Genomic DNA, 104001 nt, shown 5'->3' on the forward strand with positions numbered 1-104001 from the left:
CCTGCCAAAGTATTCACCCCCCTTGGCATTTTTCCTATTTTGTTGCCTTACAACCTGGAATTAAAATAGATTTTTTGGGGGTTTGTATCATTTGATTTACACAACATGCCTACCACTTTGAAGTTGCAAAATATTTTAACATGAAATAAGACAAAAAAACAGAACCCCCCCACCAAGTCAATACTTTGTAGAGCCACCTTTTGCAGCAATTACAGCTGCAAGTCTCTTGGGGTATGTCTCTATAAGCTTGCCGCATCTAGACACTGGGACTTTTGCCCATTCTTCAAGGCAAAACTGCTCCAGCTCCTTCACGTTGGATGGGTTCTGCTGGTGTACAGCAATCTTTAAGTCATACCACAGATTCTCAATTGGATTGAGGTCTGGGCTTTGACTAGGCCATTCCAAGACATTTACATGTTTCCCCTTAAACCACTTGAGTGTTGCTTTAGCAGTATGCTTAGGGTCATTGTCCTGCTGGAAGGTGAACCTCCGTCCCAGTCTCAAATCTCTGGAAGACTGAAACAGGTTTCCCTCAAGAAATTCCCTGTATTTAGCGCCATCCGTCATTCATTCAATTCTGACCAGTTTCCCAGTCCCTGCCGATGAACAACATCCCCACAGCATGATGCTGCCACCACCATGCTTCACTGTGGAGATGGTGTTCTCGGGTGATGAGAGGTGTTGGGTTTGCGCCAGACATAGCGTTTTCCTTGATGGCCAAAAAGCTCAATTTTAGTCTCATCTGACCAGAGTACCTTCTTCCATATGTTTGGGGAGTCTCCCACATGGCTTTTGGCGAACACCAAACATGTTTGCTTATTTTTTTCTTTAAGCAATGGCTTTTTTCTGGCCACTCTTCCGTAAAGCCCAGCTCTGTTGAGTGTACGGCTTAAAGTGGTCCTATGGACAGATACTCCAATCTCCGCTGTGGAGCTTTCCAGCTCCTTCAAGGTTATCTTTGGTCTCTTTGTTGCCTCTCTGATTAATGCCCTCCTTGCCTGCTCCGTGAGTTTTGGTGGGCGGCCCTCTCTTGACAGGTTTGTTGTGGTGCCATATTATTTCCATTTTTTAATAATGGATTTAATGGTGCTCCGTGGGATGTTCAAAGTTTCTGATATTTTTTTATAACCCAACCCTGATCTGTACTTCTCCACAACTTTGTCCCTGACCTGTTTGGAGAGCTCCTTGGTCTTCATGGTGCCGCTTGCTTGGTGGTGCCCCTTGCTTAGTGTGTTGCAGACTCTGGGGCCTTTCAGAATAGGTGTATATATACTGAGATCATGTGACAGATCATGTGACACTTAGATTGCACACAGGTGGACTTTGTTTAACTAATTAATTACTTCTGAAGGTAATTGGTTGCACCAGATCTTATTTAGGGGCTTCATTGCAAAGGGGGTGAATACATATGCACACACCACTTTTCCGTAATTTATTTTTTAGAATTTTTTGAAACAAGTTATTTTTTTCATACCACTTCACCAATTTGGACTATTTTGTGTATGTCCATTACATGAAATCCAAATAAAAATCCATTTAAATTACAGGTTGTAATGCAACAGAATAGGAAAAACGCCAAGGGGGACGAATACTTTTGCAAGGCACTGTAGGCTGCTATATCCATAGATTTGTCTGTCATTTCCTACTCCCACCATGCACTCTTTAAATAGCCTGCCTCCATGTCAGTGAAGGGCTGTTAAGTTAACACCAAGACTCGAATTGAGGGGGTATGAGAGGGTATGCGATAGGCCTACTCTTTATTAAAGAAAATGGCAAAAAGCACAGGCCTACCCCTTGCTCAATTAAGACTTTGAAGAAAATAAAATGGATCTGATGATATAAAGTGATCTATAACAGCGCTTTGGTCTGCAATGCTTTATGCTAGAAACAAGCTGTGAAATACCCAGGAAAGATGGGACTCTGATGCATATGGGGATATCATTATTTCGTTTATTTGACATTAAGAGGCTGAGGTACAACCTTCTATAGCAGAGGAGACAAAACATTTACTTTGCTTGGGAAGTAATCTTATTCTGTCATTATCAATTGATTAAGCTATTCACTTTCTGTACAGTACATTTTAGTCATTTAGCAGACGCTCTTATCCAGAGCGACTTACAGTTAGTGAGTGCATACATTTTCATACTGGCAAACATTACAAACACCATGCTATACCAACTGAGCTACACGGGACTACAGTAGAATATGTTTTACCCAGACAGATTTCAGGGAAACACTTATCTTAATCTCTCGTTGGATTAAGCCATGGAAGAAGAGTAGCCAGCAGTTAAAGCATACATTTTTCTGCGTCGGTAGGCTTACTTTTGAAAGTACCATGCTCAGATTACTAATGACAACACAGATTTAATTATTTGCAAACAGGGACAGTTTCATTGCAAACAAGAAACACTGATTTGGCATTGGAGAAATATGATAAGATGAACACAGGCCTATCTTTCTGTCCATTCTTAGCCTGTAATTTCGGTAATTTGTGTGGTGTTAAAAAAAGATTCCGCTAATATGTAAAATTATGTAGAATTGCATGAAATGTTTATAAAAGGATACTTTTTCTCGGACCTGTAAATACGATGATAGATTCATGCAATGCTTTCACTATGAATGAGATCTTTCCACCCCTACTCTTGCCCACATTGGTATGCGAACCCACAACCTTGGCCCACAGCCCTGTGCGCTATCAAAATTCCTGCATTGCCATGTAATGCTAACAGGACGAAGAACAGTTTCTAAAACTGCATATCTAAGGCTCTGGTCTGTCCAAGAAGTGAGGGTAAATGTTCTCAGCTATCCACTTTATGTTTTAATTATTATTTTGGTTATAGGGGAGGGTCACTTTTTTTCAAGGGTTTAGGTAAAATATGTTTTGCTGAAGGGAGGGCCATCCATTTTCATTTCAGAGAGGACTGATTTTCTCCATGTAACCCTTATTATAAATAACATTCACTCCCTTAGAGTGGACTGCCATCCTTAAATGCAAAACTCTGCAGGTCTGCTCACTGCATCTCAACACACCAGTGTTTCCCCTGACACACTGCATCTCAACACACCGGTGTTTCCCCTGACACACTGCATCTCAACACACCGGTGTTTCCCCTGACACACTGCACCTCAACACACCGGTGTTTCCCCTGACACACTGCATCTCAACACACCGGTGTTTCCCCTGACACACTGCATCTCAACACACTGGTGTTTCCCCTGACACACTGCATCTCAACACACCAGTGTTTCCCCTGACACACTGCATCTCAACACACCATAGTTTCCCCTGACACACTGCATCTCAACACACCAGTGTTTCCCCTGACACACTGCATCTCAACACACCGGTGTTTCCCCTGACACACTGCATCTCAACACACTGGTGTTTCCCCTGACACACTGCATCTCAACACACCGGTGTTTCCCCTGACACACTGCATCTCAACACACCGGTGTTTCCCCTGACACACTGCATATCAACACACCAGTGTTTCCCCTGACACACTGCATCTCAACACACCAGTGTTTCACCTGACACACTGCATCTCAACACACCAGTGTTTCCCCTGACACACTGCATCTCAACACACCAGTGTTTCCCCTGACACACTGCATCTCAACACACCAGAGTTTCTCCTAACAGCTGGCAAGGATGGCAATAGGTGACAATGTGTAAGACAGTTATTAGATCTGTTATATAATATAAAAGTTCTGGTTTGTCTAATATGATATGAAGAGTAGCCCCCCCCCCCCCAGTTTGACCTCAAGCCTGACCTTAACTACAGCCCTTAAAGGGATAGTTCACCCTGTAAGAAGTCTATGGACAAGGTATGACAGTAATCCATGCTTTGGTTTAGTTTCCCTGTCACTGTTTCCAAATGCTAACGTTTTAGCATTTGTGGCACGAATCCCATTCAAGTCATGGGACAGATATTATCATCCAAAGGTATCTAAAATGTACTGTGAAGCTCACCAAAGTCACTTATAGATGATTTGAACATGATGCGTGAAAAATGCTAATATCGATCTCATGACTTCAGTAGGATTTGGAAACAGTGCTAGCCACTGTTAGCCAAGGAAGCTAAACCAAAGCATGGATTGCTGTCATATCTGAGCCTCCTGTGTAGCTCAGTTGGTAGAGCACGGCGCTTGCAACGCCAGGGTTGTGGGTTTGATTCCCGCGGGGGGCCAGTATGAAACATGTATGCACTCACTAACAGTAAGTCGCTCTGGATAAGAGCGTCTGCTAAATGACTAAAATGTAAATGTACATACTGCTTACAGGGTAAGGAAACCAACATGTCATTTTGTAATTTGGGTGAACAATCTCTTTAAGCCTAAAAATACAGGGGGAGAGGAGAAGAGGAGGAGAGAACGAGAGAGACACACACAGAAGGGGGAGTGCGGGGGTTGTGGGATGGAGAGAGAGACTTCTGCCTCTACAGCTGGCGGCTCCGAAAGCAAGCCAATCAGAGAGCCCGGTTTAATTCCCCTCGGCAGATGGCCAATTGTATCACTTCCAGTCTATAAATGGATTGGGCCAGACTTCATGCACAGAATCGAAGCAAGGCCGGGGCAACGAACCCTTCAATCTGCTGGTTTGTTTAGGTGGCCAAAGGGAAGACCCTCTAATTACATCTGATTATGCAGTCATTACCAGACGAAGTGACAAAGGACACTGTGACATCACAACGAGAGCTCGGAAGCCAAAGGTTAAGGGAGGATTTGGACAGGAGCGTGTGTATGTGTGTGCGTGCATGCGTGTGCGTACATACAGTGAGGGAAAAAAGTATTTGATCCCCTGCTGATTTTGTACGTTTGCCCACTGACAAAGAAATGATCCGTCTATAATTTTAATGGTAGGTTTATTTGAACAGTGAGAGACAGAATAACAACAAAAAAATCCAGAAAAACGCATGTCACAAATGTTATAAATTGATTTGCATTTTAATGAGGGAAATAAGTATTTGACCCCCTCTCAATCAGAAAGATTTCTGGCTCCCAGGTGTCTTTTATACAGGTAACGAGCTGAGATTAGGAGCACACTCTTAAAGGGAGTGCTCCTAATCTCAGCTTGTTACCTGTATAAAAGACACCTGTCCACAGAAGCAATCAATCAATCAGATTCCAAACTCTCCACCATGGCCAAGACCAAAGAGCTCTCCAAGCATGTCAGGGACAAGATTGTAGACCTACACAAGGCTGGAATGGGCTACAAGACCATCGCCAAGCAGCTTGGAGAGAAGGTGACAACAGTTGATGCGATTATTCGCAAATGGAAGAAACACAAAAGAACTGTCAATCTCCCTCAGCCTGGGGCTCCATGCAAGATCTCACCTCGTGGAGTTGCAATGATCATGAGAACGGTGAGGAATCAGCCCAGAACTACACGGGATGATCTTGTCAATGATCTCAAGGCAGCTGGGACCATAGTCACCAAGAAAACAATTGGTAACACACTACGCCGTGAAGGACTGAAATCCTGCAGCGCCCGCAAGGTCCCCTGCTCAAGAAAGCACATATACAGGGCCGTCTGAAGTTTGCCAATGAACATCTGAATGATTCAGAGGAGAACTAGGTGAAAGTGTTGTGGTCAGATGAGACCAAAATCGAGCTCTTTGGCATCAACTCAACTCGCCGTGTTTGGAGGAGGAGGAATGCTGCCTATGACCCCAAGAACACCATCCCCACCATCAAACATGGAGGTGGAAACATTATGCTTTGGGGGTGTTTTTCTGCTAAGGGGACAGGACAACTTCACTGCATCAAAGGGACGATGGACGGGGCCATGTACTGTCAAATCTTGGGTGAGAACCTCCTTGAAAATGGGTCGTGGATTGGTATTCCAGCATGACAATGACCCAAAACACACGGCCAAAGCAACAAGAAGAAGAAGCTCAAGAAGAAGCACATTAAGGTCCTGGAGTGGCCTAGCCAGTCTCCAGACCTTAATCCCATAGAAAATCTGTGGAGGGAGCTGAAGATTTGAGTTGCCGAACGTCAGCCTCGAAACCTTAATGACTTGGAGAAGATCTGCAAAGAGGAGTGGAACAAAATCCCTCCTGAGATGTGTGCAAACCTGGTGGCCAACTACAAGAAACGTCTGACCTCTGTGATTGCCAACAAGGGTTTTGCCACCAAGTACTAAGTCATGTTTTGCAGAGGGGTCAAATACTTATTTCCCTCAATAAAATGCAAATCAATTTATAACATTTATGACATGCGTTTCTCTGGATTTTTTTGTTGTTATTCTGTCTCTCACTGTTCAAATAAACCTACCATTAAAATTATAGACTGATCATGTCTTTGTCAGTGGGCAAATGTACAAAATCAGCAGGGGATCAAATACTTTTTTCCCTCACTGTACGTGTGTGTGTCTATTTTGGAATACACAAACGCAGAATAGAATACCAATTGAGAAGGCACAACTGGTTATGACATTTTTTCTTCATGCGGCAAAGTATTTGAGTCAGTGAGTGAATACTGAAATAGACAAATAGACTAGGGAAAAAGTACTTGTATGCAACTGAATAGTAGCTAGAGAGATAAATGTTATATGTCTCATTGGAAAGAAAGGTACTGAAACCTGTTCATATGTTCATATTGTTATGAAGGAAAGAAAGGTACTGAAACCTGTTCATATGTTCCTATTGTCATGAAGGAAAGAAAGGTACTGAAACCTGTTCATATGTTCCTATTGTCATGAAGGAAAGAAAGGTACTGAAACCTGTTCATATGTTCATATTGTCATGAAGGAAAGAAAGGTACTGAAACCTGTTCATATGTTCCTATTGTCATGAAGGAAAGAAAGGTACTGAAACCTGTTCATATGTTCCTATTGTCATGAAAGAAAGAAAGGTACTGAAACCTGTTCATATGTTCATATTGTCATGAAGGAAAGAAAGGTACTGAAACCTGTTCATATGTTCCTATTGTCATGAAGGAAAGAAAGGTACTGAAACCTGTTCATATGTTCCTATTGTCATGAAAGAAAGAAAGGTACTGAAACCTGTTCATATGTTCATATTGTCATGAAGGAAAGAAAGGTACTGAAACCTGTTCATATGTTCCTATTGTCATGAAAGAAAGAAAGGTACTGAAACCTGTTCATATGTTCCTATTGTCATGAAGGGGGATGAATAGTTCAGACTACGCATCCCAAATGGCACCCTATTCCCTATTTTAGTGCACTACTTTTGACTAGAAACCTATAGGCTCTGGTCAAAAGTAGTGCACAACATAGGGAATAGGATGCCATTTGGGATGTACATAGGGCTTGTGCTACTCTTCCAAAGGAAAATATGACGCAAGATCATTCCCCTGGATGTAAACCTGACCGCTTCAGGCTCTGAGTTATACTGAAGAGGTCTTCTGGGCTCTAGAACTGAGCGAAGTAGGAGAGGAATCCATATTAATGTAATAAACTTACACTATCCCTGTTTGTTCAGATGGTTTTCCTCGTGTTCAACAGAGAGATCAAATAAGCACATCAATTACAGATTGACCATAAATGTTACTGATGTGGCTCTCGTTCTCTGGCTTCTAAAATAACGCATGTCTATGGCTCCTCAGGGCCTCTGGACAAACATGACTCTGTCTGTCTGTCTGTCTGTCTGTCTGTCTGTCTGTCTGTGTGTTTGTGAGAGAGAGAGAGAGAGAGAGAGAGAGAGAGAGAGAGAGAGAGAGAGAGAGAGCGAGAGAGAGAGAGAGAGAGAGGCCAGCAGAGGCCACCTGCTCCATCTGAGGCCCAGTCCCTCTCAATCTACACCAGACACACAGAAGTTAATTGTTGGTGGTGGTGGTTTTCAAAGGATCACATTTCCTAAATAATATGTTCTTAAACGATAGAATTATAGAAAGGTGAAACAAAGATATGTAAATAAAATGTATCTTTAGGACTAAAATAATCAATAAAATGATCAAAATTGGGGTAAACATGCATGGGTCAGAGTTTGAGGACAATGTGGGGATGAGATTGGGCAGTGCCTTCGGAAAGTACTCAGACTCCTTGACTTTTCCACATTTTGTTACGTTACAGCCTTATTCTAAAATTGATTAAATAGTTTTTTTCCCCTCATCAATCTACATACAATACCCCATAATGACAAAGCAAAAACTGGCTTTTAGACATTTTTGCAAAAAAAAGCCACATTCAAAACTGAAATATCACATTTACATAAGTATTCAGACCCTTTACTCAGTAGTTTGTTGAAGCACCTTTGGCAGTGATTACAGCCTTGAGTGTTCTTGGGTATGATGCTACAAGCTTGGCACACATGTATTTGGGGAGTTTCTCCCATTCTTTTCTGCAGATCCTCTCAAGCTCTGTCAGGTTGTATGGGGAGCGTCGCTGCACAGTTATTTTCAGGTCTTTCCAGAGATGTTCGATCGAGTTCAAGTCCGGGCTCTGGCTAGGCCACTCAAGGATATTCAGAGACTTGTCCCGAAGCCAGTCCTGCATTGTCTTGGCTGTGTGCTTAGGGTCGTTGTTCTGTTGGAAGGTGAACCTTCGCCCCTGTCTGAGGTCCTGAGTGCTCCGGAGCAGGTTTTCATCAAGGATCTCTCTGTACTTTGCTTTGTTCATCTTTCCCTCGATCCTGACTAGTCTCCCAGTCCCTGCCACTGAAAAACATCCCCACAGCATGATGATGCCACCACCATGCTTCACCGTAGAGATGGTGCCAGGTATCCTCCAGACGTGACGTTTGGCATTCAGGCCAAATCTTAGTTTCATCAGGCCCTTCTCCCCCGATTGCTCAGTTTGGCCAGGCGGCCAGCTCTAGGAAGAGTTTTGGTGGTTCCAAACTTCTTCCATTTAAGAATGAAGGAGGTCACTGTGTTCTTGGAGAGCTTCAGTGCTGCAGAAAATTTTTGCTCTGACATGCACTGCCAACTGTGGGACCTTATATAGACAGGTGAGTGCCTTTCCAAATCATGACCAATCAATTGAATTTACCACAAGTGGACTCCAATCAAGTTGTAGAAACATCTCAAGGATGATCAATGGAAACAGGATGCACCTGAGCTCAATTTCGAGTGTCATGGCAAAGGGTCTGAATACTTATGTAAAGAAGGTATTTCTGATTTTGTTTTTTAATACATTTCCAAAAGAATCTAAAAACCTGTTTTCGCTTTGTCATTATGGGGTATTGTGTGTGGATTGATAAGGGAAAAACATAATTTAATCAATTTTAGAATAAGTCTAACTTAACAAAATGTGGAAAATGGGAAGGGGTCTGAATACTTTCCGAATGCACTGTCAGACAGCAGTAAAAGTGGACTCATTTTTTGTTAGGAAACTATCAAATTACATTACTTTTGTTTTGTTTTTAGGTCAGTGCCTGTCAGGTTTTGTTTAACTCTGTTAATTATTTTCTTCTAATTTTTCTTCATTTTGTACTGTATGGTTTGTCTAGGCATGAAGTAAAGGAAAATGTCAGTGCTCATGTTTGTTTTCTTTTGAGGGTAGGGACAGGTTTGGGGAGGCAGAGGGCAGGCAACTCATATATAAATCGGTTTTGTTCTGTTTCCTCATCTTTTTCCATAATGGTGCAAACCATATATATTACCTTATATATATATATTGGGAAAAGGATACATGCCATTTCTTACAAAACATGGAGAGAATTGCTTTTGTGTCTTATTGCTTCAATTCTCTACTCATAGTTGACAGAGCCTATATTGACTGATTTAATTGTTTCAATTGATGAAATGAACAGCATTCAGCTTCTTGAGTTTCATTTATTGAAATCACACATGATAATACTGACAATAAATAAATAAATATGCTGAGATATGAGAAAGTTTGCTTGAAGAAATTGAGACCTTTCTCAAGAGAGAAACAGTAGATGTGATGAATCTATTGTTGATAGAATCCTACATTTGTTTTCTAACAGCTTCTGTAATACTGTAATATGGTCCTGAGTCACATGTTGATATTGGTCAGGAGATGGAGAGTCCCATAACTGATACAGTGAAACAACCTAGTGGTGGTATGTACGGGGACATTTACATATTGCCCCTTTTGGACTTCGATGGAAACTGATTAATCAGTACACAGTTCTAGTAGACCAAGTATAATCAGTCCGATTACTGGATCTTCTTGGTGAAGGAATCCCAGAGAACAGCCAGTTGGGCCTTCAGGTCCTGGGCCAATGGGTCCAGCTTCTTCAGCTCCTCTCCATAGGGGGCCAGGTTCTGCTGGACCTCCTTGGTTCTCTGGATCAGCTGGGTCTGGAAGCTTTGGGTCAGAGGAATCATGTTCCTCTGGAACTCCTCCAGGTTCTGGTCCATTTTCTGCTTCAGCTCCTCAGTGTAGGGGCCCAGCTGGGCCTGCAGCTGCTGCACACTCTTCTCCAGGCTTCCCCTTAGCTCCTCGCTCTTCTGGAGCAGAGTGGCCTTCAGGGTGTCGGAGTCCAGGGCCTCTGCGTAGGTGGTCACGTCCCTCTTCATCTCCTCTACCTGCCTCTGGAGGTCCGCGTTCAGCTCGTCAGAGTAGGGCTGCAGCTTGGCTGTCATGGTGCTCAGGTCCTTCTCCAGACGAGCCTTCAGCTGCTCGGCCTCCTGGGAAAGCTTGGCCAACAGGTCCTGAGTCAGAGGAGTCACCTGACCACGCATGAACACGGTGTACTGGGTCACAGCATCAGCACTCTCTGTGATCCTGGTGCTATGGAGACAGAGAGAGAAAGGTTAATACATAGGCCAAGTCATTGAGGTGAACAAACAGTTAGTTGAGTTGTTATCAAACTCCATTATATTGTGTTATTTTCTACATATTGAGACATACTTGACTTCGTGCGCCACCTCTGACTGTCTGATCTTCTGCAGGGTGTTGTCAGCCGTGAGTGTTGCCTTGGCAACATAGTCCCAGAATGCGTCTTTCACAATCTCCAGCTGTTGCTTAGACTGGTCCTGCCACAGAACATTGGCATTGCAGCCTGTAGGAGAGACCGTGGATCATTTCATTTACAGTCTAGAGGGTGTTTGAGATTGAAAGGTTACAGTCTAGAGGGTGTTTGAGATTAAACATTTACAGTCTAGAGGGTGTTTGAGATTAAACGTTTACATCTGTCATTGATATAACACTAGCGTTATATTTAGCATTTTCTACTTTTTTTCTGTAAAAAAAAATACAAACACTATGTATTGGACAATGAAAACTTATTCTCCACTCACCAGTGAAAACAGCAAGAGCAAGCACCACTAAGACCTTCATAACTGGGCTATAGGCTGTTAATGGAGAAAAAAAGACAATTGTTCAATAAAAAATGTAAGTCCGTTTCTCATCCCAGATATATTGTAGCCTATGTGACTAGAGGCAGCTAGTGTCTTACCGGTTTTAGAGAGCTTGTGTCTTGTCCTTGTGTCTGGTATTGAGTGTGTACATGAGGTATCAGGGCTGTGTGTATATATAGGAGGCTGGGAGTTGGAGTGAAGAACAAAGTCCAGGACTGAGTGCCCTGCTGTATGTCCTCCTGTCACTCCTACTGCCACATCATAACCTCAGTACTCTGGGGACACGTTATGGGGACCAAGAGGTCATGCTGACACAATCCATTTTACATTTACATTTTAGTCATTTAGCAGACGCTCTTATCCAGAGCGACTTACAGTTAGTTAGTGCATTCATCTTAAGATAGCTAGGTGGGATAAACACACATCACAGTCATAGCACATACATTTTTCCTCAATGAAGTAGTCATCAGAAAAGGGTCATCATAACCCCATTAGTCATGTAATGATAATGTTATTCTACTTAGACTTACTTCATCTAGAGCGATCAAACGGCTCAATAATTAATTGATGATAGGTGAAAGCTGATTATTATTCACTTATTTGTATTTCAAGTACGTAATGAGGGTCTGATCGCTGTCTTCCAGATTAGTGATGAAATAGGAGATTGATTACGTATGGACTAAATATATACTTGATTCAAATGTCAATAAAAGTGGATGGATTACATAAATCATAAGATGAAAATCACAGATGTGAAGTGTTCTGGGAGACAAGTGGCAATTAATATACACTGAGTATACAAAACATTAAGGACACCCGCACTTTCCATGACATAGACTGACCAGGTGAATCCAGGTGAAAGCTACAGTATGATCCTTTATTGATGTCACTTGTTAAATCCACTTCAGTGTAGATGAAGGGGAGAAGACAGGTTAAAGAAGGATTTTTAAGCCTTGAGACAATTGAGACATGGATTGTGTATGTGTGCCATTCAGAGGGTGAATGGATAAAACTAAAATATTGAAGTGCCTTTGAACGGGGTATGGTAGTAGGTGCCAGGTGCCCCGGTTTGAGTGTGTCAAGAACTGCAACTCTGCTGGGTGTTTCACGCTTAACAGTTTCCTGTGTGTATCAAGAATGGTCCACCACCCAAAGGACATCCAACCAACTTGACACAACTCTGAAAAGCATTGGTGTCAACGTTGGCCAGCATCCCTGTGGAACGCTTTCGACACCTTGTAGAGTCCATGCCCTGACGATTTGAAGCTGTTCTGAGGGCAAAAGGGGGTGCAACTCAATATTAGTAAGGTGTTCCTAATGTTTTGTACACTCAGTATACGTACAGTGGGGAGAACAAGTATTTGATACACTGCCGATTTTGCAGGTTTTCCTACTTACAAAGCATGTAGAGGTCTGTAATTTTTTATCAAAGGTACACTTCAACTGTGAGAGACGGAATCTAAAACAAAAATACAGAAAATCACATTGTATGATTGTTAAGTAATTAATTTGCATTTTATTGCATGACATAAGTATTTGATACATCAGAAAAGCAGAACTTAATATTTGGTACAGAAACCTTTGTTTGCAATTACAGAGATCATACATTTCCTGTAGGTCTTGGCCAGGTTTGCACACACTGCAGCAGGGATTTTGGCCCACTCCTCCATACAGAACTTCTCCAGATCCTTCAGGTTTCGGGGCTGTCGCTGGTCAATACGGACTTTCAGCTCCCTCCAAAGATTTTCTATTGGGTTCAGGTCTGGAGACTGGCTAGGCCACTCCAGGACCTTGAGATGCTTCTTACGGAGCCACTCCTTAGTTGCCCTGGCTGTGTGTTTCAGGTCGTTGTCATGCTGGAAGACCCAGCCACGACCCCTCTTCAATGCTCTTACTGAGGGAAGGTTGTTGGCCAAGATCTCGCGATACATGGCCCCATCCATCCTCCCCTCAATACGGTGCAGTCGTCCTGTCCCCTTTGCAGAAAAGCATCCCCAAAGAATGATGTTTCCACCTCCATGCTTCACGGTTGGGATGGTGTTCTTGGGGTTCTACTCATCCTTCTTCTTCCTCCAAACACGGCGAGTGGAGTTTAGACCAAAAAGCTCAATTTTTGTCTCATCAGACCACATGACCTTCTCCCATTCCTCCTCTGGATCATCCAGATGGTCATTGGCAAACTTCAGACGGGCCTGGACATGTGCTGGCTTGAGCAGGGGGACCTTGCGTGCGCTGCAGGATTTTAATCCATGACAGCGTAGTGTGTTACTAATGGTTTTCTTTGAGACTGTGGTCCCAGCTCTCTTCAGGTCATTGACCAGGTCCTGCCGTGTAGTTCTGAGCTGATCCCTCACCTTCCTCTCAATCATTGATGCCCCACGAGGTGAGATCTTGCATGGAGCCCCAGACCGAGGGTGATTGACCGTCATCTTGAACTTCTTCCATTTTCTAAAAACTGCGCCAACAGTTCTTCCCTTCTCACCAAGCTGCTTGCCTATTGTCCTGTAGCCCATCCCAGCCTTGTGCAGGTCTACAATTTTATCCCTGATGTCCTTACACAGCTCTCTGGTCTTGGCCATTGTGGAGAGGTTGGAGTCTGTTTGATTGAGTGTGTGGACAGGTGTCTTTTATTCAGGTAACGAGTTCAAACAGGTGCAGTTAATACAGTTAATGAGTGGAGAACAGGAGGGCTTCTTAAAGAAAAACTAACAGGTCTGTGAGAGCCAGAATTCTTACTGGTTGGTAGGTGATCAAATACTTTTGTCATGCAATAAAATGCAAATTAATTACTTAAAAATCATACAATGTGATTTTCTGGATTTTTGTTTTAGATTCCGTCTCTCACAGTTGAAGTGTACCTATGATAAAAAATTACAGACCTCTACATGCTTTGTAAGTAGGAAAACCTGCAAAATCGGGCAGTGTATCAAATACTTGTTCTCCCCACTGTATGGGTGACACACTGATGACTCAGCAGACTCTGAACTTTCATTATGGAATATCATATAAGAAACAATGTAATCAGGTTAATTACGTGTGTAGGGCTGAAGTCCTCTTGTTGTCAGTGTTTTGTCACAAAGATGCTTCATGTTTTAAAATGTACTCTTATCTCTAGATAAGTATGTGATAAACGGTTTTATTCCAAAATACGTCACATATGTTTACCCCAAATACATACATTCATTTGAATGTCTCAGGCAATGAGACAAATATTGTAACTTTACCTTGTAGATCAGTCTGACAAGAACTTTGACCCCCACTGTCTTTGGATGACCCAGTAGAAATAATCTTGGGAGAAGGGATCGTATTTTCCTTACACAGCTACACTTAGGCCTACTTAGATAAGGCTGAATTGTTGCACTCAGCCTTTAAAGGATAAGTATTAATAAGAATTCCTCCCCTCCCCTATTGCCAAATGTTGTTTATGGAACCAAATTATCAAATAGGTTGTCGCTACATTTTTTTATTCTGAAGTGGTTTCAGTTCAAGAGATTTTCCAACTCGATCAATTCAATTTATTCCGGATTCCTCTCAGTGGAGTCGAAAATAAACATAATCAAAAGCTCAGCGAGATCATCCATAGAAATAGAATGTATGAGAAATCCAAATAAGTGGTTGCTTACTTCAATGACGCCACACTATAATGTGGAATTCTACACAATCTATTTCTGTGCTCTCCCCTGAGAGTAGAGTTTATCTCATGCCACAGGGCCGTTCCACTCCTAACAAGTGGGTGGAGGAACTCACAAATGAACACAACTCAGAAGCAAAAATAATGCTTGTGAGTATTGTGGTCAGTTTGCGAAAATGGCTTTATTATGGATTTCGAATATATTAGTTGTGGCTGTTGTATTTGTTTGTTTGTGTGACGCACAACCATGGAGACAATCATCGCAGAAGCCAGCCGTGGCACCTTCTCAACGATGCAATGTAAAGGTCAGTGTTGTGTGGAGACAGTTCGTGGTCGTACTGGCCAGAGATGCCACCTGAACCTGGGGTGTAATCATTAGTCCAAACAGTTGCATTTTGCAATTAAAATTAGAGTTTCTATTGGACAAATTCAGGTAGGTCCCTCCCAGCTTCGTTCGCTTCCGTTTAAGACAGACACGTTTTGCAACAGAATCGGCGTAATGAATACGCCCCTGGATTCCATCAGTCTGCTGGCGGGAGGAGATGTAGGTATTTGGACAGTTCTGTTGAGGCTCTGGTTGTTGACAGCTAACACATTTCCTCCACCCTCTCTTGTGGCTGTAACAGGACCTCTTCGAGTGGAGCTCAGACTGGCAAGTGGCCAACATCTTGCATAGGGATGTGGGTAAAGGAATTTATGGTTGGCTAGTATTGCCTGATTTTGACAAAGTATTACCGTTTTCATTTATCCTTTCTGATCTCTACAGGAGTGGAGGCATACAAGTCTTACTATACTGGACTCGCTAAATGTACAGTAGCCCTTATACAGCTATCCAGTTAGCTAAACACTCATTCAAATAACTCAGTGAGAAGCAGGGTGCCGTTTTAGAAGTTTACTTGAATCACAGTGTGAAACTGCAACAAACACAAAAGTACATGTTTTCAGTTACAGCAGTATAGAGCACAGAATGTCTTACACAATAACTGCACTAAATGTACGAAATAAGGAATAAGAGTACTCAATCTAGAGCAGGGTTCTTCAATTCCGGTCGTGGAGGGCCGAAACACTTCTGTTTTTTATTTCTACCTGGTAGTTAATTGCACTCACCTGGTGTCCCAGGTCTGAATTAGCCCCTGATTAGAAGGAGAGGATGAAAAACAGAGGTGTTTCGGCCCACCAGGCCCGTAATTGAAGAACCCTGATCTAGAGTCAAATATAAAATGAAGTTACTAGAATGCAACTGTATGCTTGATATTGCTAAGCTAGGTGTCCATAGGGAGAAATAGCACTGAAGCTAATGCAAAGTAGCTGACAGCTAACTCAATTCTTCATCTTTTACAGAAACATGAAAATGATGTGATAAACATTTATCTTATGTTAATAAACAAATGTACTTACAGACATTGCGTCTTACAAAGCTTATAAAGGATGTTGAAGGATTGTAACTACTCTGTCACACTTGCACATCTTACATATTGCTTCACTTCTGAAACTGCTTCCTGTCACGACACAAACGGGTAAATTCTACACTGCTGCACTTAAACTGCCACTAGGGGATGCTAAACAACTAACAGGTCTAGAACACTCCCCGCCTGTGGTCTTTAAAGATCCCACATAAACCTAACTCTGACCACTGGGGTCTTCTGAAGAAAGAAGGAGAACCACTTTGGAGATAGGCAGAGAGAAGACCTTCATAGTTCCCATTCTTGACAACTCTCACGTTGACTTTCCTCACCATCCCGTCCTGGCTGGGAAGGGTCTTCACAACAATGGCCATAGGCCATTCATTTATTTTAGCCTGACTGTACTTCATTAAGACAACATCCCCTTCTTTAAGATCTGGCCTCTTGTCCTGCCACTTGCGTCGTCTCTGCAGTGTGCAGATATACTCCCGCCGCCACCTGTTCCAAAAGGTGTCCGCTAGACTTTGTACCTGCTTCCACTCTTGCTTGTAGAGTTCTACTTCCCCGAACATGCCTGGCGGAGGAGGGGGGACACCAGTCTTCTGGGTTAAGAGCATAGCTGGAGTGAGGATGAGGGTTGATTCCGGGTCTGAAGATACTGGGATGAGAGGCCTGGCATTCATCACAGCAGTGACCTCGGCCATCAGTGTTGTCAGGACTTAATGTGTAAGGCGTGAAGATCCACCTTGGAGGAGCATGCAGTCGAGGATACGACGTGCAATGCCAATCATCCTTATGGGATGAGTGAGGCAGGTTGACCACCCAGGTTCATTTCTGTTCTTGTAGATACCTCTCCACGCTCTCTGAACTGGAGCTTGATCCATCCATCCTCAGGTCTCAGCAAGCACCAACAAAGTTTGTACCGCAATCTGAATGTATCTGCTTTGCTATGCCTCTGATTGAGAAGAATCTACTAAGGGTGTTTATGAAGCTGGAAGCATTTAATGATTCAATTACTTCTATGTGTATAGCTCTTGTGCACATGCATGAGAACATCACCGCCCACCTTTTGCTATTGGCGTGTCCTCCTCTGGTGCGGCGTGAGACCACCTCCCATGGGCCGAAAACGTCCACACCTATATAGGTGAAAGGTGGTGCTACCTGTAGCCGCTCAGCTGGCAGTTATGCCATCTGCTGGAGTTCCGTCTTCCCACGGAGCTTCTTGCACATGACACATTTGAAGAGTGCACCGCCGATACATCTCTTAGCTCCAACCAACTAGAGTCCATCTGCTCGGATGGCACCCTCTGTGAAATGTCTCCCTTGATGCTTCACAGCCCCATGGTGGTGACGACCTGGAATGATGATGGGGTTGACATCGTTTGTTCCTAATTTAGATTGCTCGATTCGGCCTCCAACTCTGAGCAGTCTGTCACTGTCAACGATAGGATGCGATAAGACTGCGTTCTGCTGCTATACACCTAAATTCATCTACATAACACTCGTCTTGGACATTCTTTATCACAAGGACTTTGGCTCTTTCCAGGTCCTCTTCAATGAGGTTCTTCCGACAGATGTTCCACCCATTGCAGCTGCTCTCTTGTGCAGGCTGAGAGAAGGTCCGAGCTATGTGGATTAAGCATGCTACTGTCCTTATAAGACTGTTGCACTTGGAGAAACGCTCAAAGCGTTTGGAGCTCAGCAGGTCCTTGGAGACTTGAGTGACATTAGTAGTCACCTGTGGCTGTATCTCAGAGTCAGAAGCAGAGTTGATAAGGTCAAACGACTCTAGAGGTTTGGAGGAGTGCAGGGCTGGATTCTGAAGAAAGGCTGGTCCTGACAGCCATGTCGTGTTGCTGAGGAGGGCTACTGTTACAGATCTAGACCCATGGTCAGCTGGGTTGAGATCTGTGGGCTAGTACCTCCATTGGTCTGGGGACGTGGGTTGCTGGATACGCTGAACTCCGTTGCTCACATAGACATAGAACCGCCTTGTTTGGTTGTGGATGTACCCAACCACCACTTTGCTGTCCGAATAGTATGTGATGCTGTCAAACTTCAGATCCATCTCCTCAACTATCAACTCTGTGATCTCGACCGCCAGCACGGCTGTGCATAGTTCCAGTCTGGGGATAGTGAGCTCTGGCTGGGGCGCCAGCTTGGCCTTTCCAAACACAAAGCCGACTTCACTTTTTCCATCTTGAGTGGTGACCTTCAGGTAAGCTACAGCTGCGATAGCGTTCACCGATCCATCTGCGAAGACACAAAGTTCCTTGAGCTGAGCATTAGAGGTAGAGAAAGACGTGTAGGTGCGAGGTATTTAAAGCTCCTGTAAGTCTTGAAGTGAATCTCTCCATTTGTTCCACTCCTCTTCCATGTCTGTGGGAAGGGGTGAATCCCAATCTTCCGCCCGCGTAGAGAGCTGTCTGAGGAGTAGCCTGCCTTGTATGGTGACAGGGGCTAGGAAGCCAAGTGGATCATATAGGCTATTAACCGTAAAGAGCACTCCCCTGCGTGTGAATGGCTTCTTGTCGTCTACGGCTTGGAATGTGAATGTGTCTGCTGTGATGTTCCAAGACTGCGCTGTAGGGGGAGATCATCAGTGAAGAGGTTTAGGTCCTTAATGTCCGTGGCCCGATCATCAGGGGGAAACGTATCCATCACCACAGGACAGTTGGAGGCAATTTTGTGCAGCCTGAGGTTGGATAGCGCAAGCATTTCCTGTGCTCGACTGAGGACACTGATGGCATCTGTTTCGGTGGCGAATGACTTCAGTGCATCATTGACATAGAACTCACGTTCGATTAACCTTCTCACATCGCGGCCAAAGTAATCCTCTTCTTCCTTGGCAGCCCTCCTTAGGCCGTTTATGGCGACAGCAGGGGACGGGCTATTGCCGAAGACATGGACGTGCATTCTGTAGTCCACAATGTCACTGCTGGGGTCATTGTTGAAATACCACAGGAAGCGGAGGAAGTCGCTGTGATCCTCCCTCACCACGAAGCAGCAGAACATGTGCTGGATATCAGCAGTGATGGCCACAGGTTCTTTCCTGAACCTCATGAGTACCCCCAGCAGGCTGTTGTTGAGATCAGGGCCTGTGAGGAGTACATCATTGAGGGAGACTCCTTCGAATGGTGCACTTGAGTCGAACACCACACGGATCTGGTCTGGCATTTTATGGTGATAGACTCCAAACGAAAGGAGGTACCAGCATTCTTGACCTTCCTGGAGTGGTGGAGATAGCTCTGCATGGTCGTTGATGAGCATTTTCTGCATGAACTCTAGGAAGTGCTCCTTCATCTGAGGCCGCTTTTCTAGAGTACGACGGAGTGAGGTGAGACGACTGTAAGCGTACTCCCTATTGTTAGGCAGCCGTCGTCTGGGTGTCTGGAAGGGCAAGGACACGACCCAGCTGTTGGAGCTGTCTTGGCAGACCTCGTTGTCCACGATCTGAAGGAATCTCATGTCGTCAATCGAAGGTGCAAGTTTGTGATCACTAGTGGTGCGACAGAAGATTAACTGCCCCAGGTTCTCTCCGCTAAGTATCAGTGAGTTGTCTTGCAGGTTTGGCTCATTGAGGATCTGCTGCTGTGCTCCGTAACTGAGCTTCTCTTTCACCCTAACCTGACTGTTTCATGGGCTGAGGTAGGTTGGATGACCATTTTCCAAGATTGATGTCTTGAATGAGCTCACCTGAGATGGTTTGTGAGCACCTCTGAGACACACGTCCCCGACGACAACCCAACCTAGGTCTAGCTTCTGGGTGAATGGAGTGTCGTCTGGACCGTTGATTTCGTTCCTGACTTTATGTACTCTCAACACATCTCTGCCTAAGAGGAGAAGTATGTCTGCATCAGGATCCAGAGGTCGGATCTCGTCTGCGATGCGTCTCAGGTGACTGTGGTGGCGAGCTGCGTTTGGAGTGGGAATTTCTGAGCGGTTGTTAGGGACTTCAATGAGTGTGGGAAGGCAAAGACTAATCTTCTCATTGACTGACTACACAACGCACAGGTCCTCCTGCCGGCTGTCTCTGTGAGTCCCGCACACCTCTTGAGTGTGTATGGTGATGAACTACCTTTGACCTTGAAGATGTCGAAGAACTCTGATCTTGCTAGAGACCGATTGCTTTGTTCATCCAGTATAGCGTTCATCCTTTTGGATTCTTCATGATGTCCTTCGGGGAACACATTAACGAGGCATATCTTGGAGCATGCTTTCACGCTCATTCCTTCTCTACACACCTCGGTGCACTTAGATGTGACCTCCTGATTGGCTGGTTCCTCTTCCTCCCCGCCATGCTCTGAAGAGGAAGGGGATGAGCTTAACTTCCATGGAGCTGGGCCGGGATGGAGTGCTGAGAGGTGCCGGTCGCTTACGCATTCGTTGCATTTCACAGTTACCTTACAGTTCTTGGCGAGGTGAATTGTGGAAGAGCAGCACTGAAAACACACAGAGTTCTCTTTGAGGAACTGTTTGCGGTCTTCCAGGGACTTCTCTCTGAAACCTCTACACTTCTTTAACGGATGGGGCTTGTTGTGGATGGGGCAGTGCTTATTCAAATCCACTGGTTTCTTCTGATCCCCCGGGTTCTCAGTTGAAGACACTTGTGTCTTGTGGACAGATATTGTCTTCCCATGTCTGTCTTGCTTGTCTCTTTTGACAGGTGCCGCATGGGAGGAGAAGTTGAAGCTGGGGTCTGTCCTGACTTTGGCTTTTCTACGGATAAAGTTGACGAAACACCCAGAATGGAGGGAAAGTGACGTTGTTTTCTAGTTTGAATTTTGACCCGTATGATGTCCACTTTTCCTGCAGGCCATACGAGAGCTTCTCTACGATAGGGCTCACCCCACTGGATGTGTCCAGGTACGATAGGCCAGGTAGGTAGCCATCTTGCTTTGCAGCTTCATGCTCCAATAGTAGATCTCCAAGGTCACGGAGTCTCTGGGGTTCTTTATTTGTCACCTTGGGGAAGTTCTCCAACTTGGCAAATAGAGCCCTTTCAATGGCTTTGGGTGAGCCGTAGCTTTCATCAAGTCTCTCCCAGAGCATCATCAGCGCAGCTGGCGGATGTCTGACATGGACTTCCTTTATCCTGCGTGCTGCTCGGAAGACTCTGCGCCAAGCCATTTGATGAGCAGGTCAAGCTCTTCTCCCGCTGAATGGCCTATCTCTGATGTGGTATTACGGAAGGAGGCTTTCCAAGCTCAATAGTTCTCCGGTTTATCATCGAATGTGGTTAACCCTGTAGTGACCAACTGGCTGCAGGCAAGGTACTTGGCAAGGTCGTAGGTGGTGATGGTTACGCCATGGTCACCTTGAGTAGCGGCTCTGCAGGGGTTCCCATGGGAACGAGTAAGAGACTGCTGGTGACTTTCTTATTTATCCCTCCATTCCTCTGGTTGTTGGCCTTGCTCTCGCTTGCAAGGGTCGTATAACCTGGTGTAAGCTGTTCGTCTGTCTGTGTTTGGTTGGTGGCACAGGGCACGTTACCTGATGTAACTGTGTCGGCAGAGTTACATGGTTCTTCGTCCCTCACTCTGTTGAACTGCTGACTTGAACTAAGGCTAGCATGGTCTATCACATAGTGTAAGGTGAGCTGGAGGTGTTTCTGATGTGGCACTGGGGGTGAGACCCTGCCGGCCAAACCAAGATCTACTTCCTGTAGAGCTGCCTCCACTATTTCTGCCTCAGCTAGAGCAGCATCTTTCTCTTTCTCTTCCTGCAGGGCATCCAAGGTAGCTTCGAGGCAGGCCTTCTCAACCTTAATGTCCATCTTTCTCTTCGCATAAGCTGCTCTGGCTTGGGCTGCTTCTGCTTTGGAGAGGACTATACTAGCCCTTGAACTGGCTGACGACCTCGAACTGACTGATGATTTGTAAGAGCGAGAACTTATCAACTGTGCATCGAATGCTCCATGTTTCTCTTCAATGTTTTCGTCTTGCTGCATAGCATTTTCCTAACTACTTTCTGCCATGATGATGTGAGGTAACTGTGGCACGTAGGGTGAAGACTTAAGCTGGCGATGTCGTGATGGCTTGCTCTATGCCGAGATGACAGCCCCTTAACTCTTGAATCCTTGCTGCTCCACGTGGAGGTTCCTCTCTTACAGGTAGCTGTGCCTGTCTTTCACTATACTGGACTCGCTAAATGTACATTAACCCTTATCCAGCTAGCTAAACACTCATTCAAATAACTCTGTGAAGCAGGGTGCCGTTTTGGAAGTTTACTTGAATCACAGTGTGAAACTGCAATAACCACAAAAGTATGTTTTCAGTTACAGTAGTATAGAGCACAGAATGTCTTACACAATAACTGCACTAAATACATTTACGAAATAAGGAATAAGAGTACTCAATCTAGAGTCAAATATAAAATAAAGTTACTAGAATGCAGCTGTATGCTTGATATTGCTAAACTAGGTGTCCCTAGGGAGAAATAGCACTGAAGCTAATGCAAAGTAGCTAACAGCTAACTCAATTCTTCATCTTTTACAGACACATGAAAATGATATGTGATAAACATTTATCTTGTGTTAAACAAATGTACTTACAGACATTGCGTCTTATAAAGGATGTTGAAGGATTGTAACTACTCTGTCACACTTGCACATTTTAAACATTGCTTCACTTCTAAAACTGCTTCCTGTCACATGACACACAGGTAAACTCTACGCTGCTGCACTTAAACTGCCACTAGGGGGTGCTAAATAACTAACAGGTCCAGAACACTTACTATACTGAATCTCAATCTATACCAGATACAGATCCTTACAGACTAGACACAGACCCTCTAAATGCATACCAGATTCACAGACCTTCAGGAGTATAGACTAAGAGTACACTATACATCTATACCTGAAATCTATTTTCTCAACCTACACCACCTTCTTAAGACACTCTCAATCAACTCCAGATTATCTGATCATCCAGGTCAACGCTGTTAGTGGATTAGCCACACAGATTCACAAAAAAAGTGGAGTATGATGTTGAACGTGTGCACACACACACACACAGAGCCCATGCCCAGTTCACACACCCGCCACAGCCAGAGGTCTGAGTGAGGTGAACAGGGGGAGAGGGGGAAGGGTACACGCTGATGGTTCACATGTGCCTCAGATAAGTTTTATTTCAATTAGCAAGGAGGTCTGGAAGTGGAGCAGCTGTGACATAAGGCATGACTGTCTGTGTAAATATGCACAAGGAGGCGATGTAGTGCCAGTACACACACGCCATTACCTCAGCCTCAAAGCCTGACGCTCTCGTCTACTCTCCCACGACACATTCTCTCCCTCGTCACTGGTTATACACTACATCACGTGTGAAATAGCTTCAATGCCCTCTTTATGAAATGTTCAGATACATCTTGATGAAGACAGTACTGTAGACAGTGGCCGTATGGAACATAATGAAACAAAATGGTCAGACATTGAGGAAAATTAAGCAATGCATACACACACACACAGTACCAGTATGTTGAATATTCAATCCGAATTATGTCTCAAGATTGAAAACATTTTATCTGAATAAACGAGGCTAAAGGTGTACAAGTGTGCTCATACTAAATTAATCTGATGTGTTGTTAGTCTCAGAAGACCACCTCAGCCTGCCTGAAGAAAAACAAACTCAGCCAGGAACGTTCATATGCGCAGTGAGTCTACCAGGTTCTCCTATTTACACCACTCCAAGTCCTTTCCCCTATGCAAAAAATCACACAACTCAGAGAATATAGTCATCCTAACCGTAACCTGTCCTGTCATTTGTTGACTTAACTCTGAAGGAGTTAGCGTATCTCTTTGTGGGGCTGAATGAAGCCGGGACGGGAGTGTAGAGGCAAAAGCCAGTCAGTTGAATATAATGAGGTCTCTGGGAGGTCAATAGGTAAAACTCTCCACTTGGGTTTGTTATTGAAGCAAAATTGCTCTGACTACACTGCTGTAACACAGGGTTCATACTACTGTAACACAGGGTTCATACTGCTGTAACACAGGGTTCATACTGCTGTAACACAGGGTTCATACTGCTGTAACACAGGGTTCATACTGCTGTAACACAGGGTTCATACTGCTGTAACACAGGGTTCATACTACTGTAACACAGGGTTCATACTGCTGTAACACAGGGTTCATACTGCTGTAACACAGGGTTCATACTACTGTAACACAGGGTTCATACTGCTGTAACACAGGGTTCATACTGCTGTAACACAGGGTTCATACTGCTGTAACACAGGGTTCATACTGCTGTAACACAGGGTTCATACTGCTGTAACACAGGGTTCATACTACTGTAACACAGGGTTCATACTGCTGTAACACAGGGTTCATACTACTGTAACAGTCTCCTCAGCCTCGGCACGGACACTAGGTTTTCCCTTCAGAGTTTGGGCTTGTTGTAGACCCCAAACAAAATCAGGCCTAAATCAATACTTTCAACACAGAAATTGACCTCAATCTTTTAAAACGAAATGCTATGCAAGTGTGTCCCTTACAGATCGATCTTGTACATAGTGGCCTAAATTTGGAGCGATAAACTGACCTTTAGTTGATATAGGGTTCATGTCTGAAAATTGATAAGCCATGATAGTGATCTCTGAATGATCTCCCCTTGACAAGTCCTATAATACATCATCATGATTCACACAGGTGCACAGTAAGAAAAAACAAACAGGACAGAAAAACATACAGGAGACACCATTTTAAGTAGTCATTTTTATATATAGGTATATAGTCATATATTATACATTTAATACAGGCACATTGAGATCGATCATAAAGTGAACAGAAAAAAAGTGGCTGAGATATTTGTAAAAATTTACATTTTATGAGAAATCATTTACACATAATTTGCTTTTTTTTTAAACTATCATTTTGACATAGACATACATACAAACAAAGAAAAATTATCATAATGACAAGCTCCAAGAAAAATAATCACTGGATGTTATGTAGAGACAGCAAGAACCAGCTCGCTAAATATACTTTGCATATACACTACCATTCAAAAGTTTGGGTTCACTTAGAAATGTACTTGTTTTTGAAAAAAAAGCAAAAAAATGTGTCCATTAAAATAACATCAAATTGATCAGAAATACGGTGTAGACATTGTTAAATGTTGTAAATGGCTATTGTACCTGGAAACAGCTGATTTTTAATGGAATATCTACATAGGCATACAGAGGCCCATTATCAGCAACCATCAGTCCTGTGTTCCAATGATACTCTGAGTTTGCTAATCCAAGTTTTATCATTTTAAAAGACTAATTGATCATTAGAAAATCCTTTTGCAATTATGTTGACACAGCTGAAAACTTTTGTGCTGATTAAAGAAGCAATAAAACTGGCCTTCTTGAGACTAGTTGAGTATCTGGAGCATCAGCAATTGTGGGTTCGATTACAGGCTCAAAATGGCCAGAAACAAATAACTTTCTTCTGAAACTCGTCAGTCTATTCTTGTTCTGAGAAATGAAGGCTATTCCATGCAAGAAATTGCCAAGAAACTGAAGATCTCGTACAACGCTGTGTACTACTCCCTTCACAGAACAGCGCAAACTGGCTCTAACCAGAATAGAAAGAGGAGTGGGAGGCCCCGATGCACAACTGCGCAAGAAGACAAATACATTAGTGTCTAGTTTGAGAAACAGACGCCTCACAGGTCCTCAACTGGCAGCTTCATTAAATAGTACCCGCAAAACACCAGTCTCAATGTCAACAGTGACGAGGCGACTCCGGGATGCTGACCTTCTAGGCTGAGTTGGAAAGAGAAAGCCATATCTCAGACTGGCCAATAAAAAGAAAAGATGAAGATGGGCAAAATAACACAAACACTGGACAGAGGAAGATTGGAAAAAAGTGTTATGGACAGACGAATCGAAGTTTGAGGTGTTCGAATCATAAAGAAGAACATTTGTGAGACGCAGACCAAATGAAAAGATGCTGGAGGAGTGCTTGATGCCATCTGTCAAGCATGGTGGAGGCAATGTGATGGTCTGGGGGTGCTTTGGTGGTGGTAAAGTGGGATATTAGTACAGAGGTGCTTCAGGAAGCATGGGGTGAAATCTCTTCAGATTACCTCAACAAATTGACAAATAGAATGCCAAAGGTCTGCAAGGCTGTAATTGCTGCAAATGGAGGATTCTTTGACGAAAGCTAAGTTTGAAGGACACAATTATTATTTATATTAAAAATCATTATTTCTAACCTTGTCAATGACTACATTCCCTATATTTCCTATTCAAACTCATTTCATGTATGTTTTCATGGAAAACAAAGACATTTCTAAGTGACCCAAAACTTTTGAACGGTAGTGTATATTCCGTTTCTGTGTGGGGGTTTCTCTGATCAAAGTGGGTGAATCGAGAGTAACCTGTGCTGTTGACATGATATTTAAAAGAAGAACTCCATTCAAAAAAATCCAGATTTTTATATGTTGTTCCTCTCTTTAAACGTTCCTAATATGCTACAGTTTGTTTTGCATGATAACGCTTTAGTTTAGTAAACTCCAAATTCATTCGGATAGCCACACATCATTTGGTTGGGACATATATAGTGTTCTGGAAGAGATTCTTTGTGCATAATTTTACCCCCCATCCAACTAAAGATCGTATCTGCCGCTACAATTATACTGAAAGTGGAGTCTTAAACTGTATCTTAAACAAATATCATCCTTAAAAACATTGTACATACAAATAAAAATTGACCAATAATTAAAACAGTGATGATTAATCCATGTCTTTCAAAACATAATCATGACTTATTGTACTGTATACAAAACAAATCCTATTTTACACATGATGACTTCAAAAATGCATGTTGTTGAGCTGAACACTTCTATCTTGAGGTTAGGTCGGATCACACGTTTACTAGTAAGCGATGCGATTAACCATATCTACACATAGTGCCTCTGAAACGGAACCCTATTCCATAGTGCACTATTATTGATCAAAAGTATTGCACTATAGACTGTAGGGCATAGGGTGCCATTTCAGAAGCCGAGAGAACGTTAACAGTATCAACTGTACCAAATACCAGGGTCCGTATCCACGAAGCGTCTCAGAGTAAGAGTGCCGATATAGGATCAGTTGTCTTTTAGATCATAATTGATCATATTATATGGCCAGATCCTAGATCAGCACTCCTACTCGGAGATGCTTTGTGGATACGGGCCAGGAGTTAACAAGCATATGGTGGTCAGATGGACACATTCATGATGGAACACTAACAGTCCACAATCACAGTGTTACTGGTGTGCCCATATCAATGTTGGTAATGAAAATACAGTACTCTGATCATTATCTATACTGTCAAAACTGCAGTTTTGGGGAGAAGGCATTGGATGAAAAAGGCTTACAAACACATGCGCTTGTGATATTGATAGAAGTGATACATAAGGTGTATGCATCTCTCTCCATCTAGGAGATGTAGCCCTTCTAGATACTGGTCCTCCATTGGTATATAAGGCAAGAATGAACCACTCAGTACGAAATCGAGTCAGCACTAAGAACTGTTGTCTGTCTCTCTCCACACAGGCAAACATGGCAGTAATGTAGCCTATTACAACTGGGTAGCATCTTATTACCATCATCAACAGATGACAAGGTATATTTTCTTAAGGCATTTCTAGAATTGATTTGGCCTGATTATGATTAAGATGCTTGGCTAACAGGCTGTCCGGTGCTCTCAAATAGACCGAAGGCAGTTTGGGAACAAAGATCTCACTCTGATCAAAGATAGAAAAATTACCCCAGTAGAAAATACTTAAAAAGATGACATCATAGCAAAGACACAGAACTGAGACAGTGAGTACACTGGATCAGTGGTTTCTGGAAGACAGATACCTTTAGGTTTGACTGGTGTAGAAACTGGAAGCATTTTCCCTTCAACATCCGAAAACAAGATTATAAAACAACAACTGGCACAAGATTGGTGTTTTCTTTAGTTAGCGGTGCTTTTTTAACATACAAAAGGGTATAGAGAAAACATAGGTACGTTTTTCAATGAATTTATCCACAGAAAGAAAGAGGCACTGAGGTCAGTTAAGTATTGTTTTTTTTTGCTTTTAAAAGAGCGCTGACCTTGTGTTATTACCAATTGTCAGAAGCGACAGGACAACTGATTAAATGTTGTGCTATGAGAACTTTTGAGAGAATCTGTTTAGTTTAAAAAAAGACAGCTTATACCTTAATTTCTTCATTGCACATGATCAGAATAAAAATAACCCAGGAAAAAAGATACATCAGCAAAAAACAGAACTCGAGTCTCACAAAGTAAAATAATCTGCGATCGTACTTGCAATGGAGAAGAGGAGAGGGGGATGAGGGAGGAAAGTGTGGCATTTCCTCTCCTCTCACATCTTCTCTTTTCTCACTGTTTTACCCAGAATCTTTGTTACTACAAGAGCTTCAGTGGAATACACATACCCAATTTACAAAGGAGAGAACAAATATATTTTTTAAATGGACGGAAAGATTGTTAGTGCAGATTTTTTTCCATTTTTTTTCTTTTTTCGATATAATATGTATTTATATATAATCCATACATTGTTACATAACGAAACACTACGGTTCTGACTTTATAAAAGTCTGAATTGATCAGAAAGCATTACACTTCTCAATATCTATACATTTACATTTCCTGACAGCCCAACTTAGTTTTTTCTTCTATTTATTTTCTTTTTTAAACAGTGATCAATACTCAGTGCTGCTTTACTGTACTAAGAAGCTCTCTTCTCGAGACAGACAAGGTACATTGGGACATAATGTAAAGTGTCTAGATGTGTCACAAAAAAACGTTGTATTCGCTGCACCTCTCCCCTCTAACCCTCCCCTTTCATAAATAAGACAAAAAGGACTAAAGTTTTGAAAATAAATGTTCAATAGAGTCGTTGTGCTTGGGGGTCAAGGACGGTGTGCCTACTCAACAGTCTGCCATGTAACGACCTAGGAGAAGGAACAACACAAACATGGACCACTCAGGTTAGACAACAATATAGACCACATCATTCACATTTGACTAACCAAAAGGGAAAAGTCTCTTCACCTCAAGTCACAACATGAACATTGAAACAACATAAACAGGTGACAAGTTAGTATGTATTACCTGTAGCTCATCACGTCTACATAGGTAACAACAGATTATGTGGCGAGTAGGGAAAAAGAAACCCCATTCACGGTTTATACTGCTCTGCTTTATTCCTGCACCCATATGTTTCAGCTGCAGAAGCCTTCATCAGTTGTCAGATTTTGAGTCTAGGTCTTGGTCCTATACGTACCTGTGGCAAACCTCTTCTTGTTGAGGGACAGCCTGTACCCGGTTCCCAACAGCTCTATGTCCACCCCAGACAGCGTGCTCCCCTCACTCATAAACTGCACAGCCAGGGTGGTTGGGGTGGATGGGCCGTCCGAGAGCTCAAACTTAGCCCTCAGAGACCCTGAGCCTTCATTATCAGACTTCTCAGAGATATCACTCAGCTTCCAGAGAGACTTATTCAGCTCAGAGTTCCTGGTGGAAAGAGATTAAAGAAGACGTGAATATGTAGCTTACACAAGTAGTTGTACTACCACTGTCGTAGAGACATGAAAACCATAGATACACTATTACTACAGACACACAACTAGAAAACAAATTCACTGCTAGCGATATGTACAATACAACATTAATCATGCTCACAGGTGATGCCAGTACTATGCTGTCTTGACTGTTGTGGTTTGTTTTTGTATTGGAAAATCAATCAATATCAAATCAGTCAATACGAATCAATCAATCAATCAAAGCATCAATAACTAAAGTACTGCTGTCCACATGTTCTCTGTTCGTTTCTCTCACCAGATAGCATTAGGCAGGGACTGCATGTTGGTGACCCCTCCATCTACAGGCACTAGAACCTGTACATTGGAGAGAGGGCCGGGGCAGAGCATGGACTCTGGGTTGTAGCGGTAGTCCAGCCTCAGGTCAGTGGTAGCGGGGTCACACTTCCAGTACACTGCCAGGTTCAGAGGGGTCGACTGGATCCCATTAGAGGACACCTAGACAGAGGGACACAGGTCAGAGGTCAGATCAGCGTGGCGGGGTCACACTTCCAGTACACTGCCAGATTCAGAGGGGTTGATGCAATTCCTTTAGAGAACACTTGCACACACAGGGACACAGCATGAGGTCAGAGGGTAAAGGGCAAAAGATCATATGATTGAAAATAAGATATGATACAAAAAACAATTAATACATTCACAATGTGTGAAATAAATACATTTACAAACACAAAAGTGATGGTAATAAACGTGTTATATTTGGAGTCAAACACATTTTACTTCTGGACTTTTGCATTATTACTACAAGAGTGAGTGTATATGTCACGACTTCCACCGAGGCTGCCCCCCCTCCTGGTTCGGGCAGGCTTTGGCGTTCCTCGTCACCGGAGTACTAGCTACTGCCGATCCCATTCTCATTCTCATCACTCCACTTGTCATGTCTTGTCAATCACACACACCTGGTGCTCATTCCCCTAATTACTATGTGTATAAGTGTTCCCTCTGTTCCCCTTGTCTTTGTGAGTGATTGTTTTGTTGTGAGAGCGTGTAGCTCGGTTGAGCTACATTTCACTGTGTTATTGCCAAGGTGGATGTTTTCCCTTGTACAGTTTCGTTTGACGCTTGGGGCGTTTGATTTATGCAAACGGTTTAAACTCTGGACTTCGGTATTTTACCTCCTGTGCCTGACTCCTTCTTTCACACCTCGTCACAGTATAGTATAGGAGTATACAGTTTACTAAAGAGTATTTAGTTTAGTCTGGGACCAACCTGGTATTTGAGGATGTCAACGTTGTAGTAGGACGCAGCAGGGTTCTGCTCTGAGGCTTTCCTGAGGTAGGATGTGAGAGCTTGCATGTTGAACCAAAAGTCCTTGGTATTTGCATCACTTTGCGAGGAATCACTGGATCACACACACACACGGAAAACGATAACTCCATTATTCATTGCTCTACTCGGTGGCTCTGTGTGTGTGTGTGCAGAGCTCCAATAGCTCGGAAAGAATGACCCTTTTATTGCCTCCCAGCTATTAAATCATGAATTCCATTTGATTCAATTAGACCAGCTATGTGGTCTCAGGGTTACCCAGAGAAAGCAGAGTGAGAAGGAGAGAAAGAAAAGAGAGGGTAGAAAATACTTCTCCTTTTGGGGAAGAAAGGAATCTTCAAAGAGACTCTGTAACTCAGGTGGCGGTCTCAAACTTTAACACTGACGATTCACTGCTAAATAAGTTGGATATGGCTAGATACATGGTGGCTATGCCGGAGAAAACACAACAAGAAGCTTTAACTGAGAGGTGATAGTGTGTGTGGAATGAGGTGATATCTTGTTGAAAGTTGATGCGACACTCTTCTAGACATGGCATGTTAAGAAACTGATGTCTGAGGAGGAATGGTGGAAAATAGTTCCCTGTCAGGATAATGATAGCTTTATGACTGATGAAATCCAATTTCCCCTCAACGACACACTCCACACACAATTTCCCCTCATCACCCCACCCCCCCCCACCCAATATCCCCTCATCCCCCGCCCTGCCCCCCTCATCCCCTCAACACCCCTCTCTCTACTGGCTGGCTCCCTGATAGACTGACATGCTCCAGTTTGGTGTTCAAACAGTGTTACAGACTTCCTTTGGTTCTTTACACACACACCGTTGTATTGGAATGTGGTCTTTACTGATATAGAATAAGTACTAATCATTAGCTAAATGTTTCTCTGTGGTCCTACACACCTGTATGGTAACTACACATCCATCAGGTTAATTCAAACGTTGTCTGAATGTTTAACCATTCAACTGTGAATAAAACATTATCTGAACATTTGAATTTCTCCACTCACCTGAACAGTAGTGTCTGGTTGGGGAGGATCTGTTCCAGCTTGGAGGTGTTCTTCAGTTTGAAGGTGAGCACGGCAGGGGAGGGGTTACTGGTGAACACCTTGGTGATACCCATGGGGAAGGACAGGGTCATGTCACCTGTGATCTTCACTATGCACCTAGAGTAAAAGGAGAGACAGCACATTAAGGGTTAAACCTGTGCTATTCACTATGCAGCTGAGGGGCACAGCAGCAGACAAAGGGTTAAGCCTCTGTCCACTAGTCCAGTCTACCACAGTACCTGTTTAATGGAGTTCTAGTCTGAAGCAGTTCACACAGTCTCAGTTTTAGTTAATCCACTGGTCTAAATCCGAATACAACTCAGTCCAAATCTAAATTAGACCCAGTTCAACTCAGTCCAAGAGCTCTATTAAATCCATATCGACTCAATCAGAAATTACCTTTACATTTCTATCTATTGAATAGAGCCCCAAGTCTAAATTAGACCCAGTCCAAGGCTACCTCAGTCCAAATCTAAACAAGGCCCACTAGTCTAACCCCTTCCCAGTCTGCTGCAGTGTGGTCCATGTGCAAGCCTTAACCCTGCCCTGTGTGTCCGCTGCAATGCTTATGAAATGTTCCATTCGCTAATCCCTGCCAAAATAAACCTTTTGCACAGCAGCAATTTAACAGCAGTTAACCAATAAAAGGGTGTATGTTTTCTCTGCCCCAGACTATAATCTGCCCCGTGTGGGTTATCCACTCTGAAAGAATGGTGTCGGCCTACCAAAATCTAAAACATTCCACACAAGCAGACACGCGCACACACGCGCCCAAAAACACGCGCGCACACACCAGGGTTTCCGTTAGACGCTAATAGCTGGCTTTTGGCAAAAAAAGCTAAAAAATTGGTGCCGGACGATTGTCCAGGAGAGGAAATAAAAATTCAGCCTATTCATTGATTGAAATACCAGTTGATGTAGCACGAGAACTGCTGCTACAGCTCATCAAACAGCTGTCAGTTGCAGCTGGAGTGAAACGTGCTTTTATAAGCCCAATCACTGTGCAACAATACTAAATGCAATCACGTGTTAAAAACAATGGCCGCGATTAAAAATAGTGACTATTTTTATTTCTGGTAATTGAAGTGTGCTTCCCATTCAAGTGCATAGGCAACTAGGCAGGCTTCAGCACGCCACACACCACTTTGCAATGAGCTGGAGACAGAATGCATTTTGAAAACATATTCTTAATTGTTTGAAACCTGAATGTTTTCTACATATTATGTGGCATTTCTTACCTTGCTTCAAAGTAGCCTAGCCAAAATCCAACCAAATTATTTTATAAAGACTTTCACACGCCATTGAAACAAGTAGCCTATCTCTCATGTTCTATTGGTTTTCAAATCAAATGTATTTAATTTGCCAGTAGCCAAAAGCACAATCCTAGCCATATTAGTAACCCATGCTAGTTGTTGCATCTTTAGATCTCCCACTCTTTCTACATTTCTCACGGATATTTTCATATCCTTCTCACATGTGCGGTGTGCTTTTGACAATGTATTTTCCCGCGAATTGCAATATGGAACGAACATTCGCGCTGTGATGTCACGAGAGGCTACACAGCTTTCAGCGGGATTGCTCAAGTAGTGCAAGGAGACCAGGTTCAACCAAAACAAGGATTTTATTAAAGGTCTTGGGAAACTAACGAAAGTATAACACAATTCTGTTCTCTGGTGGCTCTTTAAGGGTTAACAGTTCAGGGATGTCTCTTCCACATCCAAATCATAACTCTCCCTCGCTCAAATAACTTTTCCCCAGTCTTACTGTATTCCACGTTGCAGCTAGTGGCCAACCCAGCAAAACGTCCTTCCAAATGTCCCACACGTATTTCCACAGGTGCATATATCCAAAGGTGAGTATTTCCCAAAGGTAAGTATCTCCAAATCCTTATATTCCTCATGGAAGTGGACGTGCAGCACTCTTGTCCTCCAGAGAGCCCAGGTTGGAGACTGTGTCTCTTCCCTTCCCCCCACACACTCCCTCAGTGTGTCTCTTCCCTTCCCCAACCTTCAGCTCATCAGCTCCTCATTTGTTTCAGCTGCGTGGGAAGATTGGCCATAGAGGGGGTGGAGTTCCCGACCATACCAGCAGATGGAGCCATAGCTGTCTGGGTTTGCAGCCACCTCAGGGGATGTAACGTCCCTCCAGGACACAGCCTCTCGTGACATCACATCCCCCTCCTCGGGACCGACGTCCTCGTCGGGTAAAGGCAGCGAAGAAGGCATCACGCCGGGAGAGGCGTCCGCATTGCCGTGGTGCCTGCCAGACTGCTCTCTCTTCAACTCCTCCAACTCTAGGACCAGGGACTCAGCCTCCTGTTGTCTCTCCTTGAGTTTCTTACTGAACGCATCAGCCTTGGTTTTAGCAGAGTTTAGCTTCTGTTGAGCAGCTTTCAGTTCCTTCTCTCTCTCTGCCTCCGCATTCTTCATCTTGTTCTCCAACACCTTGTACTTCTCCTCTGCCTTCTTCTGGACCTCCTTACTACTCGCAGGGTCTCCTCACACTCCTCGATGGTCCTGCGCAGCCTCTCCAGCTCCTCCTGTTGCTTAGGGAAGGAGCTCTGTTGGAGTTTAGCCTGGAGGATATCTAACTCTTCTGTCTTCATGTCTAACTGTTGCTTTAACAAACGATACCTCTCAGCGGTCCCCTTCAGACCAGACAGTTCTTTGTCCAGATTCTGTAGCTCCGTCTCTGTGTCGGTCTGGGCACCTGCCATCCCTATCAGAGCCCGGGCGGGAGTGGAGTAACTCGGAGGATTGCACGGAGCCTTCCCAGGATGAGTCTTGCCTCTCCGTTTCCGAGGTACTCGGGTTATCCTCTCCTGAGACTCTCTCCAGAGTGGGTAAAAGGCTGGGCAGTCTCGTCCAATTAGGACAGGGACGGGGAGGGAATCAACCACCCCGCCGTCGTGTGTATGGTTCCCCGTGTGCTGGTCATTGTGAGTTCAGTAATGGGGTATTCTCTGGTGTCCCCATGGACACAGGAAACTGGGAGGACTTTCCCGGGGTCAGACACGTTGGGCCCACCAAATCCTTACGCACCAGGGTGGCCCGGCTACCAGAATCCAGTAAGGCCTCCACATCATGGTGATTCACAGTTACCGGGCAGGTGGGGGGTCGATCTGGGCCGCCATCTACGACTCCCAAGAGCGAGGCAAAACGGTGTGTGGGTGCTGAGCTGGAGGACTCCGCAGTGGGCATAGGTTCATCGGCTGGTTTCCCACACTGCCAGGAGATATGTCCCATCTCCCCACACCGGTAACACTGTCGAGTTTCCCCCCTCCTGGTGTACTCTTCTTGGACCCGCCTGGTTTCTGGCTCCCCCTGGAGCCGGGATAAGTCCTGACGTGGCTGGGTTCGAGACCTTGGGGTCCTTTGGACGGGTTCTTCCCATTTGTGGTGGGGCCGCACTCCTGGGGTCTTTTCGGGAAGCATTCAGCATCTCCGCTGTGGCCTGGTACTTTTCCACAGCTTCCACGGTCAGATCAGCCGTGGTCAAGGCCTGTTGACTGATGAACCGTTTTGCCTCATAAGGCAGGGGCGCGTAGGTAACGATCCACCACAACGGCCTCCACCACCGCCGCTGCTGTATTCCTCTGCGGATCCAGCCATTTCCTTGCGATTCGGACAAGTTCATGCATCTGCGCCCGAGGAGGTTGGTCTGGTTGGAAGGTCCAGCTGTGAAAGCGCTGGGCCATACCAAACTTTGTGAGTCCATATCTGCTGAGGATCTCAGACTTCAGGGCATCATAGTCAGTAACCTGGTCAGGGCCCAGGTCCCGGACAGCATTCAGCGCTTCCCGGTTAGAAAGGGGGCTAACAGACCAACCCACTGTTGCTTGGGCCAGGCTTCCCTAGTGGCCGTGGCCTCAAATGCATGCAGGTATGCCTCAATGTCATCGGTAGCTCCCATCTTAGATATAAAGTCACTTGCCTTTATTGGGCGGGTATTTTGGACCACCCTCTGTCTCTGCAACTGCAATTCCTCTGCCTTCAGAAGGTTGGCTTTCTTTTGCTCCTCCAAGAGAGCCACGTTTGCTTGCATCTGGGCTTGCTGGCCAGCAACAAGGGCTTTCAATATGTCCTCCATTTCAGTCGGCGGGGAGCCTACGGCCAACTTGGAAAACTGGGTGATCAAACCTTCGGTATCCTCCTCTGACATGCACTATTAACGCTTGAGCGTGCCTGTATTCTCCACCATCTGTGATGTCACGAGAGGCTACACAGCTTTCAGCGGGATTGCTCAAGTAGTGCAAGGAGACCAGGTTCAACCAAAACAAGGATTTTATTAAAGGTCTTGGGAAACTAACGAAAGTATAACACAATTCTGTTCTCTGGTGGCTCTTTAAGGGTTAACAGTTCAGGGATGTCTCTTCCACATCCAAAATCATAACTCTCCCTCGCTCAAATAACTTTTCCCCAGTCTTACTGTATTCCACGTTGCAGCTAGTGGCCAACCCAGCAAAACGTCCTTCCAAATGTCCCACACGTATTTCCACAGGTGCATATATCCAAAGGTGAGTATTTCCCAAAGGTAAGTATCTCCAAATCCTTATATTCCTCATGGAAGTGGACGTGCAGCACTCTTGTCCTCCAGAGAGCCCAGGTTGGAGACTGTGTCTCTTCCCTTCCCCCCACACACTCCCTCAGTGTGTCTCTTCCCTTCCCCAACCTTCAGCTCATCAGCTCCTCATTTGTTTCAGCTGCGTGGGAAGATTGGCCATAGAGGGGTGGAGTTCCCGACCATACCAGCAGATGGAGCCATAGCTGTCTGGGTTTGCAGCCACCTCAGGGGGATGTAACGTCCCTCCAGGACACAGCCTCTCGTGACATCACAGCGCGTAGCCTCTAAAGATTTTTGGATGTTGCCTTGGCCTACTAGTTGTATGAATTTGGGATCTATCGTCCCACAACTGTCCCAGAGTCTGTTTGGAATAGGCTATTTCTTTCTTTCTCGTACAGAATGACAAGCTGACCAATAGAATAAGTACATAGGCTAGTGATTTTGCTGCTCGTTACTCATCTTGTTGGCTGAAGAAAAGTAAATGTGGACAGTTCTTCTAACATCTTCAAATTGCACTTTGGAAATTGGTAAGCAGGACGCACGCCGTTGCATCCTTGAGTTGCATGTTCTGTTAAGATGAATTACCATAAACTAAATGTGATTTCTGTCATTCTGAGCACTGTGGCTGGACGTGCTAATCAGGTTACTCACCCAATGCACATGGATTCGGTACATTTCTTAAATGTCCGGTAAATTAAAATGCATATTATGTGTATGGACGAGTTGAATAGCAGTATGCAGCAGTATACACGGAGTGTACAAAACATTAAGAATGGCTCTTTCCATATCATAGACTGACCAGGTGAATCCAGGTGAAAGCTATGATGCCTTATTAATGTAACTTGTTAAATCCACTTCAAATCAGTGGATTTTTAAGCCTTGAAACAATTGAGACATGGATTGTGTATGTGTGCCATTCAGAGGATGAATGGGAAAGACAAAATATTTAAGTGCCTTTGAACGGGGTATGGTAGTAGGTGCCAGGCGCACCGGTTTGAGTGTGTCAAGAAATGTAACGCTGCTGGGTTTTTCACGCTCAACAGTTTCCCATTTGTATCAAGAATGGTCCACCACCCAAAGGACATCCAGCCAACTTGACACAACTGTGGGAAGCATTGGAGTCAACATGGGCCAGCATCACTTTGGAAACACTTGACAGGTGTAGAGTCCATGCCCCGACAAATTGAGGCTGTTCTGAGGGCAAAAGGGGTGCAACTCAATATTAGGAAGGTGTTCCTAATGTTTTATACACTCAGTGTATGCCCCAATGGCTGTTCATGGTGTGTGTGTCTGTGTAGTGGTATATATGTGTGTGTGTGTGTGTGTGTGTGTGTGTGTGTGTGTGTGTGTGTGTGTGTGTGTGTGTGTGTGTGTGCGTGTGTGTGTCTGCGTGCATGCAGTGTGAGTGCGTATGTTGGCTTGCGTGCTGTGTGTGTTAGACCCAGGCTGGGGCCAGCTCTCTGAGCTGTAGGAGGTCATGTGAGACTCACTTAGTGGGATCAGCTCCTTTGAAGTAGGCATTAACAGACTCTGTGAAGGCCACAGCGATGGGCAAGGCATCCTGGGACGCCAGGGTCACTGGGCTGGGACCGCGAGATGTCCCTGATAGAGGGAGGGAGGGAATGAAGAGGGGGGTGGAGAAATGGTGTGAGGTAGAGAGAGAGGGAGGTAAAGAGGGACAGGTAGAGAGGAAGAGAGAGAAAGACAAAGCGTGATCGAATGAGTGTACTGTTATTATTACTGAAGTGTACAATTCAATTCAACTTTGACATCAAAAGCATCATACTTATTCATGCAAAAAACAACACCTGAAGAACATAGTTCATTTACCAAATAAGGTCAGTCATTATGGAGGAAAAGAGGAATAATTACATTTCAAAATATCCAAGGCATTACACGCCAAAATAATCATACCTCTCTAGGAATTACATTTTGTTTGAATAAAAGACGAGGTATTATTGAGTCAGGTTACTATTCATCATTTTAATGAATTACTGTTTGGGATTCTTTGAGTAAGAACGTTATAATACTGTAATGAACTTCCTACCTTCAAACTTGTTATTTGTTTTTAAACAGAACACGACTATGCTGAACTCTTTATTATGTTGATCACGCTGACAGACAGACACGTTAAGAAGAGAGACATTTTTCATGAGCAGGCAGACATTGGCGAGTAGTCAGCCAATCCGAGTGGCCGTAGTTAGTATGTCACAAATAGAGGCTTGTCCGGGCTGGTTTACCACACACCCTACCTGCAGGCGTTTCACAGCGCTTCTCAAAGGTGGGCAGCTTCCCGATGAAACCATCATCCTCTTTAAGGGCCCAACAAAAGAAAAAAAAAATAGGAAAGAAACCAAAAAGCCACAGAAAGCAGTGAGGTGAGGTTGATGGTACTGGCAGGTGAGATGGTACAAGGCAATGGGCTCTCAACTAAAACACCTGGGTGTGAATGTGAGCATTTGTGTGAGATTAGAATGGTGAGAAACCCTTAAGAAACACTGTGTAGTAGGCTTCACAGAGTGAAAGTGACAGAACAGTAGAGCAGCGGTTCCCACTGGGCGGCAGGTAACCTAGCGGTTAGAGCGTTGGGCCAGTAACCGAAAGGTTGCTGGTTCAAATACCCGAGCCGTCAAGGTAAAAAATCTGTTGATGTGCCATTGAGCAAGGCACTTAACCCTGTAAAACAACACCATTCACTACACCTATCCAGTGTATGTGACAATAAAACCTTTTTCGGTTACTGTACCACTAACTGAATTTTGCTCTGCCCGGAGTACCCCTGAAGTACCCCATCATGTGCATTTTACCAGTAGGCCTATGGTCTAATTAGTCTTCTCAAGTACCCCCTGTGGATAGGCCCAGTACCCCCAGGGGTTCTAGTACCCCTAGTTGAAAAACACTACAGTAGAGGGAGGAGGAGGAAGAGAGGAGACTCACTTTGGCTGAGGAGAAACAGAGGACAGGGAGAAAGGAGGAACTCTGGTTCCGGAGAGGAGAGGGAGGGACGAAAGATACGCTCAGGCCCTGTGAGGAGGAGAGGAGTGAGGGAAGGAGAGAAGCCCAATAAGGTTTAAAGACAAGAAGTGGGTTTAGGTGAGAGTGGAGGAGAAGAAACAAGAAGAAAATATGGGGAGGAAAGGAAAGAATAAGGAGGAAAGGAAAGGAAATACGAGAGAGGAGGAGAGGAAAGGGAATACGAGAGAGGAGGAGAGGAAAGCGAATACGAGAGAAGAGGAGAGGAAAGGAAATACGAGAGAAGAGGAGAGGAAAGGAAATACGAGAGAGGAGGAGAGGAAAGGGAATACGAGAGAGGAGGAGAGGAAAGCGAATACGAGAGTGGAGGAGAGGAAAGCGAATACGAAAGGGAATACGAGAGAGGAGGAGAGGAAAGGGAATACGAGAGAGGAGGAGAGGAAGGGGCGGCAGGTAGCTTAGTGGTTAAGAGCGTTGGGCCAGTAACCGAAAGGTCGCTGGTTCTAATCCCCGAGCCGACTAGGTGAAAAATCTGTCGATGTGCCCTTGAGCAAGGCACTTAACCCTAATTGCTCCTGTAAGTCGCTCTGGATAAGAGCGTCTGCTAAATGACTAAAATGTAAAAAATGTAAGGGAAAGAATAAGGAGGAAAGGAAATACGAGAGAGGAGGAGAGGAAAATAAATACGAGAGAGGAGGAGAGGAAAGGAAATACGAGAGAAGAGGAGAGGAAATGAAATACGAGAGAGGAGGAGAGGAAAGTGAATACGAGAGAGGAGGAGAGGAAAGGGAATACGAGAGAGGAGGAGAGGAAAGGAAATACGAGAGAGGAGGAGAGGAAAGGAAATACAAGAGAGGAGGAGAGGAAAGAAAGAATAAGGAGGAGAGGCAAGGAAATACGAGAGAGGAGGAAAGGAAATACGAGAGAGGAGGAAAGGAAATTTAAGAGGAAGGAGGAGAGGAAATATAAGAGGGAGGAAATTGAATATATAAAAGAGGAGGAGAGGAGAAGAAACAAGCAGAGAATATGGGGAGAAAAGGAAAGAGAATATATAAGGGAGACGGGAGGGAGGAGAGGAAGCAGTAAAGAAATGTGAATTGAGGGAGAGGGGAGGAGGTGAAAGGAGAAGAGGGGGATGGAGAGGAGAAGACTGTAAAGAGGAGATGACAGGAGAAGTAGAGAGGAGTAGACTGTAGAGAGACGAGGTGATGGAGCTTGGTCATATCCTTATTCCTTACCCACGGTGGGTGTGTTGGAGGCACTGAGGGAGGCGGTGGAGGACAGGGAGGAGGAGCTCTCTGCCCGGGCCAGGGGAGCAGCCGGAGGAGGACTGGCGTTGGACAACGTCTTGGGCGGGCTGAACGGCCGCACCTGGTGGGTTAGACAGCACAAACCCAGAAATCAACCAACAAATTAACCCCATACAGGGTACAAAGCAAGAGTAAACAAAAACGCCAAATAAATGTCGTCTATTATCATTAATCAATAGAGAATGGTTCCACCAATTAATACTCTGATTCCTAGGTTATCTTAAGTCTAGTGATGATACTGGAGATTCTCTATCAGATAGTCAGCAGATGCTCTGGTGGAGATTGATACTGGGCAGGTACTCACAATTTCATTGATTCCTGTGAGTTTTCCTGTGGGTAGTTTGGGTCGGGAAGAGGGTCGTGGAGGAGGCACCATGGCACCAGTTTGAGGGGTAGTGGGTCTGGCCAGGGCAGGCACTGCAGGGAAGGGGGGGGTCAATCAGACAAAAATGAAAGGACTTACAGTAAGAATCCAGGGTATGATGAGGTAACACCATGCTGCACTATGTAATACACTTTAAACTTTTTAGACATCACTGAGTAACTCAAAGTAATGCAAAACCATGCACCAACACAGAAGTCACGACATGCACAAATTCCAAAGCATAAAATGCATACAGAACAAAACTCAGATCACTCACAAAACTTTGTGTTAACAATTCTCTAAGGCAAACAAGCATATGCCCCTCAAAACAAAAACAAAACACACATTAAATAAAAAATACATTAATCAACACAACATATTGTAAATAAGGTCGAAATAAAATAATATTTATAAAAGGTGGAAACTGAAAAAAAAACGGTTTTAAAAAGTAGAACAAAAGATAAAAATGGCAAAGGCAAAACTTCACACTTCACTCAGTCAAAAAAAATAATCTCAGTTTATGCCATGCTAGAGGTTACCGTTGTGTATTTGGCTAGCTGCTGCTGCTGCTGCTGCCACCATCCCCTCTGTCAGTGCTGAAAAGACCTCAGAGACAGAGGAGGCGCTGTCCTCCCCAACCCCACTGCTCAGCGCCATCTTATTATAGGGGTCAGCGGGGTCATCAGAGAAGAAACAGATGGACCGGCAAGACTGAGGCCTGCCGATAGGAGGGTTAGACTGGGTCCGGTTGCGGTTGACCAGACCTGTACCCGGACCGCAGCTCTGCTGGCGTCTGACTGGCACAAAGTCGTCGTTGAAGGCCATCCACTGGCTCTGGGACCAGGAGAAGGCAGACTGGTCCTTTCCCTGAGGCACACTTGTTGGGTCTGGGCCTGTGGGGACTGGGGTTGGATCCTGGGCGTCTATGGGCTCTTCCTGCCGGGTGATGGGGGCGCTCTGGGCCCGTGCTGGGATGGGCTTTAGGGCCAGAAAGGGGTCGGCTGGTGAGTTCCATGGAGAGAAGGTGGTGGTGGTAGTGGTGGTGGAGGAAGGTAGAGGGGTGACCTCTCCTTTGGCCTGCTGCAGGCTGTCTGCCAGTGGGGGAGAAGAGAGCTCCCGCTGTAACACCACCTCAGCTGTAGAGGGCGCCAGATAGTCCAGGGCAGGGCAGAGTGATAAACCTATACCACAGAGTAAGGAGGAGGAACCATACCAGCTAACGTTTACAAAGATACTCATGCAAACATCTTTACATATTTGGAATGCCACAGAACAAGTAAAACATTATATGAATTTATATATGAATTGATCAGTTATTCTGTTGCATTATACTGAACAAACTAGTACTGTAGTCACAATCAAGTAGTACTTTCACTCAGAAGGCTTGGGGATTCCCATCTAGAGATTACTATAATTAAACTAGTTTCCATCTATGGGACAGGCAGGTTTAGTTCTAGTGAACTGTGAACTGCAATCATATGCAATCTCTGTGCAACGTGAGGAGGAATGAATACCTGGCATGTTTCAGTCTTAACTGGTAATAAATAGTGTTAGAGGATTACAGCTGGTTGAGAGGATATCAGCTACTCCGACTTGGAGTGTTAGGTCCTCACACCATGCAGACACGCAGAGCCACACAGCGCTCTCAGCTTATCAAAGCTTAGCAGGGCTCTCAATCCAACACTAATTCAGTTATCCATCTTCCTCATTGGATTGGTTGAACAAAGTATACACAACTACAACTAACAGCCCGTCTCTGAAATCCTACAATAAAACAGTGGATTGGAGAAAATTGGAGCAAACAAACATTGGAGAAAAATAAGCAAACACCACAAACAACAACAAGCAACTGAATCAAACGTTGGATGCAATGTCAAGGCTTTTTGTAAGTGAGGTTAGATAGTTGGAAACCGATTCAGTACAGCGCAACCGCACAGAAAACACTGGCCTAAATAGGTGCAGCTAGGACAAACACATTTTACCTGCCTCCCCTGGCAGAAAGACAGGGGACTCGTTAATGTGTAGAGGAGATAGAGGAATGGAGAGGAAAAGAGAGTGGATGTCTGGAGGAGGAGGAGGAGGAGGAGGGTTAACACACAGAGATAGAAAAACAACAAAGCATCTAAACCAAACTCAGACCACAAAGATGCGGCAAAAATAACTAAATGCAAAAAAACACAAAGTCAAAAGTAAGAAAGCCCTACATAATCAAATAAAAAAACTATAGCCTAATCATCTCTTTCAGGCTTGCCAAATGACTGACTCCAAAGCAAAAAAAAATTGCAGTTCAGTCAGGGCTAGATGAATGTGTTGTGCGTGTATATTAAGGCCTGGTAATGCCTCTATTGTACACAGAGAGTTTAAAACAGGTCTTTAAATGACTTAAGAGTCATCACAGTATCCTAACCTGGGCACTTTACGCTGCTCTTTTGGCTTTTAAGACGGAACTTTTGACAATAACGAGATAGTGATTGACAACATACGTGCCAGTGGGCCTTATCGCCAACCCTGTGACCCAAACTTGGTGCCAATTACCTGTGGATTACGATTAGCCCATGCAATGGGTCAGCGCTAACGTCACTATTTCAACACACACACACACAGTCAGTCACACAGACACGCACAGCTTTGAGACTCCACACTACATAAACCTTGCCACTAAAACCAGCTTCTCACATATCTGTACTGGAGTGAGAGGCAGGACAGTGTGAAAGAGAAAAAGAGGGACGTAAAGGAAATGAAAAATAAAGTAAACACACGTGTGGTGGGGGGAGGGGGGTGTGGGGCTGCACTTACATTTGAAGACAGCCAAATGCATGCTAATCAAAACTGTAACAATCATTTCTCATCAAATAAAACAAACAAACAAAGCTTGAAATAGACAGTTAATTGAACAACAAAACTGTAAAATGAAATAAACTGTAAATAAAATAAATGGGCAAAACCTCCCCATATGACAATTTAAGTCAAACTATTTTTTTTTTAAGAAGCAAAACCAAGGTGACATGACCTATTGGAAAGTCATATAAACAATAAACAACAATACACAAACAAAACATTTTCTCTTCCACCCAGGCAATGACACAGACACACAAGTTCAGTTTAGGTTGTGAGTGAGGACCCAAAACCAGGCCGCAAGTCATTTCTTTGACCCCCCAAAGCTCAGTAAAAAAAAAAAAAATTGGAGGTAAAAAAAAGAATACGATTAAAATCACCAGGAATTCAGCGAAAAATGGGTTGGAGTTAGGAAATCTGTTCCTAAACAGTCCCACAAATTAAAAACATAGACATACGTGATCGTGTCTCAATGTAATCAAATACAATCTCTTTTGGTGTCAATGTGTACTGTGAATACAGTAGGAGCTTACTACTGTTGTTGAGCTGTGCAGGGGACTACCTGGCCTGCCTGTGGAGCTATGTGAGGTCATGTCTGTATCAGTAGTAGTTTGAGGTAATAGTAAAAACCAAAGCCGTTTATATAGAGTTCAAATCATCCAGACAGAACCCCATCATGGTTGCCACCGAACTCGCCTAGCCACCCATAGGAATACATTGAAACACTCTGTTAAGCTTGGTGAGCGGGGCTTACCTGTTGATGAAGACACTGAGGAGGAGGAGCCTCCCAGGGTGTGGGCAGGGCCGAACGGATCCAGTGAGAGAAGGTCATTATTGAGAGCAGGTCTACTGCTGAGAGACAGAAGAGGGATGGATAGAGAAAGGTGGGGGGGAGGGAGAGAAAGAGATGTGAAAATGAGAGCAATTACTAAACAGTGAGAGTAGGGCAATCAAGGGTATCTAGTGTTTCTGAGGCAATTTTTATCTGTAAAAGTTAGGATAGTTTTTATCCTGTACTTACTCATTGAAAGATTTTGGCATCCTGGCCTTTCCCAACTCATCACCTGGTTGACAATATAACATACAAATAACAACCTTAACCTCAGCACACACAAGGTTACATAGGTGCAGGGAAAACCCTGTCCCATACACCCCCACCCAGACAGGCACTTAAACACACTGCAGGGAGCAAGAGAGGCCATGTTAAAGGATAGGGCTGCAGTGCTCTCTGTGTGTGGCTCACACTAGTGTGTTTAGGTGTTATGTGTACAGTAGCAAAGGTTCCCCACCAGCAAGACATTCCTCTATTGGTCACAGATAGAACATATTTTCTATCAAACTACTTAGCTCCTTTGATTGCTCTGCGACTGTGGCAAACACATAATGTTAGCAAAGCTTTGTTAAATGTTGAAGATGATAGCTTTGAAGCTTTGCTTTATTAGCTAGTCATGTTAGTTTGTGTTAGCTTTAGCTGTAGAGCACAGTATTAGCCACGGGGTGGGGGGAACTGAGGTGGGGGTGTGGAGGACTACTTGGCATGGCATGTTTATGGGGTGTGGTGGTGGTGGTGGTGGTGGTGGGGGGGGCAGACTGACTAGAGAGGTACTTATAGTACTCACCTAGCACCTGAGAGCCTATCGCTGAGTGGGAATGCATTCCTGACAACCCTGAGCATGTGTAGAATACATGGCTATGAATCACTTAACTCTACCAAATATACATAGCGTCAGCCTTAAACTCTATCAAAAAGTTGCATTATCAGACTTAACTCTATCAAATGGATGAAATACTTTTAAACTATACCTTGATATGATGGAAATATGAATATCAAAGGATAATAAAGTGATGTTATTTAAACTGTGTATAATACTACTTAATATATTTTTTATATATTTATTTCTTAATGGTTTACTTGCTAACCCCCACTAATAGTTCACAGTTTGAGACAGTTATGTGAGTTGTTGCATTCCTTTATAGATAATTAATTAATTTGTCCAAGCAGAAAATCAAACATAGCAAAATATACAAATTGTAGTCAAAACGCAGGAGGTCAAATATCATTTCTGACACGCAAAATAAAAACAAGCAATTAAGCAATTCATCTTCCTCAGAGCTTAGATACACACATATAAAAAACGAACTACATTTACTTTAGCTGGGGATATGTTGGTTTTGGCAAGGTTGCTAGGATTTGTTTTTAAGAACGACCCGAGGCAAGAAAAATTAAGGTGAAAAGTCCAAAATGGTTGCAGCCATCAAACATCACACAGAGGAGAAGAGAAGGTCAAATAAAATACTCACTGGATTGGTTCCTTCGCATCTGACCCTGAGAATAGAAACACACATTCATTAACTACAGCTAGGATAAGACACACACACACACACACTGAACTTCAGCCCTCATCCTCCACAAAAAGACTCCCTAGCAATCCCAGAACATACTTTTTACTGTACAAATACAAACTGAACATCAGAAAAAAGTAAATACAGTATGTATATAAAACATGGTTGTATCTGGAATGTGCTTGTCAGTAATTAGATGTCTTATTATAACAGACAGTAGGTGATTTTCAGACATGCCGTAGGTTTTATCTAGGACTTATCTTCAGTAGTGCAGGGTCAATTAACTTCTGCCTGTACACAGTATCTCAAACTACACCTACTTAAGATGACAGCTCAAAGTTCCTCAATGTGTTACTCTTTAAGAATCAACACTTGCGTAATAACTTACTTTCTGAATAACACAATAAAAACAGAGATATGCACAATACAGGCTATATTTATCAGGTGGTGGTACGGTACTCACAATACCAAAAAACTGTCCCGAACATTTAAAATATAATTGATACATGGAAAAGTTGAAAAGCGTATTATTAACTATTCCCTGTGGAGGGGAGGCTTTTTCCACATCAGTTTTAAAGAGACAGTAAATCACAGGATTAAGCTTCTCAGACACATACCAGACATTAAACCTAGGGTGAAAAATGCAGCTGCACAGTACAGACAGGACACAGTATCTAACCCCGCACTACCATCAATCAGGTATGAGAAAGAGAGAGAGAGCGAGAGAGATATTCACTAACAGAGAGACATATCAGTTTCTTCAAGGCGACCAACAGAAAACCTGATGTACTTCTGTGTGACCCAATGGAAACTAAGACCATCAATTCCAATAAAGCCTTTATTCACACACTGAAAAAGACAAGGACAGGGGAAAAGAAGGAGAAGAGGAACAGAAGGGGTTTAGAGGGAGGCATCCAAAGCGTCAAAGTGCCGTGGCCCTGTGAGGCCAGGGTTTAGTCCCACAGGCACTAAGCAGCAAATGGGTTCAATTACGGCTGTAGCCCGCCACACACACACTACAGATCTCCACACACACACAGTCACACATAAACCATTCCGGCTTCCACTGCTGTTTCAATAAAGGAACAAACAGCAGACAGCACAGAAGGGAACTGAGAAGGAGAAAGACAAATAGCAAGAAATTGATGCAACGTTCATCATCGCCTAGATCTTTTAACTCGAGAACATTCAGCACAGAACATTTCTGTCAACATTAAGGTGGGGGGAAAAAAATATACTTCAGATTTGAAAGTGGGAGCAATAAAAGAAAACATGGAGGGAATATTTCAGTATTTAGGTAAAAGTCAAAATAGAAAAAAAGACAAACAGTAGGTTGCTGTTGTTTGTCGTTGGACTGAGAAAATACTTGAAATGTTAAGTCCTGCTGTCGAGCAAAAACTCATTTGTAATGAACCAAGTCCAATCTTCAGGCCTTAAAAAAGCCAGAGAATGTTTTTCCTCAAGAACCTTCTTAATGCTTCAAAAATAACAAAGAAATTCTCCATAAACGTAGGAATTCTCGTCAAAGTTGATTCATTCCGTTTAAAACAAACAGTTAGCTGAATCATGCTCATTTCAAACATATCTGGAAAAACATTTCTACACACTTTGTCAAATGAATGGGAGACTAACCCCCATAAAGAATCACATACAAGTAATGTCCAAATCAAGCAACAAAATGACCCTAATAAAACAAGAGAGAGCAAAATACCAATAGAGAGAGATATAAAGTGTGTGTGTGTGTGTGTGTGTGTGTGTGTGTGTGTGTGTGTGTGAACACTCAGCGTGCTGATTCGGAAGGAGGTCGTGTGAGCTCCCCCATTTCTGCTAGAGGAGTCCTACCGCTCTCTAAACGACTGTCACGGAATCTCTTTCTTTATCATTTTCTCATTCACCCTCTACTCACCCTCTCTCCCAAGGGTCGTTTAGAGAGCGGTAGGACTCCTCTAGCAGAAATGGGGGAGCTCACACGACCTCCTTCCGAATCAGCACACTGACTGTTCACACACACTAGTGTTTTAAAGTTTAATGGCAGGCGCTATTTCCACCCTGAGCAGGCAGACAGAGAGAGCGGCTCAGAGATTTAGAGATGATATGGCCAGTCAGTCAGTCAGTCAAAGTTGAATGAGAGGTCAACTCCAGGCATAAAGGTCAGGCCCTGCCTGCGGGAAGCTCTGACAGTCTGTGCATGCCATCCCATCCCATTACGTGACGGCAGGGAGAAGTGGTGTGTGACTACAGATTCTACTGCAACGCCATGCAACTAACTGTAAAGCAGTGGTACCACAGCTTTTAAAAAGACTGTTCCAGAGACAAGGCCATTCCACCTGTCCCAACAGTGGTGTTAAAGTAAAGCAAGAGAGAAAACAAGTGATCAAAAGTGAAAACAATTTGTGATACTTTCTTACCCTACCGGTCAAACACAGGAAAAACTAAAATGATTGAATTATTATTATTTATTTTACCTTTATTTAACTAGGCAAGTCAGTTAAGAACAAATTCTTATTTACAATGACGGCCTACACCGGCCAAACCCGGACGACGCTGGGCCAATTGTGCGCCGCCCTATGGGACTCCCAATCACGGCCGGTTGTGATACAGCCTGGAATCGAACCAGGGTCTGTAGTGACGCCTCAAGCACTGAGATGCAGTGCCTTAGACCGCTGCGCCACTCGGGAGCCCAGACAGTAGGCGATTATGACTCATGCATGGAGATTTCAATCTTTAAAGAAAAACTCACAACTGGACTTTTTGAATGAGCTCATTCACTCCTACTGTCCACAGTGACTCATCTTAGAGAGTTGAGACAATGGTCCAAACAGGCAAAATAACAGAATAAAGCAAAAAAGTATTTCAAATATGTATGATACTGTCTAATGTTTCTGGCAGAAGGCTTTATGACTAAGTACCCATTCCCAGCTCTTACAGGGGAAATACAATGTACTGTTGCCCTCTAGTGTTAGAGAGATGGGACAGACAGACAGACAGACAGACAGACAGACAGGGGGAAATGCCCCTCAGCAAACAGAGAGACAGTAGAGTAGGTTAGTGAATGGGTGTAGCTGATGTTTACAGAGGAAACATCTTATGGAGTTAGGTGGGATTTAGAGACAGAATACATCAGAATGTTAAAATCTCTTTCTACATGCTTAGAGAATTATTTCAGTGGTAACGGTAGTGCTGTATGTGCAACTTTCTATCTTAACGTTGTAGGACAGAGGATTTGAACCTTATCCAAGTGTGTATCCAAGTATCCAATGTGTATCCAAGAAACACGTGTTGAGGACTCCTTCAACAGGGTGGGAGGTGAGGAATTATTGATTGATATATTGATCAGAAAGTTTGTGTGTTGTTGAACAGTGTTTCCTCCGACACATTGGTGCGGCTGGCTTCCGGGTTAAGCTGGCGGGTGTTAAGGAGCGCGGTTAGGCGGGTTATGTTTCGGAGGACGCATGACTCCACCTTCGCCTCTCCCAAGCCCATTGGGGAGTTGCAGCGATGAGACAAGATCGATAAATAAATAGAATGTTTGTGTGCCTGTCTACTCTACAATATGTGTGTGGAATGTCTGGCAATCTCTGACAGAATTGTTGTGCAACAGGTTTCTATCAAATGTTGTACTGAGTTGACGTACAGAGGTTGGTGGTGACAGGCTGATGTTTCCAATGGAGGCCTTGAGTTGGTCGATGGTAGCTCGGCTTTGTTGCGTCCTGTTGTTGGGCGCCACCGGTTTGATTTCCACGCGGAACTTCCTGGGTTCATCCTCATCCTCCGAGTCACTCGATGAATAGAATGAGTTCTCTTTGGCATGTGGAACACACGGGTTAAGGAAGCGGAACGGATCATAACACCACGCCAGGTTAGTGGCTATACAGTATGGCAATATGGTAACAAGGCCAACAGAGGACGTCACAATGACAGAAAAATAATTGAATAAATCCTAGATTAAGGAATGATAAGAAGAATGTTGAAGGTTTTTAACAGTGTAAAAGTGTGAGTATTGAGGAAGGATATCATTTTCGTTGCGGTCTTCGGGTCTGATACAGAAGCCATCTTCATCAACCGTGGGGACATTCTAGAACACACACAACAACAGCAATGCACCACTTAGTAATGCACTTAAGCAATTCCTGCTGTGTGTGTTTGTGTGTGTGTTTATGTGTGTCTCACAGCGTTCTGGAAGTCTATGGTGCCATAGTATCCAGGAGGAGCTCCATTGGCATTGTTCTACAGCCCAGAACAGAGCGAGAGAGCGAGAGAGTGAGAGAGCGAGAGAGAGGAAATATGGCAGTTTAGATCCCATACTGTTTTACTTTAGAGAATGAAGTGATTGAGACAATTCAGTTACTACTATTATTACATTCTCCTACTGTATAACTGTCCTACTAATTCAATTATTTTTACAACTTCTACTTGACAATAGTAATTGAAATACTATAATTCACAAAATTGGGATTCACATCACAGTATTAAATGAATAAATTCAATTTGAGAGTATGTAACTGGAAATATACTCACAGCAGGTTCAACTTCTGTCGACTCCCTGAGACCCGCCAAAAGAAACAACGTTACATTTCAGACTCATTTAATATTCTTGGTTAAAAAATAGTTTTTTATAATTCAGTCCAATGAAGCTGAATGAATATTTATCATCATGACAACCCTAATAAAACTAAACATGATTTATACTAATCTTGGATAATTTGAAACAGAATTTAGAGACTGTTCACTAAGCCATCATAAATTAGTTCCAGGCAGTGGAAAGTAAATAATTAAATTAACAGTTTATAAACTACTTCTAAACCCTTTATAAAGCAAGTTTAAAAGTAGAAGCTACACACGTGGAGTCTGTGTCCTTGTTGTCTTTCCGGCGGCCTGGGATCGCAAATGTTTTCCTCTTTCTGGGTTTGGCTCCTAGTAACAAACCCAAGGAGTGCGTGAGAAATGTCTGATTGAAGAAATCTATTTTATCAGACAAATATGACAACTCCAAACCAAAAAGAAAAATCGGAGAAATCAATAACCTTATGAAACACTCATAAATTTTTTTGGAGAAGTGGCCAGATAACTTAAAACATTTAGACTTAAAATGTTCCCACACATTTAGGCGTGAAAAAGATCAAGTCTGACTTTTATGAAATTTCACACTATGTTTTTTTTTTTTTTTTTGAGGAGGGAATAAACTATAGAAAAGTAGGGCACAAGCACACGTGTGTGTGTGTGTGTGTGTGTGTGTGTGTGTGTGTGTGTGTGTGTGTGTGTGTCTGTGTGTGTGACTTACCTTCAGTGGCGATGGCAGTGTTGCATTCTTCAAACTCAATAGGACCTGAAAAGACAGAAAACGCTCATTTAGGTTCATTTGGCACGCATGCACGTGTGAGTGCGAACACACACCAACAAGCACACTCTCACACAAACACACACACGGCTTGGTAGGAACAGAGCGTCCAGCTTGGCACACACACACAATAAACTAAATGGTCCATGCTGATTCCAGAGGGCAGACAGGGTCAATGGCAGAATCAACACAGAGTCTGGTAGCCATCAGCATGTGACTCTCTATCCTGAACCAGGGGAAAACATACAGCACTGCAAATTCATAGCACTCATGGACACATACACAGACACTACATCATGCTACACACGCACAGACACTACAGCATGCTACACACACACACACACTACAGCATGCTACACACACACACACACACTACAGCATGCTACACACACACACACACACACACTACAGCATGCTACACACACACACACACACTATTCCTCAGTCACTTTCTCTCTCACACACACAGCAATACACTTTCTCATGGACACACACAGATCTCTAAGACAGAATTTAAGTACTACATAGGCCTACTGTAAACCTGCACAACAGAGACCAAACTGCTCTAAAACAACCAATCAATTAAAATAACACCTGGAATTCAAATTATGCCAGGTGGACAGACGGAACCCACTAACCTGACCTGCCCTTTAGTATACACAGAATGGCTCATAAGGCGGCACGCATGCACAAACACACGCACACGCACACGCACTAGGCTACACTACACACACTCTGAGTAAACACACAGAGCTTGTGAGCTGGTGCTATTACCAGTTGTTGTCTTAGCTCTCTCGAATTAACACCTGTGATTGCTTTATGCCTCTCTCCCCATGTCAATATGCCTTGCCTATTGCTGTTCCTGTTAGTTCTTATTATATAATTTCACTGTAGAACCCCCAGTCCTGCTCAACCAGCCTCAGTGAGCTCCTTTGTCCCACCCCCCATACACGCGGAGACCGGCTCAATTGGTGCCTCCAGTGATGCTATCTCTTTCATCGTTACCCAATGCTTTGGTGTACCTCCACTGTACTCATATCCTTCCATATCCTTGTCTGCACATAATGCCCTGAATCTATTCTACAACGCCCGGAAATCTGCTCCTTTTATTCTCTGTATCCAACGCACTAGAAGACCAGTTCTTAAAGCCTTTAGCCGTATCCTTATTCTACTCCTCCTCTGTTCCTCTGGTGATGTAGAGGTTAATCCAGGCCCTGTAGCCCCCAGTATCACTCCTACTCCCCAGGCGCTATCATTTGTTGACTTCTGTAACCGTAAAAGCCTTGGTTTTTTGCATGTTAACATCAGAAGCCTACTCCCTAAGTTTGAGTTACTCACTGCGTTAGCACACTCCGCCAACCCTGATGTTCTAGCAGTGTCTGAATCCTGGCTTAAGAAGACCACCAAAAACTCTGAAATGTCCATCCCCAACTACAACATTTTCCGTCTAGATAGAACTGCCAAAGGGGGCGGAGTTGCAATCTACTGTAGAGATAGCCTGCAGAGCTCTATCATACTATCCAGGTCTGTGCCCAAACAGTTTGAGCTTCTACTTCTAAAAATCCACCTCTCCAGAAATAAGTATACCACTGTTGCCGCTTGCTACAGACCCCCCTCAGCCCCCAGCTGTGCCCTGGACACCATATGTGAATTGATTGCCCCCCATCTATCCTCAGTGTTCGTACTGCTTGGTGACCTAAACTGGGATATGCTTAACACCCCGGCCGTCCTACAATCTAAACTAGATGCCAACAATCTCACACAAATTATCAACGAACCTACCAGGTACAACCCTAAATCTGTACACATGGGCACCCTCATAGATATCATCCTGACTAATTTACCCTCTAAATACACCTCCGCTGCCTTCAACCAGGATCTCAGCGATCACTGCCTCATTGCCTGCGTCCGTAATGGGTCCGCGGTCAAACGACCACCCCTCATCACTGTCAAACGCTCCCTAAAACACTTCAGCGAGCAGGCCTTTCTAATTGACCTGGCACAGGTATCCTGGATGGATATTGACCTCATTCCATCAGTAGAGGATGCCTAGTTGTTCTTTAAAAGTGCTTTCCTCTCCCCATTCAAAAAATTCAGAACTAAGAACAGATATAGCCCCTGGTTCACCCCAGACTTGACTGCCCTTGACCAGCACAAAAACATCCTGTGGCGTACTGCATTAGCATCGAACAGCCCCCGCGACATGCAACTTTTCAGGGAAGACAGGAACCAATATACACAATCAGTTAGGAAAGCAAAGGCTAGCTTTTTCAAACAGAAATTTGCATCCTGTAGCACTAAGTCCAAAAAGTTTTGGGACACTGTAAAGTCCATGGAGAATAAGAGCACCTCCTCCCAGCTGCCCACTGCACTGAGGCTAGGAAACACTGTCACCACCGATAAATCTACGATAATCGAGAATTTCAATAAGCATTTTGCTACGGCTGGCCATGCTTTCCACCTGGCTACCTCTACCCCGGCCACCAGCTCTGCCAGCTCTCTTCGACTCTGTCAATCACTGCATTCTTATTGGCAGACTAAATAGCTTTGGTTTCTCAAATGACTGCCTCGTCTGGTTCACCAACTACTTCTCAGATAGAGTTCAATGTGTCAAATCGGAGGTCCTGTTGTCTGGACCTCTGGCAGTCTCTATGGGGGTGCCACAGGGTTCAATTCTCGGGCCGACTCTATTCTCGGTGTATATCAATGATGTCGCTCTTGCTGCTGGTGACTCTCAGATCCACCTCTACGCAGACGACACCATTTTGTATACATCTGGCCCTTCATTGGACACAGTGTTAACAAACTTCCAAACGAGGTTCAATGCCATACAACACTCCTTCCGTGGCCTCCAACTGCTCTTAAACGCTAGTAAAACTAAATGCATGCTCTTCAATCGAACGCTGCTTGCACCCGCCTGCCCGACTAGAATCACTACTCTCGGCGGGTCTGACTTTGAATATGTGGACAACTACAAATACCTAGGTGTCTGGTTAGACCGTAAACTCTCCTTTCAGACTCACATTAAGCATCTCCAATCCAAAGTTAAATCTAGAATCGGCTTCCTATTTCGCAACAAAGCCTCCTTCACTCATGCTGCTAAACATGCCCTCGTAAAACTGTATCTCACTGGTCATCCCCAAAGCCAACACGTCCTTTGGCCGCCATTTCGTCCAGTTCTCTGCTGCTAATGACTGGAACGAACTGCAAAAATCTCTGAAGCTGGAGACACTTATCTCCCTCACTAACTTTAAGCATCAGTTGTCAGAGCAGCTTACCGATCACTGCACATGTACACAGCCCATCTGTAATTAGCCCACCCAACTACCTCATCCCCATATTGTTATTTATTTTCCTCATTTGCACCCCAGTATCTCTATTTGCACATCTTCTTCTGCACATATATCACCCCAGTGTTAATACTAAATTGTAATTATTTTGCACTATGGCCATTTGTAGTGCTGTATTTATTGCCTTACCTCCATAACTTACTACATTTGCACACACTGTATATAGATTTTATATTGTGTTACTGACTTTATGTTTTGTTTTATTCCATATGTAACTCTGTGTTGTTGTTATTTTTAATCGCACTGCTTTGCTTTATCTTGGCCAGGTCGCAGTTGTAAATGAGAACTTGTTCTCAACTGGCTTACCTGGTTAAATAAAGGTGAAATAAAATAAAATCTTACCAACCCAATGATAATGCATAATTAAATAAATAGATATGTTTTAAAAACAAGAAATCGCCAAATCTGCTGGGAGGAATGACCTTGATCTAATTTGGAGCCGAACCATATGCTGATTTTCACAAGAATAACAATTCTATATACATAAATTATTTTTTTTCAACAACGAAGAAAAACAACAAAGATCACGCTTAATTTAATGTTCATCAATTATACATATTTACCTCCGAGCTCTTGCACTTGGAATGCCACGCTTCCAGAGCGTGTCGAGAAAACATTAACGAGGGGGTTTTCATTGGGTTGGATATGTATTATCACACACGCGAACATACACGCCAACACACACACATGAACACACACATGAGCACCCTATTTAAAAAGCTGTGGGAAAAACCAAGAACAACTCAGGATGAATATGCGTGTCAATCAATGTACTGCAATGGGGGACTCTTAGTATATGGATGGCCCCATATGATTTTAGCGCAATGATGCAAGTCAACGGTTTGAAAAGCTATTGTCTTATGGTTTATCATAAGCAGAGATAGTAAGATGATGAGTGTGAAATGGTGACTTTTACTTTGTTTTAATAAAAAATGTAAAATTAGAGCAATAATCAATTAATAATAAATACATTAACTAATATGAACACAAGGTTAGAGTGGTATAGTCTATAATATATGGAATAAATATTATTCTGTTAATTATGTTATCTATTTTGTCTGTTGATAGAGCAAACTAGGGGTTCTGTGAATACACAGCCTACTCATCACAACACCGATCCGTTCCATGTTCCCTTTTGAGCATTTATCTTCTTAAAAGCTAATGCACGACCAGGACACGACGTCTGCATTTAATAGCCTATGGCAGACCAAGGAGGGAGAGAAGAGAGGGGAGGCCAGCCTCGGGCAAGATTTCATTTCCATGGCACTAAAATATCTTGACCTGAAAAAACAAAGCTAATTATATTTTAGTCCAATGTATATGGCAACAGCGGTTCGATGCTGCCTTCCCCAGGGAATGTCAGTTATGGGCAAAATTGACGCATTATTCGACATGCACAGCTCTTGGAGAAGCTCAGGGAAGTGGTAAGTCATGAGAGGCACGCATCACGCCAAGTGACATGGATAAAGTACACCAATCTACTCTCCTGTGCAATATCAGGCCCTCTCCTGTTAGCTCTTCACCGCCGGTGAACCCACACTGATGTGACTGCGTGTTCCGTTCCAATCAAAACAAACGCCACGCTCATCCAAGAACTAGTTCACGAGAGAGAGACCTATCCGCTGCTCCATCCCTAATCCACAGTGTTGACAACAAGCAGTTCCATTTACTAAGTGAAGAGGGATCCATAACCTCCTAAAGTAATCAACAGTTGCTGGCGTTGCCAAACACCCATAATCACCAATTCTAAGAGAATAATAATAAAAAACATATTTGAATAATAATGTCTAAAGACTATACTTAGGCTCCTCCACATGACTGACCAAAACTTACCGAAAAATAAAGCATAAACAGAGCAGGAACCTTTCGCCGACAGCATCCTACATCTGACAATATTTACTCACACCGACTACAGCAAAACAACCTACACCAGACACGCCAATCTTACCTAAATCTGCACAGGCCCATTAGGATCTGTTTAAAAATGTCATAAACAGACAGATGACTTTGTTTATGTAGAGGTAGATGTTTCTTTTATCTTATTCCTCTCTGTCACTCTCTCTCTGTGAAGGAAGCATGCAGTCACGCATGAGCGGAGGATGGTTTTTAAAATTGCATATGCTTCACATGGAGCTCGGAGCGGGAAAGAGGGAGGGAGAGGGGCGGAGGGGTTTGCGTGTCTGGCTCGCCGCCAGTTGACAGCTCAGCTGGATATCGGTGAACACTACGAACCCCCCCCCCCCTCGCCTAGCAGCGTGTCACTTTGAGATTGTTTCCGTGGTAGAAAGTTTATTCAACCTCTCTCTCTCTCTAAAGGCACAGGATCGGCCATCCGTTCAGCTATTTCATCAAGGGACAGGCAGGTTATTTTTCTGACAGGGCCTAGACCGCGGTGCGATCTCTAATGAACAGCTTGATACGGGGAGGAATTCTACAACTGTTTTCAGCCCTCAATTAATTCTGCTGTCAAAACAAATGAAGGCCGGCGCTGCTCGGACGCCCCATCTGGACACAGGGGTCAGGGGTCACCGTTTGTATACACACAAACACACCCCAAGTCAGGCCCTTTGTGTCGCCTACCTGATGTGATGGGGTGCAAGCCCCTGGGAAAGCCACAATGGATAACATTATATTGTCAGATTTCCCTTGATTACTGTAGCATGTCATAGCTTACACAAGAGTCATTGTTGAGTTCCTGATCCCCAAAAGAGCTTGGTTCCGGCTGCTTAGTTCAGTCTGCAGCCTAAACACAGCAGAGTGTGTGTGTGTGTGTGTGCGTAAAGCAAAGCCTCCCTGGCCCCTGTGCTGGTCTGCATTGTGTCACATGCTAACTTGAATGTCTGGCCTGACCTGCCTACCTATACAGCAGATTACAGCTATTGAGTCTGATGGCCTTCTATCACCTCTCATTACTGCTCTCTCATTGGCTAACTCTCTCTCATAGGCCTGTCTCCATCTTAAAGACAGGAAGTCACTTTGAAGGAAGTTGCGCCTAAGTAACCACTGATACAGGGTCAGATTCAGCCACGTTGAAGGAGTAGGTATACTGTAGAAGTTAGCCTAAGTAACCACTGATCTACAGTCAGAGTCAGGCATATTGAAGGAGTAGGACAATTACATAAGTTGCCGCTAACCACTGAAATGCTTCACCACTCATACACACCAACATATTTGTAATACATTGATCTGTATATGTGTTTAGGCTATCATGGCAGGTGTGTCTGTGCGTATGGGGAATATTACCTGGTCTCTCTTTGCCCGTTCCTTTACTGTCAGCGAGTTTCTGTATCAAGCCCTCCACAGAGGTGTTCTCCATGTTCCTTTCAAACTCTGTATGGACCTGCAGAGGGACAACAACAAACACACAGGGTCAAGAGGTGCGCTTCGTTTAACTTGGAGTTGCACTTTTGGGACTATTCCATTGGTTCCATTGTACAGGGCAAACTGCTGTAAATCAAGTGCAGCTCAAGTATTCTGGCGTATTTGACCCAGGTCTGGCATCAGTACAGTGAGGCATCAGAATGGATTAGCCTACATTAATACAAGAAATAAGAACTGAAGGTAGAGTGGCAGACACTTGGAATCAGACACACTTGAACTGGTGCTCCTAGGGCCCCCTCCCCTCTCTCTGGGGCTGTGGGCTAGCCTGACAGTCGCTGGGCTAAGCTGCTGGACGGTCATTGAGTCCATTGAGGGCTCACTCTGTGGTAGTACCACTGGGAGGTACTGCTGTGATTAAAACATGGGGCAGTGTGTGTGTGTGTGTGTGTGTGTGTGATAGCTTGTGAGAGTGACAGCTCATGTCCTGGGGGACTGCTCTCTGGGTGCCTCGTTTTTAGAATGCTCAGGCGGATTGATAAATACAATATGGTTCTGTGCTTTACACTGTATACTCCCTCTAAAGGACTGGACTGCTACTGTACTACAATACTCCCTCTAAAGGACTGGACTACTACTGTACTACAATACTCCCTCTAAAGGACTGGACTACTACTGTACTACAATACTCCCTCTAAAGGACTGGACTGCTACTGTACTACAATACTCCCTCTAAAGGACTGGACTGCTACTGTACTACAATACTCCCTCTAAAGGACTGGACTACTACTGTACTACAATACTCCCTCTAAAGGACTGGACTACTACTGTACTACAATACTCCCTCTAAAGGACTGGACTACTACTGTACTACAATACTCCCTCTAAAGGACTGGACTACTACTGTACTACAATACTCCCTCTAAAGGACTGGACTACTACTGTACTACAATACTCCCTCTAAAGGACTGGACTACTACTGTACTACAATACTCCCTCTAAAGGACTGGACTACTACTGTACTACAATACTCCCTCTAAAGGACTGGACTACTACTGTACTACAATACTCCCTCTAAAGGACTGGACTACTACTGTACTACAATACTCCCTCTAAAGGACTGGACTACTACTGTACTACAATACTCCCTCTAAAGGACTGGACTACCCAGCATTTGCTTCTCTCTCTCCGTTGTTTAAAACTATTCTCTGCACAATGTGTCTCTAAGGCATGTGGAGACTGGCTTACATAATGGTATGATTTATTGTTGTAGACAGAGCGGTCTCCTGATGCCCTCTGGGTGCTATCACGGGACGGATGGTGTTTGTTTGTTTACTTTGGATGTTAGTGGCGTGTGTGTCAGAGTGTGTGTGTGTCTGTCTGTCGGAGAGAAGGACAAGATAGATGACGAACATGGACTGACTGGCTGTGCCATCTCGCCAAATGATTCAGATGTGCGTGATACTGTAAACACAACAGCGTATGTCCACTCACTATCATGAACACACACACACCATGAACACACACACCGTGGACCCCCCCCCGACCCCTCCAGCAAGGCAGAGTGCATTAGCCCCCTGCACCCTCGCGAGGGGATGGGGGTTGGGCGTGGGTTGCCGTGGCGAGGTAGAATGCTCACTCCAGCACACGCAATCTGTCAGGTGCTGCAGCCAGCCAGCCACTTGCTGTATCCTGCTGCCGTGAGGGAACATGCTGTGACGTCATCACCTGCCTGCATGTCTCAAACACACCCTGACAGACACACACCATCGCCCCTCCTCCAACTCACTGTGATTTTTCACAGATGCACAAAAAAGCACATCAGCTCAAGGGTACCTCTCTCACACACAAATGCTCGCTTACAAATACAAACATTGCACGCACACCAAACACACCTGCCCTCCAAAACACACACACACACTATATATACACAGTGAGGGGAAAAAAGTATTTGATCCCCTGCTGATTTTGTACGTTTGCCCACTGACAAAGAAATGATCAGTCTATAATTTGGTAGGTTTATTTGAACAGTGAGAGACAGAATAACAACAACAAAATCCAGAAAAACGCATGTCAAAAATGTTATAAATTGATTTGCATTTTAAATTAGGGCAATAACTATTTGACCCCCTCTCAATCAGAAAGATTTCTGGCTCCCAGGTGTCTTTTATACAGGTAACGAGCTGAGATTAGGAGCACACTCTTAAAGGGAGTGCTCCTAATCTCAGTTTGTTACCTATATAAAAGTCTGAAGTTTGCCAATGAACATCTGAATGATTCAGAGGAGAACTGGGTGAAAGTGTTGATGAGACCAAAATGGAGCTCTTTGGCATCAACTCAACTCGCAGTGTTTGGAGGAGGAGGAATGCTGCCTATGACCCCAAGAACACCATCCCCACCATCAAAAATGGAGGTGGAAACATTATGCTTTGGGGGTGTTTTTCTGCTAAGGGGACAGGACAACTTCACCGCATCAAAGGGACGATGGACGGGGCCATGTACCGTCAAATCTTGGGTGAGAAACTCCTTCCCTCAGCCAGGGCATTGAAAATGGGTCATGGATGGGTATTCCAGCATGACAATGACCCAAAACACACGGCCAAGGCAACAAAGGAGTGGCTCAAGAAGAAGCACATTAAGGTCCTGGAGTGTCCTAGCTAGTTTACATACCTTAATCCCATAGAAAATCTGTGGAGGGAGCTGAAGGTTCGAGTTGCCAAACGTCAGCCTCGAAACCTTAATGACTTGGAGAAGATCTGCAAAGAGGAGTGGGACAAAATCCCTCCTGAGATGTGTGCAAACCTGGTGGCCAACTACAAGAAACGTCTGACCTCTGTGATTGAGGGTTTTGCCACCAAGTACTAAGTCATGTTTTGCAGAGGGGTCAAGTACTTATTTCCCTAATTTAAAATGCAAATCAATTTATAACATTTGTGACATGCGTTTTTCTGGATTTTTTTGTTGTTATTCTGTCTCTCACTGTTCAAATAAACCTACCATTAAAATTATAGACTGATAATTTCTTTGTCAGTGAGCAAACGTACAAAATCAGCAGGGGATCAAATACTTTTTTCCCTCACTGTACACACACACCTGCAGTGACTCTCTGCACAGCATGCAGGCAAATTGTTGTAAAAATATGAACCAGAATAAACACACAGTAGTAATGAAGTAGTACCAAATATTACTTTGAGTTAAATTGTCTACATTCTAATATATAAATATAATATAATAATATATGCCATTTAGCAGATGCTTTAATCCACATTTTGTATGTAAGGGTGGTCCCGGAATCAAACCCACTACCCTGGCGTTGCAAGCACCATGCTCTACCAACTGAGCTACAGAGGACCACAATCTCCTCTCAGAGCATAATGTATTTAGATGACCTCTCTTGGCTACATGCAGTCTCTTTACTTTCCCCTCTCCTCTTTCCCCCTCTCCACCCCCTCCTCTTTCCCCCTCTCCACCCCCTCCTCTTTCCCCCTCTCCACCCCCTCCTCTTTCCCCCCTCTCCACCCCCTCCTCTTTCCCCCCTCTTTCAACCCTCTCCACCCCCTCCTCTTTCAACCCTCTCCACCCCCCTCCTCTTTCAACCGTCTCCACCCCCTCCTCTTTCAACGCTCTCCACTTCCTCCTCTTTCAACCCTCTCCACCCCTCCTCTTTCCCCTCTCCTCTTTCAAACCTCTCCACCCCTCCTCTTTCAACCCTCTCCACCCCTCCTCTTTCCCCTCTCCTCTTTCAAACCTCTCCACCCCCTCCTCTTTCAACCCTCTCCACCCCTCCTCTTTCAACCCTCTCCACCCCTCCTCTTTCAACCCTCTCCACCCCCTCCTCTTTCAACCCTCTCCACCCCCTCCTCTTTCCCCCTCTCCACCCCCTCCTCTTTCCCCCCTCTCCACCCCCTCCTCTTTCCCCCTCTTTCAACCCTCTCCACCCCCCTCCTCTTTCAACCCTCTCCACCCCCTCCTCTTTCAACCGTCTCCACCCCCTCCTCTTTCAACGCTCTCCACTTCCTCCTCTTTCAACCCTCTCCACCCCTCCTCTTTCCCCTCTCCTCTTTCAAACCTCTCCACCCCTCCTCTTTCAACCCTCTCCACCCCTCCTCTTTCCCCTCTCCTCTTTCAAACCTCTCCACCCCCTCCTCTTTCAACCCTCTCCACCCCCTCCTCTTTCAACCCTCTCCACCCCTCCTCTTTCAACCCTCTCCACCCCCTCCTCTTTCAACCCTCTCCACCCCCTCCTCTTTCCCCTCTCCTCTTTCAACCCTCTCCACCCCCTCCTCTTTCCCCCTCTCTACCGCCTCCTCTTTCCACATCTCCACCCTCTCCCTCTCCAACCATCGCCCTCCCTCTTTCCGTCCTCTTTCCCCATCTCCACCCCCTCCTCTCCAACCATCTCCCTCCCTCTTTCCGTCCTATTTTCCTCCTCTCATCTTCCTCCCCGTCTTCCCTCATCTTTCTCGCTTGGCTCTCTTTTCCCGCCCTCCTCCCGTCTCCCCCACGCAGTCTCTCTATACCTCTTGTTCTCTTCCCTCACTCCCATGCAGTCCCTCTATCCCTAAATGTCCTCTCCTCCTTCTCCCTCATGCTTTAGAGGTTTCCATTCATGTCCAGACTAGAGCAGGGAGAACACTAGAGAGAATAGGGCTAGGCTAACTAGATAATGGCGGAGCCATGCAGACTGCCACGCCACTGTTTAGACCCTAGGCCCAGCCCAAGGCCCAGTCCCTGGTTAACATGAAACTACACTTAAAAATGTAGGCTAGCCAGCGAGCCCAATAGCCAAACTGGGGCTGTGTGTGCGTGTCGGTAGACAGTGTGTTCGCCTGGCCGGTTAATGTGTGTGTGTGTGTCAATGTTTGTGTGTATGTGAACGAGTGTGTGTGTGTGTGTCTGTTTGTGAATAGACAGTATGAATAGTCAGATTTAAGTGTGTTGATGTGTTTGGACAATATGGATTATTTTAAGTGACCGTGTGTGTGTACAGTGCAATGTCGGAGTGTGTACAGTATATTGACAGCGTGTATATTTGTTTGTCTATACTGCTGGTAAAGTAAGTGTACTGTGTGTGTGTTTGCATGTCTGGGATGAGTTTGCGTGTCTGTGGTCTAACTGATGAAGCAGTATCTTGCACGATTGGAGTGGCCAGTCTCCCTCCCTCCCTCCCTCCCTCCCTCTGATCCCACCTCTTAAAGGGTATTCATCACAGAATCCCAATTACTTGTGCTGCCTGCGCATACTTTGCCAGCTGTTTGGGAGAGCACTCACCCACCTTCAGGCTCTATTTTAATTAAGCCCAGCCAGCCTAACACAGAAACATAGGCTGTGTCCCAACTGGTACCCTATTCCCTATATAGATTCCCTATATGGGCCCTGGTCAAAACCAGATGATATTATAGGAAATAGGGTACCCTTTGAGACATAGACAGGCCGTGTTGTCTTTCTCCTGTTCAGATGCATGGTAACACTGGAGCTTTAGGGCAGAGAGTGGGGCTTTGGTGCCCCCTGTGGACACTGATGGGACTGCAGCAGCACAGGCCACTCCACAGAGTGGAGCGGAGTTTCTTTTCAGTTGTCTATTCCGTCAAGTAGTAAAACATCTAGAATATCTATAACAGAACAATATCTATGACAGAACAATATCTATGACAGAACAATATTTGAGATAAAAAATTGTGATAATATAATGATGGAAGTGGAATTATCAATAATTGAGTTATGTACAGTAGACCACAGTAAAGTCCAGTAACATATCCACACAGAGCGAGATGCCTAGTACAGTTGGCATGCCGTGCCTCTGCTTGTATGTTGAAGGTGTTTTCAATTGGTCGAGAGGGAGTTTTGATCAGTTTTTAATTGGTTGCTATAAACAGCTGAATGGAAGACTTCCTGGTTCTCAGTGAAACTATTAGAGTGATCAAAGACTACACTAATTAATCTGACACAGTGAACCCACTGAGCACTGGGACAGGACACACGCCCCGCCTCACCCCACCCACAGGAATGTGTGTGTGTGCGTGCGTGATCGTGTGAGCGTGCGCATTCGTGCAGTGTGTGTGTGCCGACTCACCTCTCCGATCTGAACGTGTGTCTCGTCAACAGATTGTGTGTATGACTGAATGATATCCTTCATGTGGACGATGTGGCTCTCCTCGATGTCCTGAAATTTCTGGAACACAGAGAGAAAACATACAGGAGTAAATATACAGCACATTATACATCTCCACTGAGGAGACACTAAATCTGGGCAAAACAAATATGGCAGTAGAAGATTTAGGACCTGGAGTTTTCCCTGACCTGACCTGATCAGGAACAACTCTGGGCACTAGCTGTAATATATTGAACTAGGATAAAGAGTTTCTGGTCAGGCCAGGTCAGGAAACCTCTGGCCTCTATCATGGGTTAAGATTTCAAAGAGTCCAATGTGTACAACAGAACATATGCACCGTGTCCAATGTAGGAGAAACACTGGGCAGAAAGATTACTCTTGGATTGATAAAAACACATGTATACATTTCCCTAAAAGAGAAACACTTCTTCTTTGTGCCCTAGCCACTTCCTTCCTGTGTGTGTCGTCTCTATTTGGGTGGTCTAGAAACGAAGGCACACCAACACACAGATCCCACTGCAGCACAAGGTGCTAATTATCCAGGGCGGGCCAGCCATGAGATACACAGAGCGGGGCTCATCTCTGGGCTCTGGAGCGGTCTGTGTGTGTGTGTGTGTCTGGGCTCTAAACGATGGTGTTTACTCCCATCCAGGGCTGGCTCTGACTGGGGAGAGTTTGGGGTAAACCGAGGAGAAGGACTATAAATAATCATAAGCTGGAAAATCACAGCGTGGATAGAGAGGGAAGATGAGTGTACCTGACCTCATTAACATGGATATAGGCAATCTCTTACACACACACATCCATGATTGCTCCAGCAAACACTACCACAGCTAGTGTACACACTCAAACACATGACACACAGAGTACATTCACAGGCGAGCACACTTGCTTAAACCCCAGCATTCACATCAGCTTACAGACAGTCAGACAGACAGTCAGACAGACAGACAGACAGTCAGATACACAAACTTGAAACACACACAAGTGATGTCACAGAAGACATGTGTGCCTGTGCCGTGTTTAGAACTCATGTGCTGAATTTGAGAGGAGCCATTGACTGATCTTAGGAAGCAGAGCTGCCCTGCTGTTGTCTCGGAGGGAAAACAGAAACGCTGCCCTAACTCAAACCAGTTTGGCCGTGTGGCTCGCTGCAGTGCAGGATAAGGAGGGTAAAATACTGTTGTCTGATTTGAATTTGGAGTTTATCTAATCAGTCGTTCAGATGGTTCCAATCAGAGTTTTCCACAATGATTCCGTTAGTGAGGAAATAACACAAGCTGAGACGATGCAGAGCAAAGAACACACACAGCACGGAATACTGAGCGGTAGACACGCACACACACGCACACACACACACACACACACACACACACACACACACACACACGCACACACACACACCCAAGAGCCTTAAAACATGCACACAAAGCACATACTAGAGTAGAGTACACCACACACAAAAACAAGAAACCCACACAAACACATCGTCCTGTAGTACTAGAAAGTGGATGGAATACCCACACACAAACACATTGTCCTGTGGTACTAGGAAGTGGATGGAATACCCACACACAAATACACACCTGTGCAGTTTCAGCCATCTTCTGTTCAAACTCGGACTTGGCTGTGGCGTATTTTTCCACAAAGCCCTTGTAGGTTTCCGTGGCTTTCTTGGCCTTCACTCCAGCCTGCAGAGATCAGAGACAGACAGACAACAGGAAAATGGCCATCTGTTTTCATGTGTCACCTAGTATAGTTTAGTCTGGTGTTCTTACAGTAAGTCTAGTGTACAGTACCTTGTCCACATCTCGCTGTGTGGCTCCCTCCTTGCGGAGTCTCTCCTGCTCCACAGTTTTGGCGTTATAGTTCTCCTTGGACTTCTGTAAGGCTACCCCAGTGGTCTGGATGGTCTGGACGGCCTCCAGTGTGGACGCCACCTCCTCCTTGGTCTGAGCAGGACAGAGGAAGACAGCAACCATTGAAACACTTAAAACACATTCATTTTAGTGTCCTTGTTTGAAAAGTCCATGATTGAAACCACTTAATGGAAGCAAAGATCATTAAAACGGTAGAAAGTAGTTTAGCTAAAATGGCAACTTGACATTCTGTGTGTGTGTGACAGTGTTGTGGGACAGCCTGTTTAGTTATGCTGAAAGCTCAAACCCAACTCTGCTAATTCACAGGCAGTGTTTGATTAATTAGACCTGCTGGCACATACATGCCATAGGAGGTGACACTCCGGTGGTTACTCCAGGCAGGACAGAGAACACAAACATTCTCTCCAGACTATCAGTAGAATCACTCTTCTGAAACTCTTCCCCATAGCAGTGACTGAAATAAGTGAGCTTTACTGGTCTCCAGAGGGTAAACATAGGTTGTCACCAGCAGCAGCCTACACAGGCAGACAGAGCAAAGACACCAGCAAGGACAGACTAGTTGACGCAGCAGGTAGCTTAGCGGTTAGAGCGTTGGGCCAGTAACCGAAATGACGCTGGTTCGAATCCCCGAGCTGACTAGGTGAAAAATCTGTCGATGTGCCCTTGAGCAAAGCACTTAACCCTAATTGCTCCTGTAAGTCACTCTGGATAAGAGGGTCTGCTAAATGACTGAAATGTAAAATGTCATGCCTAAAGGAACAAAGCGGTATGTTGTGTTGTGTGATTCTACCTGCCGTACTGTTTGTAGGTCTGCGCTTGTTATAAGGAAACTATGATGTGTGGTGTCGCGTTCGGTTCTCCGTCATGCACCTTTTTGTGGGCCTTGGCCTGGTCGTCCACGTACTTCTGCACATCTTTGATAAGCTCTTGTAGCTTCCTCACCAGCTCTAGGTGGCAGCTGGCCAGCTTCTCTGTGGACGTCTTAAACACATCCCACACCGGAGCAAACGTCCTGCAGCACACAGACAGACACACTTTATTAACTGGAGTGTGTTCAGTAGAGCATTCATTCAGGGAAGACTTGTCTTATCATTAAATAGGGAGGGTTGATATGGGACACAAACTTATCTCTCTTCACCTGACGCGCGAGCGTGTGTGTCTTACCCGAGCTGAGAGAAGTTGCCAGCTGACTTGGCAAGTTTGGTCATTGACCTGGCATAGACCTCTTCTATGGTAGCCCTAGAGGGACAAAGCACATAACGTCATTACCTTAATCATTTTTACCTACTGAACCTACAGTAACATCACTCAGTATGTATTCCCAAGGACACTCTATTCCACTACTTTTGACTAGGGCCCATAGGGCCATTTGTGATTCAACCTTACTCTACTGAATCAGTTCAACCATTATAAAATCGATCAACACAGTACTAAAAGGCCTCAAATCATCTACCGGTTGTAAGGAGTTCCATTGAGTGATTACAACAAGTACTAGACATGTAAGTCAAAGCACAAGACAACTCCACACCCACCAAACACTCACAAACACTAGGGACATAAATGTTTGACTGCAGGCACAAAGTTGAGTGTTAGTCAAAGCAAAGCCCAACCAAGTGTGGTTCATCTAGTAGTGAGCTTTGTTCATCACGGTCTTCCATTTATTTAGTGTCATGTCGAAGCACAGAGAGGAGAGAGCTTCCCATCCCTCCCCTCCTTTCCTCCCTCTCTTCCTTCTCTCCCTCCCTCATCATCCCCCCATTCTCCTACATGGAAGTGACAGAAGTACAAACTTAAAACATTGTTTTAGTGGAGGCCTGAATAATGCATGTATGATTTACTTAGCCTCCCACTGCAGTCAGGTCACCACAGGAGGAGAAGAGGAGGGTCAGGCAGGGACAACCAGAGGCAAGCACACATTCACACACACAGCATTCTGACAAACACGCATGCCAAGTTACATGTACACATGGCTTCCATCTCCCTTTACTAACAGATATCAGTGTAACTTAGCCTAGATGCACTGGAACTCTACCAAAGGTTTGTATAAGTTCTTCTTGACAGGTTACCATGGCAGGTTACCGTGGTTTGTCATCCTTATCTCCATCCTTTTCACAGGAAAATGACGTGGTCCAGTTCCCAAACCACAACTCAAGGCACATGCACACCCCTATTCCGTGGGAGACCAGGGATTGGTGGGCAAAGAAGGATTCCCATTGGTGTATACACATTTATGAAAAGGGTGACATGGCTCGTTCGGCCAATAGGCTGCTCCCCCTGAACTCATTCACACACACACACACACAAAAACACACACACACACACACAGAAAATGCCATAACTCCACAGAGAATAAAGGCACTCCAGGTGTGTAAATACACTCTGGGCTAAGACCGCTCTCCCCTCCTAACACACAGACCTGCCTGCACCCCTCCACTCCACACTCAAACACTCACAGATTCAATGTTACAGACCAAATGCCTCTCAAATCCATTTATCTTTGACTTATATAGATGCTAGTGAACAACTACCTGCAGGACGAATATTGTCTGTGTGTCATAGTAGGCCTATATAACTTTACACATGGTACAGTACTGTAGGTGCATGGTCTTTTTCAGGCCACCAGAGGGAGCCACAACACAGTGTTTCTGAGATGTGTGAGACTTCCTCAAAAGGAACACAGAAACCCATGGGATCACATGTCAACACTGATTCTGATGGGTAGGTAGGTGTGCAGGTTGAGTCTCAGTTACACAGAACAGTAACGATATAGGCCTAAACCTGAGATGTAGGCTAGTAAGCTACCTGTGACCCATCTATTCCAGTATGAAAAATGTATGCACTCACTAACTAAGTCGCTCTGGATAAGAGCGTCTGCTAAATGATTAAAATGTAAATGTAAAAATGTAAATCTACACCACAGACTGGACATAAGACTGTATAGGGCAAGTCTACGCCTCCACTAACAGGAGCTTCCCTACCCACAGTGTCAAAGCAAACCGCAAGCTGTGGAAACTTGACGGTTTCTGTGGTAGCCTAATATTTATGGTCTGTGGCAATACATAGTGTAATAAATGCGGTGTCTGTTTGAGTGATGAGCACATTTTTGAGTGGGCCAGCCCAGCCTGAATTCCAACAGGAGACCTTGAGCAGACAAGGTTATAAAAATAGACCTCAAACACAATGAAAGACATCAAGGCGTGAGAGGAATTCTAAAGGAGGTATGATTAAGCTCTTATTATGGTTGAGAGGCTACAGGTATGCAGTCCACTGCCAGTGTTTCACAGTCCATGGAGTGTTCAGGTGTGCAGGTGGCCTAATCAGGCCTAAGCCTGGGAGAGTAGGCTACACCACATGCTCCTTCCACAGCTAATTCTCTCTGTTAAGGAGAGCTAAAAGAGGACTGTATTTCCTTAGGTTGGATTAATCAAACTGTGATTGCTCCTGGGTGATATGAAATACTGTACTTCGATATGAATCTCCTTTCTCCACAGCCTTTCGTACTCACCTAAATATAATTCAAGTGATTGATTGACTACAACACAGGCTCCCTCTATAGCAAATAGGTAGTATAACCCTAGTCACACAATTCTTCAAGTGATTGATTGACTTGATAATGTAATTTGATTCCGTTTGAAAAGTAACATGTAGGTAAATGTGATTGATGAGAAAAGGCAGAGAGAAAAGAGTTTCTATAAAGACTTTGGCTAAAGAAACCTGTGTGTGTAAATGATCTATTAGTGTCAATGGGAAATGTGTGAGAATCTCAAGTTAGCTATTTAGATTTGGGTCAGGCTCTGAATAGCAAATAACTAAAGTAAACGGAAAATAACACTACATTTGCATAACCATTGAACCGGAAGACTAGAAAATTACACCTGCACTGAGAGAACCAGACTAAACTGAAGTAGTAAACTAATATATGCCATTTAGCAGAAACTTTTATCCAAAGCGACTTACAGTCATGGGTGCATACCAGACATGTTTTCTTGAAGGGAATGCAGTCATCCTATTTCCCAGAGTAACCAAAACATCACCCATAATATTATTTTCACTATTAAAATGAACACTCTCTCATCTGTGACTATCAGTATGCTTGTCATTGTAAATAAGAATTTGTTCTTAACTGACTTGCCTAGTTAAATAATGGTTAAATAAAAAAAATAGAGATCGACAAATAGATCAAATGTAACATTCACTCATGATTTGGAAGAATTATCACTGAATTATTGTAATGTTTGTTTATGTGTCAATTAATCCCATAAGGGATGGGTTGCCAACTGGCGATTTGACCCAAAAATTTAATGTAATTAATTAATTCACTCCAACGGCTACTGGAATGGTAAATAACTTAATAACTAACTTATGTATCTTATAAGCACGTACTGACAACGTCTGGATGTAGCCTTCCTATCGTCAACTCTAGGTGTGCTAGGTATGTTAGCTAAGCTAGCTATCTGCGAGCTTAGCTAACATCAATGCTAGCTGTGAGTGCTACTGTAACTAGCTTGCTAAGTGACATTATAGCTGAGAAGAGCAAACGGATCAATCAGTTATAGAACAGATACTGTATCCTCATAAACGTATAACTCAGAGAGCTATATAGCGTTTACGCCCCCTCTCCCGCCGCACACCCCTCCCCTTGTGCTTCTCAGCCTGTGTGTGCGCCGTTGCTGTGACTTCTGTTACACAAACAGCTTCTCCCACTCTTTATTTGCAGCAAAATTGAGTGGGAAAAGTCGCTAAATGCTATTAAAACCACAGAAAAGTTAGGTGGCAAAACTCCCCAAAGGCAGCCTGAAAAGTAGCAGAATTTGTCACTAGACTCTTTTACCAATAAAAGTCCCTGGAGCGGTCTGGAAACGTTCTTAATATAGCGACAAAGAGACTAAATTGGCAACACTTATCGGCACGGAAGACAGTGAGCCAACCCCTATGCCGTGGGAGACCATTGACTGGTAGGCAAAGAAGGATTCCCATTGGTGTATGCTAGCCTTGGGCGGTATACCGTATTATACGGTACAGTGCATTCGGAAAGTATTCAGACCCCTTCACTTTCTCCAAATTTTGTAACGTTACAGCCTTATTCAAATATTTTTTTTTTTTTTTTAATAATATGCCTCAATCTACACACAATACCCCATAAAGACAAATTTTGCAAATGTATTAAAAATTTAAAACAGAAATACTGTATTTACATACGTATTCACACCCTTTGCTATGAGACTCGAAATTGAGGTCAGGTGCATCCTGTTTCCATTGATCATCCTTGAGATGTTTCTACAACTTGATTGGAGTTCACCTGTGGTAAATTCAATTGATTGGACATGATTTGGAAAGGCACACACCTGTCTATATAAGGTCCCACAGTTGACAGTGCATGTCAGAGCAAAAACCAAGCCATGAGGTCGAAGAAATTGTCCGTAGAGCTCAGAGACAGGATTGTGTCGAGGCCCAGATCTGGGGAAGGGTACCAAAACATTTCTGCAGCATTGAAGTTCCCCAAGAACACAGTGACCTCCATCATTCTTAAACGGAAGAAGTTTGGAACCACCAAGACTCTTCCTAGAGCTGGCCGCCCGGCCAAACTGAACAATCGGGGGAGAAGGGCCTTGGTCATGGAGGTGACCAACAACCCTGACAGAGTTCCAGAGTTCCTCTGTGGAGATGGGAGAACCTTCCAGAAGGACAACCATCTCTGCAGCACTCCACCAATCAGACCTTTATGGTAGAGCGGCCAGACGGAAGCCACTCCTCAGTAAAAGGCACATGACAGCCCGCTTGGAGTTTGCCAAAAGGCACCTAAAGGACTCTCAGACCATGAGAAACAAGATTCTCTGGTCTGATGAAACCAAGATTGAACTCTTTGGCTTGAATGCCAAGCGTCACATCTGGAGGAAACCAGGCACCGGTCATCACCTGGCCAATAACATCACTACGGTGAAGCATGGTGGTGGCAGCATCATGCTGTGGGGATGTTTTTCAGCGGCATGGACTGGGAGACTAGTCAGGATCAAGGGAAAGATGAACGGAGCAAAGTACAAAGAGATCCTTGATGAAAGCCTGCTCCAGAGCACTCAGGACCTCAGACTGGGGCGAAGGTTCACCTTCCAACAGGACAACGACCCTAAGCACACAGCCAAGACAGCTTCGGGACAAGTCTCAGAATGTCCTTGAGTGGCCCAGCCAGAGACCGGACTTGAACCCTATCTAAAATCTCTGGAGAGACCTGAAAATAGCTGTGCAGCGACGCTCCCCATCCAACCTGACAGAGCATGAGAGGATCTGCAGAGAAGAATGGGAGAAACTCCTCAAATACAAGTGTGCCAAGCTTGTAGCGTCATACCCAAGAAGACTCTATGCTGTAATCACTGCCAAAGGTGCTTCAACAAAGTACTGAGTAAAGTGTCTGAATACTTACGTATGTAAATGTGATAGTTTTTTATTTGTAATACATTTGCAAAAATTTCTAAAAACCTGTTTTTGCTTTGTCATTATGGGGAATCATGTGTAGATTAATGAGGGGAAAAAACTATTTAATCCATTTTAGAATAAAGCTGTAATGTAACAGAATGTGGAAAAAGTGAAAGGGTCTGATTACTTTCCGAATGCACTGTATATTTGGAAATAGCCACGGGATGGTTTTTCAATACCGTCAATACCATTGAAACTATTTATTTGAAGTTTTTCAATAAATTGTCATATTTTAAGCTACTTTTTAAGTAAATACCTGCAGCCAACTTGTGCAATACGTTAGGAAATAAAGCAGATCGCGTTTTTCATTACACCAGTCACATTATGAAGCTTACCATAGTTCCCCAGAACAGTTGAGTCAGTCACATGTTTGTTAGTAAATAGTACAACAGGAGAAAGCGGGAGCAGGTTAGTCCAGCTGTGTATTGACAGGGGTCGCGTTTTATATTAAAATTCCACTGTTTGGTTTTTTGCTTCAACAGAGTGATCAGGGACGTGCAACTATAGTTTTCCTTCACAGAAAATACATTAGTGCAACACATTCGATAGAAAATAACAGAAGTGCAACGCTATTAGGCTAGCAGCCATACAAGTGAATGCGTTTACAGGTATTTTTTGCTAAAACGATGGATGGCCATCATATTTCTAATGTTTATCATAGAAAGAATGTAGCCAGGTACATTTCATAATGTTTTGCTTAGTTAGTCTTGCATTTCACTGAGGAAAGTAGGCCGGCTACACCGAGAAAAGTACCGTAGAAAAGTAGCTCCACATCAGTCAGAGCTGTCTGCTGATAGAATGCCTGTTCATTCTCATCCGAGTAGAGACGTGCAACTGAAACACAAAGTGAGTCTGATGCCGAGCAGAAATTACAATAAGAAGCATTTTAGATCTGCATTTATAAAAACGCAGCAAGATAAAACGCATAAGAAATTGGCGTATCTTTTTTTCCTGCGTGAAAAATGAAGAATTCTGCATTAACGTGACCCCTAAGTTTAACTTGCTAGTTATCTAAGTAAGTGGCTGAATTAATAAGGTGACGTGGCATCATATCGTGTTCGCTTTCTGCAGTGTTTGAGAAGTCAAAGCCCTTTGGATAAGTTATTTGTACAGATTTGTACTGTTCTTCCTTCTGACGAGCATGTTTCAAAACCTTTTTCATTTGCACAATGTCTATCATTCACATTCGCTTGTAAATGTCAAAACTCACCAAAAATGACATTCGGTAGCTCCTACCCATATACATATAACTTTATGAGCTGGATTGCCTGTCTTTGCAATTTGTTTCTTTTCATTTGTGTTCATTAGCATATTTAGCTAGCAGCCTCCATGGAAATTCGCTATAACTTGTGCTTTCTTAGCATTCTGGTTATAGACGCTCAATGGGCTTTTTTGGGGCGCCCCTTATGTACTAAGCCAGTAATACCGTAAATCCCGGGATGAGAGAAGGACAGTATGAAAATCTGGATACCGCCCAACCCTAGTGTATGCACATTTATGAACGGGTGACGTGGCTCGTTCGGCCAATAGGATGCTCCCCCTGAACTCATTATTTTGACAGAGGAGGAAGCAAGGCATTTTCACATTGGGCTTTACCAATGAGCCAGCAGTTGTCACTTTATCGATTGTACTTTCACCGGGCATCCTCAACACATGACCCAATTTGACTGTGCATGACCTTTAACGGACTGTCAACTTTAAGGTTAACTAGAAAAATTGTGTTGAGATTTGAATTCACCTCTATGATGAGAACAGCATTGGGTTAAAGCCTCAAAACAAGGGCGAGTGGAAGTTTAACTAAGGAAAACCCAAATGACATAGCCTGGTTACAACCATAATAGTTAGCACATGACACAGCACAAACAGATCCAGAACCAGGCTACCAACAACTTACCTTTCTCTGATGAACTCTGTAAGTTCCTTGGAAGAGATTTGACCATTCTTCATGTTGTGGTAGAGAACATCAAATCCATTGTTTTTTTCGCCCTGAGAAAAAAATAAAAATAATGAAGAGATGATTAACCTAGATAGTCAACTGAAATACCGGTTGTGGTTTAAATAGTGTTTCCTCCATGCTTTACCGGCCTAGCCTTCTCCACTATGAGCATTCTCATGGTCTGCATGGCTGTTAGCTGCATCGTCAGCAGCCTCGACTGGTCCACCATAGTCATCCTGGCCATAGTGTTTAGGTTCTACTATGCTCCCTATATGTCTCTATGGTCCCTACAATGGTTCTAACAATCCATGTACGGTTCTATGCTCCCTAAAGTGGTCCCTATGCAATTTTATGCTCCCTAAAACGGTTCCAACGGTCCCTATATGGTTCTATGCTCCCTAGAACAGTTCTACAATCCCTATACACTCAATATGTCCTGAATAACGTTGATGGAGCAGGTTGAAGTTGGGTCTTCAACAGTCAGAGACTGTTTAGATAATACTGTCACAGACTATAGACCACTATTCTGTGTGTTTGTGTAGCAGTAACCATCACTACTCTGGATGGGTGTCCAGTTGCACCATTGGGTTTTTAAAAATGCATACACCACCACTCAATAATTCATATGCAGTGGACTTGTAAAACTGTCTGATGTTTGGCTAGTGTTAGGTTCTGAATAAACAAGGTAAAAACTCAGAAACTGACAACTAGAAAAAGCTCAAACCAAGTTTATTCAACCCACTGGGTGCCTCAGGTGCAAGCACAACATACAGTGGCTTGCTAAAGTATTCACCCCCCTTGGCATTTTTCCTATTTTGTTGCCTTACAACCTGGAATTAAAATGGATTTTTGTGGGGTTTGTATCATTTGATTTACACAACATGCCTACCACTTTGAAGATGCAAAATATTTTTTGGGGTGAAACAAACAAGAAATTAGACACAAAAACAGAAAACTTGAGCGTGCATTACTATTCACCACCCAAAGTCAATACTTTGTAGAGCCACCTTTTGCAGCAATTACAGCTGCAAGTCTCCTGAGGTATGTCTCTATAAGCTTGGCACATCTAGCCACTGGGATTTTTGCCCATTCTTCAAGGCAAAACTGCTCCAGCTCCTTCAAGTTGGATGGGTTCTGCTGGTGTACAGCAATCTTTAAGTCATACCACAGATTCTCAATTGGATTGAGGTCTGGGCTTTGACTAGGCCATTACAAGACATTTAAATGTTTCCCCTTAAACCACTCAAGTGTTGCTTTAGCAGTATACTTAAGGTCATTGTCCTGCTGGAAGGTGAACCTCCGTCCAAGTCTCAAGTCTCTGGGAGACTGAAACAGGTTTCCCTCAAGAATTTCCCTGTATTTAGCACCATCCATCATTCCTTCAATTCTGACCAGTTTCCCAGTCCCTGCCGATGAAAAACATCCCCATAGCATGATGCTGCCCCCACCATTTTTCACTGTGGGGATGGTGTTCTCGGGGTGATGAGAGGTGTTGGGTTTCGCCAGACATAGCGTTTTCCTTGATGGCCAAAAAGCTCAATTTTAGTCTCTTCTGACCAGAGTACATTCTTCAATATGTTTGGGGAGTCTCCCACATGCCTTTTGGCGAACACCAAACGTGTTTGCTTCTTTTTTTCTTTAAGCAATGGCTTTTTTCTGGCTACTCTTCTGTAAAGCCCAGCTCTGTGGAGTGTACGGCTTAAAGTGGTCCTATGGACAGATACTCCAATCTCCGCTGTGGAGCTTTGCAGCTCCTTCAGGGTTATCTTTGGTCTCTTTGTTGCCTCTCTGATTAATGCCCTCCTTGCCTGGTCCGTGAGTTTTGGTGGGCGGCCCTCTCTTGGCAGGTTTGTTGTGGTGCCATATTCTTTCAATTTTTTAATAATGGATTTATGGTGCTCCGTGGGATGTTCAAAGTCTTTGATATTTTTTATAACCCAACCCTGATCTGTACTTCTCCACAACTTTGTCCCTGACCTGTTTGGAGAGCTCCTTGGTCTTCATGGTGCCGCTTGCTTGGTGGTGCCCCTTGCTTAGTGGTGTTGCAGACTCTGGGGCCTTTCAGAACAGGTGTATATATACTGAGATCATGTGACACTTAAATAAAGTCCACCTGTGTGCAATCTAACTAATTATGTGACTTCTGATGGTAATTGGTTGCACCAGATCTTTTTTAGGGGCTTCATAGCAAAGGGGTGAATACATATGCACGCACCACTTTTCCGTGATTTATTTGAGAATTTTTTGAAACAAGTTATTTTTTTCATTTCACTTAACCAATTTGGACTTTGTGTATGTCCATTACATGAAATCCAAATAAAAATCAATTTTAAATTACAGGTTGTAATGCAACAAAATTGGAAAAACGCCAAGGGGGATGAATACTTTTGCAAGGCACTGTACAAGTCAGACAAGCACATATTTATACAGTGGGGAGAACAAGTATTTGATACACTGCCGATTTTGCAGGTTTTCCTACTTACAAAGCATGTAGAGGTCTGTAATTTGTTATCATAGGTACACTTCAACTGTGAGAGACGGAATCTAAAACAAAAATCCAGAAAATCACATTGTATGATTTTTAAGTAATTAATTTGCATTTTATTGCATGACATAAGTATTTGATACATCAGAAAAGCAGAACTTAATATTTGGTACAGAAACCTTTGTTCGCAATTACAGAGATCATACGTTTCCTGTAGGTCTTGACCAGGTTTGCACACACTGCAGCAGGGATTTTGGCCCACTCCTCCATACAGACCTTCTCCAGATCCTTCAGGTTTCGGGGCTGTCGCTGGACAATACGGACTTTCAGCTCCCTCCAAAGATTTTCTATTGGGTTCAGGTCTGGAGACTGGCTAGGCCACTCCAGGACCTTGAGATGCTTCTTACGGAGCCACTCCTTAGTTGCCCTGGCTGTGTGTTTCGGGTCGTTGTCATGCTGGAAGACCCAGCCACGACCCATCTTCAATGCTCTTACTGAGGGAAGGAGGTTGTTGGCCAAGATCTCGCGATACATGGCCCCATCCATCCTCCCCTCAATACGGTGCAGTTGTCCTGTCCCCTTTGCAGAAAAGCATCCCCAAAGAATGATGTTTCCACCTCCATGCTTCACGGTTGGGATGGTGTTCTTGGGGTTGTACTCATCCTTATTCTTCCCCCAAACACGGCGAGTGGAGTTTAGACCAAAAAGCTCTATTTTTGTCTCATCAGACCACATGACCTTCTCCCATTCCTCCTCTGGATCATCCAGATGGTCATTGGCAAACTTCAGATGGGCCTGGACATGCGCTGGCTTGAGCAGGGGGACCTTGCGTGCGCTGCAGGATTTTAATCCATGACGGCGTAGTGTGTTACTAATGGTTTTCTTTGAGACTGTGGTCCCAGCTCTCTTCAGGTCATTGACCAGGTCCTGCCGTGTAGTTCTGGGCTGATCCCTCACCTTCCTCATGATCATTGATGCCCCACAAGGTGAGATCTTGCATGGAGCCCCAGACCGAGGGTGATTGACCGTCATCTTGAACTTCTTCCATTTTCTAATAATTGCGCCAACAGTTGTTGCCTTCTCACCAAGCTGCTTGCCTATTGTCCTGTAGCCCATCCCAGCCTTGTGCAGGTCTACAATTTTATCCCTGATGTCCTTACACAGCTCTCTGGTCTTGGCCATTGTGGAGAGGTTGGAGTCTGTTTGATTGAGTGTGTGGACAGGTGTCTTTTATACAGGTAACGAGTTCAAACAGGTGCAGTTAATACAGGTAATGAGTGGAGAACAGGAGGGCTTCTTAAAGAAAAACTAACAGGTCTGTGAGAGCCGGAATTCTTACTGGTTGGTAGGTGATCAAATACTTATGTCATGCAATAAAATGCAAATTAATTACTTAAAAATCATACAATGTGATTTTCTGGATTTTTGTTTTCGATTCCGTCTCTCACAGTTGAAGTGTACCTATGATAAAAATTACAGACCTCTACATGCTTTGTATGTAGGAAAACCTGCAAAATCTGCAGTGTATCAAATACTTGTTCTCCCCACTGTACCTTCTGACTAGGCGGAGTCATCTCCTTGCATGTTTAAGATAAACAATCCTTCTCTGTTGCTAGGCAGGAACTCAGTCTGTTCCTCTTACTGGTATTGTCAAGCCTGCCTAAGTCCTCTGGCCCCCCTCCCAGAGGTTTCTTCTCTCTTCAACTGTTGACCTTATCTCGAGTTGAGTTCCCCATCCCTCCTTGTCCTATTTCTACAGAAACTGGCCTGCCTTATCAGGAATTGAGTCTAGACTGTTACTCTTCGCCTCCTTCCTTAGAAATATTAACTTCACTGAGACAACATACACAGCAAATTTCACTGATCCAAAATACACTACAAACTTCACTGAGCCAAAAAATACGCACAATTTACAAAGCCAAAATACGTGCACATTTTACAGAGCCAAAATACAGCCAAACTTTACGGAGCCAAAATACAAGACAAACTTGACCGAACCACAATACAAACAGCAGCTTTTCTGTAGCCCGGGTACCAGTCGGTTTAGCTCACATTCCACTCCTTGTACTCCGTGTCATGCCCAAGCTGTTTAACATGACAGGAGTGGAATGATAGCTAGACAGACTGGTACTCAGACTCGCTTTCCTCACCTCAGGCTCTCTCTGTTTGAATAGTAGGCTATGCGTTAGGGAAGTTCTAAGTCCTTTGAGGAATACCTTACCAGTGCCCTAATCTTACCCCTACGCATTATGAGGCCAAACACAAAACTGACCTAAGATCAGTTCTTTAGGTGTCCGCATGCTTCCCACCCGAACAGTTCACAAGAGTTTGTGCATATATTATGATGACATTTTGTGACGTCTTTGTTCGTTTTGGACTTTGGTGAGGGCACACAAGTCTACGCCCCTTCGTCAGTGATTGGTCAACAATCGGTATTCTTCAATAAAGTCTTTGTTGTCATTCAACGAGAGACGATTCGTTTTCATGCACATTTTTAGCATTGAGAAGTACTGCAACAAACATCTTAGTTAGATGTAAAATTGCACGACTAAGATCTCCTCTGCAAAAACGTCAAAATTAAATGACTGATTTCTTGAGTTATCTTGGATTCATTCGGACTATTTTGAGGAAATGTATAGTGGGTAGGTAGGTATTTTAAGGGCGTATGCGAGCACACACGTTCGGTTCGCCTAGCCGAGTTCCAGCCGAATTGAAGCATGCTGATGCCTTTGGAGGCAACTTCCTCCTGCAGCAAAGGGCTGCCCTGTGGCAGAGCCTAGGTATGTCCAACAGGGGGAAGAAATGAGCAAGCTCATAGTAACTGACCTGGATCAAACCTGGGTTATCAGGCCTAATCAAGGGTAAATCAGGAAACTAATTCCACAACTCCTCAACAACCTTTGACTTCCTCTTTATCATCATGTGACCCTGTATAACGGAGATCACATGCCAACAAAGACCAAATATTCCTCTTACATTAATAAATTACACAATCAATAGTTATTACTGTACTATGAAACAATCAATAAGTATTACAGTACTATGGTAACTTCAGTACAAATGACTGACACATCCTATAAACTAGCGTTTGAAACACAATAGCAAAGGGACAAATAAAGGGACAAAACCTTGATAGGACGCAAACGTTCAAATCCGGTTATAACTGATAATGTTGTACCTCATCATGGAATGACACAGTCACCAAGTCAACTCTGGCATAGCCTAGATGTGAAATCCCATCTCGCTGTGGTTCACCTCGTCAACGGAACTAACCTGTGACTGACACACAGCCACTTCCTGGTTGCTTCCACAGTCAGCAATTTGTATCGGTACCATACATCATCATCACACCCCGCTGTGCTTATTTAACCCATGGGTTCATCCAAGAGGTCAGGGGTCAGGGGTCAGGGGAGGCTCATGCCAAACGAACCTGCAGCCTGGTGCAAATGACGATAGATATTTGCAGGGCAAATAAAAAGAATGAGAGAAAGAGGAAAAGCAGAAAAGTCATTTCCTGCAGCCAGACAGAACAGCAGGGGTATAAAATTGTCCAGACTATGTCTAAATTAAAAATACCAAATGGCACTCTATTCCCTATATAGTGCACTACTTTGACCAGGGCCCGCACAGTGCTCTGCTCAAATGTAGTGCACTATATAGGGAAAAGGGTGCTATTTCAGACACAGCCCATTACTCAGCTCTGTGGCTATAATCAATAGTGTGACTTAAGCTTTAGCACATGACTCACACAGCATGTATCACATAGGCTATCCTTGGCTAACAGCTGCAAATTCTGTCCCGTCTGCTAACTACTGTACAGACCGTGGCTGTCACAGACCTCAGTCACTGACTGCAATGACTAGATGCCAAGGAAGCTGCAGAGAGCGAGAGACAGAGAGAGGCAGAGAAAGTGAGAGACAGAGAGGCAGAGAAAGAAAGAAACTGAGACAGAGCGAAATAGAGAGTCTGAGACTAAATACAACTCCAAACAGGAAGGGCTAATATTATGTACATGTGGAATGCAGCAATATAAAATAAATTCAATACAAAAGCTAAATAAAAACAAACGCAGGAAACAGGTCTGGGCGTTTTTACTTTTTCCACCCCACCAGTACAATGCCCCATAGTGACTTGTGAAGAACAGAGAGACACACATTCTATACAAGGCAACAGCTTTCGTGGTTTTGAGTCTGAAAACCAACCATGCTGTGTTATTTCACTACACAAAGTTGAAAAACTAACAGTATAAAGAAGTGAGTGGTACTAGGAGTGCCACATGGCTCTTGACTTGAAATGCCCCCTTCATTGACCAGGTGATTAATATTCTAACCACACATTGTGAAATTCAAGACCAGTCATTACTCTTGGCCTGGCAGTGAGTGGCCTGTTTAAGACTGCAGTGCTCTCCACCTCAGTGAGAGATAACATGTGGAGGAGTTGGCGGGCGCATACCAATCCATGCCTCTGTGGAGTGAGACTAGAGATGCTAACAATGTCTGATTGAAAGCTTCCCAAGAACAGAGAGCCGAGAGAGAGATTTTCTATTAATAATAATAATAATAATAATAATAATAATAATATGCCATTTAGCAGACGCTTTTATCCAAAGCGACTTACAGTCATGCGTGCATACATTTTTGTGTATGGGTGGTCCCGGGGATCGAACCCACTACCTTGGCGTTACAAGCGTTGTGCTCTACCAGCTGAGCTACAGAGGACCATCCAAGGTGTCATGCAAAGGGTGGCTACTTTTTTGGTTACTATATGATTCCATATGTGTTTTCATAGTTTTGATGTCTTCACTATTATTTTAAAATGTAGAAAATAGTAAAAATAAAGAAAAACCCTTCAATGAGTAGGTGTGTCCAAACTTTTGACTGGTACTGTATATAGCATTCTGTTGGTGGCAAGAATTTTGTATAATAATTTTAATGACTTTCTACATTGATCAAGTTTGATCCTAAAGTTATTGGTCCCCTCCCCCATGTCAAACACTTGGATTCAGGAGGTGGGATTATTAAGGAGATAGGGTGACATCACCCTAACTCATATTTTAATACATTATTGGTAACATGATATTATCTGACCTAATTTAAATAAGTACTGCCTTGTAACCAACATCTGAGAAGGCTTGTTGGCAGAGGGGCATGGTTTATATAGCTAGATAGCTACTCGACTGGTGCCGAAATTTGACTGTAGGGTGTCAGCAAATATAATAAAGTTTACACTATTCATCTATGGCAAAGACACATTTGTTTCCCCTTTCATCTGTGTCTGGTGTTAGCTAGTTATTGGCTAGCTAGGACTTCAACCAGCATGGAACAAAAGGGAGGGGAAGTGTCCTTCAAAACTCTGACGCAGTTGTCATGTCAACACATCCGCCAGTGCTGCTGTGAACCGCATCACAACAGACATGCCAAACCTGAGATGTATAAAAAGAAAAGACATCATTGATGAAATTTCAATGGTTGTTTGAGTTGCTTTGTGTATCACCAAATTTGCTTGAGATTACTTTACTGCAACACCGCATCCAAGTTTCTTGCCTTTTTGAAGAGCGGTCAGTCAAGGCGAGCTCATGAATATAAGCTCCCATCCACTCAGCCTGACTTTTCAAACTTCCTGGTAGTTAGCCATGAGAGAAAAAAATATATTTGGATTTTTTGGGGGGATTTCTATCCCCCAAAAATATTATGGGTGATATTTTATGCACTCAAAAGGCTATTTTACATGGGAATCTGAAGGACTGTGCCCATTTACCCAAATAGAATCAATAGGCCTATTTAAGTTGCATTGATGATTAGCAACTGCCACAATACAACATGTTACTTTTATACCACAATACAACAACATGCTACTTATATACCACAATACATAGTGCTGAGCTATTAGTGCTTATTGAGGTCGGTCCTTATTACAAAATAATCACGTTTTCGAGTTGGTAATTTTTTTGTATACATTAAATGCATTATGAAGTGATATTAAAAAATGATTTGAGCTTTTTAAATGGAAATTACAAAGCCAAAAACAGTGAAAATATTCCATTGTCTCTGTCAGGTCCACATTGGGTAGACATCAATAGAAAAATAGGAAATGACTATGAAATTATCAAACATTTCAGTTGTGTATATTACTTTGTTTTTATTTGAAGACTTTATTATTTTTCATTCCTTAAAGTCATCGTCTCATCTCTGCTCAGGCAGTAGCAGCCAGCCAGCCAGACCATCTAACGTTATCTTTGTGCTCCCCATACTGTGCTGTCTTTAGTTATCCTATTTAGCTAGACTAGCCTTCCTAAGTATGCTGCAGAGCTGTCTTCTGAAATCATTTTTACTAGTTCTTTAAAGTAGATAAGGCATACTTTCACAAACTGACTATCCCTCTCATCGTTGTGTTGTGTACATTCCTCTCTCATGCGGTCTATGTGGTCTGAGTGTATCTAACCTAACGTCGCAGGCATAAAAGTGTCTCCGTCTCTTTCCGAGCCTGTACCTTAGTGGTCCGAGCCGGAAAGAACAGGTGCAATAGATGATGGTCATTACAGTTATTAACCACGTTTCTGCGCTGAACTAGGTTGAATATTTGCTTAATGAAAACTACAACTCCCTTCAACCCAGCGTCCTACATAGTTCTGGACTTACCATCTCTCGTGAATGATTTGATTACTCTAGAGCAGTGGTCACCAACCTTTGAGTCAAGATCACTTTCGGCGTCAAAATGCAAGCCGAGATCTACCGCTAACATTTTATTTTAACATTACTTAAAAAACGTAAGCCTGTGCAACATTAACCTATTAAAAGCAGTACTGTAGCAATGAGGTTTGTGCAGTAGGCTATATACATTATCACCACATATTGGCTTTGCTTGAATTGCCCTACCAATGCATTGTTGTACGGAACATTAAAAAAAAAGTATATTTCAACATTTGAGGTAGGCTATATGATCACACCGGTAATTGATCCATTGTTGTATTACTTGTGAGGCACAGCTGAGGGAGCATACATTTAAATAATTTGCTTTTTATTTTACTGGGCTGATGGTGCCTGCATCTGATGGTCAGTCTCAGCGGAGGGAGAGAGCAGCAGACTGAGGGTCCACCTCTCAACGTCCCTCCGCTCTCCCTTTCCTCCGCTGACACTGACCAAAAAGGGACACAGTCTTCCAGCTGATGGCTAAACTCGAGTCGCACTGCATTATTTCTGCCTCATGCAGAAATTCATGCTGTTACTCCTATGAACAGAGAAAGTGAAATATTCCTCGATATTAAAAAAGGCCCAAGCCGCTAATAAAACAACAAGCCTATCGATACACTTTCCTACTCATTCATTACAGCTGCAGTGCTGGTTGTAGTGCCTCGGAAGAATGCGCATTTTATGGTTTGTAAAAGTGTTGCATAAAAAGTGTTGACAGTGCAGAGTAAGAACAGCAGCTCTTTGCTGTATTCGTTGACAGTCTCTCTCTAGTCATGGTTTTAAAAGTTTTGAAATCTCACAGTATCAACTTTGCTGTAGCTTTCTTTTACGCCTGCTACATTACTGCTGACACGGTAATCTGAGCCATCCGATTGGCCAGTGGTAGACCTATACTGCACTTGATTTGCTCTCCGGGCCCGCTGGGAACAAGAGTTTGTACGTTCAGACATCTGAAATGGTTAAAAATGGGAACACTTCGCCTACCCGGAAGCAGGGCAGCTGAATCGGGTGCACCTACCATCAAAGGAACGCATGCCTTTATCATTGTTGTTTTTTACTGAAATGTTTGGCGATCGACTAGGAATGCCTTGGAGATCTACTAGTTGATCGTGATCAAATCAAATTTTATTTGCTACATGCGCCGAATACAACAGGTGTAGACATTACAGTGAAATGCTTACTTACAAGCCCTTAACCAACAATGCAGTTTTTTAAAAAGAAAATGTAGTATTAAGTAAATAAGTGTTAAGTAAAAAATAGATAAGTAAAAAATAAAAGCAAATAACTAAAGAGCAGCAGTAAAATAAAATAACAGTAGGGAGGCTATATACAGGGGGGTACCGGTAGAGTCAATGTTTGGGGGCACCGGCTAGTCAAGGTAATTGAGGTAATATGTACATGTGGGTAGAGTTAAAGTGACTGTGCATAAATAATAAACAGAGTAGCAGCAGCGTAAAAGAGGGGGATGGGGTGGGGGTGGGGGGGCAGTGCAAATAGTCCGGGTAGCCATAATTAGCTGTCCAGGAGTCTTACGGCTTGGGGGTAGAAGCTGTTAAGAAGCCTTTTGGACCTAGACTTGACGCTCTGGTACCGCTTGCCGTGCGGTAGCAGAGAGAACAGTCTATGACTAGGGTGGCTGGAGTTTTTGAAAATGTTTAGGGCCTTCCTCTGACAATGCCTGGTATAGAGGTCCTGGATGGCAGGAATCTTGGCCCCAGGGATGTACTGGGCCGTATGCACTACCCTCTGTAGTGCCTTGCGGTCGGAGGCCGAGTAGTTGCCATACCAGGCGGTGATGCAACCAGTCAGGATCGACCGGTTGGTGACAACTACTCTAGAGACTCAAATAATTGTAGGTAGGAACCGACGTTGGTCTATTTGTTGTTTAATACCCCCCCAACAACATTTTCGGTTAATCACTCAGCACTAACAATACAACATCATGCTACTTTTATACCACAATACAACATCATGCTACTTTTATACCACAATACAACATCATGCTACTTTTATACCACACTACAACATCATGCTACATTTACCACAATACAACATCATGCTACTTACACTACCGGTCAAAAGTTTTAGAACACCTACTCATTCAAGGGTTTTTCTTTATTTTTTAAACTATTTTCTACATTGTAGAATAATAGTGAAGACATCAAAACTATGAAAGAACACATGGAATCTTGTAGTAACCAAAAAAGTGCTATCTATATCTTGAAAACTTGATTGTTGTCATGGAAACCATTTTGGGACTGTATCAACAGTAGACTACTGAAAAAATACTAAAAGATAGTTTTTGAGTGGATTATTCCTTTAAGATGGTGTCTGTTGAACTCTTGATTGGAACAGGTGAATGGAACCTGCTTAGAAGACACCTACGATACAGTTTTCAACCGTTTAATACCTCTCATTTGTGGAGTATACCTTTGGATTTACCTTTATCAAATTTCCTTTTTTGCCATCAATTGCTTTGGAATATGTTTATCCTTACTGGAAATCATTCTTGCTTTGTCATTCATCATCATGGAACTGTGTGACAAATCTGGGCCTTTTGTGAGTATAATACATTTACATTTTTGTTCATACCAAGAAACTATATCAAGTATTTTCTTGGAAACATTAAAAATATGTTGGAACCTTCTCTGTAAAGCATCTAAGGAAGTTGTTAGTTATTAGAGAATGTTTGGACATTGCTTAAAACGGCAAATGCAGCAGTTTTTATCTCAATATCAAATAATTTCAGGGTAACAATTAAGTGCCTTACTGTGATTATTTTTGACCATTTTAATTGAAAACAAACCAAAATAGCTTCTTAGCAAAGAATTTAGCTAGGACTGTCTGGGAGTGGTCTTATTGGGAGGGGAAACTGTTATTGGCAGAGAGGTTTAGAACTCTCTCTTATTGGACTATTAACCGATTTATGTTGATGTCACCAGGCAGGCCAAAACTCCATCCCAACAAAATACACATTTTGGGTGGTCTTTTAAAACAACTCTTATACTAAAAGGGCATTATCATCATTTTCACAGTATTAGTCCAACCTAAATGTGGAAATATATATAAAACACAGGAAAATCCAATTGTTTACTACACTGGGCCTTTAAAGCCACTACAATGACCATGTGAGAGGTTGACAAAAATAATACTGGACAGTACTTCCAGAGAAAGCGTGTGTACGTGTGTGTGTGTGTGTGTGTGTTTCTACTGGGAACACTTGTTTCCCCTCACACACTGAGGGAGAGGATACCAGCTAAACAGCGAGCCAGCTGTGGAGGTAGTCTAAATCGTTGGTAAGGGCTCTCAGTCTCTCACACTCCGTCTCACTCACCCCTCACATTACTTCTGTACGTCTCTGTCAGTTCACAACTAGTCTATATTCTCCCATAAGAGGAAATACGTTGGGCCATTTTTGCTGACAAACAAAATACAAAATGTATTTTATACATACCTATAGGCAGTGGCGGCTCCTGAAAAAATTCTCAGGAGGGGCAATTTTTCTGATGATTTAGGTGACCTACACACATTTTTAAAAAGATATGTCCAGCAACAACATGAAGACAGGGGCAGCATATAAGTCAATACCAGAATCATTTATTGACTGATCTCAGGGAGTGCTCCTAATCTCAGCTTGTTACCTGTATAAAAGACACCTGTCCACAGAAGCAATCAATCAATCAGATTCCAAACTCTCCACCATGGCCAAGACCAAAGAGCTCTCCAAGGATGTCAGGGACAAAATTGGAGACCTACACAAGGCTGGAATAATAATAATAATAATAATAATATGCCATTTAGCAGACGCTTTTATCCAAAGCGACTTACAGTCATGCGTGCATACATTTTTGTGTATGGGTGGTCCCGGGGATCGAACCCACTACCTTGGCGTTACAAGCGCCGTGCTCTACCAGCTGAGCTACAGAAAGTGGATACTCATGGATGCGCATCGCAATTGTAAAATGTCAACACAATTGGAGACACCACGTCATTTTTGGAGACATGTTATTGACAGTAAACTATTGTAGATGCGACTGCTAACTAAATAAAACATTTTAGCTGGCTAGCTAATCATCTTAGCTAAATGTGGGGCAAACAATTCAGTTATTTACCGTTAATTTGAGGGATTGGGGTGAAAGAAATCGAGTTACATAGTGATACTTTACGATATACTGTATTGACAATATCGCAATATAACCATATCCACCCTGTCCAAAGTCTCTACTTGGTCTCAGTTCTCCAGTAAACTTGTGATTATCAACACTAACCTCATCGTTGTGGCGGCGGACAGCTAGCCTGTATCCCTCATCCAGTTGAGTGGCAATGTTATTTTTTCGTTCGTACCATTTTTTGGAAAATCCTCGGGTGTAGGACTTCCCCCCTTTTAGTAGAAACCTGTTGAATTATTAAATTTGGTCTGGGAGGTCCTAATTGTTTCAGGTGCCAATTTATCTTCATTTGTTCGCCGACAAAAGGAAATTCTTTCAAAGACACAATCGAGTTGCACTGAAGCCTAGCCATGTTGATAGTAGTAGTGAATTGATTGACGCTGCTACCCTCTCTTTTCTTAGTTACGTTCATGTGACGAAAGCGCGTAAGTGCAAGCCCACAGACACCCATTGAGATTGTATTGAAGGCTCTGAAATTTGAAAAAAATAGATTTTACATGGGAGTCTATGACAGAAGTTCTGGGCGATTTTCAATCTGACTGAAATCGCCCCAAAAGGGGGTGGAGCCATTTGAAGCACGACTTTAGCCTGATTCGACATTTAGTGGCAGTGTGGCACTGTGGCAGATCAGACGTATAGATTACAACACTGATAACTACTGTTGCCGTGATATAATTGATTAGAAAAAAAATCCCTTCCTTTTCCCGTTTGGCAGTGCGTCGCCCATATCGCCCTATTGAACAGGCCGTCCCTGCCTATAGGCCCTTGTGGAAAAAGTAGCCCATACATTATTTAATTGACATTTCCATCAGCTAGCCTTTAGTCCCGCACCCTATGATTGCACTGATCACTGATCAGAGCACCAACCTAAATGTAGCGACACTTCACGTGCCAACAACAACTCCATCAATGCTGCTAATCATGTGCTACTGTTGCCAGCTAAACCCATCAAATTTCCTATCACTCCTATGTCCACACCACTATAGTCTATGACAAAATCCTAAATCTAACTGAAGGGTGGGAGGAACAACAATGTCCTGTGAAATGTGCCTGGCTTTCAATCTATGCCAGGGTTCTATGCCAATAAGAGGCATCCATTCTAGGCCAATATAACCACATGTAGTCAGCAATAAGACTACAACTTTCCATATTCCGAGGAAGTTATTCGTTTATGGCTGAATTGCTGCTTATGTAATGGATGGCATTAGAACCTGTCTGTTCCACCTCCACCTCCTATACCCTTTCTCTACCTACCATGTGTGTGCACGTGTGTGCGTGCGTGCGTACCAAACCTGGTGGTACTGTGGTTTGACAATGCCTTGTAGTGAGAGAGAGACGGTACAGAACTGAACTCTGATGATCATGAATTCACGCTAATTTCAGTCACTTAGCAAATCGTGCTTTAGTTAACAAGAGGTGGCCTGTGGCTTTTCTCTCTGGTCTAAGCAATTATCTGTCTGAGCAACACTAACATTGTGTTAAGTGTTCCGTTTGCTTTCGGTCGAACAAATGATGCTAAATTAGATTGATGGGAAATAGCCAGTTAGCATCAATCTTCCCATTTGAGCCAAGCATGAAATGTACACAATGGCGAATAAAATGGATTTGGTAAGTGAAAACAAAGGAAAACATAAAATTGCTGTGCATAGAGCAAAACTATAGCACCAGACCAAAAAAAAGGTATCTTTGATACTCAGACAAACTAGAATAGAAGAGAAAATTAGCAATAGCAACCAGACTAAAGAGCACATTAACCCCCAGACCAGAAGACGTATCTTCATCCAAATTTCATGATTTGATTCATAAGATATGGAAAAACAAAATATGGTTTATTTTTCTTATTAAAATAAATAGCGCTACAATCCTTGGTTGAGGCTACTCCCTGAATCATCATTGACCATCACTGAGTAAATAAATATTGCCCCATAAGAGGCCAAGAATGCAATCTCCGGTTCTCTTCGCTCTCGCTAGGCTAGAGCTTGGCCAGGAGCATTCTCTTGTACTTTTTGTGTACATTTAGATCAGATAATATCAGATCAAAGAATCTTCAGTAGTGGAAACTGCTTCAGTGATGAAGCCAAAATAAGCCTTAGAGCAGTTGGCAAACGGTACTTAAAACCCAGGTGGGCACTCCCACATTGGCCGAATGAAAGCTATGGAAAAACATCATTGTCTGTACAAAACGCACTAAGCCCTTGTTCAAACACCGCTCTATCACTGCAGTGAACTAAAAAATACATCACTATCTCTTTCGAAGAGCAGGGATAGAGTGCCATCTGAATCTCAATTGGCCCAGCATCGTCCGGATTAGGGGAGGGTTTGGCCGGCCGGGATTTCCTTGTCTCATCGTGGCGACTCCTTGTGGTGGGCCGGGCGCCTGCAAGCTGACTTCGGTCGTCAGTTGGACAGTGTTTCCTCTGACACATTGGTGCGGCTGGCTAAGCAAGCAGTGTGTCAAGAAGCAGTGCAGATCATGTTTCGGAAGACGCATGGCTCTCGAGCCTTCACCTCTCCCGAGTCCGTTGGGGAGTTGCAGCGATGAGACAAGATCGTAACTATCAATTAGATGTCACGAAATTGGGGAGAAAAAAAAAGAAATAATTAAACTTTTTTTTAAAGGACCCATGAGCACCAACATGTGAGGTTCATAGGAGCACATCAAATTGGGTTTCAAATGAAAGCTAAGAGTCTTTATTTGGGGGAAATTAAGGCATAAATATCCCCCCCCCTCAAAAAAAAGGCTTTAATTTCTGGATAAACAGAGGGAAAAGGGGTCTTAGAAAACACCTACTAGAAAAAGTCGCCGAAATACATCACAACAAAATAATGTTGACGTAAAGACCCATGTCAACTAATATCAACACATCCTTAGTTTTGGAGAAATTGTTTACCTTGTAATTCTGTTACCAAAACCCCACATATCTTTAAGATATTTTCTAATTTTTCTCTCTCATGAGGAGTGAGGATAATGAAAGTTCACAGAAGTAACAAGTAATGGTAGACCTACCAATTAGTTATAGTGATTTTACTGTTTATGAATTATTAAGTAATTAAAACTAATAATTACGTTAGCAAACTGGTAACTAAATTACCAAAAAAAATCTGTTACGGAATTACTGCAACTGAATTGGCTACAATGGGAAATCATAATAGTCACAAACCAGTTGGGTCACCTGCTACTGTCCTCCCTTCCACTGACATACTGTTATGTTCAGCTCATAACGTTTTTTCCCCTCTTTCTGTTGTCTGTTGGTCAAACCAAAAGTCTTAAAACACTGAGTCTGGACAGCCCTTCCCTTGCCCTCTCCCAGCTCTTACTGACACCTACCCATGAGCCTCCTCTTTCCATTTAGTTTAACCAGCATCCTCACCCACTGAGCACCGACCGACACCTAACATTCCATGGACGTTGAAAAGTAATTGAAATTTAGTCAGTCTACCCTTATAATAATTTAATATAATATAAATACACTGCTCAAAAAAAAAAAAAAAAAAGGGAACACTTAAACAACACAATGTAACTCCAAGTCAATCACACTTCTGTGAAATCAAACTGTCCACTTAGGAAGCAACACTGATTGACAAATGTCACATGCTGTTGTGCAAATGGAATAGACAACAGGTGGAAATTATAGGCAATTAGCAAGACACCCCCAATAAAGGACTGGTTTTGCAGGTGGTGACCACAGACCACTTCTCAGTTCCTATGCTTCCTGGCTGATGTTTTGGTCACTTTTGAATGCTGGCGGTGCTTTCACTCTAGTGGTAGCATGAGACGGAGTCTACAACCCACACAAGTGGCTCAGGTAGTGCAGCTCATCCAGGATGGCACATCAATGCGAGCTGTGGCAAGAAGGTTTGCTGTGTCTGTCAGCGTAGTGTCCAGAGCATGGAGGCGCTACCAGGAGACAGGCCAGTACATCAGGAGACGTGGAGGAGGCCGTAGGAGGGCAACAACCCAGCAGCAGGACTGCTACCTCCGCCTTTGTGCAAGGAGGAGCAGGAGGAGCACTGCCAGAGCCCTGCAAAATGACCTCCAGCAGGCCACAAATGTGCATGTGTCTGCTCAAACGGTCAGAAACAGACTCCATGAGGGTGGTATGAGGGCCCGACGTCCACAGGTGGGGGTTGTGCTTACACCCCAACACTGTGCAGGACGTTTGGCATTTGCCAGAGAACACCAAGATTGGCAAATTCGCCACTGGCGCCCTGTGCTCTTCACAGATGAAAGCAGGTTCACACTGAGCACATGTGACAGACGTGACAGAGTCTGGAGACGCCGTGGAGAACGTTCTGCTGCCTGCAACATCCTCCAGCATGACCGGCGGTGGGTCAGTCATGGTGTGGGGTGGCATTTCTTTTGGGGGCCGCACAGCCCTCCATGTGCTCGCCAGAGGTAGCCTGACTGCCATTAGGTACCGAGATGAGATCCTCAGACCCCTTGTGAGACCAGATGCTGGTGCGGTTGGCCCTGGGTTCCTCCTAATGCAAGACAATGCTAGACCTCATGTGGCTGGAGTGTGTCAGCAGTTCCTGCAAGAGAAAGGCATTGATGCTATGGACTGGCCCGCCCGTTCCCCAGACCTGAATCCAATTGAATACATCTGGGACATCATGTCTCGCTCCATCCACCAACGCCACGTTGCACCACAGACTGTCCAGGAGTTGGCGGATGCTTTAGTCCAGGTCTGGGAGGAGATCCCTCAGGAGACCATCCGCCACCTCATCAGGAGCATGCCCAGGCGTTGTAGGGAGGTCATACAGGCACGTGGAGGCCACACACACTACTGAGCCTCATTTTGACTTGTTTTAAGGACATTACATCAAAGTTGGATCAGCCTGTAGTGTGGTTTTCCACTTTAATTTTGAGGGCGACTCCAAATCCAGACCTCCATGGGTTGATAAATTTGATTTCCATTGATCATTTTTGTGTGATTTTGTTGTCAGCACATTCAACTATGTAAAGAAAAAAGTATTTAATAAGATTATTTCATTCATTCAGATCTAGGATGTGTTATTTTAGTGTTCCCTTTATTTTTTTGAGCAGTGTATAATATGCCACTTGGCAGACGCTTTTATCCAAAGCGACTTACAGTCATGCATGCATACATTACCCTTGATGTTAATGTCCACAGACGGACCGGACTGGACCAAATCTGAACCCATCATAGACGCATGTTTTACAAGTTTGGATAGCACAGTACAGTGAGTAGAGCACAGTAAAGAAAAATATAGTATAGTACAGTATAGTATATTTTACTGTACTCTACTGAACTATACTCTACTCTGCTGTATTGTACTGCACTGTACTCTACTGTGCTTCGATGTGATGTCCAAACTTGAGAAACATGAAGAGAAATGACATTCATATCCATAATTATGCATTTCTGTGTAGTACAGATCACGGACCCATGATGTAATTCCGTTAGCGGGTGTAAATCCACTTCACTTACTGCAGGCCTAGTTCAATAACCAAAATAGATTTTTTTCAAAATCAAGGTGCCATGGCATAGCTGACACATCGCTGAATCTTAATTCGGAACAGATATTTAAGAGTTTTTGGAAAATGTGGTCACATATAAACCTGAGGGAGATTTTGCCGTAATTCCGTTACCAAAGTTTGCATCTGCACAGTTCTTCCACTATATTAGTTTTAGTCCATTTTTCTGTGGAAATTGTTAAAAGTAGTCCTTGAGCATAGAGTTAAACTTTGAAATTAGGGCTGACCCCAATTAGTCGACTGGTCGATTGTTTGTTCTTTCTTCAACGAACAGCCTAACGACTTTCGGTCGACCAATAATTTATTTAGTTGGGGACAGCCCTATTTGAACTCAATGGCTTTTGTTTGGTATACATTTTAAAGTGAAAAAGCTGAGTCAAAGTGTAATTCGGTAACGTGGAATTGTCCATATTAATGTATGTTAATTGCATGCAAATAAAAGGTTGCTTCGCTACCACACCCACAACGGAAGCACAATCATGGCCTTAGATTCGCAGGTGGTCCGTTTCTGTAGAACAAGCCCAGGGTCAGTTTCTGTGGCGGCAGAAACGCTCAAGACGGGTGGACACTACAGGACTTTCAAAATCCTAACATTGCTGAGCCTCTCACATTAAAACGACCGTCTTTCCTGTAGTTGTTTAGTGTGTTGCCAACGTAGTGGTGCGCACACTAAACGATGTGGCACAGATGGTGGTCACACTACAAGATTCTTCACCTAGTCGTGAGGATTCTCTATACCATGCTGTCTCGAAAACAATGATGTGATACGATTTTAGGTAGCTACGAGCTGTGGCTCAAAGCAGCCTTATACACATTCAATCAGACATTCACGCTTGCCATATAGAGTTGAAATATCCATAGAGTTGAAATATCTAGCCAACATTCTGAATTTAGTAACATTGTTTGTTAACTTCAGAGCTGTAGCTATTTGACACTTTGGTTAAAGGCAAGTACAAACACTTACTAGTAGTAGTCATGGCTCCTGCTTGAGAATGATGCGAAACAACGTCATCATCTCACCCGCTTCTTCTCTGGCGAGCTCTCATTGGCTATTGCTGATCAGCGTTCTCAAAACTTGTCGTTGCACATCTCACACTACAACAGCATTGCAGATTTTGTGCGGATAAAATCAAACCTGTTTGAAAATATCTGGGACTGCTCAAAGACGAGATCGGTCGCCCTCAAATTGCGTCTTTGACCTGGTCACATTAAACAAGTGTCGGTGACGGCCGCGCGCCCCGAGTAGGCAACAACATTTGTCTCAGATCTCAAAAACGTGTCTGGGACAGCAGTAAAAACACGACTTCTCAACACAGAGGTTGAAACATTCATACGTGATAGGCACTACATCAACTTCGGCTCTCCTCACAACGTGTAAACCAAGACGCCTTTATAACACCATCAGAAAATCTGCCTGCCGACGGTCATGTGACTACAGCATGTCGGCGAGGCAAGCAGGGCAGCACGCAAACCAACAGTAACTCCCTCACACTGGACTAGAGAGTTTAAGTATACACAAGGTTGTAGTGACTGATTTATTTAAGTGTCATGCACCTAGCGGCGCCCAGCCCACGTGAGCTTACAAAACACAGTACCATTTTCCTTGAACTCAAAACAAAATAACATTTTACATATTATTACGCATATACAACAATCATGGCAAGTACAGCTACCATCTAGCCACACTATACAAACAGTAGATGTCCCCTTCTCCTCCAGGCATTGTGAACAAGCTGAGCAATCTCAAACACACCCTGTATGAAAAAAAAGTCTGGTCTATGGGTGAGGCCTCCTCCTCGCTGTAGGCTATTCACAACAACATGATCATGTAGTGCCTACCATTCTAGGCCTAATATACTACCACTGTCTCCACAACACCTCCTTCATAATCAAGCATTCTGTAATTAGAGGAATAGTTGGCTTTCCAAGTTGCTCCCGGATACAATTGTCTAGGGCCAGGAGCTTCCCTGACAACATGACTACTAGTCCCATAGGGCGGCGCACAATTGGCCCAGTGTCTTCCGGGTTTGGCCGGTGTAGGCCGTCATTGTAAATAAGAATTTGTTCTAAACTGACTTGCCTAGTTAAATAAAGGTAAAATTAAATTAAAAATTAAAAATGACCTGACCAGGAGAAACTCTGGCGGCTAGTTATTGACCTTATATATATGAGGTAAAATATAAATTGACTCCACTCTGAAAGTAAGTTACCCAACTCAATGTTGACCTAAAACCTCCCAACCCCAGATGCCAGGGGAGAGTGAAGAGATTCCTCCAGCTCTCCTCTCACATGGCTAGGCCCCATCTCGGTTGACCTCACAACTCAATCTCATGGCCACAACCCAAAACAAAAACATACTATTCCTTGGAGTTGGAGATTCAGGGATCAAATCACATTTTATTTGTCATGTGTCGAATACAGTAGGATGGAGAGAGAGTTAGGAGCTATCCTCCTATCCGATATCTGCCATGACATTTTGTGATGACCTCATATTCGATGCTCAGTGGAGGAGAACAAACAAAGGCAGCCATTATTATTCGGACAGTGGCTCTTTACAGGGGGGGGAGAGGGCAGAGGCTATGGTACTGTAGCTAGGCCTTGTGTGTGTGCGTGTGTGGTCTAATACACTGAACAAAAATATAAAAACGCAACATGTAAAGTGTTTGTCCCATGTTTCATGAGCTGAAATAAAAGATCCCAGAAATTTTCCAGACGCACAATGAGCTTATTTCTCTCAAATGTGGGGTACAAATTAGTTTACATCCCTGTTAGTTAGGATTTCTTCTTTGCCAAGATAATCCATCCACCAGACAGGTGTGGCATATCAAGACGCTATTAAACAGCATGATCATTACACAGATGCACCTTGTGCTGTGGACAATAAAAGGCCACTCTAAAATGTGCCGTTTTGTCACAACACAATGCCACAGATGTCTCAAGTTGAGGGAGCGTGCAATTGGCATGCTGACTGCAGGAATGTCCACCAGAGCGGTTGCGAGAGAATTTAATGTTAATTTCTCTACCATAAGCTGCCTCCAACCTCGTTTTAGGGAATTTGGCAGTACGTCCAACCGGCCTCACAACCGCAGACCACATGTAACCACGCCAGCCCAGGACCTCCACATCTGGTTTCTTTACCTGCGGGATAGTCTGAGACCAGCCACCCGGACAGCTGATGAAACTGTGGGTTTGAAAACCAAAGAATTTCTGCCCCACCTGCCAGAAACCGTCTCAGGGAAGCTAATCTGCATGCTCGTCGTCCTCACCAGGGTCTTGACCTGACTGCAGTTCGGCATCGTAACCGACTTCAGTGGGAAAATGCTCTCCTTCGATGGCCGCTGGAGAAGTGTGCTCTTCATGGATGAATCCCGGTTTCAACTGTACCGGGCAGATGGCAGTCAGTGTGTATGGCGTCGTGTGGGTGAGTGGTTTGCTGATGTCAATGTTGTGAACAAAGTGCCCCGTGTTGGGGTTATGGTATGGGCAGGCATAAGCTACAGACAACGAACACAATTGCATTTTAAATCGATGGCAATTTGAATACACAGAGATATTGTGATGAGATCCTGAGGCCCATTGTCGTGCCATTCATCCGACGCCATCACCTAATGTTTTAGCATGATAATGCACGGCCCCATGTCGCAAGGATCTGTACACAATTCCTTGAAAATGTCTGGCCTGCATACTCACCAGACATGTCACCCATTGAGCATGTTTGGGATGCTCTGGATCGACGATGTACGACAGCGTGTTCCAGTTCATATCAATATCCAGCAACTTCGCACAGCCATCGAAGGAGTGGGACAACATTCCACAAGCCACAAATCAACAGTCTGATCAACTCAATACGAAGGAGATGTGTCGAGCTGCATGAGGCAAATGGTGGGCACACCAGATACTGACTGGTTTTCTGATACTTTTTTTATGTATCTGTGACCAACAGATGCATATCTGTATTCCCAGTCATGTGAAATCAATAGATTAGGGCCTAATTAATTTATTTCAATTGACTGAATTCCTTATATGAACTGTAACTCAGTTAACGTATGTTGCATTTATGTTTTTTGTTCAGTGAAGGGGGGGGGGTGAACGGCTGTTGGCTCAATTAACACTGTTTGCTTATCACACTGCCATCTTATTTTCCCATGAAACGCTGAGGGGGACAGACAGTTCACCACACACACAAGCCCTGCCTCCACACAACACTATAGTGCTCTCTCAACCCAACCTTCTGAGAATATATAGAAAATATTACAAAGAAGAATAGGAAGAGGTAACATATGTATTTAAAACACAGGTCCCTGCTGCGTGTGGGTAACAAATCCATTGAAGGGGAAGCATAGCAGTGACACAGCAAGTGATGCAACACACAGAGTCTCTTTCCTTCATTCCTAAAACACTTGTTTGTGCAGCTGAGGGTAATATAGGTTAACCCAAAACGAAAGTATTGCGTAATTGGTCAGATGCTGAATTAAGTTCTGGGTCCATACGTGTTACTGGAACGAAGAGGCTATGGGCCTTCAGAAATTCTAAAGATGCCAACACCTGTGAAATCATGATTTGTCCAAATAACGAGTGACGAAAAACCAAAGCACCAGAACTAATGCTCATTATCTCATGCATCCCGTTGTATCATGACAGATCTATGGTACCATTTAGCTGAGGGAAGAGATGCTGTCTTGTCCACATTTGAAATTCAGTAAAATGTGTATGTGAGAGAGTAGGTGTGTGTCCTGCATCCTAACCACACAGCTGATCTCTGCTTCCACTGTATCTGAGCACAAAGGGTAGGTTGAGAGATGAGAGGATAGCAGGGGTCTCAGTCTCTCTCAGCCTTCAAGATACATGCACAACATCATATCTTCTCTACCCTTTTCCTTAGATGGCTTAAGCTTAGCAATGATACCACTCTTACCCAATTAAATTAGATGAACTCTACAAGAGGTAGGCTCTATAGCCTAGTTATTAATGAGCAGAGTCAGTCATTATTAAAAAACTAACTAACAGAGGTGTTTCTCTGGACACAGAGCTTATTTCAGTAAACTAGGTAAAAAGGCACTATATTTTACTGGCTAGCTGTGGCTAAATTATATAGTAGACATCCGTGACCCTTAGCCTTTCAAGAGTAATCAAATCAAACTAACCAGAACACAGACATTCAAGCTTAGGCCTAATGTTTTCTGAAGAGATCAAGGTTAGACTTTTCTTTTGATTGTGTGGCCAGACAATATCAAAGCCTTTCTCCCTGAGGAAATAAACTTGAGAACATCAGAGTGCTTGTAATGTGTCAGAGTAAAAACAACTTGTGGTCTTCTCTCTTCACTTTATTTCCTCCTATCATTTACCGGTTTCCCTATTCCGGTACAAATATAGTTCAAAAAAGGTATTCAACAAGTCAGTGGCATTTGTTTAGCCTATATTTTTATCTACATCAAGATAAATGTGTCTAAAGTAACTTGATAGTGATCAATCAGTTGTGTAGCCTACAGTCAGTGTAGTAGGCTATAACATATTAAGCTAATAACAGTTATAAATCCTCCTCCTTCCTCTCCATGTACTTTGATCTGGCAGAGTAAAACTACACCTTGTGCTCTTCTCTCTGAAAAGCATGTCCTTGTATCATATACTGGTTCCTCTAGTACATAAACAAATATGAAGTCAGTGCTGTGTGTCTACATTATCTTCATGAAGATTAGGCCTAGTTCTATTGTCATGAATTAAGCTTTATTGATAGTGATCAACCATTAGTCATAGCCTATATCAGCCTACTGTACCAGACTAATCACAGTGTTGTATCCCAGACTTCGGGCCTCCTTCCTCTCCACTGTACAGTTCCACCTCAGCAGGACCTCATTTCCAGGTCTGGTTAGTCCAGCTGACTGACTGTTATGATTGTTATGAAACAGAACAGAGGGCATCAACACTGGCCTGACATGGCTGCCACTTCCTTATGATCTCAAGATAACATCTATGGAATGCAAGAACAACCACCGGTGATTACATACCATGACATGCAGCGTCTGTCTGCTTTTCTGTCTGTGTCCTTCAGTCAGGGAAATGTCATTTTATGGTAGGCCTACTGTATATGTGTGTGATGTAAATTGAGCATGAAACAGAACCTTTCAAGGTCCATTGTCATAAAGCCTAGGCTGTCAATAAAGCAGCAGGTGGCTGCAGCATAATATCCACATGCACTCATACTTAGTACACACCTAGGGCCTATGCACTCATTATAATACGAAACAGTAGCTAATTTGTACAGTACCAGTCAAAAGTTTGGACACACCTACTCATTCAAGGGTTTTTCTTTATTTTTACTATTTTCTACATTGTAGAATAATAGTGAAGACATCAAAACTATGAAAGAACACATATGGAATCATGTAGTAACCAAAAAAGTGTTAAACAAATCAAAATATATTTTATATTTGAGATTCTTCAAATAGACACCCTTTGCCTTCATGACAGCTTTGCACACTCTTGGCATTCTCTCAACCAGCTTCACCTGGAATGCTTTTCCAACAGTCTTGAAGGAGTTCCCACATATGCTGAGCACTTGTTGGCTGCTTTTCCTCAACTCTGCCATCCAACTCATCCCAAAACATCTCAATTGAGTTGAGGGATTGTGGAGGCCAGGTCATCTGATGCAGCACCATCACTCTGATTCTTGGTAAAATAGCCCTTACACAGCCTGGAGGTGTGTTGGGTCATTGTCCTGTTGAAAAACAAATGACACTCCCACTAAGCCCAAACCAGATGGGATGGCGTATCGCTGCAGAATGCTGTGGTAGCCATGCTGGTTAAGTGTGCCTTGAATTCTAAATAAATAACAGACAGTGTCACCAGCAAAGCACCCCCACACACCATAACACCTCTTCCTCCATGCTTTACGGTGGGAACTACACATGCAGAGATCATCCGTTCACCCACACAGTTTCTCACAAAGACACGCAGTTGGAACCAAAAATCTCAAATTTGGACTCCAGACCAAAGGACAAATTACCACCGGTCTAATGTCCATTGCTTGTGTTTCTTGGCCCAAGCAGGTCTCCTCTTCTTATTGGTGTCCTTTAGTAGTGGTTTCTTTGCAGCAATTCGACCATGACGGCCTGATTCACACAGTCCCCTCTGAACAGTTGATGTTGAGATGTGTCTGTTCCTTGAACTTTGTGAAGCACTTATTTGGGCTGCAATTTCTGAGGCTGATAACTCTAATGAACTTATCCTCTGCAGCAGAGGTAACTCTGGGTCTTCCATTCCTGTGGCGGTCCTCATGAGAGACAGTTTCATCATAGCGCTTGATGGTTTTTGCGACTGCACTTGAAGAAACTTTCAAAGCTCTTGAAATGTTCCGTATTGACTGACCTTCATGTCTTAAAGTAATGATGGACTGTCGTTTCTCTTTGCTTATTTGAGCTGTTCTTGCCATAATATGGACTTGGTCTTTTACCAAATAGGGCTATCTTCTGTATACCTTGTCACAACACAACTGATTGGCTCAAACGCAATAAGAAGGAAAGAAATTCCACAAATTAACTTTTAAGAAGGCACATCTGTTAATTGAAATGCATTCCAGGTGACTACCTCATGAAGCTGGTTGAGAGAATGCCAAGAGTGTGCAAAGCTGTCATCAAGGCAAAAGGGTGGCTATTTGAAGAATCTCAAATATAAAATATATTTTGATTTGTTTAACACTTTTTTGGTTACTATATGATTCCATGTGTTATTTCATAGTTTTGATGTCTTCACTATTATTCTACAATGTAAAAAATAGAAAAGATAAAGAAAAACCCTTGAATGAGTAGGTGTCCAAACTTTTGACTGGTAGTGTATATCATAAGATCTTGTTGGAAACACAGATAGGCCTACTTTCCTTTACTACAAAGCTATCCCTTCAACTACTCATCTAGTAAGCCTCTAAATAGTGGAAGTAAATTAGCAATTCAGTAACAGGTAGATACAGTGAACTAAACCATGTCACTTGACATGCAAATGAAACATTATGGGGGAAAGGCCTTAATATGACAATCGATTTAGTGGAACTTGGTTCAGTCACAATGTAGCCACAAAGAACCGCTCACTAAGGGAGAATGCATTCTGATTGTTCTGACATTCCACAGTAACGCAAACTGCAACAGTGTTACAGTAAAATGCCTACATAAATAATAATAATAATAATAATAATAATAATAATAATACATTTAATTTGTAAAGCGCTTTTCTCACACCCAAGGCACTGAAGAAAAAATAAATATAATAATAATAAAAACAATCCAAAACACAGAAGCAGACAACGATCTGGTGGACAGAGAACAGAATTAACATAGGTCCTTAAAAGTTTTTCTGAACAGCTCAGTCTTTAGCCGTGGCACAGGATGTGATTTAACGAGGCCAGAGACTGCAGCCCTGACAGTAACTGGAAGTGCGTTCCACAGCCGAGGAGCCACACAACTGAAAGCCCTGTCGCCCATAGTTTTTAGTCTGCTGTTGGGTTGCTGAATGCAAGTAGCCATTCTTACTCTGGCCATTCTACATACAAGTAGCCATTCTTGCAACACTGTAACAATCAACTAGCATAAGCCTACCTCACACTTGTTAAAACATCTGGACTCTCACTGAAACTTCATTACGGAAGAAACTGACGCGTATGGATTGTGAATGACAACTACAAAGCCCCAATGGGTTCCACGGGAAAAAGACATAACCATTTCAAGACACTCCGTGACAGCCATTCGTGCAATTGACTGGAGGAGGGTTTGATTCAATTCAGCACTCATGTTAGATAGCATTCACAGAGGCCCAATCCCCGGGGTGGCAAAATAATATTCGCCGAGAAAAGTAGAGGTGGCAATGGGTTAACACATCGTGTTGACCCAGATACTTCCATTTCACCAGCAAGATCCCGCATAAATCGGGTTTAAGCAAATTATGGAATATGTCTAAATGTCCGGTTGTCACATTCACTGGCGGAACTTGGAGGGGACTTGAGCTAAACAATTTAGCCTACTAACCCAGCTGAAGAAAATAAACAAAAGCAGAACCTACCCAGAAATTCTCTAGGAAGTAGGGCGTTATCATCTTGGTTTCTTCCTCTCTGCAACTATTTTCTTCAATGTAATTTAACCAAAATTCACACAATTGCACCGACGTCCTCCCCCCTTTACTGTTGTGTGCTTTTTTTCAGTTTTTTCTCTCCTTTTTCCTCACTATTTCAGACTCCACCTACTTCAGATAGATTCAGTTCTGTTGCCTTTCGTCTTCTCCTCCAAAATCCAGAAACAAGGAAACAGCGCCATCCATGGCGGGAACAAAAAAGGAACTGAGAAAATTACTGCTCTGCAGTGATATTCTAGACCGGTTCTAGAATTATTTTAAACATTCTAAATCACTGTGATGACTATCAGCCAAGGTGGGCAAGGTTGCCTGGCTATACAAACATTTAAAATACAATTATTTTTTATCATAAGTGTCTTCGCTTACATGTTCTACCTCTCCCTGAACCAGTCTGTAATATCTACATGTTTCAAGCAGACCACCATAGTCCCTGTGCGCAAAAAATCCACGGTAACCTGTTTAAATTACTATCACTCCGTAGCACTCACATCTGAAGCCATGAAATACTTTGAAAGGCTGGTCATGGCTCACATCAACACTATCATCCCAGATATCCCTGGACCACTCGAATTCGCATACCGCCCCAACAGATGATGCAATATCTGTTGCACACCACACTGCCCTTTCCCACTTGGACAAAAGGAACACCTACTTGAGAATGCTGTTCATTGACTACAGCTCAGCGTTCAACACCATAGTGCCCTCAAAGCTCATCACTAAGCTAATGACCCTGGGACTGGACACCTCCCAATGCAACTGGATCCTGGACTTCCACTCCCCCAGGTGGTGAGGGCAGGTAACAACACATCTGCCACGCTGACCCACAAGACGTTGGCCCCTCAGGGGTGCATGCTTAGTCCCCTCCTGTACTCCCTGTTCACCGACTCCAACACCATCATAAAGTTTGCTGATGACAGGACAGTGGTAGGACTGATCACCATAGGGAGGTGGTCAGAGGCCTGTCAGTTTGGTGCCAGGACAACAACCTCTCCCTCAACTCAACAAGACAAAGGAGCTGATCATAGAGAAAGCAACGGAGGGTCGAGCAAGCCTCTTCCATCTCTGGAGGTTGAAAAGATTTG

General features: G+C 43.6%; 2 protein-coding genes across 6 annotated transcripts; both read right to left on the reverse strand.

The window, feature by feature from the left end:
• Positions 1-9721: 9721 nt before the first annotated feature.
• LOC121583214 (apolipoprotein A-I) lies at positions 9722-11390 on the reverse strand. Its single transcript, XM_041899408.1, has 4 exons — positions 11334-11390; positions 11176-11229; positions 10787-10937; positions 9722-10666 (listed from the first exon to the last, which is right to left on the reverse strand). Exons 2-4 carry the CDS (start codon positions 11213-11215, stop codon positions 10090-10092), a joined length of 768 nt encoding a protein of 255 aa, XP_041755342.1. The 5' UTR covers positions 11216-11229; positions 11334-11390; the 3' UTR covers positions 9722-10089.
• A 15116-nt stretch (positions 11391-26506) lies between these two features.
• LOC121582153 (F-BAR domain only protein 2) lies at positions 26507-103057 on the reverse strand. 5 transcript variants are annotated; one of them, XM_041897768.2, is made up of 28 exons: positions 102851-103057; positions 74921-75012; positions 67720-67794; positions 67426-67567; positions 66475-66627; positions 66262-66366; positions 64637-64735; positions 58489-58585; positions 51839-51883; positions 51399-51471; positions 51076-51100; positions 50728-50784; positions 50572-50632; positions 50192-50367; positions 46516-46540; positions 45834-45881; positions 45236-45278; positions 44969-45066; positions 41919-42560; positions 41320-41432; positions 40944-41076; positions 38985-39044; positions 38223-38334; positions 32131-32286; positions 31063-31195; positions 30092-30291; positions 29538-29767; positions 26507-29205 (listed from the first exon to the last, which is right to left on the reverse strand). In XM_041897768.2, exons 1-28 carry the CDS (start codon positions 102881-102883, stop codon positions 29183-29185), a joined length of 3249 nt encoding a protein of 1082 aa, XP_041753702.1. In that variant the 5' UTR covers positions 102884-103057; the 3' UTR covers positions 26507-29182. The 5 variants fall into 5 exon arrangements, with proteins under 5 accessions (XP_041753702.1, XP_041753703.1, XP_041753705.1 ...); XM_041897769.2 differs by lacking the exon at positions 45834-45881; XM_041897771.2 differs by lacking the exon at positions 41919-42560.
• Between the last annotated feature and the right edge of the window lie 944 nt (positions 103058-104001).

Source organism: Coregonus clupeaformis, chromosome 15 (genome assembly GCF_020615455.1).
Source record: "Coregonus clupeaformis isolate EN_2021a chromosome 15, ASM2061545v1, whole genome shotgun sequence".
NCBI lineage: Eukaryota > Metazoa > Chordata > Actinopteri > Salmoniformes > Salmonidae > Coregonus > Coregonus clupeaformis.

Coding starts and splice junctions, on each gene's coding strand:
- LOC121583214 (XM_041899408.1), bottom strand. CDS start 11,215: ATGAAGGTCTTAGTGGTGCTTGCTCTTGCTGTTTTCACTG. Junction 10,938..11,175: donor TGCTCTTGCTGTTTTCACTG/GTGAGTGGAGAA, acceptor TCTCTCCTACAG/GCTGCAATGCCAATGTTCTG. Junction 10,667..10,786: donor GAGGTGGCGCACGAAGTCAA/GTATGTCTCAAT, acceptor CTGTCTCCATAG/CACCAGGATCACAGAGAGTG.
- LOC121582153 (XM_041897768.2), bottom strand. CDS start 102,883: ATGATAACGCCCTACTTCCTAGAGAATTTCTGG. Junction 50,633..50,727: donor CCATAGACTTCCAGAACGCT/GTGAGACACACA, acceptor TGTGTGTTCTAG/AATGTCCCCACGGTTGATGA. Junction 45,067..45,235: donor ATGCCAAAATCTTTCAATGA/GTAAGTACAGGA, acceptor TCTGTCTCTCAG/CAGTAGACCTGCTCTCAATA.